We start from the raw sequence: 144,179 nt of genomic DNA, 5'->3' as shown, positions 1-144,179 counted from the left end.
AGTTGATTTGCTATTGATGACCTCAATTTGAAATTGTACAGTTCTATTGGTATTCAATGGAATTCAGTTTTTATTATTTGAATTCAATCTGAATTATATATTGATAAATACAGAGGCATAATTTATTATAAATTTTTTCAATAAAACAATTTGTAAAAGTTTTAAAAAGTTTGCAATGACTTGAGAAAATTTACAAGCAATATATTTTTTTTTTACCGGTCAAAAAACTGTGCACTATTGCTTTAAAAATACAGGCATTACAATTTGGGGAACAACATTTAATTGCAATACAACTCAGAACATATCAGGTATTAAGGCGGTGTAAGAATTAATTAAATAAAAAAATTCACAGGCTTGTTTTATTTATTCACCAACTCTAATTTTCACTAGCACTTGTACTCAATGTATTATTTTATAACCATCTAAATGGTTACTATTAGTAAATTGACAAGTAAACTGATAGTATATTGATTTTAGTATACCTGCAGAAGAAATTCACTTCCTTCATCCAAAATGGATATTAATATCAGGTGAAGCAGAGTTTAGATGTAGAAACACCTCCACCTTCTTTGGGTTCTCAGCATCATTTGAAGCTAAAATGCATCTCCCAAAGGTCTGATGTCTGTGAAGGATGCTAGAAGAATGACATAAGCATGACATAATTACTGCTTTACAGTAGCATTTTTCAGCACACCATAAAAGTCTGTAACCCTAAATATAAAACGTCATTTCCTAACTGAAGAGTAAACGGTAATGACAATAATCTCTTTCAAAGCTTTTATCACATTATACTGTTTGCCCAACATTGCAACAGTCATTACGTTTTCATTATTTCAAAGCCTTTATTCATTTATATCTGCATTCCTATCATTTTGCCTGCAGACCTTAAAAATATGAGAGGCTGCCTGTGGCATCAGAGACGCATATGATCTTCCCAAGTTGTTTCCTTTGCTTTGATGAAACCAACACTGCTTGAAAATCAATGGAGTGGGTCTGGAGATTAAGAGGTCAGAGTAAGTACGCTTGTGTTGTTGCAGTCGCAGTGGTGTGATGGGAGCAGATTCAGGCCAGCATGTAATGTGGCCCCTCACTTCAAAGGCCAAAAGAAAATACATAAATACAGAGCCATTAGGCAGATTGTTTTCTTAACTTAACATTTCAAACACATCCTCCACCATCATGTGTTGAATCTTCCCTCCACTCTGCCTATGTTAATGCTGTTTTTTTTTTAAGTGTTGGGGCAGTCCTTGGCACTGCTGTTGGACGATCCTTGAGAATGGGGCCAACAAAGAAAGTTTGAACTGAAAACACACTACAGACTGATCAACACCCTTGGTATATGGCTCTAAATGTCCAACAAACACTACAGGCCTAGCTATACTTTATTTTGTGCATTCTTGCTTTGTCTAGCCCACAAGCCTTTCAAAGTGCCCTACACTAACCATGAGTGTGGAGGGACACATTTGGTGCTTGCGCATATGGACATTTGTTTTTAAGAGTTCGATCACTTGTATCTTTGCTTTTGTCTATCCACAAATCCAAGCAGATCACTCTATAATGGCTTCTTGCCCTCAAAGATGGGGTGGTGTGAATTTAGTCCATCAAATATATGATTACTGATATGATTTCAAAATCACATCTAGGATTCACAATGCACATTTTTAGGACCAATTTTTATTTTGCAACAGTGCATGGATAGTGCATATAATCAAAGATGCAAGTGTGTTATGCGTTTTGACTGGAAATTATACTGGTGATGGCTTACAACCAATGAGAGAGAAAGATAGAGGGCAAGTGAAAATTCAGAGGGTCATAGAGTCATAGATCTGCAACAAAACATCAGCAAGCAACCATTATTGCATTCATATTCTACTTTGTTTATTTAAATTTTTCACTGCAAAGCAGCATACAGGTATTGAATTTGTAAATTGTTCCCTCGGTTTGAGTAAATTGTGTGCTCAATATAATAATTTGTTCCCTCGTTAGAATTAAGTCTTAATTATTTGTTCTACTTCCTGTTGTCTTTCTCATAAACCTTTGAAGATTCCTTTCACTTAAAATTATTCCATGCAAAACTGCAAAGCTTTTGAGAATGTATCTATGACTTATTCGCAACTCACAATAAAACCCAATTAAATAGTCTCTGTCCATAACCATAACAGCAGCAAAAGATATGTTGAGCCCGGTCTCATGAATTTTTTTTTTTGGTGTGCAGATAATATGAGTTTTCACTTGCATATGATATTAAATTTGTTGTTGTGCATATGATATGCAGTTTACACGTACATTGGATATGCATGTAACCCACAACCCTAATCCTACCCAAGTCAAAGTTTTTATTTTCATGAGATTGGGTTAGATTGATGAGAATGTGGACAGAAATAGAATAGATTATTTTATTTTACACATGATTTACATAAAACAAAGGCACAAATTAGTATTTTGTGTGCACGACTTAGTAAACGTCCCCGGTTACTCACGTAACCTTAGTTCCCTGAGAGGAGGGAACGAGACATTACGTATGGGGAAATCCATTTCCTCGAAATTATGAAGTCTGATTGAATAACTCTTTTGCTTGCAAATAGCCAATGGCGCCCTCGCCCTCACCTGATTGGCTGACAGCCATCAATATAGGTGACGGTGGGCGCCAAAACCCTCAGAATCTTCCACTGAACGAGAGTAATGAGGCTGGAAGGTTTTTCCACACGGCAGGTTACGTAATGTCTCGTTCCCTCCTCTCAGGGAACTAAGGTTACGTGAGTAACCGGGGATGTTCCCTTATCGAGTCGGTCTCTCGACATTACGTATGGGGAACAATAAAACCCCCGCCGTGTGGGAAATACTGTCCGGCCCAGCTCGCATCGAGCCACAGAAGAGCATAAGCACTAGCTCTTACAGCGCGTTAGCTCTAGGTCGGGTACCGGACCTGGTTGAAACACCTCTTGGCACAGAGCCAAATCAGCTCTTACACCATCGTAATCCAGTGCACCCAGATAAGCAACACTGGTGTGATATGGGGAAAATGCAGCAATATGTTGGTGCTTGGGAATACACTGCCGGCTTATAATGCGGGCATAATAAAGGGACCACATTAGATAGTGAATGAATACCTCAACCGCAGCTATTACAACAATAACTGACGCTGACCTGGTAGAAAGAACCACGGCTAGTGCACGCGCTAGGTAGGGCGTGCCCATAGCTTAGTCCAAAGACTGCTCAACTCCCTCCTCCTGCACTGACAGCACATGTGATGCGAACGAGGGAATGTCCAGTTTATAGAATCTCGCAAACGTGTTGCGAGACGACCAGCCCGCTGCGAAACAAATGTCCTGAATAGACATACCTTTCGCCCAACCCCATGACGACGCCAAACTCCTTGTGGAGTGGGCGTGCACCCCGATTGGGCAGGCGGTTCCCCGGGAAGCATAAGCTAGTCGCACAGCCTCCACTATCCAGTGTGATAGCCTCTGCTTCGACAGCGCGCTGCCCTTCTTGGCACCCGCGTAGCAGACGAAAAGCTGCTCTGAAGTTCGAAACTGGCTAGTTCTGTTCACATATGCACGCAGGGCACGCACGGGGCACAAAGCGCACTTCTGAGACACTGAATTACTGTCCTCCTCGGGGCAAAATGCTTGAATTGTAATTATCTGAGCTCTGAACGGCGTTGAGAGCACTTTAGGCGAATAACCGCGTTTGGGTAAAAGTCTGACCATACAATCGTCCGGTCCAAACTGCATACACGCGCTGTTCACTGACAGGGCATGCAAGTCTCCCACTCGTTTCCCGCAAGCTAGCGCGAGCAGTAGCGCCGTCTTAAATGAGAGCACTTTAAGGTCGCTTAACTCGGCTGGTTCAAAAGGTGGGTTGGACAGCGCACTAAGCACTAATGACAGGTCCCAGACCGGCATCTGACGAAGGCGGGGTGGATTAAGCCGCCTAGCTCCCCGAAGAAAGCTCGTTATCAGGGGGTGCCTCCCCACTGAATGGCCGTCTAGCAAGTCACGAAAAACGGCGATAGCGGCCACGTAGACTTTCACTGTAGATGGGGTACTGCCAGCATCCAGACGTTCCTGTAGGAAGGTCAGAATAATGGAGATATCGCAACTCCTGGGGTCCTCATTTTTGTCAACACACCAGTTAGCAAATACTTTCCACTTCAGAGTGTATAAACGCCTCGTCGAAGGGGCTCTAGCCTCTGCTATTGTCTGCAGCACTCGCTGATATACTCCACGCTGATCTGCCACACATGCAGATCCCAAAGCTCTGGGTTGGGGTGCCATATGGTGCCCCTCGCCTGGGATAAGAGGTCCCTTCTCGGCGGGATCCGCCACGGGGGAAGCCGCGACATGTTCACCAGTTCCGGGAACCACGGCTGGTTGGGCCATTTGGGTGCTACCAGGATCAACGCACATCTCTCCTCCCCGATCTTCTGCAGCACCAGCGGCATTAACTTGACTGGGGGAAAACCATACTTCCGTCCCTTTGGCCAGCGGCTCAACAGCGCGTCTCCCCCCAGGGGGGATGCTGTCAGCGAGAAGTACAGAGGGCAGTGGGCGTTCTCTTGCGACGCAAAGAGGTCGATCTCCGCTTTGCCAAACAGATTCCAGATCATATTTATCGTTTGCGGATGGAGCCTCCATTCTCCGTGTACAATGCCGTCCCTGGACAGCATGTCCGCGCCGCAATTCAAGCTGCCCGGTACGTGCACTGCTCGAATCGACAGAAGTACCCTGTCCGTCCATAACAGCAGCTGTCTCGCTAATCCCTGCAGGGATCGCGAACGCAAACCTCCCTGGCGATTGATGTACGCCACCACCGCCGTGTTGTCCGTTCTGATGAGAACATGACGGTGTTTCACAAACGGAAGGAAACTCTGCAGCGCTAGATGAACCGCTTCCATCTCCAAGCAGTTTATATGCCAGCGCGTCTGGTCCCCTGTCCACGTACCGAATGCTGGTCTGCCATCGCATAGGGCTCCCCAGCCTGATAGTGAAGCATCCGTAGTGACCACTACACGTCTGACCACTCTGCCCATAGCAGCACCCTGCTCGAATATGGTCGTGCCGAACCAAGGCGCCAGAGTCTCGAGACATGAACGCGTTATGATAAGGCGTTCCGTTCCCGCTCTCCACGCCCGCGGCTTCACTCGGCTCTGTAACCAGTGTTGAAGCGGTCTCATGTGTAACAAGCCCAGTCTGCAGACGGAGGCTGCGGCCGCCATCAGACCGAGCAACCTCTGAAACGTTCTTAAGGGGATAGCTCTGCCTTGAACGAAGAGGGCTAGTGTATTTTGAATCGACTGGATTCTCGGCTCTGACAGCTTCGCGGTCATAGAGCGCGAGTCCAGTATCATACCCAGGAATGTGATATATTGGCGCGGCTGCAGTGTGCTCTTCTGAATGTTCACAGACAGCCCCAAACCTGTCAGATAGGCGAGGAGTCTGTGTTTGTGTTCCTCGAGAGCGCTTCTCGACCGTGCGATGACTAACCAGTCGTCGAGATAATTCAGTATGCGCATTCCACTGAGCTTCAGGGGAGCGAGCGCTGTATTCATGCATATTGTGAATACACGGGGAGCCAAAGCGAGCCCAAACGGCAACACTTTGAACTGGTACGCCACACCCTCGAATGCAAAACGCAGGAAGCGCCTGTGATGTGGGGCTATCTGGATGTGGAAGTAAGCATCCTTTAGATCCACTGCAATGAAGTAATCGTCGGGCTGAATGTGCGCGAGGATCTGCTTCACAGTTATCATCTTGAACGTGCGTTTCGCGAGCGCTTTGTTCAGTAATCTCAGGTCTAAGATGGGGCGCATACCTCCGTCCTTTTTCGGAACTAGAAAATAACGGCTGTAGAAACCGGAATTTCTCCGTTCCACGGGCACTATCTCTACTGCTTGTTTGGCCAGGAGAGAGGATATTTCTGCTCGTAGCAGCGGGGCGCTCTGTTCTGACACTTCTGTCATAATCACACCGCCGAAGCGGGGTGGTCTGCGAGCGAACTGGAGCGTATAGCCGCGTTTTATCGTGTTGATCACCCAATAAGATGCCGCGGGGAGCGTCGCCCACGCGCTGAGATGACTCAATACTAATGCATGCTGCGGCGGGGCGTGCGCGCCAGCCACTGGGGAAGCGTTGACCGCTATATGAGTGGCAGGTGACTCGTTCGCGGCTTCTTGCACGGGAACATACATAGTCACCTCCTCGGGTTTCCCCGAGCTTCCGCTTTGCGAAGCGTCTCTCGGAGGAGAGGCTTCGCTTATGTAGCGGGTAATAGTAGAGGGAGGAAGAAAGCTCTTTTGCTGAGGCATGTAATGCATGTTTATTGAAACAGAACATAGCGGTTTCATTCTCACAACATTCACATCTTTGACGAACTCTGGGCGGGAACGCGCCCTTTTCGCCGCGGGTCCGACGAACACGTCCCGCGCTCTCTTCCCCCTGGCACGAGCATCAGGAACGCTGCTCCTTCTTGCCAGCCGGGCGCCCTTGGCTGCTAGAGGCCGGTTTCGGACCAAAACGGGGCTTCCTGGGCTGCCTCTGGCGGAATGGTGGCTCTGGCTCACGACGCTCTGCTGCGCTCGGGAACGCGCGCCTGGTATTTCCCGCTTGTCGCTGTGCCGAAGAAGATCTGGACCTCGCTGCAGGGGGGGCTTGAGACCGTTTCGGCAAAAGATGAGGCATCATCTTAGACTGCTTGACGGTCTCGGCGTATTTCTCCGACAGAGATTCCACCGCGACACCGAAAAGACCGGTGGGGCTCACCGGTGCATCCAGGAACTGCCTCTTTTCGGCATCGCGCATGCCGGACAGCGTCAGCCACAGATGGCGATGCAGGACCACAAGGCTGCTCATATTGCGGCCGATTCCCTGCGCTATCTTTTTTGACGCCGCGAGAGCGAGATCCGCCGCCGTGCGCAGCTTCCTGAGCGACTCTGGGTCCGGGCTTCCCTCATCCAGGGACCCAAGGAGCCGAGTTTGGAAGACCTGCAGGATTGCCATCGTGTGGAGGGCAGATGCTGCATGTCCAGCAGATATGTACGCCTTCTCAGCGATGTGAGCAGTAGCTCGACATGGCTTAGAAGGCAAAGAGGCGGTTTTCCAGCCGGGAGAAGACGCGAGATGGGCCGCGATAGCATCCTCGACGGGAGGCGGTCGCGCGTATCCCAATTTCTCCGCCCCTTCCACCGTCGTCAGCAGCTGGGTCCCCTGTGCATGGGCTCGGGCTGAGTAAGGGGAGCGCCATGACCGGGTGAGTTCCTCGTGGACCTCAGAGAAAAAAAGGCGCGGGTCTCTGCGGGGCTTCAGCCTGGCGGCCCGCGCCGAGGAAAGAACCGTCCATCCATCTCTTAGACGGCAGCTCCTTGGGGGCTGTCCACTCCAATTCCATATCTGCCACCGCCTCCGTGAGGATCGCCATAAGCTCGGCATCCAGCGAGGCGGGGGCGGCTTCAGACGGGGCCTCGGACCACGCTCCCGGGTCTGAGGCATTAGTAGACATGGCGTCGTCCTCGTCATATCCAAACGAGACCATTTCCCGCGCTTCTAGTGGAGGGCGGGAACTGGCCTCAGAGTATGAGAGGGGATCTTCCACGTGAGGGTGGCGTGGGCGTTGGGCCGACGCCAGTACCTCGACAGAATCCGTCGACGGAGCTCTCTGCAGTCTCCCGGTTCGCGGCTCGACGGCGGCGGACGGGGGAGAGGCAGGAGATACAGGGCCACCGTTACGGGTAACGGCCAGCCTTGCACGAAGGATCTTGATGGGAAGCTCCTCACAGGCACGACATCCGGATCCTTCGAATGCCGCCTCTGCGTGAGCCCGACCCAGGCACAGCACACACTGCTCGTGTGCGTCCGGGAAATCAATGGGCCCACCACACATGCGGCAAAGAGACATTTTAAAAGTAAAATCACCGGAACGCGAGAGGGGATAATTTTCCACAATTTTCCGCTCTGTATGCGTGAATCCACGGCGAAACCAGACTCAAGTGAAGAAAAAAGATTCTGAGGGTTTTGGCGCCCACCGTCACCTATATTGATGGCTGTCAGCCAATCAGGTGAGGGCGAGGGCGCCATTGGCTATTTGCAAGCAAAAGAGTTATTCAATCAGACTTCATAATTTCGAGGAAATGGATTTCCCCATACGTAATGTCGAGAGACCGACTCGATAAGGGAACTGAGGGAATTAATTAGTAAATTTTGTGTGATTTAGTTTGTTTTCCTTCATGTCATGTGCTGGGCTCCGTATACAGGCAACTTTGATCATAAACTTTTTGCAAGCTATCGTAAAATCCATTCCTGCATTTCTCATATTGATTTTCATGTGTTTAGTTGTGAAGACTAGTTTTGATGGAGTTGTAAGCAATTATTCTTATTGAAAAGATGTGTAATGTCTGACCCCTGTATCTAAACCATTGTGCAGTGTGCACACAACAGCAAGCACCTTAGACAGTCATGTATTGTGAGAAGATGTGTCTGGACAGAAACAATTTAATTTTAAAGACAAAATATGATTTCTGTCAAACTGAAATTGAATTAAAGTCCATGTAAACACACATAATAGAATTTGACAGTGTGACTGCAAGCTAATTGTAGCAGTTGAAGCTATACTACAAGCTATTATTAAGAAGTAACTAACCAAATTAAGCAATTTCACTGCCGGATTTCCACTGCTTGGTATCAGAGAGAGATGTGGGTGGTATCTTAGGAGAAAAAACAGTAGAACTACTTCCATTTTACTTAAAAATGTAGTCAAGATAATAGCATTAAAGCACTTCTTTAGTGAGTTATTCCCCAAAACTGCATAGAGAATGGTGGTTGGGCCTCAAACATGCACACATCCATGGAAGAGAACACCACAAGTTTGGAGTTCACCCAACAAGTTGTAAATGTGGATTTTCAAGACAACATTATTAGTGTTACAGAGGAGTTTGTAAACCGTACAGCCAAAACTGTGAACTATAGATACAAGGGTGATCTTTCATGTAGACAGATTACCACTTCATTAAACCATCAAGGGCTTCAAACGTCAGAAGGCTTGTCAGCATGCATTCCAGTCGGAAAACGAACCACATCAAATAGCAACTGAGTCTGTCTTTTCAACTAATTATAACTCCAAATGTTTACTGGAAGCAAATCGCCTCCTTTTCCCCCAATACTACAGTATATTGGTAGTAAACATGTTTACAAGTCCAAGACAGAAACACAATCATAACATTCTCGTAAGCTATTTTTAGTCATGACAGTTGTAAACGCATTGTTAAAAGGCACATGAATCAGAAAACCATTTTAAGAAAAAAAAAGAAAAAAAAAGAACTTCCTCATTTTTCGAGTGGTTGGAACATTACAAAACCCTCACAAACCTGCGAGACAAATGGTTCAATGTTGGAGACCACAGTTTGGAGGTTTACCAGAAAATCTTGTAAAAATATAATAAACCACCAGCACTGGAACCTGTAACAGGCTGCATTTCTCTTAAGGGCTGTGTTCATGTGTTGCTTCCCCTCCTTACTATATATATTTTTGATGGTCAGATCAATTTTGAAGTATTACAATACTTTAAAGTGCATTCAATACAAATTCAAATATATACATCCTGTGCCGAGATTTTAAACAAAAGTGTGAGTATTCACAGATCCTCTAACTATGCATTCACAGCACTCATTCAAACAGAGAATAGCGGTGCTTGCCAAAAGTTGTGATGGAGAAAATTCTCATGGAGTTTTTAAATAACATAATGTATGTTAATAATATATTTGTATGGTTTATTTAAATTAAAATCACTAACAAACCCCCAACAATATTCAAGAAACAGCTGTAAACTTTGTATTGCTAGCACTTATTGTGGTATTGCATCCTTAAGATGAATCCCTTGTTGAATTTTTAATTTGTCTGTTGTTCCGGATAAAAGCATCCACTAAATCAATAAATGCAAATTTAATCTGATAATAGATCGATCAATGATCAGGCCTATTAAATGTTTAATATTATGGCAAAATTTAATAATTTCCAGTTTTCACACAGCTGTTCTATCACACACACACTTGTTTGTTTTTGTGAAAAGTGAGGATATCCCATAGGCGTAATGGTTTTTATACTGTACAAACTGTATATTCTATCGCCCTTCACCAACCCTATCCCTAACCCTAACCCTCACAGGAAACTTTGTGCATTTTTACTTTCTCAAAAAAACTCATTCTGCATGATTTATAAGTGTTTTGAAAAATGGGGACATGGGTTATGTCCTCATAAGTCACCCTCTCCTTGTAATACCTGTGTCATACCCATGTCATTATACAGAGTTGTGTCCTGATATGTCACAAACACACACACATTCCATTTAATAAAAGTTTTGATGCTGATAATGGTGATATTGGTCTTCACAGTACTACATCAGATTTAAAGTTTCTCATGTATTATTCATATCTGTGGATATAATGAGTAGCATGATTAGGGTTTGGGGTTTGATCAAAATACTTACTTTGAGCAATATTAATATATGTGATGCTCAGTTTAACCAGCACTACTGAGTATGGACAAACCTCCAGAAAAATTGTCAAGAGAACATCCCTGACCGAAACAAAGTTGTTTGGAGCTGGCTAGAGCGATGCCAAGTTCAATTGTGAAAATGATCTAGTAAATGGACAGTCCACCCAAGAAAATCATTACCCACCCTCATGTTGATCCACACCTTGTATGTATTTCTTGTTCTGTTGAACACATAATATATTTTGAAGAATGTTGCCATTGACTTCTGTAGTTATTTTTTGGAAGTCAATGGCTACAGCAACTGTTTGGATTCCAAAATTCTTCGAAATGTTCCACAGAAGAAAGGAAACTCAGGTGCAGGTTTGAAACAACTTGAGGGTGACAGTTTTATAACACAGTTTTCATTTTTAATGAAATAGCCCTTAAAGGAGGAAACTGCTAATTTGCTAATGTGTACTCTTTATGCTAACAAACAAGTCAGCTTAACGTGTGCTATGATCTGATCATAATGGGGCAACATTCCAAAAATAATGACACCTCTCTAGAGAAGAAACAGACGATCGCTCACTTCAAAGAGTTCAGGAGTGCTTTCAAACATCAACTGGTAATAAAATACAACAAAGATTCATAGCTTTTCCATGACATGAAAGGAATCTTCCGCATAAAGGAGACCTGACCTCACTATTTGAGAATTGTTCTTCAGAAATCCAGTTTGCTAAGTAGCTTTAGATGCGGCATTGGTTACTAATGAAGATATTGTTTTGAAATGATACATTTAGCTGCACGGGATACAGAGTTTGTCAAAGAATCAACAGAGGTCTTCTCGGAGCTGCACTCAAGTTAGTGAGACATGCAAGGACTCCTCTGACTGGCTGAATCATGATCATAGATCATAGAAAATATTATTTCAGAATTATACACAGTATTTGAAACATCACACAACAGCAGAATGGGGATAAACTAAAGGACGGCAGATTAGAGACAGACACATGAATTCAGAGGGGGGAAAAATTCCCTTTGCTTTGCAATGTATTGACGAATAGATCCATGTGCTGTGAGAACTCCCTCTTGAGGTCGCCGAGGGTACAAAAAAAAATCTTAGTATTTGTCTTTTTTACTATTCTAAATCTAAACATTCTTGATTCAAGATGCATTTACTTGAGAAGCAAAATTTTTTTATGAAAAATGTATTAAAGTTTTGTTAGTTTTCAATTAAAACAAGAAAAAAAAGGTCTTATGAAAATAATCTAATTCTAAGGCTAAACAAGACTATTTTTATTGTGCCACTGGCAGAATCAATTTATGTTTTTCTAGTTTTAAGCAAAAACTAACAAAACTGTCTGACTTAATATCTAAGTAATTTTGCTTCTCAAGTAAATGCATCTTGATTCAGGAATGTTTTGATGATTATACTAGAAAACAAACCACAAATAAAAAAACGTTTTTACATTTATACTGATTAATCCAGTATGAGAACAAACTATGCTGACAACATTATTATTATTATTATTTTAAATTTATGAGTAAGAATTGTGTTCTATGTAATGAAGTCAATAAAGCAGTAAAATAAAGTTGCCTTTCACATAACAATTAAATTTGTCACATATAATTGAAACACTTGCGACATTTGCTGAAAAGCATAAACTGTTATTCCTTTTTAGGCAGGGTCTTAAAACTGAGCATACAAATAAATAAAAGACACAAATACTTCACATAAATAATTTAGATATTCAAATACATTAAAGGGAAGGCGTTATTCTTTGTTATCGGTGTTATGTCTGTCAAAGTTCGCTGTGACAAATCCACCACAAACACAATATGCTAAATTTACCTTGAGAAATTCAGTGTTGTTATGTACTTCTGGCTCAGTTTGTTCGGTTCCCACTCGCTGTCGAAAGAAGCTGAAGGAATGACAAAAGCATTTTTCAAATTACAACCCTGGCCATTTACTATTTCAGGGCACACTAGTCAAATCCTTGTCAACAAGTCTACCTTTTTTTAACTTTCTCCCTGCATTAAAAAAGCATGCTACAGCCTTCTAAAAATACTGAGGGGTAGGAATGACCGTAATTGCAGTTTGGGACAGCAGGGTAGTGCCAGCCTAGGACCTTTAATCTGCACATCTTCATTTGTCTCTCCCTGGACGGTGTGGTATATTTTGTTCTCATTTAACACGACATGACAACGGTAATTTTCATAATGACCAAAAATACCAGTGACATGCTGTCTGTTCTCTCACTGTGCGCTCTCAATATCCACATACAGTAGCCCAAGATGTATTAATCATTGTAATGCCTTTACAACAGAAAGGAAATATGAGAGAGGAAATTTCCAGCTGTCTGCCGATCTGCCTGTCTGACTAATACACAATACAAAAACATGTGAGCTCACAGATACCTCATAAAGGCATTTAAGGTAAAGAATGTTGCAGATTGCACTTGCTTCCTGGCTGAATATGAAAGATAGTACGGCAGCGCTCTTGTCTGTGCTGTGTAGACTGATTTATCTGTAATGTTTCTAACTGAGAGAAACAAAGTAGTAATCCCAGTTTATATGTTTTTTTCGCTCTCTCGCTATTTCTCACTCTCAAGCTGGAACTCCTTGTATTGTACTTGGATAGGCTTGCAGCTCTAAAAAAATGTGGATCACGACGGGATAGAAATAGACCAAATCACACACCAATGTGCTGTAATAATAATAAAGTCTTCAAATCTATGAAGTAATACAACTGGAAAAATTAGCTCTGCACGCTCTGGGTTTTTCTCAACTTACTTGTCAAGATTTGTCCTGGGATGCTTTTCAAACAGTATTGCAGGATATATTCTGTTGTATACATATATATATATATATATATATATATGCACATATGCAAAAGGATTCAACATTATTGACCAGACAGGGTGGAAAATACCTGCTTATCCACTGGTCTTCTGTGATATACTAAATTTTGTCTGTGTGCATGTGATTTTCCTCATCTATTCACTCTAAGTTACACTTTACAGTTGTCTCTGCTCAAATGCACCATCAAAGTAATCTGTGGAGGGCAAAGGTCAGTGGTATTGTTGGCCATGGGACACAATTGACTTCAAAGGATAAAGATCCCATCCCATGCTGGCCGATGTTCTTTTAAGGTTGCAATCAGGAGAGAGGCTCGCACAGTAAATAAAACAGCAGCGAGCAACGTTTGCGTTCATGCATCTATGTGCTTTAAGAAGCACTCTGGTTCTGTTTGGTCCAAGGAGGTCGTGCTCACCGAGTCGCACTCAAAAGAGACTACCTTTGAATAATAAGACCCACAGACATCAAAGAAAATAAAGCTATGGTTTAGTCTGCTCAATCTCTGCAACACAGACTCCAAGCAACAACAAAAAAGCATGTAATCGTATTCCGGCCTGTTGTTGTTGTTGTTCTGGATAGCTATACCCAAAACCATGTCAAACATAATGGAAAATATTTGAGGTCCTCTTTTATTAACCAAGAACAGCTTTGATGTTTGACGTCTTTATTTATTTTAAAAGAAGAAAGAGAAAGGGGGCGACATGGCGTGTCAACGGTCTTCTTTGGAGAGCAGAGACGAAAAAGACAAATAATATAAAACAAAACCAGAACTCCCTTGCTCCATATAATCAATTAAACATCATTATCAGATAAATTTGGGTGTTTTAGCAAAGATCAAAGAGCAGTAGGAAATGATCAAAGTGACAGCGTTTGTTTGAGCTGAAAGCCCCTTACTGCTACTGCAGCTCCTCCTCCTGTGTGATGCTGTGTGACTATAAGCTCCAATCAGCAAACAAAAGAAAAAACAGTCAAAGGAGAGGCCGAGGCACGGACCCCTCAAAGGGAACACGGCCCTTTCATTCTTTCATTGTTTGTGCGTGTGATCCAGAATGTAACATGCAGCCCACTGAAGTGATGACTTTGTAAAATAAACATTTGGTTTGTCGCGTTAATCAATTTCATGTGATTGCTGGTAAAATTAAACAATGAAGATGCTGATGAACCTCTTCAGACGCATCTATACTGTTTGGGACTAGCCAAAGGAATTTCAAACATTTCCTTTACTGTATACCATGAAAATCCACATGGCTCCAATATGACTACCGAGCCTCAAAGCATAGAGTCAAAGTGTAACTATAAGAAGAGAGCCATATACTGTTTTAAGTTTAAGTCTTTATTCACATTTCCTAGCTCTGCTATTATGTTTTTTTAAAGATCTGGAGATTTAATTCAGTTCACATTAGCTTCACTGATTCAAAATAATGTTTCTCCTATAATGTCTTCTCTCTTTTTTGCTTAGGTATTAAGTTAAAAATACTTTAGCAGTAATGTTGTTAGTGAACATGTCAACACTAAATGGTCATACGTTATTTTAAGGTCAAATTCTTACTATTAACTAATTATTAACTTTTAATTTTGCCTGAGTAAACTCCTAATTTGCTGCTTATTAATAGTTAATAAGGTAGTTGTTACATTTAGGTATGGGGAAGAGTAAAGGGATCTTAAATATGGTGATGCAGAATAGAGGCCCGTTCACACCAACTACGATAACTATAAAAATAACGATAAAGATATAGTTCTAAAAATCATTCTCAATATTAAAGAATAGCAGAGTCCACATTTTTCCAGCTGATGAACGATACAAACATTGACATCCAATCAGAATCCATCCTGCTATAATGAGCTCGAGAATTTAAAGCGGCAGATGCACGTGTGCTAAGAATAAACAGACGATATTGTTCGCTGGTGTGGACGTTAATATTGTAATCTTTATAGTTATCTTTATAGTTATCTTTCTTGGTGTGAACGGGGCTTAATGCATTAATGTGTGCATTAAGTAGCCTACTAATAAACAGTTGATATGCTAGTATGCATGTTTAATATTGAGAATTTGTCCTTAAAATAAAGTAGTACCACATAAACATACAACAAACATGACATTAGTGAGAAAAACGCCATTAAAGCATTTCTTTATAGTGATGTGGATGTATGCACAAACTCTGCAGTATTCACCATGGACCAGTGGTATGTGTTTACAGTATTAACCCAACCCATGCTCACTGGAAATATGCACTTGTGATAACATTTTGCAGCGCCGTTATAACGTACCTTACCAAACATTTTGTAGCAATTTCAAGTGATTATGTGTAGTGCATTGCTCTAAAATGTGTGGAAAATAGGTGACTGTGGAACATATTTATGACTTTGACAAGGGCAGGTATTAGGAAACCCATACGTATAAAACTGTATATGTGACGCTAACTTTCAAAAGATTCCATTTTCAAAGCATGCAGCATGCAAATATATTCTTAATATAATATTGTGCAAGGAATAAAAGTTCCTGCCTCTGGTGTTCAATTCAACTGGAAACTGCAGCAATTCGTATATATATAATTAGGTTTTCGAATTTTGCAGAAATGTAGATGGAAACATGCATTTATAATGGACCTGTGTAGAAACTTTCTACCTGTCAAATTGTTTCTCCAAATGCCAAATTGAAACCAACTTCTTATGTTTGTAAAGACATAAAATAAGCTCATTCTTTAATTTAGCTTGAAGCATCCTATATCAAGACAATTTACACGATGTGTGCTATTTTGCGATTTTGGCAGTAACAAATCTCAGTACTCATGGGGACAATACAGAGTCACAGTATATTTATGGGGTTTTTCACTGAGTGTTACGACTCAAATCGGCTCAGCTCTGCTCAGAACTGTATGTCAGGGCCCCGCACAGTTTGCGTTTCCACTGCAGTTTTGCAGTTTACTTTTTCATTCAGCATCGCCCCATTAAGCTCTTGCTTGGTCCGCTCCCCTGCTATCAACGAGAGGAATGTCTTTACATATGCAACAGACAATGAAACGTTTTGGTTGTTAAAAAAGGTGCACTCATTCAAAACTGTTGAGTTATATCCTTCGTTGGCAGTGCTGATTTAAATCTAGCATTTTTTTTTTCAGTGACACAGGTAGTGAAGATACTACTCTGGCCAATCCGTGATCAGCATAGTTTAAACGTCACGTTTTGGTAACAGAGCGGTTCACTTGGAACCTCAACTGTGGTGTTACTAAAACAAAGTACTGAGCCGTAACGTGCCTAACCATCCAGTGGAAGAGCGCCATTAGCTCACTCATACATGAAACCAGATATGCTATTATCTATTATAAACATCCACTTTACATAAGGAACATACTAACTAACCTGCTATTCATAATGAGGGTTTTATAAAGGGGGCAAACTATATACATTTAAGATCTAAAAAAAAAATCTAAAAAATATAAGATATTGGAACAGTGATCCTATGGCAGAGGTTATAAATTAACTGTAGTACACTTGATATTTTCCCTCAAGTCATGATGAGTTGGTCGGTTACAACACTTCTTGAGGCACCAGAACTGAAGAAAAAGTTTGAACTCGGACCAAAAACTGATGAGCTGCTTGCGTGAACCATGCAACTGACTTGAAGAAGGGTTCAAAATGAAAGCTTTTCATGATGTCTCATCTCATTATGTAAAAAGTGAGTTTTTGAAGGATAGTTCATTCACTTTATATTCTTTAGAAATGTAAAACATTTGTGTTTCACATCCTTATTAGGTGCTTTTAATAATAGAATTGCAAATACATGGCATCATTGTGTGATTATGCAAACAAACTGGTGATTATTCATTGCAACTCATTGAAATAAACTGTCAGAAAGAACCAGTTCACTCAGAGAATCAGACTTTATATAACTACTCAAGGAAAAACAAATTGTGATTTGATTGTGATTTTTCTTTCTAATTAGCTCATTAGAATAATACGTGAGGATTGTTTTAGTATTAGGTTATGGTAGTGGGACTTGCTGAAAGCAGCTTGATTTCTTGTGATACATTTACAAAAAGTCACTCTTATTCCATAAGCACACGCAACTGGAAAATAAATTCAGAGACTTTGATGTATTTCAACAGAGACGTTTTGCACTGATGTCCAATAGCACATTCCAGCTATCAAAGGCACGAACCACAGACCTTTTCAAGCCTGTGTTTTTTGCCACTTGAAACTTTAAATATTTGGCAACAGCATTAAAAAGGCCTTCTACATTTTGCTGGCAGCAAGGAAAAAGTTTGCATTGATGTTATGTTTGAGCAAGGGTGTGGGTGAGTGCAAGAGCGTCTGCATGGGAGCTACAGGGTGGTCAGTCAAGTGTGCCAGACTTACATGTATAGTATGTTTTCTCTTTAAAGTCCTAAAGTATACTTGAGAATTACAGTTGACCTACAGTCTTTCACCTTCCATCTAGAAGTGGAGGTTGGGACCAGGGTCTTGGCTGCAGCTTTTTTAGAGATGATTCCCCTGATCTTTGGCAATATCCTGTGAAGTTCACAATCATGATCAGTTGGTTTCTTTGCACTTGTGTTATGTTCTTTGACATTATTAGGATGTTGTAACCCAGGATCATTGGAAATACATGACTCTGGCTACATTTCTGCAAAAAAAAAAAAAAAAAAAAACGTACCTGTACATTCACTGCAGTTTCCAACATCTTTTGAATCTATGACACAAATTATGATCACAAGTCCAGATTATACTCAACTCACTTTTAACCAGCTCAATACATGTGGCTTTTCTGGCATAGTAAACTTGCTCAGTAGCTCACCTGGTACATCATTGTCTTAATTATTACATCACCATAAATGTTTCTTATATTTAGTCTTAACTCTAGTTTGTATGCATCCTTATTTGTTGTAGTATGTAATATATCAGAGCTCAGTTCATAGCCAGTGCAGAGAACCTTGCTTGGTATAGTTAAAATGTTTACAACGTTCTACCTGAATAACAAACTCAAATGTCTTAAAGGACTTTATCCCATATGGTTTTGACTTCTTTAGTTATATAATTGCATAGCAAGATAAAAAGGTAACACTACAGCATAGGCACCAATTCTCACTATCAACTAGATGCTTATTAGTATGCCTATTATTAACATATTTGCTGTTTATTTAGTACTTATTTTATAAATCACATATTCTGTCTGACCATATTCTTTATTCCTAATTCTACCCAATACCGAAACTTAACAACTATCTTACTAATACAACTAATAATAAGCAGCAAATTAGGAGTTTACTGAGGCAAATGTCATAGTTAATGGTTTGTTAACAGATGGATCTTAAAAATAAATAAATTAAAATGGTCTGAAAGTCAATGGCAACCGTCAGCTGTTTGGTCACTAACATTCTGAAGAATATTTATTTTATGATCAGTAGAAGAAAGAAAATCATGCAGGTTTGGATCAACTTTTTTTGAAAACTGTCCCATTGAGATTGCATTCTTGCAATGTGATGGCTAAGCTTTTGCGTTTCATTCTTGCATTGAGTATTTTCTGGATTCTCACACAGCATTCTGGGACTGTTCTGAACTAGAGCTTAATTACAAAGAATGGCAACAGCTTCCTTCTCATGTCCTTCTCAGTTCAAACAGAATATAAAGCAGAGAAAAACAATATTACATATTTCACTTTGTGCCTAAGCACCTAACCCCCCCCCCCCCCCCCCCCCCCACCAACACACACACCAAAAAAAAGTCTCTTCTCATATAAAAACAAAAGCAGAGTGTGTGCTGACAGCTGCAGCTCCAGCTCCCCATAGAGAGCTTACAGAAAGCTTTGAAGAACTTGACCTTACGGAACAATAAAACGCCATCATCAAACACTCTTCTGAGACAGGCCACTGACCCCAAGAAATAAAAACGCCTGCTTGAGAGTTCAGTCCATGTGTGTGCGTTGGCACTGAGGTTGCTTTCAAGCACACCGTTTCATTAATTGTACTGGCCAGTTTGCATGGTGCACATAGTGCAAGACGATACACTTTGATAACTGCTCCATTTATAACATCACGAAACATATTTTTACGATGGAAATGTGTGTCTGTTGAAATAAACATTTGTTTAACTCTCTTTTTCTCTTATAGATCATATAAAGCGTGTTGCTGATTGTAGATATTTATATGACTTTCTACGTTTTTGAGAAAACAGGCATTATAGTTTTTTTTTTTTTTTTTTTTGCAGAAATGTCTGTCAACTGTTTCTATATAAAATATGCTGGAAAAACACTGCTTTATACATTGCACAGATATTATATTGTCACAAGCCAGTCCGGCTCATCATCCACAGTGCACTCCCTCACTCAAGCACTCATCTCCTTCACCTGTACACCTTCCAATCAGCTAAGTACCAGCACCTGTTCACCATCAATCCATCAGCTCACCTCCACATAAATACACACTCCTCAGTGACTCTCAAGGTCAGATCTCGTGACTTATCAGTGGATCATTCCACTGCCAGGTTACCCGCATTGACTCCTATAAAACTTATCCCTTGTGTTTACCTTCTCTCCAGTCATCCTCCTTCTTCTCCAAGTGGCTCCAGCAATCCTCCTGTGCAAGGATCCTTCATCACTCACCATCACAGAGGTGTGTGCTCACTCCCAGCCACTCTGGTCACCCCATCCGGCAAGAATATCTCCAGGTTTCAAGTTCTCTCATCCTCCATCCACCTGCAAATCTCCCTCTGTTAATACTTACTGGTTTCAATAAAATCCAGTATTCCACTAACCCCCTGCCTTCAGTCCATTGCGTTACAGAAGATCTGACCTCAAAACAGAATGAACGACCATGGACAGAACGAGTTGGGCAGAAGACTACATGTGTAAGATCCTGCAGAATGAAAGGTCTTTGGTGGAGTAACTGAACCTGATACCTCTGAGTTGGAGCGATTCCATGATAAATACATACTTCTGGATGGGACTCAAAGATGACAATCTTTTTCTCTTTTTGACTGCTGACGATTGTTGCAGACCCGTAGCAGATTTTATTATGTCTTCGATCTAACTGGTTCCAGGTTTTTCATTGATTTAGAGGATGCTAACCTTCCCATCCAGAAGCATGTAGGTGCTCCAGCTCACAATAAGCCACCTCCATCCACATACTTCTTCAAAGAGCCCACTCCCTCCTTTACCTCAACCCTTCCCAGAGACATCCAGATCTCCTCCCTAACACTAAGCTCGGTGTCTCCGCTGGTTCCACCCAACCTGGAATCTCCTGTGTCTCCGCTGGTTCCGCCCAGCCTGGAATCTCCTGTGTCTCTGCTGGTTCCGCCCAGCCTGAAATCTCATGTGTCTCCTCTGGTCCTGTCCATCCCTGATCATCCCGATCTCCTGTTATGCCCAGATGAGGTTCCCGATCTCCTGTTATGCCTAGAAGAAGCTCCTGTCCCTAAGTTTAGCCAGGGGAGGCTCCTGTTATGCCCAGATGAGGCTCCCGATCTCCTGTTATGCCTAGAAGAGGCTCCTGTCCCCAAGTTTAGCCAGGGGAGGCTCCTGAGCTCCCGTTATGCCTAGATGAGGCTCCTAAGCTCCCGTTTTGCCCAAATGAAGCTCCCGATCTTCTGTTATGCCTAGATGAGGTTCCTGTTCCTAGGTTTTGCCCAGAAGAGGCTCCCGATCTCCTGTTGAACCCAGAAGAGGCTCCTGATTTCCTGTTGTGCCCAAAAGAGGCTCCTGAACCCCAGTTAAGCCCAGGGAAGGCTCCTGAATCCCAGACGAGCCCACGGAGACCCCCTGAACCCCAGTAAAGCCCAGATGAGGCTCCTGATTCCCTGACAATCCCAAGGAGGGCTCTTGAACCCCAGTTAGGCCCAGAGTCCAGTCCTATTCATTTTCCAAAGCATTTTTGGGGGGGCAGTAGAGATCCAGCCATAGAGGAGGAGCAGAGGAGGACCTCCAGGATGGAGCAGAGGAGGACCTCCAGGGCAGACTGGGGCGGATCTGTAGACTCAGGAAGCCGTGGCGGATCTGGAGATTTGGGAGGCCGTGGCAGGTCTGGCTCCTCTGCTCCATCCTGTTCCCATCCTGCACCAACCTCCAGGGTGCCCCTTCCCCAGATTTACCACTCGGGACGAGCCTTCCGGGAAGGGGGAGGTACTGTCACAAGTCAGTCTGGCTCCTCATCCACAGTGCACTCCCTCACTCAAGCACTCATCTCCTGCACCTGTATACCTTCCAATGAACTAATCACCAGCACCTGTTCGCCATCAATCCATCAGCTCACCTCCATATAAATAATAATAAACAAGTTTTTCTTTACTCATAAATGAGTCTTAAGGATGATGGATCTTAAAGAAATTGTTAATTAAAATTTAAGTGCTATGTAAATACTTTCAAATAAAGTTAACAAGCAGAAGTTGTAATGAAAATGTATTCATAAATGTTTCTAATTTGAAGGATTTTATTTGAGTTCATAATATTGACCTGTGTCACTAACTAAATATCACAGTGGATTATGTATATTTCATATTTAAGTGTATAATCTAGTGTGCAGAATATTTAACATGTTGCGTTATCATGACTGTCCTGCTAAACTCTCTCTCTGACAGAATCTAGAAGAGACCATTGGAAATGGCTACAGATGTTCACATTGTCACATATGGGAACACAGGAGACGGAAGACCCAAGTGCAGTGTGGTTTTATTAAGGGTAATCCAAATCAGGGTAAAACACAAGCCGGGGTCGTAACCAATATAATCCAAACAGAAACAAACAAACAAATAGGAACAAGAACAGGAACTCAAGGACTAGGAGACATGAGGAAACTAGGTGACAGAAAGTAAGGACTCCATGCAGACAATGGGAAACATACCGGATTATATAGGCCGGGTAATGACTATCAAGTGAAGACACCTGAGTGCAATTAACATGAGTGCAATTACTGTGATGAAGGGACAAGGCTTGTGGGAATAGTAGTGCCTGCAGTGAGGTGCCTATGGGGAAGTGAGACCACTAGTGGACACCCAGGGAAACAGAGACCAGACAGCGTGACATTAACACCTCATCCACGGAGCAGCTACCAGATGCTCCACCCGAAACCAAGAAGAGAGCAAGGAACACAGAGACCAGGAGGGAGGTAGAGCGGCGGAGGACCAGGGATAGGGACGGAGGGCCAGGTAAAAATGAGGAAACAGAGACAAGAAATGCAAAACAAAAACAAGGAGCCCAGGAGGGAGGTGGACCAGCGGAGGATCAGGGGGAGGGACAGAGGGCCAGGTCCATAGAGGGAAACAGAAAGAAAAGGGCAAAAAAAAAAAAAAAAAAAAAACACAAGTCCAGGAAAGAAAAGAAAGTTCAGTGGCCCAGGGCCGAACTGACAGGGCAGTAATCCAGGGTGGAGCAAGGTGGAACTGGAGCCATGCGGTTGAGTCAGAAACCCACCAGGGCAGCGCAGAAGACCACCACGACCGTGCGGTCGAGAAAGAAGCCCACTAGGGCGGCGCAGAAGAGTACCACATCCATGTGGTCGAGACAGAAGCCCACCAGGGCAGCGCAGAAGACCACCACAGTGGGATCCATGATACATGAGAGCAAGTCTGGATAGGCAAGTCTGAAACAGAGAACATGAACAAGTTAAGGGTGGCCTCCGTGGCCATGACAGGATAAGTCGATCGCTCAGAGAGTTCGGCCGAGACGTGGAGAGGCTCTGGTGGTTCAGCAGAGATGTGGAGAGGCTTTGGTAGTTCAGCAGAAGGAGAAGCTGAGAAGGTTCCGCAGAGTTTAGACTGGATCCAGGAAGATCAATGGTGACTTGACTCTGCTCATGAGGATCATTGGTGAGCTGACTCTGCTCATGAAGATAATTGGTGATTTGCATTTGCTCATGGAGATCAATGGTGACTTGACTCTGCTCATGAGGCTCATTGGTGACCTGACTCTGCTCATGAAGATCATTGGTGACCTGACTCTGCTCATGAAGATCAATGGTGACTTGCATTTGCCCATGAAGATCAATGGTGACTTGCCTTTGCCCATGAAGATCAATGGTGACTTGCCTTTGCCCATGAAGATAGTCGGTGACTCGACCTTGCCCATGAAGAACACTGGTAACTTGACTTTTCCAATGAAGATCATAGGTGACTTGACTTTGTCCATGAAGATCACTGGCGACTTGCCTTTGCACATGAAGATCAATGGTGACTAAAATTTGCCCATGAAGAACACCGGTGACTTGACTCTGTCCTTGAAGATCACCAGAGACTTGACTTGACTCCTGAGGTCTAACTGTGGTAGTGCTTAACTCATGAGTGTCAACGGTGACCTGCACTGACTCTGGAGGGTCAAAGGTGACTTGCACTGACTCTGGAGGGTCAACGGTGACTTGCACTGACTCTGGAGGGTTAACGGGAACCTGACTCGACTCTGGAGGGTCAACTGTGGCTGACATCCCATGTAGAGGCGCTGGACAAGCGGCCATCTTGTGCCATGACTCTGGACCGGCGGCCATCTTGGGCAGTGGCACTGGTCTGGCGGCCATCTTGGGCAGTGGCAGGTGGCAGGCAGTGCAGTGAGGTTTTATTAAGGGTAATCCAAATCAGGATCAAAAACAAGCCGGGGTCGTAACCAACATAATCCAAACAGAAACAAACAAACAAACAAACAAACAAACAGGAACAAGAATAGGAACTCATGTACTAGGAAACGTGAGGAAACTAGGTGACAGAAAGTAAGGACTCCATGCAGAAAATGGGAAACATACCGGATTATATAGGCAGGGTAATGACTATCAAGTGAATACACCTGAGTGCAATTAACAGGAGTGCAATTACTGTGTTGAAGGGGCAAGGCTTGTGGGAATAGTAGTGCCTGTGGTGAGGTGCCTATGGGGAAGTGAGACCACTAGTGGACACCCAGGGAAACAGAGACCAGACAGCGTGACACACATTCACTACATCTCTTCAAATTATACCAAAAATGTTCATGCTAAAGATGCAAAAACTACAGTATATAGTATGTTTTCGGTTATAAAATATAAAAAAATTACTAGGACATACTCACTGCTGTCTGTTTATATTAAATAAATAAAACACTTTCCAACTAGAGCTGATATTTGGAAAGTTATCTAAACCTTTTATAATTAAATATATAAAATAAATGAGATTATATTAATTACACCAAATATTTAACACATTTATTATTAACAGAGGCATAAACAGGTTTTAAATGTTACATAAAACGACCTGGATTCAGTTTAGTTTTGATAATATTGATGAATATTAAACCCCAAAATAGCATGCCACAGGCTTACCATTGTATATTCATTCAATTGAACTAAATTAAACTTAAATTTGGTCTTTTAGACAATGATCCTTCTTCACAGATGAGCCTCAACTACATGTTCAGTTCTTCTGTATGGTGAAACATCTCTAAAAGTGTATTTCACCAGGTGGCTTTTCTCATTCAACATTTTAGCAGTCCATCAGGTGTGGCCCCACTCCACATGTTCATTTTTTCTTTCCACTCATAGAAATGCGATGACAGTATAGATTTGAGGTCAGTGACGGGGCAAAGGTCAGGCTCCTGCTGCTGACATGAAAGCCGTTCTAATGCACACCTTGTTCTTTGTCTTTGTCGTACGCTTCTGAGAACAGCTGAATCTTCACAATCTGGGGCTCATCGGGACAAAACAAAACCCATGTGTTAATTACCTTTGAAGGTGTAATGATTTCAGGGCCAGGAAGATCCTTCATCTGGTTTCTGATGTAGAGCCGAAAGTAGGCTGTGCTTTTATGTCTCGTTACAAGGAATTGTATGTGTGTAAGTGTTTGATTTTTACATTTTAATTTAATCATTCTCATGTGCATGAGTGATGACGGTGTCTATTGGCGCTTTTCCACCCTGTGGTACGACTTGACTCGGTTTGCATTTCCACTGCAGTTCAGTATAGCTAAAGTGGGCGGGATTATTCACATTCACATTCGTATTTATAGTTGTGCTGCCTCTTGAAAAGAATTTCAATCTGCATCACCCCATCAAATTCTCCAAATCCATTTTTTGGTTGTTAAAAAAGGTGTGCTCTTTCAAAACAGTTGCATTCGACAATTCACTGGCTATGCTGATTAAATTCTGTCCCCCTCCCCCAAAAGTAAACTGTACTGAGCCGTATGTGGTGAAAAGCACCATATGTGGTGTATCCGATATGCACATTTCCTAAGGTCTGCATAAACTGCTCATCAAAAAAAAATTCATGGTAGAATAATCTTTAGTAATTTACTAACCAGTTTTTACGTTGTCTACAGTAAAAACTAGCTCTGCATGGTGACAAAACCATATTGGTCCAGTTCATAAAACAAGAATCAAGACAGCATACATTTGAAACAAATATAAAGGATAACAGTTTGATTTCCTTTGAAAATCATATTCCATCCTGAAAATAAAAGTAGATGCATTTGATATTACTGGCATTGGAAAGCTCTGTAAAGCAAGAAGAAATACGTTTCTATTTGATTTCCTTTTAATTTTATGAAAAGAAATTAAAAAGTTGTAGTTAGAGTTTTTTCTTTCATACAAAAATAAAGTAATCAGGAGATAGAACATAACGCTAAAACTCCAAGCAAACAGATGATTCTCTGAAATACTACAGAGGATTTGTACAGAGCGATGCCATGTCAAGATGAGAACGCTGATGAACAAAGAGTAACATCAATTAAGCAATCAGATGTGCATGTTCTTTCAAAGACAAAAAAAGAGATGCTTATTCCAGGACCCTAAAAGTACATTCCCAGAGCTGGAAACATGGGTGGAAAGTAATCAGGCTGTGGAATGATGTCATCCTGATGAAAGACACATCATCAGGGAGGTGGTTGGAACTGGCACAGTTTGGCATAACAGCACAACATCAAAGCAGGTGCCAGCTCTTAGAAAGGCCTGATATGTGCCAGCAGCAGTTATAATTATGACATCTCACTGGCACAGGACAATAGGCTGTAGACATATGAAGTCATACAAATGCTGTGTATTTTGTAGCATTGAGGAAAACATTCAGAAATTTCACATGGAGACAGAAATATAACTTTTCAGGGAAATATGACTTTTCAATACGTATACTGAGTGTCTTTTTACACAAAGTATCTTGTTGTCAAAAGCTGTTTACAATAACTCCACCCACCAAACCAGTAAAACAACTGGCAGGATACTGCAAGAATAAAAAAAAAAATATATATATATATATATATGAATTACATGATGTTATTTAGTCATTCCTAAATAGAGTTTGATTGCCATTCCCACTTAACTATGTAATTAAAATTAAATGAAGTGCCCAATATTCCACCCTTTTTGGGGGGGGGGGGGTCAATTAATTGTATCATGCCGTTATTTAAAGTGCTCTTTTTGTTTTTTTGTGACTACACTATTCACACTACACTCAATAAAACATCATAGAATAGAGCATAAGTATGCAATTTGGGGCACACCTTATATCTGAAAAGTGGAATAACAGTTATTTAATAGCACCCTTTGACTGTGACACGTGAACAGGGGCGGACTGGCCATCTGTGTGATCTGGAGAATCACAGAACGGCCGGCCCACCACCCACCACGCACGCAGTCATCACCTGTTGGTTTTTTTCCCCCACTAATCTGTTTCACACTCCAGTACTGTAGGTGGCAGCAATGCACCTTGGATGCCAGCTGCACTTTTTCTTTTACGGTCTATGGCTGCAGAGGCCGTGGCCGCCAAGTAAGGAGAAGAAGAAGTGGAAGAGTAGGAAGAAACCATCAGCAAAGACGTTCGATTGAAGAAGCATAGATATAAACAAACAATATGCATAACGCGGCCGCGGGTAAAAAACGGAAAGAAAAGGGTGGGGCTGAGAAAGGCGATCGCGAGAGAAAAAAAAAACTGCGGAATTTAGATTCTGAAATATTGCAGCATAGTCAGCAGCAGCACCTCGCAGTTAAATATTAGCAGCAGTGAGAGCCAGTCAGTTATGCAGCAACATGCCACCAGTGAAGATGCGGGACTGTGGTTCCACAGGCAGATCCAGATCCAAGTATGGAACATGAGAGGAGAAAGAGAGTTACTTGCTAGAGATGATGTTAGGAAGTGATATTCAGGTTGCTACATTTTTAATGATTACAGTAGTTAAAACAGCTCAACTTCAACATTTTAGCTGTAAAATGTCACATGCAGTAGCTAATATTAAGAAAAATGTTGTGCTTTTACTTTTAAAAATGTTGGTAACGTTACAGTTAATGCTTACAAACTTTTAAGATTTGAAGTTACATTTGTAATGGTGTATTTTCATTTAGATGTGACATTATTATTTGTGCACTAAGATTAATTGCTGCATAAATTAATTAAGATTATTAATTAATAAATTCATTTTAAGACAGCATGGAATAGATTGAATAATATGATGTTATGTGTTATAACATCATATTTTATAATCTATTCCATGCTATCTTGGAATAAAACCTGTTTTTTTTTTTTCTTTAAATCCATTTCATCATTTGTTTATTCTGGTTGAGCTTAGACCAAGGGCAGAGAAAAACCATCTCAAATGTAAATTACTTTAAGCGCCCCAAGTCAGATAGTCACAGCCTAGAGGTTTTTGTTTTCTTTTCATTTTAACACAACATCTAATCAACATCAGTGCTATTGCTATAATTTGGATGGTATAGTATCATGAGCCACAGTTAAAGTCTTGTGACACTCATGCCAGGCGTTATTGTTGTTGTTGTCAAGTTTCCGTGCCAATTGCTTTGGGCCGGGCCTAGTCAAAGTCCAGGGCCGTTTTTTAGTCCCAGTCCATCCCTGCACGTGAAGCTTATGTGTTAAGAACACACACACACAAAACGAGAGATCCAGTTGCAGTGTTTAATGGGGAATCCAAAAATCTATCCAAAAACAGGCAAGAGGTCAAAAACAACAAAAGCAGTCCAAAAAACGAGAAACATGAAAAACACTAGGGAACACGAGAGAGCAGGGTGAAATGAAACAAGGACTCGATGAAACAGATGGAAACAGACCGGTTTATATGGACAGGTGAAAACTATGAAAACAGATGCCCACCAGGGCGGCGCAGAGGCACAGGAGAGCAAGTCTGGTCAGGTAAGGCTGAAATAGAGAACATGAACAAGTTAAGGGTGGCCTCCATGGCCTTGATGAGATGGTAGATGGTCTCCATGGCCATGACAGGGCAGGCAGTGAGTTCCTTCATGGCCTCCATGGCCATGACAAAATAGGACGAGCGCTCAGTAAGTTCGGCTGAGACGTGACGAGGCTCTGGAAGGTCAGCAGAGACATGAAGAAGCTCTGGTAGATCCGTGGTGATTTGACTGGGTTCAGGAAGATCAACTGTGGCTTGACTTCATTCGGGAAGATCAACTGTGGCTTGAATTTGTTCAGGAAGATCAACTGTGGCTTGACTTGACTCAGGAAGATCATTGGTGACTTGACCTTGCTCATGAAGATGATCAATGGTTAATGGGGACCTGACTTGACTCAGGATGGTCCACGGGGGCCTGACTCGACTCCGGAGTGATGAATGGGACAAAAGCTAGTGGGGAATATAGTGCCTGCAGTGGGGTGACTATGGGGAAGTGAGACCACTAGTGGACACCCAGGGAAACACGTACCAGACACTGTGACATTACCCCCATCTATGGAGCAGCTACCTGATGCTCCACCGAACACAAAGACCAGGAGGGAGGTGGACTGCTGGAGGACCAGGAGGAGGGACGTAGGGCCAGGTCCATAGAGTGAAACAGAGACTGGAAGTGAAAAAAAAAAAAAAAAAAAACAAAGAAGCCAGGAGAAAACGGAAAGTTCAGGGGCCCAGGGCAGAGCCGACAAGGCAGGAATCCAGGGTGGAGCAGGTGGAACTGGAGCCCACCGGGATGGCGCAGACGGAACTGGAGCCCACAACAGCCGAGCAGACTGGACTGACGCCCACCAGGGTGGCGCAGAGGACCACCACACCTGAGCAGATGAGACAGATGCCCACCACGGCATTGCAAAGGACCACCACCTCTGTGTGGTTTAGACAGAAGCCCACCGGGGTGGCACAAAGGACCACCACAGCTGAGCAGACAAGACAGAAACCCACCAGGGAGGCACAGAGAACCACCAAAGCCATGCTGTCGAGACAGAAGCCCACCAGGGCGGCGCAGAAGACCACCACAGCCATGCTGTCGAGACAGAAGCCCACCAGGGCGGAGCAAAGGACCACCACAGTGGGATCGATGGCACAGGAGAGCAAGTCTGGTCAGGTACGGCTGAAATAGAGAACATGAACAGGTTAAAGGTGGCCTCCGTGGCCCTGATGAGATGGTAGATGGTCTCCATGGCCATGACAGGGCAAGCGGTGAGTTCCTGGATGGCCTCCATGGCCATGGCAGAATAGGACGAGTGCTCAGGAAGTTTGGCTGAGACGTGACAAGGCTCTGGAAGTTCAGCAGAGACGTGAAGAAGCTCTGGTAGATCCGTGGTGATTTGACTGGGTTCAGGAAGATCAACTGTGGCTTGACTTCGTTCAGGAAGATCAACTGTGGTCAATGGGTGACCTGACTTGACTCAGGATGGTCCACGGGGGCCTGACTCGACTCTGGAGTGTTCACGGGGGCCTGACTGGGGAACGGATATGAAATCCTACAATGCTGGACCTGGGCATGTTGGAGTCCTTCTGTTAAGAACGCACACACAAAACGAGAGATCCAGTTGCAATGTTTAATGGGGAATCCAAGAATCAATCCAAAAACAGACAAGAGGTCAAAAACAACAAAAGCAGTCCAAAAAACAAGAAACATGTAAAATACTAGGGAATACGAGAAAGTAGGGTGACATGAAACAAGGACTCCATGAAACAGATAGAATCAGATTGGTTTATATGGGCAGGTGAAAATGATGAAAGTGGGGCCAGCTGAATGCAATTACCAGGTGTGCAATTGACAGTAATGAATGCGACAAAGGCTAGTGGGAAATGTAGTGCCTGCAGTGGGGTGACTATGGGGAATTGAGAGTGGACACCCAGGGAAACACAGACCAGACACTGTGACATTATGATGCAGTCAAGACAGAAACCCCCCAGGGCAGAGCAGAGGACCACCACACCCGTGCGGATGAGACAGAAGCCTACGAGGGCGGTGCAGAGGACCACCACAGCCGTGCGGTCGAGACAGAAGTCCACCAGGGTGGCACAGAAGACTACCACGGCCGTGCGGATGAGACAGAAGCCCACCAGGGCGGTGCAGACGACCACCACGGCCGTGTGGTTGAGACAGAAGCCCACCAGGGTGGTGCAGAAGACCAGGTGTGCAATTAACAGTGATGCATGGGACAAAGGCTAGCGGGAAATGTAGTGCCTGCAGGGAGGTGACTATGGGGAAGTGAGACCACTAGTGGACACCCAGGGAAAAACAGACCAGACACTGTGACATGATGATGCAACTACTGTCTGCCACTAGTATTGAATAACATCTAGGTAACAATATTTACATTTTTTGCCCCATTTATAACTTAGTAAATTGCAGTTAGTGTTAATAGCATCTAGTTATATTTGCACATAAACCTCTTCCATGTATATAACATTTTCCAAAGAAACTGTAAGAGGTACTTGCTTATGCAAATGTTGCTGCCATGACAGTATTGAAGTAGTTGCTACGTGCGTGTTCTGCATGTTTTTAGCATGTTGCTCTGTGGTTGTTATACTGTTGATTTTTATGATGTTGATTTACAGGGCCAAGACAAAGAATCCCACCCCCAAGTCTCTCTGATATTCCGGTCTCTAGATATCTCCAATTTTTTATCTATTTTATTGCACAATAGCCAGGTAAAGTTTGACTTAGTGAACAAGAAATCAAATAAATTAAATGCAAGGTAGTATAAAAGCTTTTCCTTTAGAAATTAACAATTCACGATTCTGGAGAATGGTCAGCGTCAGATGAGAGTGGCAGATGCACGGCAATGCCAATCAATACACCTGAAGCTAACATTTACTTTCCACCCTCATCTAATTTCCACCAATGAGAGGTCAAGAGGGCATTTCTGTCAGGGCTCAGCTGAATCATTTCAAAGGAGCCCACATCACTTCATAGACAGCCAGGCAGAGAACCACGTGCAGGCCAAGCAAAACACTTTTCATAGGAAAATACAGTAGAGTGTAGAACTGGTTTCGCTCACAGCACAGGAGCACATTTGATGTGGCTTTACTTAGACATGTCAGAAAAAGGGGGCATCTGCAAAGAAAAAATCACTAATGCAAACAGACAAATGGTTAAATAAAAACATGATTTGATATGCCTCTTTAAAGGTTCCTCTGCTTGTTTATCCACCCTATACATAGATCAACCAAGTGTGATTCTATTTCTGAATTCCACATCCACACAAACAAATTATCCAATATTATCCATTCAAACAAATTTGTCATCTCCCATTTGAACTAGTATACAATCTGTCAACTTTACTCCCATATTCTCTCTATGCCAGGGTACGCGAAAGGAAATCTCCACAGAGCTGTCTTGAAGTAGTTAGTCCTCCTTCATGAAATGGGGCATCATCTGCAACCAATAGAGACACTCTGGTTACAAAAGGAGAGTCTGTTTGACAGATGTCTCCTGCTTCTTCTAACTCTACTGAAGTCCACTTCCTAGATGGCACCTCATGACTTATGTTTATGGTCATGGTTATTTACTGATTCAATCGATTGCATGCAGAACACATTAATGGAGCATGCAACATGCCAAAAAGACCTGAAAAAGAGTTGTTGTTTGCTTGCTTCTATGATGTACTTATATCTTAACATCTGATGCTCTGAAATATGATTTTGCAGGATTTCCCACTGGGATCTTATATCATGGTACTCATTAGGATTCTTCAGGCTTATCATACCCAGGCTCTTTGTAGATTAATACCATCAAATCCAGAGTCAGATTTAAGTGTGACTCCAACAACAACCTGAGATGCATTCATGCACACTTAACCCTGACACCATACTGAGACATTATACTTAAACACAACCAACCCACAAAATTGTGTACGACTTTAAAGAAATCTGTTGAAGAAACTTCTTAGTGAATTACAAAGGTTTTATAGATGGCGATCTCTGCTTTGTTCTTGGAATGAGGACTTCCACCTGTTTCTGATGATGGGAGCTGGAGCCTGTCCCTTTTAAGAGCTTGATCCTTCTTGATCTCTTTGATGTAACTTGACCCAACAGTTCCAGCGAGAAGAATCTGATGATTGCGAATGGGCTCTTTTAACTAGCTGCGTAGGAGATATGAGAATTGAGCAGAATGAGTACAGCCAAAGGAAGGACGGTTAAAAAATTAGGTTAGAAAAACTTAACGATTAAGGCAACATGAAACACCAGTTGCAAACCATTTCATGTCAGTAATCTGATGGGTTTTCCACGTTAAACAAGATATTTAATTAGGAAACTTTTTTATATTTAAGATAATTAATGTTTCCCACATTGGAGATTGATTAATTTGTGAAAATGGGCATTACAAATCAGGATGGTGGCAGGTGATAAGAGGGTTTAAATGTAAGAGCTTGATTGATTAAACAATCTGCTACTGCTAGATGTTGTAAATACACACTCTCAGAAATGTTGCATTTTTATCGGTTGGTCTGTAAATCGTAAAAGCAAACACACTGTGCGATTATCATGTTGTATTGTAGGCTATCTTTGGTCACAAGACCATGACAACTGCATCTTTGAACCCCTCTCACTGTACAACACAGGACCACCGATTAGAAGCCATGATCACAGAAATTGCCATGATTGTTTCACAATGCAAATCTTTCATCTGGGACAATCTGAAAATCGTGCAGTGTGTTAAGGGCTTTAGGAGTAAAAAGTTGTAAAAAGTTTCCTGTACCTGTGCTCTTGTTTTGTATATGGACTTTTAGTTTACAGTGCTGTCCTATTCCTGTCCCTGATTTACTTGCATTGCAGTGATAGTTCACCCAAATATGTAAACTACCCAATGATTTACTCACCTTCAAGCCAGATGTATATGACTTTCTTCTTTCAGATGACTACAATCTAAGTCATATAAAAAAATGTCCTGGCTCTTCCAGGCTTTATAATTGCAGTGAATGCGGTTTAAGAATTTTAAAGTCCAGTAAAAGTGCATAAAGCAACCATAGCTTTGGGATGGTTAATAAAGGCCTTCTGAATTGAATCGATGTATTTTTGTAAAATAAATAAATAAATACAAATCCTTGTTTAATCCTTTAGCTTCTGCTAAGTCATACATGCATACATGAAAGAGTGGCCTTTCAGCGGATGAAGTATGCAAACTCTGATTGTAATCGTCTGAAAGAAGAAAGTCATATGGATGGATTGACTAAATCATAGTGTAAAATAAATTTTTGGGTGTACTATCCATATAATATATTCAGATGTACAGAATATATTCAGAATACTTTCAGAAATATATTTGGAATAATTCAAAGTTTGTTCAACTAGCTTTGTGTAACAAGCCCCAGGTCTTGTCTTTCTCTGTATGTGGCATTGGTATGCTAAGTTTTGTTTCCAGTGTTTCTCTGTTTCCTTGTTCATGTGTTCTTTTGTTATTATTGTTGTTAAAAACTACATCTTGAACCAAGTCTGGTGTTCCCTGCATTCCCCAGCCTGGTGGTCTCAAGTCCAGTGGTTCTCGACCTGTGCTTCTGGTTCTTCCAGAGTTTGTTGTCAGAGCGTCCATACCTGTAACGTTGTCCTGCTCCGCTGTTGTGGTCTCTATCTCTGCCGGCATCCCCTGGAGGTCTCCTGTTCTTCAAGCTCTGACTTGGTTTCCTAGTCTGATGGTGCCTCTGCAGTCTCCTGCTCTGTTCATAAACGTAAACAAATTTTGTACCCGTTTCCCTTACAGCACACCGGTATAGGGACAGAAAGCATCTTTCTCCACTTATGCCATTCAGTAAGCAGGTATTTTGAATAAATATAATTTTTCACAGCCATCATAATGTCTCAGGTTACTTATGTAACCATGGTTCCCTGAGTAGGGAATGAGAAACTGCGTCCTATATGGGTCGCTATGGGGAACACCTTCAGTGTGACTGGTGTCTGAAGCATATATCTAAAAACTACAATAACATTGGCCAGCGACAGCCCATAAGATCAAAACCAGTGTGACTATGATATAATAGGCGCCAGGAGAACACTTCATGAACTTCTTCATCTGAAGCTTGCATGTAAAGCATGTCAGGAATCTTAGATGATGCAGTGTCACTGATGACGCAGTGTCAAGCTCTTCAGCGAGTGGTGAGAACAGCAGAGCTCATCAGTGGACATAAACTCCCAGCCATACAGGACATCTATCAGACTCACTGCTGAAGAACAGCTTCTATCTTCATGCTGTCAGACTGCTTAACAACCAGCTATCCTTCTTCTAAAACCGGAATACATGCTGCTCTTATGTTTACTTTTATTGTACTTGCACTGCCACATTTGAATATTCCTTCATGTAGCTCTGTGACACTCCCAAATGACATTTTGGACATTGCTCTACTCGAAAAAAAAAAAAAAAAATTGGAAGTGTGTGCTGCTCTTAAGTTTATTTATTGCATCTGCACGTCCACTTTAATTTTCTTTCGTGTAGCTCTGCGACACTCTACAATGACATTTTAGATACTGCTGTACCCCAATAATGTTTATTTGTACCTCATGACTACTTATAACTCTTAACACTCCCTTATTGTATCTGTTACTGGCACTTATTTGTATGTAATGCTCTATCTGTGTCTGTTCTGCCTATGGTCACTCAAGTCATTCAAAATCTCAGTGCCCTCCACGTACGTCTATGTCTGTTTATGTCCTGTTGTTGTCACTGTATGTCTGAGCCTCGTCACAAGCATTTCAATGACCAGTTCTATATACCCACACCAACATGCTGAGGGGAGTGCATGCCAGAATAGCACCCAATATCAACTCTACCATAACCATGGGAGATGCCCCTGGGATGTCAGATGGCTGTCAATGACATTATCCCAAAAAAGCTACCTATGGTGCCGTTCACAAATCACGTCTTTTGCGCGCGCAAGTTAGTTATTTCCAATGTAGGGGTGCGGTAAGCGCGCTCATAATGGAAGCGACCCGGTCGCAACGCGCAACTCTGGAGGTGAAGTCTGTAACTTGGATATGGAATGAAGGATATAAAGGCAGCAGAGAACATCTTGGCCCCATTAAACCTCACAACAACAAAAGCTCAGAAGGTAACTCAACATATCAAGAAGAAATATTTATACTATAGTCTATTTATACTATAGTCGCACTGGTAGTGACGTCATGGGCTGTCGCCTGCCAATGTAATAGTAATTTTAAGATTTTTGCTTCATATACACTGAAAGTGTTCCCCATAGTGACCCCTAGAGGACGCAGTTCCAAGTTTTTTTGAAAGGGAATCTGTATGGAGTCAAAATAATGCTGTATACATATATATATATATATATATATATATATATATATATATATATATATATATATATACGCAAAAAAATACAAGTTTTGCAAACAAAAAATTAAGTATTGAGGAAAATAATTGTGCTTTTTGAAAACAAAAATAAATGAATGAAACAGCGCAAAAGCAATGATATTGCAGTACATATTTTCCATGGTCAAATATATTAATTTATTTGCAACGCTGCTTTTATTTTGCGTGTCAATTTTGTTTTTAGCTTGCGATACCTTTTTTCCTTTGCGCTAATTTTCTGCACGTCTCGCTTTGTGGCACTGTTTTAACGTGGGGGTGGAGTCAAGGGATGGGGGCGTGTACAACATGCCTCCCTGGAAGTGACGTCATCGGCACGAGATGCAGCTCAATGATCCAGGTCCTGTCATGATGAGCAGAGGCTTGTGAGTGGAACGTTTCTTTTTATTCAGTAGCATTTAAAATTAATTTATAGAATTAAAATGTGTATTATTTCATTTGGTTAACTGCATGTGTATGAACAGTGATTGTTTAAAATCTCTTAATTTTTGGAGGAAGTCAGTGCACAGAAGCGTTCTTTGTTCACATGTAATTTTCATAATTTTGATTTGAAATACTAACTTGAAATGCTAACTTGGAATACATTTAAACTGTTTTCACTAATTTTATATCACATTCCTTATGATTACTGGTTATGTACATGTACATGTACATAATGTACATGAATGCAAAGCATTATGGTCTGCAGATCTGCCAGGCAAGAGTTAAGCAGTAAAACCTGAGTATCTGTTGAGGGCACATGCAACTGATTGGAGATTAAAGTCAGCCTTTGACAGCCTTTGACTCTGACAGAGGTGAAGGGTTAGAAAAACTGGGTTAAAGAGGAAAATGAATCTCCTCGGTCCATTTCAAATGCCCTAATTCTCTGATTGACCCACTTGGACCAGCATGAGTCACATATCTAGGTGTACTTATAGTGCAATGGTGAGGTACCTGTTCATTGCTGTGATGAGTAACTCCAACAATGGTAATGTTATCCCTAATGGCATGCTACCATGTGTGACGGGGGCCCCTTGAGAAGGTGTAGCAGAAGTAAGGATCCATCTGTGAGTGATTTAATGGCTACAGTTCCAAAGATGATGTGTAATAAAACGGGAGGTATGGGTCAAAGTGACTAGACTCAACTAGGGACAGACCCTTTCCTTCTGAGTCCACCACATGATCTAATCTATACAAAAATCTGTTTGAAGTTCCTCAATGAATACCATCAGTCCTGCTGGTGTGATCTCATGTAGACAGATCCCGTCACCTCCTGCTATTGCTATAGTTGAATGGAAAGAGCTATGTGATGTGTACAGTACATCCCACTTACATTTCTGTACTTTCCCAACTAAATTTTAAAAGATAACTCACCGTGTGTCATTCAAAACCCTCCTGACACAAATTATGAACACAAAGTTTTCCGCTTAACAGAGCTTAGTCAGGTTAGATGCCAGGTTAAATTTTACATGGATGAAAGCAGGGCTTTGAGGGACAGACAATAGCATGCACTACATAAAGTTATTAATTAGATCACATAATTTTCAAACAATTAAAAACAGTTTTATGGAGTATCTTTTTTTTCTTCTCAGAAATATGTTTCGCCAGCGGAACATCTGGCATGTTGTTAAACAAAAGTACGATTCATTGAACACACTGTATTTGCGTCCCGCATAGCTTTGTTTTAGCCTTGTTTTCATTCCGGTCAAAAAATGAAACATGACTCATAAGACTGTGATGACGCAAATTCAGCGGTCATCAGCGTCATAGATCCTTGTAATTTCTTGATATGTCTTTTTTTTTTTTTTAAGATGTATGTACATTTATAACTCTAACCTTTTTGACTAAAACATTTTCCAAACTCTACAACCCTAAATTTGTTTTCAGAACTTAATCTAATCTATAGCAGGTGTCTTCAACCCTGCTCCTGGAGAGCTACCATCTTGTAGATTTCAGCTCCTACCACAATCAAACACATCTGAAGCAGCTAATCAAGGTGGTGACATGGTGACGGACAGGTGTGTTAGAGTCTGCAGGCTTCGGTTCTAACCCTGTTCCCACTCTTTTAAACCAATGAATTTACATGATTTATTTATTTTTGCTAATATTTTTACTCCCCATATATATATATATATATATATATATATATATATATATATATATATATATATATATATATATATATATATATATATATATATATATATATATATATGCTACAAGAGAATAAACACAACTATTAAACAATATTCTCTGAATCTTGTACATCATTTAAAATTCCATCAAAATGTCAAAATGACATCATGATGGTTACTTCAATACTTCAATACTACAATTGACAGCATACATTCTGTTTCTGTTGTGGAATCAAGCAAATCATCAAGTATTAAGTTATATATTTAGTTTGTTAGTTATTGATTTGCTTTAAAATAATGACATTTCAAATCATTGTAAACGCATGCTAGTACTTTGTTATGCTTGAAGTCGGTTCAAGTTCATTATTTAATCATCAAATTAATGCTATTTATCACCATCATCATAATCATTTATATATTCAGTTTAAGTATCCCAGTACTTTTTGCAGCCAGCGTTGGTCAGACCTACCTATGTGTGTTTGAGTGTTTAATGGTCCATGTGTCTACGTCTGAATGGTCCATGACTGATCTATTCTTCAAGTGTTTAGCATCTGAACAAAGGAGGACTCGAGGTAAGTGACGGAATGAATCGACGCCAATGGGCGAGTTCCCCCGTTTCCACGGCACTGCATGCATAAAAGTGAGAGCAGTGGTCTGAAACAACAGGCTTGTGTAAAGTTAAGTGTCGCCCGTCGCGTTAACACCAGCCACTTGACACCCTTTTATCTCACCGCTCAATGGCCGATTAATGGCCGAAGCAGGAACCCAGCGAACCCCATTACATTAATGCGATGTGTGAAACACTTTAATGAAGACATCACTGTAAAGGCAGAGAGGATTAAATGTCTCGAGTGAATCAAACATAATTCAAATAAGCTAGAAGAATGAATAGATCAGCACAAGCCATGGTGACGATTTGATTGATTGATTGACATTATATATATAACTTAATTTACTCTAGCAAGGAACCATTTAATTTAGCCACAAATGGGCATTCCCTGTAAGTTTTGGTTTCCTTTGTGACTCCAAAGCAGAGGGAAAGTCTGAGGGGGCTTCATACCGACCACAGACTCTCTAAGAAAATTCACGAAAACTTTATACTGACAAAAATACCTGCATAAGTTCGCAGTGACAAAATGAGAAAGAAAATAAAAAAAAAATAAAGAAATTATATATATATATATACAGATGAGCTAACTACACTTTACCTAGTGAAGGAAATTCGTTGCAAAATAAATGTAATATATTTAAATGTTATATTTCATATATAACATTAAGGCATCTAATGATGAATATATAAGTAGCTTATATATACATATAACTAACATAACAAATACGACTTTAATATTATTTAAGAAATATTGCTATTTTATTATTAGGTTAGTAGCCTACCTAACCTAATAATAAAGTAGCCTATATTGTTTTTTATTATCCAAAGCACGAAAGCCGTGTCTTATTCTCACTCTATAAATTCGCGTGGATTAGGAAACAGGCATTTCAATGCCAATAAAAGCTACCACATCAAGTCAAATATCGTAGATCAAAAGGACCAAACTATGGGCATATTTTTTCTTCTTCAATAAATGCAAAGGACAGAAATCAGCGTGACTGGATCACGCCCCGTTTCACTGCCCTCCACGGCGATTGGCCCACGGGGAAGAAAGCGGAGTTAAAACCCGGAGCGCTTAAACACACAGGTATTGAACAGAAGAGCACGCCACGGTCCGTTTAGGAGTTTCATGTCAGTGGAGGAACCTGTCTGTAGAACATTAGAAGAAAGAAAGAAAAAAAACTTAAAGGACTCCAACGTTTTGCACTGAGAAAGCTCACCTGTTCATCCCATTTAAGTCACGTTGTCTTTGTGTATAACTGTTTAGCTTTTGAATTGAATGTAACCGGTTCTGCAGATTTCCAGCACCCTCTCAGGATTTTCAGTGATGGAGTGCAGGCGGCCGCAGAGGAGCGTAAGGGTGCTGGATGTCTTTCACTGGGCTGTGATGCTGCTGAGTCTGACTCAGTCCGGCGCGCTCGGCGCGAGGAAGTTCCGCGGAGGGCGAAACCCGCAGCCGCGGCGAGCGCTCCCCTCCGCTCATTACCGGGACCGCGCGGAAACCACCGAGAGCTTCTCACTGGACTTCACAGCTGTTGAAGAAAACATGGACAATTTCATGACTCAGGTGAAGAACTTGGCGCAGTCCCTCTACCCCTGCTCGGCCCAGAAGCTCGACTACGACATGAAGCTACATTTCCTGGAGAATACATCAGTCACCTGTAACGACGGGACCCCAGCAGGGTAAGAGAGCAAGCCGGTTACAATCAGAAACCACAGGGAACCCAATATTTGGGCATCACAGGCGCATGCAGCATTGCGTCATCCGCGCGCTCAGATTCACACATAGTCTCATCCGTTATTGTTACTAGAATACAATAAAACTTCAACTCGAGCCATCACTGCCATAAACTATCAACTGAAAGATTGTACGTTTTTTTTTTTTTACATAGTCAGAAGAGTCATATTATTCTTATACTGCGGTATTTCAAACTATACGCATAGGCTACTATATTTTAATATTCTAAGATCTTAGAGCGAGTTGCGCAGGTTGAGAAGATTTGGTTGGGAATCATTTGGAGAAATAGTAATACAGTGACAGGTGGGAGGGGTTGGTGCAGAATAAGAGGGGAATATGTGCTTTGATATGATCTATAGTTTACAGTATAGCAATATGACTGCACTGGAGTTGATGGGTAGCTGAAGTAGACATGGCAAATATATAGTAGAAATGCCTGATATCAGTGGCATCTCCAACTGGCTTTTGCAGACTGGTTTTTTATAACTATTGTTTATTTTATTTGATGTTATAACAGAAAAAAAAAACTCAGTTTATTTGTCTAAAAATGTCTGAACAAGTTCAAAACCACCATGAGGGGCACATCGTCCTCAGAGTAATGGTCAATCATTATAGGGTTTCAATGACCAGTTCTGAAACATCAACATTCATCCACCGACACCTTCCAAGTATTGCATTGATTTTCAACTCATTGGTATTTTTGAATGCATTAGTTTTCTGGCATACCTGGTGACTGAAACTCAAGATACTGAGGTCAAAACCACATGAGCTTATTGGCATTGTTTCCCAATCGCTATACACAATTCTTATAAGAGCGGGATATTGGTTCATTGGTTTTATGATATTGTGGCAAGATATCGCTTGGGTTTAGACTACAATATAACTACTATGTTCAACATTTTTTGTTATGTACATTTTTTTAACAATATGAATAATATATTAGGCAGCAGACACATCATTACATGCCATGCCTGAGCCTCTGCTGTATTAAACTGAAATCTTAAGCATTTAAGTTAAAAAGTTAAAATGTAAAAGTGGGGACAGATGTACAGAAGTAGTAAAATTAGATCCAGCTGTGCGTAACTCTTCCTTGCGACAGTACAGCATATATGCCAATGTTGCCAGTGATAAATAATCTATAATTATATAATAACAACAACAATGCTATCTAAAAATAATATAAAATCTTAGAAATCTGTCAATATATCCTGGACCGCATTTCCTTGTTTCACAAGGTCATTTTGGACAGTGTTGCCAAGTATAAGTTTTTCCCACGGAATTGGACTGATTTAACACTGTTGCTGTGGTAAGCTTTTCATTGAAAACAGCGACTCCAATAACATGATAATTTCCCCCTGGAATGCGAATTTTAGCAGGGGAACTCCACTGAAAACATTTTTTTTACTCCCCTGAAATAAATGTTTAACTGGGGCTAGATTTGAGTAGGGATTGGGCGATTCTTGTGAAAACCTGGCAACCCTGATTTTGGGTCTTGATCATACTATTCTCCAGCATCATTGTGTTATAGAGTTCTTTTACGTTTTGCTAGCAGGGAATCAGAGCTGGTATAAACTCTGACTCTGGGAACACGCTCACCGTAGACGCTCTTCAATGCACCAAAGCTGCAATATTTTTTTGGCAGCGGCCTGCGCTCTTTCTCAGATCTGCAGTCACTCAGAGCTTGTAGAGAAGGTCTCCTGTGTGTCGTGTGATATGCTGTTACACATGGATGGACTCCGCTCATGGATCCCCCAGGTTCTCTGGAACTCAAAACCATTCCTACTACCGAAACGAGTTAGGCTTGTCCTAATATTTCTGCATGTAAAACTTAAGTTTCCACGGGCTGGCAGACTTGTAGCCCAACCTTTATAAGTTGTAATGTAATGGAGCATAAATCATTAGTGTGTAAGTACTAGTGGTGAGGTGGACAACAGTGAGAAATGTTCACCATATGCCAAAAATGCGGTCACCAGTGGCATAAATTGAATGCATAATTAAGCTGTCTTTAATTAAGGCCGACTGATTCCCCTCAAAGTAGCAAACTGAACCACAACTATAACTTTTCTCACACAAGTAAAAAAGTTTGAGATAGACTGAGTTTACACAATAGCTGAATGCCCTCTTGTGGATACTGTGAACATTGCATAGAATAATCAAGAGGAAATATTGCATTGTAGCAATTAAATATAAATGTTTTCTGGTATAATTTATAATAAATGAAACTTTAGAGTGCATTTTGACCCACTTATAAGACTTAAGTATGTTTTAATGTGTAATTTCAAAATAACTTGTGTTGAAATGTGGTTAAAGTTTACCGTTGAATGTATTGACAAAAATGTACGTTTAATGTAATTATCTGCTTTATTGCAGGTACTATCTGAAGGAGTCCAAAGGAAGCAGAAGATGGTTAATATTTCTGGAGGGTAAGTGTGAAGCGTTCATTTATTAGAATAACTTCGGGAGCGTTCAGTCTTTTTTTTTTTTTTGCATCATTGTGTGTATCTGTCAGGAAGATCGTGTAAGACAGTCGTCTCTCTCTGCAGGTGGCTGGTACTGCTTCAACAAAGAGAACTGTAACAGCAGATACGAGACCATGAGGAGGCTCATGAGCTCCTCCAGTTGGCCACAAACTAAGACAGGTTAGAAATGCCAACTCAAACTCCATTTCTAATAATATCACTATGAAGGTTTATTCACTTGGCACAATAAAATGCAAAACTTTTAAATTAGATTATTCAAATTTCTGTTATTTTGTTTAATTACATAATATGCATGTCTTTATTTTAACTTTAGGCACAGGAATACTGTCTTCGCTTCCAGAGGAAAACCCACACTGGTGGAACGCCAACATGGTGTGAGTATCTCAGTATAAATGTTTGTGAAAATGAGGGTGATTTCATAAAGGTTATTTTGGCATGGTTTTGGACCTGATATCTTTGTGTTTATCACTTTTTAGGTTCATCCCATATTGCTCAAGTGATGTATGGAGTGGAGCCACACCAAAAACTGATCAAAGTAAGACTCCTCACCTAACAGATGATACATTCACTACTATGGTATGCACAGCTTACAATGCACAGATGAAATGTCCCTTTAATTTGAGAGAAAAATAATGTAAAAAAAAAAGTATAATAATAATAGGTTTTGACATTATTTATAGGTAACTGCTATGTATAAAAGTTTTTTTTTTCATTCAGAATATTCTCATTATGCTGTAGAACAATCCTGTAGATTTCATGCCAATTCAAGTGTAAATTCATGAAATGTATTCATTATAATATAATTTGTAATTAAAATGTATTTACGGAATATGACAAGAATAATCAATAAGATATTTTCACTATTATAATCATATCATTACTATAATTTAATGCAGTCTTTCTCTAGTGGTCTCAGACGTATTTGGTCTCAGTGAATATATATATATATATATATATATATATATATATATATATATATATATATATATGGTTTTTTATATGTATTAATGTGGCAGCAAAGCTGAATTTTCAACATCATTACTCCAGTCTTCAGTTTTACATGATTCTTCAGAAACCATTGTAATAAGTTGATTTGTTGCTCAAGAAACATTTCTCATTATTATCAGTGTTGAAAATAGAAACCAAGATTGGAGGTTTTTGGAGGATAATTTGACAAAAAAAACAAAAAAAGTATAAATGCTCATAATTTGCATCAATGCATTATCACTGAATAAAAGTTATAATATAAATAAATAAAAATCATAATGACCCAAAACGTTTCATTATAATATCAAAGTATCAATATATCACCACTTGATACTATCACAGTATGGCAGTCCAAGCTTACGTAAGTTAGTTAGCAATAGCTCTAATTAACTTGTTTTGTTTTGTTTGTTTGTTTTTATTATGTGTAGATGACTATGCGTTCATGGGTTCACTGATCATAAAGGAAGTTGTAAAGGATCTGCTAACAAAGGGTCTGGACAATGCTAAGATACTGCTGTTAGCTGGAAGCAGGTGAGTCCACATTGCAGACGATGGTTTCTGAGTGTGTTGTGCCTGACTGATGTTGACTGAATGTATACGTCTTGTCCACAGCGCGGGTGGCACTGGGGTGTTGCTGAACGTGGACCCAGTGTCTGAGCTCCTGGAGGAGTTGGGTCACGCAAACATTCAGGTCAGGGGTTTGTCCGACTCTGGCTGGTTCTTGGACAACAAACAATACCGCTGCACTGACTGCGTGGACCCCATCAACTGTGCCCCCACAGAGGTCATCAAGAGAGGAATCAAGTAAGAACATTACATTTCTTATTACCGTATAAAAAAATGTTTTCACAAATCGCATTGGATATTTAATTTGCTGTGAACAGTCTTCCATATACCAATAGCATTTCATGATTAATTTTTTCTTCACATACAGTTACCGTTACAATTACATTCATTTCGCAATCCGTCCCTTTGCGCCACCTGGCGGTAGTTTCGCGAATGATTTTAACACGCGACTGAATTACAGATACGCTAATTACAGCGGCGGTAATGCCCAGATAGGCTGGCCACCTACTGTACATGTGAACTTGACTGAATGAATCTATCTTTTTTTTTTGACAGATACTGGGGCGGTGTGGTACCTGAGCGATGCCGGCAGGCTTACGAAGGAAAAGAATGGAACTGCTTCTTTGGATATAAAGTTTATCCTACCATTAAACGTGAGTATAGGACATAATATGCACCAGCCACAGCCAGACACATTCAACTAGTTCATTCCAGACACTGTTGAGTTTGGTTACTTTTTGTTAACCCAGTTTAATGTTTCATTGTCACAGGCCCTGTGTTCATAGTGCAGTGGCTTTTCGATGAAGCCCAGCTAACAGTAGACAACATTCATCTTACGGGACAGCCCGTCCAAGAGGGCCAATGGCGTTATATTCAGAATCTGGGTACTGAACTGAGGAACACTCTAAAGGATGTCCCGTAAGTTTGACATGTCCTTCAAAGACTCTTACTGTGAACAAAGCATTAATTTTATTTATTTTTTTTATTTTAATTTTTGACGTGAATACCTTTTTCTTTTCTTTTTTTCTAATGCTCTACTTTTTACCTCCAGTGCCATGTTTGCTCCGGCTTGCCTTTCGCATGAATTCATAACAAGAAAGTAAGTGATCTCTTTGAATTTTGTATATCTCAACTACTTCAGGAGTATATGTATACTGTATCTGACCACTTTTCTAGTTATTTAAATTAAGTTCAAATAGTTATTTCCCCATTAGCATAAATTATGCCTTTGTTCATTTCCATTAATGACATGAATGGGATGCTTATTGACTGGCTCTTCCTTCTTGTGTTTGTTGTAGTTACTGGACTGATGTTCAAGTCAAAGGCACATCTCTACCCAGAGCGCTCCACTGCTGGGACCGCAGTCTACAAGAAAACAGCCGAAATAATAAATCCCCTCCCAAAGGCTGCCCTGTGCACTTGATCGACAGCTGTCCGTGGCCTCACTGCAACCCAACGTGCCCAACGATCCGGGATCAGTCAACGGGACAGGAGATGAACGTTATCCAGTTCCTCATGCACATGGGCTTTGACGTGCAGAAGATGGCCCATCAGCAGGGCATGGACCCAAGCAAGCTACTGGGCATGCTCAGCAGCGGCAGCTAAATACCATGGAGGAACTCGCTCCCGGTTGGGACCATGCTTCCCATCAGTCCGTTTGATACCTCCAACCCCATACCCCCTTTACCCACCTCAGCTTTGACCTCAGGCTGAGCCTGCCTTTAGTCGGGGCTCTGTGCCAAATCTCTTGGGGCTTCCATCTCCAAATCCCCTCAGTTGGTTTCATTTGGTGTCCAGTTTGCTCCAGTATATACTATTATCACTGAGCAGCTTGGAGATGGTGGAGACGCCCAGATTTGGAATGGAGCTCTTGTCAGATCCACCTCAGTTAAACCATGGGCTGCTGACTGTTAAAAACTGATCCCAACACAACACAGTACCAGTGAAAGTACTGAAGAACCATTTAACCAGGACAAGGTACACCAGCATCTTTGCTCTTAATTTATCTTTTGGTCATAAAAGTATCACGAATGTAATCCATTTTTACGGATCTTCAGCATTGTTGTTTGCTTTGTGTTTTTTAATTTTTTTTTTTTACCAATATATTTAGTCACAAGTTTATTAGAGTTATTATATTTCCATTCAGAGGAAGAAAATACAGAGAACAGAGATTATCGATTACAGAGTTTATAATCTGTATCACAGATTATAGAGTTTATGAAGTACATGTAAAATATATAGATATACTCAAGAATCTTAAAAACAGACATTTCCGAACAGACAGACACTGGATCACCTGCTCTAAACCCAACTCCATTCTCTGGGTATGACTAAGTTGTAATAAAAGAAATATATACTATTAATAGTGTTTTAAGGAATAGTATTAGCCTTATAGTAAATTATGTTACCATTTACTATCTCCCATGCCATTCCAAACAATTATTTATTTATTTAGTAAAACACAACTGGGTAGCTTCTCAAACATGCCCAAGCTTCTGTTTTTGATACCGTCAAAGTTTATGGTCATTTGTTCTGCCAAAGACCATAAAAACATAATGTCACCATAAAAGTATCATATTATTCCATATGATCCTTACAATACAGAGTTCTGGCATGAAACTCTAGATGGTGCAGTTCAATAGTTCTAAATCAATCTCAACAAATGACATCATTATCACATGGCACAGCTGATTGGTTCTCTCCTGTGTCAGCAGGCAGTATGTACAACATTCAAATATGTGACTACTGCTTGCTGTAGCAGTTCGCAACGTGCTTCCAAAACCCTCCACCTTCCCCAGCTCCACCTGTATAGATCTTCTACGAGGGGATTCGTGTTTGCTATATGGGGTTATTTCATGTGTAATATTTGCAGCAGCAATATTTCTTACATGCTCACAGAAGCATGTTGTGAATGTATTAGCAGTAGCAAGTCTCGGTACTTGCTCTGTCGCAACGACAGCATAGCAGATCTATTCCTTCAAGACCAAACACATTAGCATTGTCATGTACATTACTCTGGCAATCCCTCAGATAGAAGTCATGACAGAACTATATTATGATCACATGGACTTTTTTTTTTTTTTAAGAATTCTGAAGCAGTATACATCCATTCGTGCTTCTATACAAAAACAGAAGTTTGGATGTTGTTGAACATTCTTAAACTACATGAGGGTGAGTAAATGATGTCAGAATTTTTAGGTGAGCTATTTCTCTATGGTACCAAGTGTATAGATGCTCACACATCCTGGATGAAATGCTAATTCCAGAAAACTCATCCTACTTTTCATAGTCACATTCCAGTCACACGTTAACCTGAATGTGACCCTGCTACTCAGGTCGGTCTCTATGCCTTCTTGGTGTACTTTCAGTTGAACTCATTCACATTGTATTAAAATGGGGATTTCACTCATTTCACTCTGTATCAACTCGTGGGACATCTTTTTCTTAGTGTCTTAATGGAAAAATAAGCAAAATTACACTGTTTGAGTGCTATTCCCATTTGTGTAATAAACCACCATTGTACTGACTTTAAGGCGATTGATCACAGTTTTATCAATGCAAATTCTGACTCGATTGGGAGAGGGTGTTGTGCTCTTTATTTATGTATAGTTTTTCTTTACAGCTGACTCCTTTGTGGGTACTTCTGTCAAATGAAGTCACTCTAGACTGTTAAAATGTTTAATATAAAAATACTATTTTAATATAACTTTTTTGTAGCGGTCTCATAAAAATAATAAAAACAAATAAATAAAATAAATAAATAAAACTAAAACAACAGAGATGTGAAGGTATTGCTAAATGCTACTTTGTTCTGTAACACATTTTTTTTTTTTTTTTTTTTTTTACAAAAACTCAATCTACATTGGTAAGTTGCATATTTATTTTATGTAAGTCATATTTATAATGCTATTTTCACAGAGAAGTGATTCTTTGTAAATTGTAAATAATGCTGTTATTTCTTGTGTTGAATGCATGTATGTTTCCATGAGAGAACACATTACAGTTACTTTAAAGAAATGTTCAGTATTGCTTATTCATTTTTAGACACATTTAAAGCCTCACTGCCGACCTCATGGAGTTACTGAATTAACCATGATACTTTAACATCAATCATCTATCAGGAATTGATTGGAGGGTCAGATGTGACTTTAAGACCAATACTGGGGATAATGAATTGTAATCAGATAACTTTTTGCAAGTAACTAGTGAAGTAAAACATTTTTAATTTCAGAAAAGGAAATATCAGATCCCCCCCCCCTCCCCATGATAAATTGGGAGTGCAGAGGCGCAGTGTGTCCTGTATAAACATGATTGTAAATGCAGTTCTAGACTAAATGTGAACATGCATTTACTCATCTCACCTGCACAAAAACAGATTCAGTATTCATCAAAACAGTTAAATGCAAACTTAGAATATGCAGAACCTGCAATAATTAAAAATGCTAAATAACACAAATATGCTTCAAGAATTTAATCCATTTTACTATCAAATTGACTTGTTGCTGACCTTCAATGAACCAATTCAACCATAATAAGTAAAAATGACTTTAGATAAACATAACATCCGTGTTTCTTTTTTATTGCTGAAGAGTGTTGAACTTTCTTCTCCTTTGTCCTATTCTTAATGCAATGTGAGCACATATTAAAGGTTTGTTTGAGCTGCTCTCTCTATTGTACAGATGTGAATTTACATTTCCTTTAGCCTGAGGCTTATTCATTTCACTTTTAGTGTGAAAGGACTTTTACATTTGTCAAAAATATATATATTTATATTAAAAACAAAACAAGCAAACCCAGCTCAACTTTAGAAAGTTATGCAAAAGTAACAATACATTAGAAAAGTAACCAAGTAATGTAATGAGTTATGTAATGAGTAAAGACTTTTTAGGGAAATAAAACAGTATTGTAATGCACACGCACACACACACACACACACAATCTGTGCAACTATAAGTATTTTAAAGGTACATACTATTAACTGGATTATACATTTATAGCCTTAGTGCCAACTGGATGTTGTTGTTGTTGTTTACCCTGTCAAAAACAGCTCTTTTCAGAGCAACTCGTTTTGTTGCATGCTGCTTTAAATGCAAATTAGCTCTGCTGACCCCTCCCCTCTCTTCTGTGGGGTTAAACTTGCTAACTAGCACATTATTAGGACAGGCAATTAGTAAAGATTCATAAATAAATAAAAATGATACTCACAAATTATTTGTGCGAACATAGATGTATTTAGTTAGAACCAGGTTGCATTCCCTTCAAAAACAAATGTAATCCACTGCGTCTTCAGCGGCTAAGATGACGGGAGTAAATGAAGACTGCTATGTTCATTATTACATCCTAACAACAAAGCACCTTATCCCTTAGGAGACATTCTTACATCTGCTCCAGTGTCGAAACAATGGAAGGACTGTTGACAGCTCACTCAGGGTGGTCTTAGGTAAAACGCTAGTGTAAATCAACAATCGTGAGAGCCACCAGGGTCTGTGTGACATCACACAGCCAAGCATCTGAGAACAGCTTGATTTGAGAAAAGGGTTAATATTCATTTGAATTATAAAAAACACAGGGTGTATTTTTATCATTATAGGGTGGATGTGTACACACACAGCCAACACACATTTATGTTCACATGAATTCATAACAAGAAAGTAAGTGATCTCTTTGAATTTTGTATATCTCAACTACTTCAGGAGTATATATATATACTGTATTTGACCACTTTTCTAGTTATTTAAATTAAGTTCAAATAGTTATTTCCCCATTAGCATAAATTATGCCTTTGTTCATTTCCATTAATGACATGAATGGGATGCTTATTGACTGGCTCTTCCTTCTTGTGTTTGTTGTAGTTACTGGACTGATGTTCAAGTCAAAGGCACATCTCTACCCAGAGCTCTCCACTGCTGGGACCGCAGTCTACAAGAAAACAGCCGAAATAATAAATCCCCTCCCAAAGGCTGCCCTGTGCACTTGATCGACAGCTGTCCGTGGCCTCACTGCAACCCAACGTGCCCAACGATCCGGGATCAGTCAACGGGACAGGAGATGAACGTTATCCAGTTCCTCATGCACATGGGCTTTGACGTGCAGAAGATGGCCCATCAGCAGGGCATGGACCCAAGCAAGCTACTGGGCATGCTCAGCAGCGGCAGCTAAATACCATGGAGGAACTCGCTCCCGGTTGGGACCATGCTTCCCATCAGTCCGTTTGATACCTCCAACCCCATACCCCCTTTACCCACCTCAGCTTTGACCTCAGGCTGAGCCTGCCTTTAGTCGGGGCTCTGTGCCAAATCTCTTGGGGCTTCCATCTCCAAATCCCCTCAGTTGGTTTCAGTTGGTGTCCAGTTTGCTCCAGTATATACTATTATCACTGAGCAGCTTGGAGATGGTGGAGACGCCCAGATTTGGAATGGAGCTCTTGTCAGATCCACCTCAGTTAAACCATGGGCTGCTGACTGTTAAAAACTGATCCCAACACAACACAGTACCAGTGACAGTACTGAAGAACCATTTAACCAGGACAAGGTACACCAGCATCTTTGCTCTTAATTTATCTTTTGGTCATAAAAGTATCACGAATGTAATCCATTTTTACGGATCTTCAGCATTGTTGTTTGCTTTGTGTTTTTTAATGTCTTTTTTTTACCAATATATTTAGTCACAAGTTTATTAGAGTTATTATATGTCCATTCAGAGGAAGAAAATACAGAGATTGAGAGAACAGAGATTATCGATTACAGAGTTTATAATCTGTATCACAGATTATAGAGTTTATGAAGTACATGTAAAATATATAGATATACTCAAGAATCTTAAAAACAGACATTTCCGAACAGACAGACACTGGATCACCTGCTCTAAACCCAACTCCATTCTCTGGGTATGACTAAGTTGTAATAAAAGAAATATATACTATTAATAGTGTTTTAAGGAATAGTATTAGCCTTATAGTAAATTATGTTACCATTTACTATCTCCCATGCCATTCCAAACAATTATTTATTTATTTAGTAAAACACAACTGGGTAGCTTCTCAAACATGCCCAAGCTTCTGTTTTTGATACCGTCAAAGTTTATGGTCATTTGTTCTGCCAAAGACCATAAAAACATAATGTCATCATAAAAGTATCATATTATTCCATATGATCCTTACAATACAGAGTTCTGGCATGAAACTCTAGATGGTGCAGTTCAATAGTTCTAAATCAATCTCAACAAATGACATCATTATCACATGGCACAGCTGATTGGTTCTCTCCTGTGTCAGCAGGCAGTATGTACAACATTCAAATATGTGACTACTGCTTGCTGTAGCAGTTCGCAACGTGCTTCCAAAACCCTCCACCTTGCCCAGCTCCACCTGTATAGATCTGCTACGAGGGGATTCGTGTTTGCTATATGGGGTTATTTCATGTGTAATATTTGCAGCAGCAATATTTCTTACATGCTCACAGAAGCATGTTGTGAATGTATTAGCAGTAGCAAGTCTCGGTACTTGCTCTGTCGCAACGACAGCATAGCAGATCTATTCCTTCAAGACCAAACACATTAACATTGTCATGTACATTACTCTGGCAATCCCTCAGACAGAAGTCATGACAGAACTATATTATGATCACATGGAGTATTTTTTTTTTTAAGAATTCTGAAGCAGTATACATCCATTCGTGCTTCTATACAAAAACAGAAGTTTGGATGTTGTTGAACATTCTTAAACTACATGAGGGTGAGTAAATGATTTCAGAATTTTTAGGTGAGCTATTTCTCTATGGTACCAAGTGTATAGATGCTCACACATCCTGGATGAAATGCTAATTCCAGAAAACTCATCCTACTTTTCATAGTCACATTCCAGTCACAAGTTAACTTGAATGTGACCCTGCTACTCAGGTCGGTCTCTATGCCTTCTTGGTGTACTTTCAGTTGAACTCATTCACATTGTATTAAAATGGGGATTTCACTCATTTCACTCTGTATCAACTCGTGGGACATCTTTTTCTTAGTGTCTTAATGGAAAAATAAGCAAAATTACACTGTTTGAGTGCTATTCCCATTTGTGTAATAAACCACCATTGTACTGACTTTAAGGCGATTGATCACAGTTTTATCAATGCAAATTCTGACTCGATTGGGAGAGGGTGTTGTGCTCTTTATTTATGTATAGTTTTTCTTTACAGCTGACTCCTTTGTGGGTACTTCTGTCAAATGAAGTCACTCTAGACTGTTAAAATGTTTAATATAAAAATACTATTTTTAATATAACTTTTTTGTAGCGGTCTCATGAAAATAATAAAAACATAAATCAAAAAAATAAATAAAACTAAAACAACAGAGATGTGAAGGTATTGCTAAATGCTACTTTGTTCTGTAACACATTTTTTTTTTTTTTTTTTTTTTTACAAAAACTCAATCTACATTGGTAAGTTGCATATTTATTTTATGTAAGTCATATTTATAATGCTATTTTCACAGAGAAGTGATTCTTTGTAAATTGTAAATAATGCTGTTATTTCTTGTGTTGAATGCATGTATGTTTCCATGAGAGAACACATTACAGTTACTTTAAAGAAATGTTCAGTATTGCTTATTCATTTTTAGACACATTTAAAGCCTCACTGCCGACCTCATGGAGTTACTGAATTAACCATGATACTTTAACATCAATCATCTATCAGGAATTGATTGGAGGGTCAGATGTGACTTTAAGACCAATACTGGGGATAATGAATTGTAATCAGATAACTTTTTGCAAGTAACTAGTGAAGTAAAACATTTTTAATTTCAGAAAAGGAAATATCAGATCCCCCCCCCCCTCCCCATGATAAATTGGGAGTGCAGAGGCGCAGTGTGTCCTGTATAAACATGATTGTAAATGCAGTTCTAGACTAAATGTGAACATGCATTTACTCATCTCACCTGCACAAAAACAGATTCAGTATTCATCAAAACAGTTAAATGCAAACTTAGAATATGCAGAACCTGCAATAATTAAAAATGCTAAATAACACAAATATGCTTCAAGAATTTAATCCATTTTACTATCAAATTGACTTGTTGCTGACCTTCAATGAACCAATTCAACCATAATAAGTAAAAATGACTTTAGATAAACATAACATCCGTGTTTCTTTTTTATTGCTGAAGAGTGTTGAACTTTCTTCTCCTTTGTCCTATTCTTAATGCAATGTGAGCACATATTAAAGGTTTGTTTGAGCTGCTCTCTCTATTGTACAGATGTGAATTTACATTTCCTTTAGCCTGAGGCTTATTCATTTCACTTTTAGTGTGAAAGGACTTTTACATTTGTCAAAAATATATATATTTATATTAAAAACAAAACAAGCAAGCCCAGCTCAACTTTAGAAAGTTATGCAAAAGTAACAATACATTAGAAAAGTAACCATGTAATGAGTAATGTAATGAGTAAAGACTTTTTAGGGAAATAAAACAGTATTGTAATGCACACGCACACGCACACACACACACACACACACACAATCTGTGCAACTATAAGTATTTTAAAGGTACATACTATTAACTGGATTATACATTTATAGCCTTAGTGCCAACTGGATGTTGTTGTTGTTGTTTACCCTGTCAAAAACAGCTCTTTTCAGAGCAACTCGTTTTGTTGCATGCTGCTTTAAATGCAAATTAGCTCTGCTGACCCCTCCCCTCTCTTCTGTGGGGTTAAACTTGCTAACTAGCACATTATTAGGACAGGCAATTAGTAAAGATTCATAAATAAATAAAAATGATACTCACAAATTATTTGTGCGAACATAGATGTATTTAGTTAGAACCAGGTTGCATTCCCTTCAAAAACAAATGTAATCCACTGCGTCTTCAGCGGCTAAGATGACGGGAGTAAATGAAGACTGCTATGTTCATTATTACATCCTAACAACAAAGCACCTTATCCCTTAGGAGACATTCTTACATCTGCTCCAGTGTCGAAACAATGGAAGGACTGTTGACAGCTCACTCAGGGTGGTCTTAGGTAAAACGCTAGTGTAAATCAACAATCGTGAGAGCCACCAGGGTCTGTGTGACATCACACAGCCAAGCATCTGAGAACAGCTTGATTTGAGAAAAGGGTTAATATTCATTTGAATTATAAAAAACACAGGGTGGATTTTTATCATTATAGGGTGGATGTGTACACACACAGCCAACACACATTTATGTTCAAATGACATGTCAAAGTGAATTTTGTATCCAATGACCCCTTTAAGAAACTATGAAAATCTACTTATTAATTAAAAAAATTAAGAAATTCAGAAAAATACAAAAATAATTATCACTAAAGAAAATAAAGAGAGAAACTGACAAGCCATTTTTCATCTGCTCTTAATCTGGCGCCATTACATTGCACTTTTTTCTTTGAGCCTGATAGATGTGCCATGGCCTACTCCTTGTAACAGTCCCTAAATAGCTCACACACATACACACACAGTTTGCAACCATATGAAACAAGACTCCCTGCCCTGTTGCTTGACGCAGACATTTGGATTCCCACCCCATTCCACAGTGGAATATAGGGCTCTATTTATAGGGCTGGTGGAGCTCCTGGCCCTGAGCTCGGCAAAACGCACTCATTAAAACACTTTCCCAAGTACACTTCAACTCAAAGCCCAGCGCTCGCCAGTGTGTGTGAGAGTGGAAACCGTGCTAGTGAGAGTAAGAAATCAGAGAAGGTAATCAGTGTTAAAAGAAGAAGAAAGTTTGAAGAAACTGGAGAAGAAGAAACCGGATTCCATCGCATGTGGAATATTTACTGGATCTTGCTAATCTTGATAAGAAGAGATACTTTGGCTAAAGCAGCATCTTAAAGGTTGACTTGTGTGGAACTTCTTGAGGTCACCATCAGCTGACGAATACCACAGAACAAGACCTGCGAGGATTAGGTGACTATGTAAAGACTCAAGCTGTAAGGTGTCCTAGAGAGCCATTGACTGGAATTGGGAACTTTATGTAAATAACAGCAATGATTTGAATTTAACAGCCAATTCTCTTTTGGTCATTCTATTGCTTTTGCTATAGTCTTTTGTCTTCAAATTCCTCTTCACAGAGACACCATACAGAGTTTTTACTGTAATCCGATCCTACACACTCTCCAGTAATTATAAAGCAGAGCTGGGAAGCAGTAAAGGAGGTTTGTCATTAAGGCTGGCTAAATAAAGAGGCAGGCAAAGGGCAAGGTTTGTGGATTGGGCCGTGGAAGTGCAGTGACACTCATCTGATTCACCGAGGTCCACCCAAAGCTTCCCATGGACCCCAAAGGAGGCCATTATCTAAACAGGGCAGCAGTACTGTCTGGAGTCGGCGCTGCCCGGATGTGCCAGCTGCTTCTAGGTTGCACCACCATGGCCTTGGTGGCCCACAGTGCAGGTTTCAGTGCCACCTACGGGACCTACTGCATGTTCGTCTGGTGTTTCTGCTTTGCCGTCACACTGGTGGTCTTCACTCTGGACGTGACGAGGCTACACGGGTGTATGCCCATCTCCTGGGACAACTTCACTGTGGCCTTCTCCATGTTGGCCACTCTCATGTATGTCACGGCTTCGATAGTCTACCCCGTCTACTTCCTCAGGTCCGAGTGCGCATCCGAGGGCTGCGAGGTGCGCAACTATCGCATCGCCGTCACCGTCTGCTCCAGCGTCTGCTGCTTCGCCTACGGGGCCGAGGTGTTTATCACACGGGCCAAGCCGGGCCACGTGGTCGGCTACATGGCCACTGTGTCAGGTCTGCTCAAGGTGGTCCAAGCCTTCATAGCCTGCATCATCTTCGGCGCTCTGGCCAATGACAGTGAATATAACCGCCACATCCCTACTCAGTACTGCGTGGTGGTCTACAGCCTGTGCTTCGCTGTAACTGTGGTGGTGGTGGCCCTGACTGTCTCGGGGAGAACGTCTTCACTGCGCTTCCCTTTTGACCGCTTTGTGGTCATCTACACCTTTCTTGCAATGCTGCTGTATCTGAGTGCTGCTGTGGTCTGGCCGGTTTTTAGTTTTGATAAGAAGTATGGCACCCCGGGGCGACCAAAAGACTGTCCGAGAGGAAAGTGCCCATGGGACAGCAAGCTGGTGATCGCCGTGTTCACTTGTGCCAACCTGGTGCTGTACTTCACCGATCTGGTTTACTCTCAAAGAATACGATTTGTCTCACATTCAGCTGCGTAAGACCAGCTCATCTCCAGAATGGTGGACATATGAATACTGGAAACAAGGCTTGAAAATGTTGTGACATACAGCCATGTTAGTAAAGTACAGCAGTGTGTACTTGTAGAGTTTTAAAATACTCTGGATTTTTGTAATTTTGTTGATTAGAATGAACATGTCTAGACTTTCCAACTGCAATTCTTACTCCAATTGATTTTTTTTTCTTTGTGTTACTTGGTAAAGTTTTTACTTTAGAATGAAATCAAAGCAAGCTTAGACTCTATTCCAATGTACCAACTGACCTCTCTGACAATATCTCTCCTCAATTCATTGACACTGTAAGACTTAAATGGATAGTTCAACAAAACATGTACATTCTGCCATTGTTTACTTTTTATTCGATTTAAACTTTATTACTTCTGTAGAACACAAAGGAAGATATTCTGAAAATGTTTTGGTGATTGTATTGGACAAAAACATTATATTATGTTCTACAGAAATTCATAGAGTTTAGGGATGACATGAGGGTGGGTAAAAGATGACATATTATTTTAAACTATACCTTCAAGTATGTTTTTTGTTGTTGCTGTTGTTGTTTTTATAATTTCATGCATATGATGTTATAGGTTATATGTCCCAATATCATTATTATTATTATTACTGTTATTACTATTATTATTATCATTATCATTCGATTACTAATAGGGTAATGCTTATATCTGGAAATTATAATTTCTAACACAGACTTGGTCAGCTGCTTATCCAAACAAGAGAGATCTGGGACCTCTGACTAAAAGAAGAGTATCATTTTATTTTCTTTTATTTTAGCCCAGAAAGTAATCTCTGCATATCTGGTCAACGTACCAAGACTCCAATAAAAGTTCAGATTATTATTATTATTTTTTTATAGCATGTGACAATATATTGTTACTTATTTCCAATGCATTAAAATAAATCAAAATATGTTGGTATTTAAACTGCATTCTTTTGTGCCCATATCAGTTTCTTTCTTTTTTTCAAAACTTTCTTTATTTTTTTTAATTATATATCAATGATATATCTTCACTGTTTGCAACTTAGCATACAATTCAAATATAAAATATATTTGAAATGTATGCTAAGTTGCAAACAGTGAATATCATTGATATATAATTTAAAAAAAAAAAAAGAAAGAAAGAAACACACACACACACACACACACACACACACACACACACACACACACATATATAGGTTTTAATTTGTATATATGTTGTTGAATATGAACATCTGAACATTTAAAACATCCAAAGAAACAACAGAGTATCTGCTTGTAAACAAAAATAAAGAAATAACATTTTGAACCAAAAGCTGAAAAAAGACTATGAACTGGATAATCAAAACGTTAATGGAATCGATCGACACCCCATGACTGCAGTTATTATCTATTCATCGGTCAATATTTTATTCCATAACGTTACAGTTTTGATGCTGTCTGATGATCGTGTTGCATGTGCTAGTATCTGGTGTTTCTTTTTTCTTCTAGTGATGTGTCGTTCTTTAACGATTCATTCATTTTGAATGTGACTCGGGAAGAACGAGTCATCTCGGGAGTGATATAAGCATGTTAAGTGATTCAGGAACGACTCGACCCGAAGACTCATGAACTAATCATTTCTCTTTCCGGCTCGGACTGCATTGGTAGCGCATGGGTCTGCCACGAGATTAAGGCATGACTTGAACCCGAAGACTTGTCAGACAAGAGGTGAGGTCACAGACTGAAGACCCAGGTAAACAATGAATTTATCTTTTCTGTTCATTATTGCATTTTAGTTTTGTATTGTTTGTAGTGTGATCAACGTTTGCATAGGCACTAGATTTGCTGGGGAAGTAACACATTACATTTTAATTACATTTTGCTAAAATGAAAAAAAAAAAAGACTCGAACAAAGATTCGTTCATTTTGCTGAACGCGACTCAAAAGTCAGAGTCGGTAAAATGATCCGAACTTCCCATCACTATTTACTTCCTCACTTGTGTTTTTGTGGAAATTCTGTGCAGAAGATCTGTACTAGTGCCCTCTTCCTTATAATAATGAAGAGTTTAAGTTATTAGATAAACAATCTTTAAAATATTTTTTTAGCCTTATGATTCAAAGTCTTTGATACATTTCTTTAACTCCTATAAGATTCCCAGTCTTCATTTGTTCTGTCTTTAGGAATTTAGCTCAGGCCTCGTCTCTCGGTTAAAAAAGACCTACAAGTTCAGCATTTATCCAAGGAAAATGTTTTCTCTTGACTTGTGAATTTTTTTATTTTGATATAATAAAGAGTTGAAAAATAACACCTATAACACAGTAACACCTGATTAGTGTAAGTTACTTTCAAGACTTCATTCAGTTTTAACTGCAGACATAACAAGTGTGATCCAAAAACCAAGAAGAGTTTAATTTTAATGTACAAAAATAAATAAAATAAAAAAATAAATATAAATAAAAATGAAAAAATAATTTTAATATGGGGGGGGGATGTGACTCATAAACATTTTATAAATATTTGATAGTATCATAAAACTCTGAATAAAAATCTGAAAATAGTATTAAACCAAAACATATTATATAGATTTTCCTGAAAAAAAGGAAAAGGGCGTAGACTTTAAGAAATTTTAATGGGGGAAAATAGCTCATAAAAAGTGTATAGATATTACATAATATCATAAAGTCTCCTCAGAATTATAAATAATAAACAACGAATATTATTTAACGAGAATATATTATTAATACATTTTATTGAGAAAAATAGCTAATAACAATTTTATAGATATTGCATAAATATCAACAAAATCTCATCGATATTCTAAATAATAAGTAAACAATGTTATTGAACAAAATGTATTGTATTGACCCCACGAGTTTTATCAGAGTTTAATAAATTTAAATGAGAGGAAAAAATAGGTCATAGAAAGTGTATAGATATTACATATAAAATCTCATTAAAATTTTAAAGAATGAAAAAAAAAAAAATTATATATATATATATATATGTCAAGGCTCAAGTCCCATTTTTAAGTGTGAAGATACGAAATGAGACCAAAAATGAAGATGTTTAAAGGGTTAATAATGTTTGTGTTTCAGGAGTCAAAACTAATTCAAACACAGTCTAAAGTTCAGTTAAACTCTTTTCTCCAGAAGTGCTTCTGAAAGATGATTTCAAACATGAAGAAGAAGAAGAATGAAGAAGATACAGTAATTTTATTCTGAACTCTATTACAATAAAATGACATGAACTCCTGAAAATACAGCCAGAGAAATATGACACGGCAGTGTAAATATGATTTCACACTAACACTAGTATATCTGTGAGTGTGTGTGTGTGTGTGTGTTCAGTGTTTAGTGTGACACAGAGACACTGAAGAGTCTGGATCAAGGTTAAATCCAGCGAGTAGAGGTCGAGTGAATGTGTGTGTGAATGTGTGTAAGTGTGTGAGTGTGTGTGAGGGTGTGTGTGAATGTGTGTGTGTGTGTTTAGTGTTTAGTGTGACACAGAGACACTGAAGAGTTTGTATAAGGAAGGTTAAATCCAGCGAGTAGAGGTTGAGTGAATGTGTGTGTGAATGTGTGTAAGTGTGTGAGTGTGTGTGTGTCAGAGACGCTGTAGAAGGACAGAGAGCCGCTCGACTCGTCCAGAAACACTGCGACTCTCTTACAGGAGTCTGGAGAAACAGAGATACGAGTGTCTTTATTATTGTGACGAGCAGTGAATCCTTGATCAGAGCATCTCAGACTCCAGGAGTTCTCATTACATCCAAACCAACAGTCATTACTCGATCCTTTCCTCTTGATTTCTTTATAACACACTGATATATAAACATATTCTCCGCTCCATTCAGTCTCCCAGTAACAGCGTCCAGTCAGACTCTCTGAACACAGAACCTGACGATAATAATCAAATCTGTCGGGATGATCAGGATACGACTGATACTCATTGACATTCGTCACCTTTCTGTTCTCCTCAGACAGAACGAGTCGAGTGTATGCTGTGTTTGGATCCAGTGTGAGATCACAGGCGTCTGAACACAACACACACACATTACAACACACACATTTACAACTCAACTACAAACAACAAAACTGTGTCTGTGTGTGTGTGTGTGTGTGTGTGTGTGTGTGTGTGTGTGTGTGTGACTTACATTTCTGAGGTCCTGCTGTCATCATGATCTCTCCTCCATGATCCACACTAGAAAACACACACACACACACACACACACACACACACACACACACACACACACACACACACACACACACACACACACACACACACACACACACACAACAGCTGCATCAAAGGATGTTTGTTTTGCAAATATGGTACAGAAGGACTAAGATTAAACAGATTTATGAAAATAATATTTAGTGTTTGTTGAGTCTTTATTTCTGATCGACAGAAATCTCAGAAGAGAGAAAGAGAGAAAGAGAAAAACATCATCAAGTGTTACACAGAGATAAAGAGGAGCAGAACTTATTCATTATGATGGAAACGATTGCTCATAAAAATTGGATAAATAGAATAATAAAATAATAAATGAAATCTTAAATAAATCTAATAAAATTCCTTCACAATTCTAGTTAATAATTTAGAATGCATGTCATTTTGAATAAATATTACAATGATAAAAAGTGTGATCCAAACATTATGAAACTCAAAACGTAATTAGTTTTAATGGGGAAAAAAGCCTCATAAAACTAAATAAATATTAAAAAGTATCTTAAAATAATGTTGGTGTTTTATTTATTTATTTTTTATATGCATTTTTTCCCCATTAGATTTAATTGAGCTCTAAGCTTTGGTTCCTGCTTGGTTCTTGGTTTGTTTTTATTTGTATTTTTTCAAGGAAGATGTAATGTATATTTATTCAATAATATTTTCTGATTATTATTGCAGATTTTCAGGGGATTGTATTATACTATGCAATATTTATACAGTTTACATGAACTATTTTTCCATTAAAATTAATTTAATTCCGACACTCTTCATTTTTTGGTCACGCTTTGTTTCCTAATATTTAAGTGTCTTTTTTTTATCTTTATAATTTTTTCTATATCTATTTGTGTTCAAAAAAAAAATAAAATAAAATAAAATATATATATATATTACTATTATTGCACATTTTTTGTGGATTTTATGATACTCTGCAAAAATTATACCGTCTTTATGAACCACTTTTTGTATTTTAATCATATTTTTATTTTTGTATTTTTTAGAGAAAAAAAAACTATTGCAATACATTTTTGTTCAATAATAGTTTTTAATAATTTATTATAATCTTTAAGAAATTTTATGACATGAAATATTTATACAATTTATAGGTCCTATTTTTCCATGCAAATTAATTAAGATGTCAGCCTCTTAATTTTTGGGTCGCGTTTGGTTTTTGAAATGTAAGTTCTTTTGTTTTCAAGGAACATCAATGTAATATATTTTTGTTCAATAATATTTTCTGACTATTTTAGAGAATTTTGAGCGGATTTTATGATACTATGCAATATTAATAAAATGTATATGAACTATTTTTCCTTTAAAAGTAATAAAGATTTGAGCCTCTTAATTTTGGGGAAGCACCTGCCACCTGGTTCTTGAAATGTATTTTTTTTTTTTTTTCAATTTAAAGGAAAATCAATGTGCCTTGTTTTTCAATAATATTTTCTGATTATTATTGCAAATTCTCAGGGGATTTTATGATACTATACAATATTTATACAATTTATATGAACTATTTTTCCATTCAAATTAATTAAGATCTGAGCCTCTTCATTTTTGGATCGCGCTTGGTCCTTGAAATGCAAGTTTTTTTTTTTTTTTTTTTTTAAGGAAGATCAATGTAATGTATATTTATTCAATAATATTTTCTGATTATTATTGCAAATTCTCAGGGGATTTTATGATACTATGCACTGTTTATACAATTTATATGAACTATTTTTCCTTTGAAAGTAATAAAGATTTGAGCCTCTTAATTTTGGGGAATCACCTGGTTCTTGAAATGTATTTTTTTTTTTATTTAAAGGAAAATCAATGTGCCTTTTTTTTCCAATAATATTTTCTGATTATTATTGCAAATTCTCAGGGGATTTTATGATACTATGCAATATTTATACAATTTACATGAACTATTTTTCCATTCAAATTAATTAAGATCTGAGCCTCTTCATTTTTGGATCGCGCTTGGTCCTTGAAATGCAAGTTGTTGTTTTTTTTTTTTCAAGGAAGATCAATGTAATGTATATTTCTTCAATAATATTTTCTGATTATTATTGCAAATTCTCAGGGGATTTTATGATACTATGCACTGTTTATACAATTTATATGAACTATTTTTCCTTTGAAAGTAATAAAGATCTGAGCCTCTTCATTTTTGGATCGCGCTTGGTCCTTGAAATGCAAGTTTTTTTTTTTTTTTTTTTTTCAAGGAAGATCAATGTAATGTATATTTATTCAATAATATTTTCTGATTATTATTGCAGATTTTCAGGGGATTTTATTATACTATGCAATATTTATATAGTTTACATGAACTATTTTTCCATTAAAATTAATTTAATTCCGAGACTCTTAATTTTTTGGTCATGCTTTGTTTCCTAATATTTAAGTGTCTTTTTTTTATCTTTATAATTTTTTCTATATCTATTTGTGTTCAAAAAAAAAATAAAATAAAATAAAATATATATATATATATATATATATATATATATATATATATATATATATATATATATATATATATATATATATATATATATTACTATTATTGCACATTTTTTGTGGATTTTATGATACTCTGCAAAAATTATACCGTCTTTATGAACCACTTTTTGTATTTTAATCATATTTTTATTTTTGTATTTTTTAGAGAAAAAAAAACTATTGCAATACATTTTTGTTCAATAATAGTTTTTAATAATTTATTATAATCTTTAAGAAATTTTATGACATGAAATATTTATACAATTTATAGGTCCTATTTTTCCATGCAAATTAATTAAGATGTCAGCCTCTTAATTTTTGGGTCGCGTTTGGTTTTTGAAATGTAAGTTCTTTTGTTTTCAAGGAACATCAATGTAATATATTTTTGTTCAATAATATTTTCTGACTATTTTAGAGAATTTTGAGCGGATTTTATGATACTATGCAATATTAATAAAATGTATATGAACTATTTTTCCTTTAAAAGTAATAAAGATTTGAGCCTCTTAATTTTGGGGAAGCACCTGCCACCTGGTTCTTGAAATGTATTTTTTTTTTTTTTTCAATTTAAAGGAAAATCAATGTGCCTTGTTTTTCAATAATATTTTCTGATTATTATTGCAAATTCTCAGGGGATTTTATGATACTATACAATATTTATACAATTTATATGAACTATTTTTCCATTCAAATTAATTAAGATCTGAGCCTCTTCATTTTTGGATCGCGCTTGGTCCTTGAAATGCAAGTTTTTTTTTTTTTTTTTTTTTTAAGGAAGATCAATGTAATGTATATTTATTCAATAATATTTTCTGATTATTATTGCAAATTCTCAGGGGATTTTATGATACTATGCACTGTTTATACAATTTATATGAACTATTTTTCCTTTGAAAGTAATAAAGATTTGAGCCTCTTAATTTTGGGGAATCACCTGGTTCTTGAAATGTATTTTTTTTTTTATTTAAAGGAAAATCAATGTGCCTTTTTTTTCCAATAATATTTTCTGATTATTATTGCAAATTCTCAGGGGATTTTATGATACTATGCAATATTTATACAATTTACATGAACTATTTTTCCATTCAAATTAATTAAGATCTGAGCCTCTTCATTTTTGGATCGCGCTTGGTCCTTGAAATGCAAGTTGTTGTTTTTTTTTTTTCAAGGAAGATCAATGTAATGTATATTTCTTCAATAATATTTTCTGATTATTATTGCAAATTCTCAGGGGATTTTATGATACTATGCACTGTTTATACAATTTATATGAACTATTTTTCCTTTGAAAGTAATAAAGATCTGAGCCTCTTCATTTTTGGATCGCGCTTGGTCCTTGAAATGCAAGTTTTTTTTTTTTTTTTTTTTCAAGGAAGATCAATGTAATGTATATTTATTCAATAATATTTTCTGATTATTATTGCAGATTTTCAGGGGATTTTATTATACTATGCAATATTTATATAGTTTACATGAACTATTTTTCCATTAAAATTAATTTAATTCCGAGACTCTTAATTTTTTGGTCATGCTTTGTTTCCTAATATTTAAGTGTCTTTTTTTATCTTTATAATTTTTTCTATATCTATTTGTGTTCAGTAATATATATATATATATATATATATATATATATATATATATATATATATATATATATATATATATATATATATTACTATTATTGCACATTTTTTGTGGATTTTATGATACTCTGCAAAAATTATACCGTCTTTATGAACCACTTTTTGTATTTTAATCATATTTTTATTTTTGTATTTTTTAGAGAAAAAAAACTATTGCAATACATTTTTGTTCAATAATAGTTTTTAATAATTTATTATAATCTTTAAGAAATTTTATGACATGAAATATTTATACAATTTATAGGTCCTATTTTTCCATGCAAATTAATTAAGATGTCAGCCTCTTAATTTTTGGGTCGCGTTTGGTTTTTGAAATGTAAGTTCTTTTGTTTTCAAGGAACATCAATGTAATATATTTTTGTTCAATAATATTTTCTCACTATTTTAGAGAATTTTGAGCGGATTTTATGATACTATGCAATATTAATAAAATGTATATGAACTATTTTTCCTTTAAAAGTAATAAAGATTTGAGCCTCTTAATTTTGGGGAAGCACCTGCCACCTGGTTCTTGAAATGTATTTTTTTTTTTTTTTCAATTTAAAGGAAAATCAATGTGCCTTGTTTTTCAATAATATTTTCTGATTATTATTGCAAATTCTCAGGGGATTTTATGATACTATACAATATTTATACAATTTATATGAACTATTTTTCCATTCAAATTAATTAAGATCTGAGCCTCTTCATTTTTGGATCGTGCTTGGTCCTTGAAATGCAAGTTTTTTTTTTTTTTTTTTTAAGGAAGATCAATGTAATGTATATTTATTCAATAATATTTTCTGATTATTATTGCAAATTCTCAGGGGATTTTATGATACTATGCACTGTTTATACAATTTATATGAACTATTTTTCCTTTGAAAGTAATAAAGATTTGAGCCTCTTAATTTTGGGGAATCACCTGGTTCTTGAAATGTATTTTTTTTTTTATTTAAAGGAAAATCAATGTGCCTTTTTTTTCCAATAATATTTTCTGATTATTATTGCAAATTCTCAGGGGATTTTATGATACTATGCAATATTTATACAATTTACATGAACTATTTTTCCATTCAAATTAATTAAGATCTGAGCCTCTTCATTTTTGGATCGCGCTTGGTCCTTGAAATGCAAGTTGTTGTTTTTTTTTTTTCAAGGAAGATCAATGTAATGTATATTTCTTCAATAATATTTTCTGATTATTATTGCAAATTCTCAGGGGATTTTATGATACTATGCACTGTTTATACAATTTATATGAACTATTTTTCCTTTGAAAGTAATAAAGATCTGAGCCTCTTCATTTTTGGATCGCGCTTGGTCCTTGAAATGCAAGTTTTTTTTTTTTTTTTTTTTCAAGGAAGATCAATGTAATGTATATTTATTCAATAATATTTTCTGATTATTATTGCAGATTTTCAGGGGATTTTATTATACTATGCAATATTTATATAGTTTACATGAACTATTTTTCCATTAAAATTAATTTAATTCCGAGACTCTTAATTTTTTGGTCATGCTTTGTTTCCTAATATTTAAGTGTCTTTTTTTTATCTTTATAATTTTTTCTATATCTATTTGTGTTCAGTAATATATATATATATATATATATATATATATATATATATATATATATATTACTATTATTGCACATTTTTTGTGGATTTTATGATACTCTGCAAAAATTATACCGTCTTTATGAACCACTTTTTGTATTTTAATCATATTTTTATTTTTGTATTTTTTAGAGAAAAAAAAACTATTGCAATACATTTTTGTTCAATAATAGTTTTTAATAATTTATTATAATCTTTAAGAAATTTTATGACATGAAATATTTATACAATTTATAGGTCCTATTTTTCCATGCAAATTAATTAAGATGTCAGCCTCTTAATTTTTGGGTCGCGTTTGGTTTTTGAAATGTAAGTTCTTTTGTTTTCAAGGAACATCAATGTAATATATTTTTGTTCAATAATATTTTCTGACTATTTTAGAGAATTTTGAGCGGATTTTATGATACTATGCAATATTAATAAAATGTATATGAACTATTTTTCCTTTAAAAGTAATAAAGATTTGAGCCTCTTAATTTTGGGGAAGCACCTGCCACCTGGTTCTTGAAATGTATTTTTTTTTTTTTTTCAATTTAAAGGAAAATCAATGTGCCTTGTTTTTCAATAATATTTTCTGATTATTATTGCAAATTCTCAGGGGATTTTATGATACTATACAATATTTATACAATTTATATGAACTATTTTTCCATTCAAATTAATTAAGATCTGAGCCTCTTCATTTTTGGATCGCGCTTGGTCCTTGAAATGCAAGTTTTTTTTTTTTTTTTTTTTTAAGGAAGATCAATGTAATGTATATTTATTCAATAATATTTTCTGATTATTATTGCAAATTCTCAGGGGATTTTATGATACTATGCACTGTTTATACAATTTATATGAACTATTTTTCCTTTGAAAGTAATAAAGATTTGAGCCTCTTAATTTTGGGGAATCACCTGGTTCTTGAAATGTATTTTTTTTTTTATTTAAAGGAAAATCAATGTGCCTTTTTTTTCCAATAATATTTTCTGATTATTATTGCAAATTCTCAGGGGATTTTATGATACTATGCAATATTTATACAATTTACATGAACTATTTTTCCATTCAAATTAATTAAGATCTGAGCCTCTTCATTTTTGGATCGCGCTTGGTCCTTGAAATGCAAGTTGTTGTTTTTTTTTTTTCAAGGAAGATCAATGTAATGTATATTTCTTCAATAATATTTTCTGATTATTATTGCAAATTCTCAGGGGATTTTATGATACTATGCACTGTTTATACAATTTATATGAACTATTTTTCCTTTGAAAGTAATAAAGATCTGAGCCTCTTCATTTTTGGATCGCGCTTGGTCCTTGAAATGCAAGTTTTTTTTTTTTTTTTTTTTCAAGGAAGATCAATGTAATGTATATTTATTCAATAATATTTTCTGATTATTATTGCAGATTTTCAGGGGATTTTATTATACTATGCAATATTTATATAGTTTACATGAACTATTTTTCCATTAAAATTAATTTAATTCCGAGACTCTTAATTTTTTGGTCATGCTTTGTTTCCTAATATTTAAGTGTCTTTTTTTATCTTTATAATTTTTTCTATATCTATTTGTGTTCAGTAATATATATATATATATATATATATATATATATATATATATATATATATATATATATATATATATATATATATATATATATATATATTACTATTATTGCACATTTTTTGTGGATTTTATGATACTCTGCAAAAATTATACCGTCTTTATGAACCACTTTTTGTATTTTAATCATATTTTTATTTTTGTATTTTTTAGAGAAAAAAAAACTATTGCAATACATTTTTGTTCAATAATAGTTTTTAATAATTTATTATAATCTTTAAGAAATTTTATGACATGAAATATTTATACAATTTATAGGTCCTATTTTTCCATGCAAATTAATTAAGATGTCAGCCTCTTAATTTTTGGGTCGCGTTTGGTTTTTGAAATGTAAGTTCTTTTGTTTTCAAGGAACATCAATGTAATATATTTTTGTTCAATAATATTTTCTGACTATTTTAGAGAATTTTGAGCGGATTTTATGATACTATGCAATATTAATAAAATGTATATGAACTATTTTTCCTTTAAAAGTAATAAAGATTTGAGCCTCTTAATTTTGGGGAAGCACCTGCCACCTGGTTCTTGAAATGTATTTTTTTTTTTTTTTTCAATTTAAAGGAAAATCAATGTGCCTTGTTTTTCAATAATATTTTCTGATTATTATTGCAAATTCTCAGGGGATTTTATGATACTATACAATATTTATACAATTTATATGAACTATTTTTCCATTCAAATTAATTAAGATCTGAGCCTCTTCATTTTTGGATCGCGCTTGGTCCTTGAAATGCAAGTTTTTTTTTTTTTTTTTTTTTAAGGAAGATCAATGTAATGTATATTTATTCAATAATATTTTCTGATTATTATTGCAAATTCTCAGGGGATTTTATGATACTATGCACTGTTTATACAATTTATATGAACTATTTTTCCTTTGAAAGTAATAAAGATTTGAGCCTCTTAATTTTGGGGAATCACCTGGTTCTTGAAATGTATTTTTTTTTTTATTTAAAGGAAAATCAATGTGCCTTTTTTTTCCAATAATATTTTCTGATTATTATTGCAAATTCTCAGGGGATTTTATGATACTATGCAATATTTATACAATTTACATGAACTATTTTTCCATTCAAATTAATTAAGATCTGAGCCTCTTCATTTTTGGATCGCGCTTGGTCCTTGAAATGCAAGTTGTTGTTTTTTTTTTTTCAAGGAAGATCAATGTAATGTATATTTCTTCAATAATATTTTCTGATTATTATTGCAAATTCTCAGGGGATTTTATGATACTATGCACTGTTTATACAATTTATATGAACTATTTTTCCTTTGAAAGTAATAAAGATCTGAGCCTCTTCATTTTTGGATCGCGCTTGGTCCTTGAAATGCAAGTTTTTTTTTTTTTTTTTTTTCAAGGAAGATCAATGTAATGTATATTTATTCAATAATATTTTCTGATTATTATTGCAGATTTTCAGGGGATTTTATTATACTATGCAATATTTATATAGTTTACATGAACTATTTTTCCATTAAAATTAATTTAATTCCGAGACTCTTAATTTTTTGGTCATGCTTTGTTTCCTAATATTTAAGTGTCTTTTTTTATCTTTATAATTTTTTCTATATCTATTTGTGTTCAGTAATATATATATATATATATATATATATATATATATATATATATATATATATATATATATATATATATATATATATATATATATATATTACTATTATTGCACATTTTTTGTGGATTTTATGATACTCTGCAAAAATTATACCGTCTTTATGAACCACTTTTTGTATTTTAATCATATTTTTATTTTTGTATTTTTTAGAGAAAAAAAAACTATTGCAATACATTTTTGTTCAATAATAGTTTTTAATAATTTATTATAATCTTTAAGAAATTTTATGACATGAAATATTTATACAATTTATAGGTCCTATTTTTCCATGCAAATTAATTAAGATGTCAGCCTCTTAATTTTTGGGTCGCGTTTGGTTTTTGAAATGTAAGTTCTTTTGTTTTCAAGGAACATCAATGTAATATATTTTTGTTCAATAATATTTTCTCACTATTTTAGAGAATTTTGAGCGGATTTTATGATACTATGCAATATTAATAAAATGTATATGAACTATTTTTCCTTTAAAAGTAATAAAGATTTGAGCCTCTTAATTTTGGGGAAGCACCTGCCACCTGGTTCTTGAAATGTATTTTTTTTTTTTTTTTCAATTTAAAGGAAAATCAATGTGCCTTGTTTTTCAATAATATTTTCTGATTATTATTGCAAATTCTCAGGGGATTTTATGATACTATACAATATTTATACAATTTATATGAACTATTTTTCCATTCAAATTAATTAAGATCTGAGCCTCTTCATTTTTGGATCGTGCTTGGTCCTTGAAATGCAAGTTTTTTTTTTTTTTTTTTTTAAGGAAGATCAATGTAATGTATATTTATTCAATAATATTTTCTGATTATTATTGCAAATTCTCAGGGGATTTTATGATACTATGCACTGTTTATACAATTTATATGAACTATTTTTCCTTTGAAAGTAATAAAGATTTGAGCCTCTTAATTTTGGGGAATCACCTGGTTCTTGAAATGTATTTTTTTTTTTATTTAAAGGAAAATCAATGTGCCTTTTTTTTCCAATAATATTTTCTGATTATTATTGCAAATTCTCAGGGGATTTTATGATACTATGCAATATTTATACAATTTACATGAACTATTTTTCCATTCAAATTAATTAAGATCTGAGCCTCTTCATTTTTGGATCGCGCTTGGTCCTTGAAATGCAAGTTGTTGTTTTTTTTTTTTCAAGGAAGATCAATGTAATGTATATTTCTTCAATAATATTTTCTGATTATTATTGCAAATTCTCAGGGGATTTTATGATACTATGCACTGTTTATACAATTTATATGAACTATTTTTCCTTTGAAAGTAATAAAGATCTGAGCCTCTTCATTTTTGGATCGCGCTTGGTCCTTGAAATGCAAGTTTTTTTTTTGTTTTTTTTTCAAGGAAGATCAATGTAATGTATATTTATTCAATAATATTTTCTGATTATTATTGCAGATTTTCAGGGGATTTTATTATACTATGCAATATTTATATAGTTTACATGAACTATTTTTCCATTAAAATTAATTTAATTCCGAGACTCTTAATTTTTTGGTCATGCTTTGTTTCCTAATATTTAAGTGTCTTTTTTTATCTTTATAATTTTTTCTATATCTATTTGTGTTCAGTAATATATATATATATATATATATATATATATATATATATATATATATATATATATATATATATATATATTACTATTATTGCACATTTTTTGTGGATTTTATGATACTCTGCAAAATTTATACCGTCTTTATGAACCACTTTTTGTATTTTAATCATATTTTTATTTTTGTATTTTTTAGAGAAAAAAAAAACTATTGCAATACATTTTTGTTCAATAATAGTTTTTAATAATTTATTATAATCTTTAAGAAATTTTATGACATGAAATATTTATACAATTTATAGGTCCTATTTTTCCATGCAAATTAATTAAGATGTCAGCCTCTTAATTTTTGGGTCGCGTTTGGTTTTTGAAATATAAGTTCTTTTGTTTTCAAGGAACATCAATGTAATATATTTTTGTTCAATAATATTTTCTCACTATTTTAGAGAATTTTGAGCGGATTTTATGATACTATGCAATATTAATAAAATTTATATCAACTATTTTTCCTTTAAAAGTAATAAAAATTTGAGCCTCTTAATTTTGGGGAAGCACCTGCCACCTGGTTCTTGAAATGTATTTTTTTTTTTTTATTTAAAGGAAAATCAATGTGCCTTTTTTCCAATAATATTTTCTGATTATTATTGCAGATTTTCAGGGGATTGTATTATACTATGCAATATTTATATAGTTTACATGAACTATTTTTCCATTAAAATTAATTTAATTCCGACACTCTTCATTTTTTGGTCATGCTTTGTTTCCTAATATTTAAGTGTCTTTTTTTTATCTTTATAATTTTTTCTATATCTATTTGTGTTCAGTAATATATATATATATATATTTTTTTTACTATTATTGCACATTTTTTGTGGATTTTATGATACTCTGCAAAATTTATACCGTCTTTATGAACCACTTTTTGTATTTTAATCATATTTTTATTTTTGTATTTTTTAGAGAAAAAAAACTATTGCAATACATTTTTGTTCAATAATAGTTTTTGATAATTTATTATAATCTTTAAGAAATTTTATGACATGAAATATTTATACAATTTATAGGTCCTATTTTTCCATGCAAATTAATTAAGATGTCAGCCTCTTAATTTTTGGGTCGCGTTTGGTTTTTGAAATATAAGTTCTTTTGTTTTCAAGGAACATCAATGTAATATATTTTTGTTCAATAATATTTTCTGACTATTTTAGAGAATTTTGAGCGGATTTTATGATACTATGCAATATTAATAAAATTTATATGAACTATTTTTCCTTTAAAAGTAATAAAGATTTGAGCCTCTTAATTTTGGGGAAGCACCTGCCACCTGGTTCTTGAAATGTATTTTTTTTTTTTTCAATTTAAAGGAAAATCAATGTGACTTGTTTTTCAATAATATTTTCTGATTATTATTGCAAATTCTCAGGGGATTTTATGATACTATGCACTGTTTATACAATTTATATGAACTATTTTTCCTTTGAAAGTAATTAAGATCTGAGCCTCTTCATTTTTGGATCGCGCTTGGTCCTTGAAATGCAAGTTTTTTTTTTTTTTTTTTGAAGGAAGATCAATGTAATGTATATTTATTCAATAATATTTTCTGATTATTATTGCAAATTCTCAGGGGATTTTATGATACTATGCACTGTTTATACAATTTATATGAACTATTTTTCCTTTGAAAGTAATAAAGATTTGAGCCTCTTAATTTTGGGGAAGCACCTGGTTCTTGAAATGTATTTTTTTTTTTATTTAAAGGAAAATCAATGTGCCTTTTTTTCCAATAATATTTTCTGATTATTATTGCAAATTCTCAGGGGATTTTATGATACTATGCAATATTTATACAATTTACATGAACTATTTTTCCATTCAAATTAATTAAGATCTGAGCCTCTTCATTTTTGGATCGTGCTTGGTCCTTGAAATGCAAGTTTTTTTTTTTTTTTTTTTTCAAGGAAGATCAATGTAATGTATATTTATTCAATAATATTTTCTGATTATTATTGCAAATTCTCAGGGGATTTTATGATACTATGCACTGTTTATACAATTTATATGAACTATTTTTCCTTTGAAAGTAATAAAGATCTGAGCCTCTTCATTTTTGGATCGCGCTTGGTCCTTGAAATGCAAGTTTTTTTTTTTTTTTTTTTTTTCAAGGAAGATCAATGTAATGTATATTTATTCAATAATATTTTCTGATTATTATTGCAGATTTTCAGGGGATTTTATTATACTATGCAATATTTATATAGTTTACATGAACTATTTTTCCATTAAAATTAATTTAATTCCGAGACTCTTAATTTTTTGGTCATGCTTTGTTTCCTAATATTTAAGTGTCTTTTTTTTATCTTTATAATTTTTTCTATATCTATTTGTGTTCAGTAATATATATATATATATATATATATATATATATATATATATATATATATATATATATATATATATATTACTATTATTGCACATTTTTTGTGGATTTTATGATACTCTGCAAAAATTATACCGTCTTTATGAACCACTTTTTGTATTTTAATCATATTTTTATTTTTGTATTTTTTGGAGAAAAAAAAAACTATTGCAATACATTTTTGTTCAATAATAGTTTTTAATAATTTATTATAATCTTTAAGAAATTTTATGACATGAAATATTTATACAATTTATAGGTCCTATTTTTCCATGCAAATTAATTAAGATGTCAGCCTCTTAATTTTTGGGTCGCGTTTGGTTTTTGAAATATAAGTTCTTTTGTTTTCAAGGAACATCAATGTAATATATTTTTGTTCAATAATATTTTCTGACTATTTTAGAGAATTTTGAGCGGATTTTATGATACTATGCAATATTAATAAAATGTATATGAACTATTTTTCCTTTAAAAGTAATAAAAATTTGAGCCTCTTAATTTTGGGGAAGCACCTGCCACCTGGTTCTTGAAATGTATTTTTTTTTTTTATTTATTTAAAGGAAAATCAATGTGCCTTTTTTTCCAATAATATTTTCGGATTATTATTGCAAATTCTCAGGGGATTTTATGATAATATGCAATATTTATACAATTTACATGAACTATTTTTCCATTCAAATTAATTAAGATCTGAGCCTCTTCATTTTTGGATCGTGCTTGGTCCTTGAAATGCAAGTTTTTTTTTTTTTTTTTCAAGGAAGATCAATGTAATGTATATTTATTCAATAATATTTTCTGATTATTATTGCAAATTCTCAGGGGATTTTATGATACTATGCACTGTTTATACAATTTATATGAACTATTTTTCCTTTGAAAGTAATAAAGATCTGAGCCTCTTCATTTTTGGATCGCGCTTGGTCCTTGAAATGCAAGTTTTTTTTTTTTTTTTTTTTTCAAGGAAGATCAATGTAATGTATATTTATTCAATAATATTTTCTGATTATTATTGCAGATTTTCAGGGGATTTTATTATACTATGCAATATTTATATAGTTTACATGAACTATTTTTCCATTAAAATTAATTTAATTCCGAGACTCTTAATTTTTTGGTCATGCTTTGTTTCCTAATATTTAAGTGTCTTTTTTTTATCTTTATAATTTTTTCTATATCTATTTGTGTTCAGTAATATATATATATATATATATATATATATATATATATATATATATATATATATATATATATATATATATATATATATATATTTTACTATTATTCCACATTTTTTGTGGATTTTATGATACTCTGCAAAATTATACCGTCTTTATGAACCACTTTTTGTATTTTAATCATATTTTTATTTTTGTATTTTTTAGAGAAAAAAAAAAACTATTGCAATACATTTTTGTTCAATAATAGTTTTTAATAATTTATTATAATCTTTAAGAAATTTTATGACATGAAATATTTATACAATTTATAGGTCCTATTTTTCCATGCAAATTAATTAAGATGTCAGCCTCTTAATTTTTGGGTCGCGTTTGGTTTTTGAAATGTAAGTTCTTTTGTTTTCAAGGAACATCAATGTAATATATTTTTGTTCAATAATATTTTCTGACTATTTTAGAGAATTTTGAGCGGATTTTATGATACTATGCAATATTAATAAAATTTATATCAACTATTTTTCCTTTAAAAGTAATAAAAATTTGAGCCTCTTAATTTTGGGGAAGCACCTGCCACCTGGTTCTTGAAATGTATTTTTTTTTTTATTTATTTAAAGGAAAATCAATGTGCCTTTTTTTTCCAATAATATTTTCTGATTATTATTGCAAATTCTCAGGGGATTTTATGATACTATGCACTGTTTATACAATTTATATGAACTATTTTTCCTTTGAAAGTAATAAAGATCTGAGCCTCTTCATTTTTGGATCGCGCTTGGTCCTTGAAATGCAAGTTGTTGTTTTTTTTTTCAAGGAAGATCAATGTAATGTATATTTATTCAATAATATTTTCTGATTATTATTGCAGATTTTCAGGGGATTGTATTATACTATGCAATATTTATACAGTTTACATGAACTATTTTTCCATTAAAATTAATTTAATTCCGAGACTCTTAATTTTTTGGTCATGCTTTGTTTCCTAATATTTAAGTGTCTTTTTTTTTATCTTTATAATTTTTTCTATATCTATTTGTGTTCAGTAATATATATATATATATATATATATATATATATATATATATATATATATATATATATATATATATATATATATATATATATATATATATTTACTATTATTGCACATTTTTAGTGGATTTTATGATACTCTGCAAAAATTATACCGTCTTTATGAACCACTTTTTGTATTTTAATCATATTTTTATTTTTGTATTTTTTAGAGAAAAAAAAACTATTGCAATACATTTTTGTTCAATAATAGTTTTTAATAATTTATTATAATCTTTAAGAAATTTTATGACATGAAATATTTATACAATTTATAGGTCCTATTTTTCCATGCAAATTAATTAAGATGTCAGCCTCTTAATTTTTGGGTCGCGTTTGGTTTTTGAAATGTAAGTTCTTTTGTTTTCAAGGAACATCAATGTAATATATTTTTGTTCAATAATATTTTCTGACTATTTTAGAGAATTTTGAGCGGATTTTATGATACTATGCAATATTAATAAAATTTATATTAACTATTTTTCCTTTAAAAGTAATAAAGATTTGAGCCTCTTAATTTTGGGGAAGCACCTGGTTCTTGAAATGTATTTTTTTTTTTTTCAATTTAAAGGAAAATCAATGTGCCTTTTTTTCAATAATATTTTCTGATTATTATTGCAAATTCTCAGGGGATTTTATGATACTATGCACTGTTTATACAATTTATATGAACTATTTTTCCTTTAAAAGTAATAAAGATTTGAGCCTCTTCATTTTTGGGAAGCACCTGCCACCTGGTTCTTGAAATGTATTTATTTATTTTTTTCAATTTAAAGGAAAATCAATGTACCTTTTTTTATTTCAATAATAAATTTTCTGATTATTATTGCAAATTCTCAGGGGATTTTATGATACTATGCAATATTTATACAATTTATATGAACTATTTTTCCTTTGAAAGTAATAAAGATCTGAGCCTCTTCATTTTTGGATCGCGCTTGGTCCTTGAAATGCAAGTTTTTTTTTTTTTTTTTCAAGGAAAATCTATGTAATGTATATTTATTCAACATTATTTTCTGATTATTATTGCAAATTTTCATGGGATCTTATTATACTATGCAATATTTATACAGTTTACATGAACTATTTTTCCATTAAAATTAATTTAATTCCGACACTCTTCATTTTTTGGTCACGCTTTGTTTCCTAATATTTAAGTGTCTTTTTTTATCTTTATAATTTTTTCTATATCTATTTGTGTTCAGTAATATATATATATATATATATATATATATATATATATATATATATATATATATATATATATATATATATATTTTACTATTATTGCCCATTTTTTGTGGATTTTATGATACTCTGCAACATTTATACCGTCTTTATGAACCACTTTTTGTATTTTAATCATATTTTTATTTTTGTATTTTTTAGAGAAAAATAAACTATTGCAATACATTTTTGTTCAATAATATTTTCTGACTATTTGAGAGAATTTTGAGTGGATTTTATGATACTATGCAATATTAATAAAATTTATATGAACTATTTTTCCTCTAAAAGTAATAAAGATTTGAGCCTCTTAATTTTGGGGAAGCACCTGGTTCTTGAAATTTATGTTCTTTTTTCAATTTAAAGGAAAATCAATGTGCCTTTTTTCAATAATATTTTCAGATTATTATTGCAAATTTTCAGGGGATTTTATTATACTATGCAATATTTATACAGTTTACATGAACTATTTTTCCATTAAAATTAATTTAATTCCGACACTCTTCATTTTTGGGTCACACTTTGTTTCCTAATATTTAAGTGTCTTTTTTTTTTATAATTTTTTCTATATCTATTTGTGTTCAGTAATATATATATATATATATATTTATATATATATGTATATATATATATATATATATATATATATATATATATATATATATATATATATATATATATATATATTTTACTATTATTTCAAATTTTGAGGGGATTTTATGATACTCTGCAAAAATTATACCGTCTTTAAGAACCACTTTTTTTAATTGAAAAATATTTTAATATAAATATTTATTTATTTATTTATTTATTTAGAAAAAATATTGCAATACATTATTGTTCAATAATAGTTTTTAATAATTTAGAATTTTTAGGAAATTTTATGGCACTATGAAATATTTATACAATTTATATGACCTATTTTTCCATGCAAATTAATTAAGATTTCAGCCTCTTAATTCTTGGGTCGTGTTTGGTTCTTGAAATGTAAGTTGTATGTATTTTTTTTCAATAATATTTTCTATTATTGTGAATTTTAAAGGGATTTTATGATTGTATACAATATTTATACAATTTATATGAACAGGTTTTCCTTTAAAATGAATCATGATCTGATTCTCCTCATTTTTGGGTCACATTTGGTTCTTGAAATGTAAGTTTTTTTTGTTGTTGTTGTTTTTAAGGAAATCAATATTTCAATCAATCAATATTCTTTAATCATTATTTGAAATTTTCAGTAGATTTTATGATAGTATGCATTATTTATAAATTTTTTATGAACTATTTTTCCATTAAAAATAATTAAATTCTGAGCCTGAAATGAAATGTTTTTTTTAAAGGAAAATCGATGCAATGTATTTTTGTTCAATAATATTTATTATTGATTATATTATTTTTGAGAATTTTTGGGGGATTTTATGATACTATGCAATATTTAGACAATTTACATTAATATTTTTCCATTCTATATCTATTTTTGTTCAATAATATTCGTTTTACTATTATTGCAAAAAGTTAGTGGATTTTATGATACACTGCAATAATTATACCGTCTTTATGAACATTTTGTATTTTTTATAAAAAGCTATTGCAGTACATTTTTGTTCAATAATAGTTTAAAATTATTTTTAGACCTTTTAGGACATTTTATGATACTATGAAATATTTATACAATTTATATGAACTATTGTTCCTTTAAAATTAATTAAGATCTGATTCTCTTCATTTTTGGGTCACGTTTGGTTCTTGAAATGAATTTTTTTTTCTTTTTAAATAACCTCAATGTAATATATTCAATAATATTTCTGATTATTTTAAAGAATTTTCAGGGGATTTTATGTATGCAATATTTATACAATTTACATGAACAGTGTTTCCATTAAAATGAATGAAATTCAAACAATAACAGATGTAAAAGAATGTTATTAAAAACATAAACAGATCTGTTTAAAAGATGTCGACTCAAATGATGAAGACTGAAAGGCCCAGTCCACACAAACACATGTTTTATCAAAACCAAAGCTTTTTCTGTGTGGTTTGTCTGTTCGTCCAAACGCAGCACCAGATTACTGAAGATGAACATTTTGAGAACTCCTGCCAGTGTGAAGATTTTCATAAACTCTGGTTGTTATCGTGTACATAATGAAACCAGAGATTCTGGCTTGTGACATGTGGCCAAAGATTAATATACAGCTGGTAGTCGACTAAAAAGCCTTCTACAGCCACGTGTAAACCCCAGACACGTGTTCATGAGATGACCAGCAGGTGGCGCACAATACATATACAAATAATAATGTAGCATTGTAAACCTTGAATGATTATTTACCATAGAAAAGCTCAATTTTCAAACTCTATGACTACAGTGAAATATTACAGTGACAGCAGTGCTTAGTGTGTGCTTACTCTACAATACTGACCAGTATTATAAATTATTATAGGCCTACATTTAAAGAGGTTTGCATTATGCCATAAAATGTATAAAATGAGAGAAATACTCTGAATACTAAAATGATAAGTGTTATACACAGACAGCCTATTTTTTTCAACACATATTTACGTTACATTACATCACATTAATGCCTCAAATAAAACATTAGAATTTTACACTTAATAATTTGATGATCCATTTCAACAGGTCCCGCACACACTTAGCTATCTGTCTTTTAATCACTTTTATTTTTTGTATGTGTAAAGTGAGAACTGTTTTTAATTGTTCCCATTATCTAATTAGAGAAAATAAAAAAAAAACCCTGCAAAGATTAAACTGGTGTGGATGTTGTGAGTCTGTCAGGATTTCTAACAGTCTTATCATGAACTGTTGAGTTAAAGTAACCCTGCCAGCTCTACAGAAACCAATGTTGAGTGGAGCAGGAGATTTAAAGCCGTTCTATTCACAATTAAACCATTTTATTCTTCTTTTTTTTTTTTTGTAAACTCGAGGCATTCGGTTCGTTTTAGAGACCAAAAGCGAAATCATTTTTTTGCCGTAGGCATGGATCAACAGCTGTATATACAGTATTACATACAGTGTAATTTGCAGTGTTCCTTGATTTAGTTTTGTTTCATGAGACACATAGCACGTCAGTGAAGCAGACAAAGAACCTTTTTGAAACATTTGATCTTAATTTATGACACGCTGCTTTGTGATGTCATCATTCAATAAAAAAGGTCACCCAAAATACTTGTTTAGAGCAATTGAAAGAATACAGTAACCAATGTAAACTTGATGGCTTTAAGCTAATACAGAGAGTGCTTTTCCAAAAAAAAAAAAGGGAGGGAGCCAGCAGCCTGTCATGGAGAAAAAAAAAATCTCTGAATGCTCCACGTGAAACTTTGGCTTTCCGCCCTTTTTCTTTCGTGTCTAATGATTTTGGTTAATATACACGAGGGAGAGAGAGAGAGCGCAAGACAGCGCTCGTGTAGTTTGAAGACTGTGAGTGCGCGAGCGCGCGTGAAACTTTGGTGTTTCACCCTTTATCTATCGTGTTTAATGATTTCGATTAATATGCACAAGAAAGAGAGAGAGCAAGAAGCGCTCGTGTTGTTTGAAAACTGTGAGTGTGCACGCACGGCCGGGGCTCTCTTTCATACGCGCCCTGTCAGGCGCAACAGTCATTCTATTCTACATCACTCACCGATCAAATAAGACTTTTTTCAGTTATATAACGTTGGACAGAATGTTGAATCGGCCATCGCATATATTCAGCGCACATAAGGTAAAAGTTTTGCAAAGATTTTTAGAGAAATAAAAACAGGTCGACTAATCGATGCGCATATTTTGTGTCAAGGTATTTTTTGTCCCACATTGTCCCAGCCCTAACTGTTAAGTATAAATAAAATGTTTCCCTTTTGAATTATGTATTGCTCTTATCTGTACAATCAAAAATTATGCCATATTACAAGGAAATCAGGAAAAATATTAAGTGATTTCACCAGCACCTCCATGTAATGCACACAAACACTTGGATATGTGCCTGATAGTGAGGGGCCATGTACAGTTGCTACTACTTACATTTTTCAATTTCAAATGATAAACCATATTTGAGATTGATAAATGATAGGCGAACATTTGGATACATTTTCTGAAATTCTGTAATTGGTGTATCCAAATACATATATACACGCACACATACACTAATGCACAAATGATTGGGATCAGAATGATTCAAGGAGTTTCTTATCCTCATCAAGGCTGCATTTATTTTACCAAAAAATACAGAAAAAAAAAATATCTTGCAAAATGTTATTAAAATATGAAATAATGTTTCTATTTTAATATACTTTAAAATATAATGTATTTATGTGATGCAAAGCTGAATTTGCATTAGCCATAACTCCAGTCTAAGGTTTTATTCTATTATTTATTTATTTAATTATTTTGGATACGATAATGCAATTTTTAAGGATTCAATGAATAAAAAGTTAATAAGAATACGAAACAAAAACCTTGATCTTGTTTTAATGCATTTTTTTTAATTGAGACTGCAAATGTAGATTGTAAATATTACTTTAAATATTATTCATGATATTTCACATAATCTTCACTGCTACCAAAACTCTTTTCCTTTCTGTGTGTTTCTTATTGAAATTTAATTGTTACTTGCACCCCCCCCCCCCCAACAAAAACTGGCCTACTCAACAACTTACTTGAGTTTGTCCAGATGTTTGAGTGTATCAGAGAGCAGCTTCACTCCTGAATCTCCTGGGTGATTGTAGCTCAGATCCAGCTCTCTCAGGTGTGAGGGGTTTGAACTCAGAGCTGATGCCAGAGCAGCACAACCTTCTTCTGTCACCATACAGCCAGATAATCTACAACAGTAAGTGTTAATGTTAGTGTGCTTATAAAAAAAACAACAACAACAAAACATACAGTATAAATATAGTTCTATATAGTATATTAGTAATTCTATATAGTAATTAGTTATAGTTACTCACTTCTTGTTCCAAAAAGTTAGTAACTGAAATACGCTATAATAAAAGTAACTCGTTACCAGGGAAAGTAACTATTTGCGTTACTGTAAAAAAAAAAAAAAAAGTTGCTACATGTCAGAGAATTTGTACTTTTTTTTGCAGTTTTTACAAGTCAGTTGCAATGAGTAGAACAGACAGTTACATAACTTTCAATATTTATTGCACGTCAACAGACAGCAAGAGTTTTATCATGCACTTCAGGTATTATCTTTGTAAGAAAAGTGTTTTTGGCCACTAGCTTTGTAGATGCGTGTGTCACAAATTACATGTACACATTACATGCACGTTCTTGCCTTTGACCACAATGAATTTGAAGTAGTGCTTATATCTTCACCTAGAAAATGCCAACTTTTAATCGGATTGCTCCTGACTCGCCATCTCTGCTGCTGCTGCGAATCTCTGTGTAGCTGTTGCGTGTGTGTGTGTGTGCGTTTGTGTGTGTGTTTGGAGCTGCTGGTGCAGCCGCGTGTGCCGGCATGTGTGTAAAAACACTGGCTCTGATTGGCTACCATGGAACACATGACTCTGCCTTAGCCAATCACAACTGCTTATCTTGTCATTAACCCACCTGCTCACTCGCTGTGTGAGCCAGGGGTGCGTTCGGATTGCATATTATTAAATCAATGCATAGTAACGGACCGCATTTAACGTCCAGTAATGTTAACAGCGTTGTAACGACGGGAAAGGTAATTAGTTAGATTACCCCGCTACTGAAAAAATAACGTCGTTACCTAACGCCGTTCTTTTAAATGCTGTTATTTCAAACACTGCACATCAGTGTCCAAAAGGTGTCTAGAGGCATCCTACTTCGACTCCAAATGAGTTGCTAAAGTAAGAAAATCTAACACAATCGCCAAGGTGCTATTTGTCATGTTTGGAGATAATTTCGCTCCGCAGATTAGTGTCATCCCCTTTCTAACGACACTGTTAGCCATGGCATCTGACATGGCAAGCGACATTAAAGAGCAATTGTAATGAGCCAGTAATATGCCCTCCAGCTTGAAGAGACAACTGATGTTGCAGGGCTAGCACAGTTGCTTACCTATGTCAGACATGTAAAAAATGGTAATATTGAGGAGGACATTCTTTTCTGTCGGTTTCTTCCAGATCACACAACTGGTGAGGCCAGTTATAATCTTCCACATGCACACACTACACGATTCGGTCAGACCGTGGGACCACACACACCAGCTGATTGTAGTATCATTTTCACAGTGAGACGAGATCTCAGAGAGACTCACAAAACTCAAACATGACTTCTGAAGAGAAATAAATGGAGGATAATAGACCTGGTCAGAGTTAATGAGTGAGAGGAAGTAAAACAAAGGAGAAAAAGAATATGTGTGGTCTTTCTCAGTACTACACTTTTGGTGGCATGTTTGTGGCTGCTAACTTTGAGCTATAGAAGCATGCAACATCTGGTTGGTGAGGCTTGCTATTTCTCATTTGGGATCAGAATTGGGGATAACGCATTACAAGTAACGTAAATTACGTAATCAGATTTTTTTTTCAAGTAACTAGTAATTACTTTTTTTTAAGTAACTAGTAATTACTTTTTTTAAGTAACTAGAGTTACTTTTTCAAAAAAGAAATACCCTTTTATTATCCCATTTATTGACTGACAAGTCTCCTGTCCCCATATTGGGAGAAATCGGAAAGTACAGAGGGGTTGTATGAGCTGTTTGAACATGATGTTACTGTAGTTCTAGACTAAATGTGAATGTAGATTAATTCACCCCACTCGCAAAAAAAAAAAAAAAAAAAAAAAAAAAAATTCATAAAAATTAATTAAAACTGTGAAATGCAAACACTGAATATGAAGCAAACATGCAATAATTAAATGTGTTAAATAACACAAATGCATATAATCCCATTTTATTAACCAGTGTCTTTGTTGCTGATCTTTGATGAACCAGTTCAACCATACTAATAAGCAAGATGACTTTAGATTAACTAAAAATTGTGCTTCATTGTTTTTTTCATTGCTGATAAGTTTTAAACATTCCTGCCTTGCGTTCTACTCTACAGACGTGAATTTACTTCAGCCTGAGGTTTATTCTAAGGGTGCTCCGATCGGCCAATTGTTAATGCGAATCTCCTCAGTAAAGCCGGTTCTCTAATCAGCGGTTACTTCCATCAGGTGCGTGATTTCACATAGAGCAGCTGTTACTACACAGAGCCGTTGTAAACTGAGAAGATTTGAATGAAGTGGATTTGCGCATCTTCTCTATTAACAACGGCTCTGTGTAGTAACAGCTGCTCTATGTGAAATCACGCACCTGATGGAATTAACCGCTGATTAGAGAACCGGCTTTACTGACGAGATGCGCATAACGATCGGCCGATCATGATCGGAGCACCCTTAGTTTATTCATTACACTTTTTGGTGTGAAAGGGCTTTTACATTTTACATTTGTGACAAAACTGATGCTGGGATCCATCTGAAGGCTGTAAAGGAATACAAAGGGCAGTTTAAACAAAGTCCTGTTTGCCAACAGACTCAAGTGCCTGGAGTACATCAGAAATTGAATGTGCACCTGTATAATGCATCAGTGCAGAGCATCAGTGATGGTAATTGGCTCTATTTGCTTTTGCCACAATGCTCACATATGACAAGCTACAAGTGTCAGACAAAATTGTCACCCATTCAGCAAATAAACACCAATAGGTGGGGTGTATGGTGAGATGATGAATAACTATTTGTTGATGTCGAGCTCTGAAGGCAGTCATATCCAAATATAGTTGCCCCTGAAGATCGCCACATATATATATAATATATATATATAATATATATATATATATTATATATATATATTATATATATAAAGCTGTCTTTGTAGCTTGATTAAATAAATGATTTCTTCATATTTCTTCAAACCTCTTATATGTCAAAACATCAAGGCAAATTTGATTTCTCATGTCATGACCCATGAAGTGAAAACAGTATCATAAGTGGCAATACAAGCCTGATACTGATCCAATGTACATCCAGAAATATGTACAAAAGATGCACAAACACACACACACACACACACACCATAAATGAATTCATGAATAAAAGCTTAGCATTACCCAGTGATATTTGATTAAAAAAACCAGCATCATCCAGTCTCAATGCTGGATATTAAAGGCACCAATTTGCAAATCCCTCCTTTTCAAGAAAGATTAAACTTTTCTCTTGGAGACAAAGAAACATTACAAGTTCTCTCTGCATGGCTAAGTTGCTCTAATTAAGTTCAAAATTAGTACCCCCTTCATCTGCGTGTTGCTAAACAAAAACCTTCTCATATCTCCTTAGGAGTTCAGCATTCACAAGTACTTTTTGTTCTATGCCATGAAATGGATCCAGCATCTCCTTCCCACTGCAATGTGGCCTATCATACAGTATGTTGCCAGAATATACCTGATATATCATTCAAACTAGCTGAATGAAGAATACAAATTTCTAGGGCTACCCCCCAATACTCGACTAAATGTTAGTCAATGAGAAAAGGCTTGGTCAACCAAAAGTTCCTTCTCAGGAACTCGAGCTGCGTCAAAATGCTATGGGGAATGCCTTTTGCGTGAGCGACTCTGAATATTGTGTGCAATCTGTCCAATGGAAGGGTGATGTCATAGGCGGGGTGAAGTAAATGACCAGGAAGTTATAAAAGCATGTGCAGCGAAAATGGCATCAGCTTTGCATCTTTCAGCAAGTGCTATGTGTGTGCATGTTATCAGTCTTTGAGTCTCATTTAGTGTTGTCTGTCACTATACAGTAAGCTCCTTAATATGTCTAAGAGCAAGACAAAGATAAGGCATTTGAAGGGCGATTCCAGATCGTGCTTCCGATTGTGTGTTCGTCCCTGCCAACACTAAATTATGAGCAGGGATACACACAGCCTGTGCATGGTCTGCCTGGGATGCTTCAGATGCTTCTATCCTGGAGGGCTTTCTACGAGAGCCTTCACCAGCATTCCTCGCAGTGCTGGTTCCACGTCCACCGAGGTGGAGCGGCGGCTGAATTCATTGGGTTGGTAGATAGATCTGCTGGAGGGAATGGAGACAGACGCATCGATATCCCCTACCTCCCCACCGTGCTGCAGTCCTTCCCCCCCAAGTAGAGGGTGGGACACTACGCCTGTTTTTCTCCGAGGAGATTGACATGGAGGGCATCGATGAGCTTGCAGTTGCACAAACATCAGTTGCACAAGCATCAGTTGCACAGTCATCAGTTGCACAAGCATCAGTTACACAAGCATATAATACTTAGTATTATAACGAGCAACATCATTGAGGACCCTAGCTCGCCCAGTTGGCTCTCAGAAAAAATAAGGGGGCTTATTGGACTTCTTCGCTCTAGCCGGGCATTCTCCGAAGAGTGTGTCCGTGCTTGTAATTTTGCGATTCCGGACCTGATGTAGCTGAGGCACAGCGGCAACTTAGTTCATGGGGATTGTGCATCATCTGGTGGACAGATTGGAGATGGTTCTTCCTATCTCCACCCCTGTTCCCTAGATCTAGAGCTCATTCTCGAGGCTTGGAAGCCCACTTAATATTATATTATTTCTTCCCGATCTGAATGTGAACTCGCTGTTGCAGCTATTTATCTCCGAGGAGATTTATATTGTTTGTGTGAATAAGCTGCTAAGTAATACATAATTTTTAGTTTTTGATGTGAATCTTACCATACCAGACCTTGTTAACTCGTTTGGTTGTTTGGCTCCATATAAAAATGAGGAATTAAATGAGCCATTTATCTAACTATGAGAAGTTAAATATTTCAGTTTTGATATTTGATATGAATCTTACCATGCCAGCCGTGTATACTCGTCTGGTTTTTTAGATGCATTTAATATAATGACATTTATCTCACTTTACGAAGTTAGATATACTGGAGGGGCTACTGGGTGGGAGCAGCCCCCTCCGCATACTGGCTTCTCGTACAGGGAGGTGCAGAAACATAGTGTCTGGACCGGAGGCTAAAGAAACACTCTGGGCTAGGGACTTCCCAGCCTAAGCCGAATCAGAGGGCCGTACTTCAGGCTAGGAGGTCCTCTGCCAAGAAGTCCTGATGCGTGTCGTTCATGACTGCGGAGGGTGGCCCCTACTGGGGTAGAGTGGTATTTACATGCATTGCATGTGCAAATGGGGCAATAGCAACAAGCAGACAAAAGGCATTCCTGGATCCAACAGTAAAAGGTTGTGTAGTTATCTTGTACTTTATTTTGGTATTGGTTCTGTTTAGTTAATTATGGGATTATGCATTTATAATGTATTATTAAACTAGAAAATATCACATATTATTATTAAATTCTGAATCAATATATAACTCTAACCTCAGTATGTTGAGTTGACAATTTGGACTCTTAAATCCAGCACAGAGCAGTTTTACTCCAGAGTCCTGTAGGTCATTGTTACTTAGGTCTAGTTCTCTCAGGGTGGAGTTTGATGATTGTAGTGCTGAGGCCAACATTTCACAGTGCTGATCAGTGAAATTACAGGATGTCAATCTGAAAAATACATGGAGCTCGTTAAAATGCACGTTTGTGCCCAACCAGATTGAAAGATTTCCTTAGTTAAACAACTTCAATATAAGGCATCTTGTTAGTTGAACACTGGACTTACAGATCATGTTTACTTTCTGGTTGTTTAGCATGTGGGTCAAAATATTTAAATAAAAAATTTAACCTCATTAAAAGAACTTTACATCAGGGAGGTGTCTTGTAGACCTGAGTTCCAAGTAGGGTTGTGCAATATTGACAAAATCAATTTCTGGTATTTTATCTATAACGATAATTAGTTGAGCTGACTCCTTAAGTTTTTGATATTCTTCATATTCTGTGTGGTGGTCACACTGATATAAATAAATCTTAAATAAAATCTTCCAATAATTTTAAACATTTTTTTTACAATTCATGGGCATCTTTATAATACCATTTTTTAAAAAGGTTAATTATCTCCTGAGTCAGATACTTACATTCATTAAGTGAATTATAATAATAAGACATTTGGGATGTTACCAAGCAAATTAAATCAGTATCAACAAAATTCATCTTTGCAATGCAGAGTAAACCCAGAAGCTGCATCTGAAGAAGCATTTCAATGATTACACATTGTTTAATGAAAGACATGAATGTATTTAACCTGCAATTACAAATAATGTTTTTATATGTTAAACAAAACACTGAAAACTGATATTTGAAATTATTTAAATAATAAAAGACACTTTGAATGTGAAATTAAAACTGCCAGTAATTGGCAGCAAGTCGCTGTTAATAAGCGAGTCATTGCGATTGAACAGAATCATTCAAACTGTGAATTTCAGAAAACAATTTTTTGAGGAATTAAACACCATCATTTTGCTCAGAAACTCAAAATAATTTTTATTGTCAAAATTGAGCAAAACCAGGAAATATGGTGTCTAAAATGTAAAATGTAATCTCATTCAACTTCTTGTTTATTGAATTGTTGCAAAAAAAAATCACATTTAAAATCATGGTCATTTTTTAGAAAAGCATCACTCTTTGTATCAAACTGATTACCCAAGCCATATGAAATGGTATAACTAAAAACATTTTCTGTTGACATCTTGAATTTGTGATAAATCGTAAATGTATTTTAATAGACTGAATCATGCAGTGTAAGAACACCCTCTAAATGCATATGGACATTAGTCTTGACTTCACGTAATGTATGTGTGCACTCTAGGTGTATTTTGAGTGTTTTTTTTTTCAAAATACTATAATACAATAATGTCAAATCGTACATGGTTAAAACAACACTTACGATATTAGCGCAGACGATATACATCACACACCCCTAGTTCCAACACTAATTAAACATGTTTGCAAGTACAAAACTGGGATTAGCTTGTTTTAAGGTTAGAGCAAAACCCTACAGGATACCAACCTTTCAGGGCTGGAGTTGTAAAAATGTTTTACTAAAAACTGACAGAATTGATTGTGAGAATCAAAACAACATTAAGCAGTTTATGAACACTAAGCCTAATAAAGCTCATCAAACATCCATGTTTGTTAAATATAAATTTCATATTTTCATACTTACACAGCTTTTCTGCAGTTCCTCACAGCAGGTACCAGTCTTATTCTGCCCTCTTTTGATTTGATGTTGTACCTATTAAGATTAAACTCATCCAGCACCTCCTCTGACATCAGGATCATGTTTGCCAAAGTTGAGCATTGTGCAAGAGAAAGACTTTTGCTTCTTGTTTCAGATTTTAAAAGCACCTGCACTTCTTCAACTACAGAATTATCCTTCATCTCAATCAAGCAGTGTGACAGATTCATCCATCTTTCAGGACTGATATTGTTTTTTTGACCTCGTTTGAGGTTTTGGATTATTTTCTTGAAGATCTCTGGGTTGTTTTCTGTGAGTATCAGCACATCCTGTAACAGTCTCTGATTGGACTCCAGTGAGACGCCATGAAGAAACCGAAGGAAGAGATCCAGGTGTCCAGTTTTACTCTTCAAGGCTTTATTCACTGCTTCCTTCAGAAACACATCCAGAGGAATATTATCACACTGAGTTCTGTTCTTTCCTGTCAGGAACATCTTCAGAACCTCACTGTTCTTGTGTAAATAGCAGAAAAACAAATACATTGCTGCAAAAAACTCCTGAAAGCTCAGATGTACAAAGCTGTAAACCTTCCTCTGATAAATCACAGATTCCTCTCTAAAGATCTCAGTGCAGATCCCAGAATACACTGAGGCGTCAGTGACGTCTATACCGCTCTCTCTCAGGTCCTCCTCATAAAACATCACATTGCCCTTCATCAGCTGATTGAAAGCCAGTTCAGCAAGTTTCACAATCACTTCTCTGTTGGACTGCAGGAGTTTCTCTGGATGTCTCTCTTCATACTTCTGGTTCCTCATCTTTGTTTGAATGAGCAGGAAGTAGATGTACATTTCAGTCAGAGTTTGAGGGATTTCTGCACTGAGATCTTGTTTCAGGATGTTTTGAAGCACAGTGGATGAGATCCAGCAGAAGACGGGTATGTGACACATGATGTGGAGGCTTCTTGCTCTTCTGATGTGTGAGATGATTCTGTTGGCTTGATGCTCGTCACTGATTCTCTTCCTGAAATATTCCTCCTTCTGAGGGTCATTGAATCCCTGAATCTCAGTCACACGGTTGATGTAGTTGGAGGGGATCTGATTGGCTGCTGCTGGTCTGGTGGTGATCCAGATGAGAGCAGAGGGAAGCAGATCTCCTCTCAGGAGGTTTGACATCAACAGACCCACTGATGAAATCTCAGTCACATCAGAAATTTTCTGACTGTCTGAAAACATCAGTGTAATTCTGCTTTCATCCAGACCATCAAAGATGAACACAACTTTACATTCATCATAAATCTTTGAGTCCAGATCTTGAAGTTCAGGATGAAAGTCAAGCAGAAGTCTGTGAAGACTGTACTGATGATCTTTAATCAAGTTCAGTTCTCTAAATGGAAGCACAAACATGAAATCTACATCCTGATTGGCTTTTCCCTCGGCCCAGTCCAGAATGAACTTCTGCACAGAGATGGTTTTTCCAATTCCAGCGATGCCTTTAGTAAGAACAGTCTTTATTGTGTCTTTCTTCTCTCTTCTCTTCTCCTCATCTCCTGGTTCAGGTAAAGGATTAAAGATGTCATTGCAGTTGATTGGAGTGTCTTGGAGTGTCCTGTAACTTTTCTCCATCTGAAGCACTTCATGTTCTTCATTCACTCCTTCACTCTCTCCCTCTATGATGTACAGCTGTGTGTAAATCCTGTTCAGGAGGGTCTGATTCTCTTGTAGTTTGACTCCCTCAAATAAGCTCTCATACTTGTTCTTCATGCTGGTTTTGTGCTGGTCTTTGACTCTCTGCAGATCATCATGCTGATGAGAATCGAGCTGCAGAGCTGCTTCTGTTTCATAATGACTGATGTGGTTCTGACTGTAGGAGGATATGCTGGACGGACAGGACACATATCTGATCTGGTCAGCTTTCCTACCACTATATTAAAAAGAACCGACAAAAACAAACAGAAAAGACCTTTAAAGAAACAGAGGAAGTGTTTATGTAATATATAATGAATCTATTGTGGCCAAATGAATTCCTGATTATTATCAATACTGATGTGTTAACACATGTGACAAAAATACAGTATGTCACTTAATTTCTGTGTGATTAGACAGTGTTATTTAGCTGAGGGGCTACTGATTCTTTCTTTAGAGTTTTCTTTAAGTCATAATTTGATTTAGATAAGGATTGATTTTTTTTTCTCTCTAAAGAACGCCACTGTACAAATAAAATAAATATAACCATTTTTTATTGTTATTTCTGTCCACAATATGTGTTCTTGTGTTGAATGTCTCTCCCTACACAAATATACTCACACAGGATCAAAGGGCATCGATCCATCACTGAGATCAGGGGGCTGCAGTGGAGAAGCTGCTCTCTTTCTCTTCCTGTTGATGATGCTGAGAAATAGAGATATGTTTTCAGACTGTGTTTCGCAGATTGTCTTGTCTGCTAAAATGTATGCCTTGTAACTATGGTAAGGGAGCACAGTGAGCATTGATGCTCCCTACTTTTTGAAGTGCACTGTGGGATATTTAGGGAGTAAATTTTTCAGTGAACTGGATCGATTTTCTATTAGTGACAGCTCTTAAAATGGCAGATTCCCTGACCAGTGTCTTGAATACTGAACTGATTCAAATTACAGAGATAATTCAGACAAATTACGATTGCAAAACTTCTAAAGTCTCTATTGTGCTGTATGTGTTTTTAGGTGCTGCTCAGGGTTGCGTTTCTCTAAAGCATCATTAGCTTTTACAATAATGCAGTTGTTTGTGCAGTTGTAATAAAATGTAACATTGGTAAGTCAGCAGATTTACACAAGCCTATGTCCATGAAGCCCTCCACATGGGGTGGGGGGGTGGGGGGGGAGCAATCTGGCTATATAAGCAGCATTCTGGCATTTGCAAATTGGCTATTTCTGTAAATTGTAATGGGATTACTTTACTAGTTACTGCATTTGAAAAGTAACTTCACTACTTATTGCTTTCCTTTTTTTTTAGGGCCCTATAAAATCTGTTTTATATTTTTTTTTCACTACTCATTTTTAATGGTTAAATTAAATTGTATTCATCAAAAAGCATGTCTAATTAAATTAAATCATAATGTTTATACATTTTCACAGCAATTTATTAAAAGGAAAAATCTCCCCCCCCCCCCCCCCAAAAAAAAACTACTGCAAAAAAAAAATGCCAAAAATTACATTTTTAGGGCCCTATGAAATGTTTTATTTTTTCTTCACCATGTTTTATTTTTTTTAGCATGTGTAATTATTTAAATGCATACAAACAACTTAATTTCATATTTTTTTTCTTAAAATAGCCTTATGAAATGTTTTTTTCCCCTCAGGAATTCTGACAAATGAAGGCATAAAACATTAATTTAGATTTTCTTTTAAAGATAAATTGCATTTCTTTTTTATTCTTCTGAGAAATATATTTTAAATCTGAGTATGAACAATAAACACAAACTATGAAGCATATAGTAAAAACAATTGCACAAATTGTCTTCAACAATACAGTGCAAAAACAGTGTAAATGATTCACAAACTACACACAAAATGAGTGAGAAGTATTCAGAGTGCAACAGAAAAAAAATTGTGCAACTATCTTTAAGAACTGTATAATTATATTAAATTAAATAAATTAAATTACATTTTAAATTAAGTTAAATTAAATTACATTTAAATTAAATTAATGATTTACTTAGTATACATAATATAAATGATCGATCCGTTGGCTGTTGTAATCTTTGTCAGAGTCTATTTTACCGGGACATCGCCTAGCGACCCAAGACATAAATTCCAGTGCTTTTTCAGATATGTACCACTGTTTCATCCTTGTTTTTGATTTTTTATGTCAAAGTACTCTGTCAAGTGTTTTTTGTGCTTTTTTGGAGAGTTTCCTCATGCAAATGTGTTATTGTGTGTTTGTATTCATGCACTCACGAAAGACTTTACTTTCACTTTGTTTTCGTTCATTTTCCAAAGCAATGTTAAGTAGTAGTTCAAAAGACTACTTCTTGGTTTAATATGGGACTTTTTGAACCAATCTGGGCACACGGTGGGACTAAGCGTCAACAATCATTTCCGTTTGGCTCAGAGGAACGAAAGCATTGGTTTCTTCTGACGAGTTTCTATAGCCTAGTAAAGTAGTGTAGTTACAAATATTATTAGTGTAATGTGAAACTTTACTTCATTACCCAAAAAAGTAATATAGTTACTGTAATATGTTACTTTGTAACTCGTTACCCGCAACACTGATCATACCAAGAAAACTCGTACAGTTTCGGCACTTAGGAAGGGCCAAAAGTGCACAAGAACTTCAAGCAATCCTGGCAAAAACCCTGATCAGGGCTAGTTCTGGCTTATTGCGAGTGCATGCCACCTACGCAGAAAGGACCTTAGCCTGCAAGACTGGGAAGTCCAGGCTTTACACCCTAGCGAATGGACGGTGAGGCCCAGATGGCCTCTGCACAAATTTCTACAATGGACACACGGCTAGCACACACCCAAGATGAGGCGACACCTCTGGTGGAGTGTGCTAGTATCCAATGGGTCATTGCAGGCCCAAGGAAGGGTATTCTAATGTAGCAGCATCAACTATCCACCTAGAAAGTCTCTGATTTGTGACCAGATGCCATTTAGTGCGGTCACCGAAGCAAACAAAGAGTTGTTCCGACTGCCTAAAAGGGGTCGGATGTTTAGGGTAAAATCTCAGCGCCTTGACAGGGGAGAGTAAATTCAACTCTGAGAGAGGAAGCACAGATAGCGTAATGACCTGTGCTCTGAACGGAGTGGAGAGTACCTTAGGTACATAACCATGCATTGGCTTGATGACAACTTTAGAAACACTGGTTCCAAAATCAAGGCAGGTAGGGCTTACAGAGAGCCCCTGCAAGTCTCCTATTTGCTTGACCTATGCTTAAACCAGTAGCAGAGCAGTTTTCAGTGACAAGGGCCAAAGGCTGATTTACTGTAGTGGAGGGCCCTCAGTGAGTGGGTGAGGCGGTTTCAGCCTGACAAGCTGCACAAATCTACATTCATTATCAGAATCAGAATCAGAATCAGAATGAGCTTTATTGCCAGGTATGTTTACACATACGAGGAATTTGTTTTCGTGACAGAAGCTCTGCAGTACAACAGAATGACAGCGACAGAACATAAAACACAATTACAATTGTAGGCAGGTATATTACAAAATGCAGTTATGTATGTATTATGTGCAAAATTTAAGTGTATACTAAGTATGTGTGTTAGATAAATAAAGTGTATGTGTATATAAATATAAAGTGTAGTGTGTTCGCCGTTATTATCAGCTGTTCATAAGATGGATTGCCTGAGGGAAGAAACTGGTCCTGTGTCTGGTCGTTCTAGTGCTCAGTGCTCTGTAGCGTCGACCAGATGGCAACAGTTCAAAGAGGGAGTGTGCTGGATGTGAGGGGTCCAAAGTGATTTTGACAGCCATTTTTCTCTTGATAAGTACAGTTCTTGAATAGATGGGAGAGTTGAACCGATGATGATTCGCTCAGCAGTCCGGACTACCCTCTGTAGTATTCTGATGTTAGATTTAGAAGCTGAGCTGAACCAGACAGTTACTGAAGTGCAGAGGATGGATTCAATGATGGTGGAGTAGAACTGTTTCAGCAGCTCCTGTGGCAGGTTAAACTTCCTCAGCTGGCGAAGGAAGTACAACCTTTGCTGGGCCTTTTTCACAATGGAGTCAATAGCCGTGTTTCCACTATCGAGCTAGGACCGGGCGTGCTAGTGCGTGCCAGGGCCAGTCGCGTTTCCACAGTCACTTCCGGGGCTTGATCGTGCCTCGCCGGGGCTTCCTCGGGGCCAACGGCCAGGTTTTTTCGGCCCGACGAAAACCTTGGGCCAAAGCGGGCCAGCTGGGGCTAGAGGAGGGGTTATGAACAAAGGCGGGGTTTCTCAGCGTCTGGAGAGCGTCAGCGCGGATCATTTCAGAAAGATAACAGCTTTAACACCAGCATTAAAGACGTTTTAAAATAAGTTGAGCTTAAAACTCACTCAAGCAGCAGCAAGTGTTTGAAATAACTTGATCCGATGTGGATTATAATCATTAAACAAGGCAGAAATATTTATAAGCGATGTAAAAGATTATGCACGCCAAACATTAACGTTATATAGTAAACATGTTAAAAATGACCGCTTGGATAAATCAGACGTCAGCTTCTTATTCTCTATCACATTTATTAAGTAACATTGTATCTGTCGTTTCGTGAGTTTAGCTCCACGTTGCATATCATCAAAATATAATAATTTTTTGGGAGCTTTTATAAAAATAGAGAGTCTGCGCTGAGGATCATTTCAAAAAGATAACCGCTTTAACATCAGCATTTAACACTTTTTTTAAATAAGTCGAGCTCAAAACTCTCTTTCAGTCAGCAGTGAGTGTTTGAAATAACTTGATCCAATGTGGATTATAATCACTAAACAAGGCAGAAATATTTATAAGTGATGAAAAAGATATGCACGATAAACATAAACGTTACCATAGTAAACATTTTAAAATATGACCGCTTGAAGAAATTAGACGTCAGCTTCTTATTCTCTATCACAATCGTGTAGGCCTATTTATTAAGTAACTTATATTATCTGTCACAAGCCTCGTCTCGAGAGTTTCTCTCACGTTGCCTATCATAAAAGAATATAGCCAAACAATGTTTTTTGTTCGGGAGCTTCATTCTAAATGTGACGGCTGTGGCTAATAAGCAGAAACAGACTCGACTGAATAAGCAGGCTATTTTCATGAGCGTTAAAAATAAATAAATAAAATAGAAATAAGTGTATTTATGTGTGAATTATTTTGAGTCCTGATAAATTAAAACAATATGATCAATGTATCACTTATTCTATAGTTAAAACATCGATGCTTTTGAATTTGAATATATAACAAAGCATGCAAACAAACTGCCGCTTTTATCATCTTCGTTTTGTGATCGCGCATGTTCCAGTGACTTATTTCTTAGTTGTCTGATAACTTCTCTTTGTTGGTGAAATAATGAGGTTGCATGACGTTGTTCTGAGAGGCGTGTAAGTGCGTGTTTTAGTGACGTGCAGCGGTGCTTCAAGCTCCACTGTGGAAACCCTGCGCTATTCTGGCCTCGGTCAGTGGATCAACAGGAAGCTGTTGATCCACTGACAGACAGAGGTGGGCACGGAGAGCTGATTTAGTTTGGGCAGGAGGAGGTTTGGGATGATCGTGTTGAAGGCCGAGCTGAAGTCCACAAACAGGATCCTCACATAAGTCCCCGGTCTGTCTAGGTGTTGCAGAACATAATGCAGTCCAATGTTTACTGCATCGTCCACAGACCTGTTTGCTCTGTAGGCAAACTGAAGATGATCCAGCAAGTGGTGTCCTTCAGGTGGGCCAGCACCAGTTTTTCAAATTACTTCATGACTACAGACGTTAGAGCCACAGGCCTGTAGTCATTTAGTCCTGTAATTTTGGGTTTCTTAGGGATGGGGATGATGGTGGAACGTTTGAAGCATGAAGGGACTTCGCACAGCTCCAGCGATCTGTTGAAGATCTGTGTGAAGATGGGGGCCAGCTGGTCAGCACAGGATTTCAGACAGGCTGGTGTAACACAATCTGGGCCTGGTGCTTTTTTCCTTTTCTGCTTCCGGAAGACCTGGCGCACCGCATCCTCGCTGATCTGAATTGCAGGTGCCCCACCTGAGAGGGGGGATGCAGGAGGTGTGAATGGTGAGAGTGCTTGATTGGAGAGGTGTTCAGGATGGGTTGCAGGAGCTGTTAATGGTGTGAATGGTTGTTTGGAGAGGCATTTGGGGCTGGTTGCAGGAGTTGTGAAGGGTGTGAATGGTTGTGTGGGGAGGCGTTCAGGGCAGGTGATGGGTGTTCTTTCAAACCTGCAGTAAAACTCGTTCAGATCGTCTGCCAGTCGTTGATTCTCTACAGTGCTAGGGGGTGGTGTCTTGTAATTGGTGATCTTCTTTAGACTTTTCCACACTAATGTGGAGTCGTTGGAAGTGAACTGAGTCCTTATTTTTTCAGAATAATTCCTCTTTGCCACTTTGATCTCCTTTTCCAATGTGTATTAAGCTTGTTTATACAAGACATTGTCCCCCTTCACGTAAGCATCTTCTTTGGCCTGACGGAGCTGTCTTAGTTTTGCAGTGAACCATGGTTTGTCATTATTGTAAATTAGTTGAGTCTTTGTAGGAATACACATATCCTCACAGAAACTGATATATGAGGTTACGGTCTCTGTGAGTTCGACCAGATCGGTGGTAGCAGCTTCAAAAACACTCCAATCAGTGAGGTCAAAAAAAGATTGTAAATCATGCTCTGCTTCATTAGTCCATCTTTTTACAGTCCTTGATACAGGTTTAGCTGATTTTAGTTTCTGCCTGTAGGACGGTATAAGATGAACCAGAAGGTGATCAGAACGTCCCAAAGCTGCTCGTGGAACAGAGTAAAATGCATCCTTTATTGTGGTGTAACAGTGATCCAATATATTACTGTCTCTTGTGGGACAAGTAACATGCTGTCTGTATTTTGGCAGGGACAATCTGTCATGGGACAGATTGGCTTTATTATAGTCCCCGAGAATGATTAAAACAGAGTCCGGGTGTTGTTGTTCTGTCTCTGTAATCTGATCAGCGAGTTTCTGTAAAGCTGAGCTCACATGCGCTTGCGGAGGGATGTAAACACTGACCAGAATGAACGAGTGAAACTCCCGCGGCGAATAGAACGGCTTGCAGTTAATGAAGAGTGTTTCGAGATTTGAACAGCACGTCTTCTTTAACACAGTTACATCTGTACACCACCGTTCATTGATGTAAAAGCATGTCCCGCCGCCGCGCGATTTCCCCGTTGATTCTGCGTCTCGATCCGCTCTAAACAGCTGAAAGTCCAGCAGATGGAGCGCGCTGTCCGGTATGGCGTCATTCAGCCAGGTTTCCATGAAACACAGAGCAGCAGAGTGTGCAAAATCCTTATTTGTCCGAGAAAGCAGAAGGAGTTCGTTCGTTTTGTTGGGTAGAGAGTGGAGATTTGCCAGATGGATGCTAGCAACGGCGTTCGAAATCCGCGCTTCCTGAGTCTGACGAGCGCTCCCGCTCGCTTCCCCCGTCTGCGCATCCTGAAGCGACTGATCAGCGCCGCCGCTCCTCCGATAACAATGTTCACTAAAACGTCTGAATAATTGAAATCCGGAAAAACATCTTGTGGTGCATTCTGCCGAATGTTCAGCAGTTCATCCCTGGTGAAACTGATGGCAGGAATATAACTAAAGACAGGACAAACTAACAAAAACATATGCAAAGCTCGTCACGGAGGCAGCCATCCTGTATCGGCGCTCAGTGTTCGTCTTCATTTCTCTCTTCACAGCAGTTCAGTCAGTGTACTTTTTGAGTAAATTAATTACTCCGGGATATTGGTTTATTTTAACTCAGACGGAGTGACTGCCACATTAAAAAAGTTAACAGCTTAATGGTCAGCTGACTGAAGTTATCAAGTACAATGCTGTTTACAGATTTACCGGACTTGCTCGTCGCGGACATCACACTCCCGAGACGAATGCACAAAGTCTGAACAACCGAGGAGGATGCACGTCCAAAATCAGCGTACTTTGTATTGAGAAATGCGCGCAGAGCTACTTCACCAGTCTATTTGCCTAATCTTCCCGGTACTTTACACTGCGGTGGAAACGCAGAAAGCAACTGGTCTGAGGGGAAGAAAGTTCCTGGTACAAATGTTCCGGGTTTTCGTTGAAAAACACAGCAGATGTGTACGTCTTGCTCTACTGGGGGTACTCCAGGGATGGCCTACCAGGCCTTGGCCCATGTTGCAAGATGTTGGATTTGTGAGTGAAGCAAAGCAAGTGAGCAGTTTGTCTCAGTGAGCACAGCCTGAGCATGGGCGTGGCCCAAGCAATCGGTGCACTCAAATTTGAAGCTGTTAGCTGTCAGAAATATGAAATCATTGGTGACAGCATTCTACAAAATGAGAGACGCTGATCCATGTGTAAAACACACTGGCAGATCAAATAGCTGTGTGGAGAGTAAAGCACAAAGAAGCTCTGTTGGTGTGAAATCATTCAAGCCTGATCATCTAAACCAATGAGTTTGCGGTTTTGTTTCTCCGAGGAAACTGGGAGGGAAGAAATGCAAGAGCAGGGGAGGTAGGGACTTGCAATGTCATAATGAAAGCAGCCGGACCCAGTGTCTCAGCGACGCACACACAAATGCGTAGCTCCGATTCTCATAAAGCTCATAAAATCACTCACGCCTCATTGCTCATCCCACAAGATTACTGTTTCTTCCTCCAAGGTAACTAGGAGGGGGAAAAACATGATATTGGAAGAGGCAGGACCACCTTCATTAAGAAAGGAATCTGTGAGCGAAGCAGGGACAAATTCAGGCTTTCAGGTGAAAGCAGCCTCAGCGACACGCACTCAAATGTGAAGTATTGTCAGAAATAGAGAGGTGACAGTAAGGATGGGCGGTATATAGAGTTTGTATGATATATCAATATTTTCTTTATAAGTGATTCAATATGAGGCAGTGCTGTTTATATTGATATACAGTGATACAAGTGCATATTAAAACATAGCGGAGGACACAAACTGAGCTGCTGTAAAAAAACAAAAGGGCATAATCCAATTTGTTCTAAACATGTGATAAGCTTCATAATAATGCCTTTAAAAACTGATAAGACATATTATAGTTCAAAGTTTTTAGCATGTCATATGCTCTGACAGAAAGGCTGTGTGTGCCACTGACAGAGACTCTAAGCTACTCACGCTGTTTAGTGTGTTTGAGTGTGCTGTCTTCCTTAAAACATAACTTGCATTTCACTGGTATATTCTCTGTCTGCAGATGTTAGAAAGTCATGGAAATATTTCCATTTTGCTGTCAGGAATGCATGAGCCTTCTGCTTTGCGATTCTTCGCTAAACTTCATCGACTTTCACAGACTTTGCTAAACTTTGAACGAGCACTGCTGCATTGCATGCATGCCAAACAGACAGATCTCAATTAAATACTGCAATACTCAATTAAATTTTAAACATACAAGTAAGTCTATGTTATGATAGCACTGACTGTAAAGTGACTCTAATGGGGTAATCAAAATAACCTAATCAGATCGGCCATGAGATCTCTTACACTCGGTTAGTCAGCTCTGTAGCTCTGCAGGAACTTTTGCTGAGAGACGAGACATGGGAGAATGGGGCTGCCTTCATTGAAGAAGGCGGGCTGCGAGCAGAGAAGAGCGAGACTCTTCTCAGTAAGTGTGCAGTCTCTGTGTGAGGGCTGCCCAGATAGGCGATGCACTCACTTCTGCATTGTGCAGGGTTGACATTTGCAACAATGTCGCTAGGAAAATAGCTATTTTCTAAATTACCTCTTAGAATAAGTTATTTTAGGCTTGCCGGAGAAGAAATCTGAGGATCCTATGCCAGAATGCCATTTATATAGCCAGCCTTTGGCGGGTTTCATGGCCATAGGCTCGTGCAGCTCCGCTGACTCACCATTGGTTTGTTTTATTACAACTGTACAAACCAATGGCCATGCAGTTACACTATGTTATTGAAAAGGCTTCAAAATTGGAGAAAAAGGAGATTTCCCCCATAGCGTCGTTGTGACACAGTATGAGTGAAGTATCGAAAGGGAAACCGCTTTGGCAAGTAAAAGAAATGGTGTTATTCACCAGTTTGTGTGAGAAGCTGCAATTTAGTTACATCATATATAGTCTGACACTCTGTTTGTTTCAGTGTGAAACATGGCACTATAATCTTATACGAGGATAATAAGATCCAGTGTTTTCAGAATCTCTAAGTATCTCCACATGAACTTCAGCTGGGTCTGAAATCGCACACCATCTAGTGCACTACATCAGGTATCACCATAATTTGAAAGTGAATACATACTTTTAACTTAAACATACATTTTTATTTAGAATTTATTTAGATGGCAACTACTTTTTTTAATTTTTGATTTTTATTATAGCATTATTACAAAAAGAAATTTGTTAAAATGTGACAAAATGGAAGTAAACTACAAACAGTAATCAGTAATCTCAGTAATCTGGTAAATTTGTACACACTGGGTAGCATTCAAATCACATACAGCACTTTGAATATGAAATGAATACGTCATAGCAGCAAAGTGGATATAGCACAGCATAGTTTTAAATCAAGGATTAATGATTCTAAACGTTTTTAGATGTTTTTAAACCCTTTTAAACAACTTCAGCATTTCTAGACTGCAGCCACCTTCACTTCAAACTGGTAGTACATCATTTCAGTGTCACTCACACAATGATAGGTGTAATGCCACTTAAAGGAAAATAATAATAAAAGGCTTTTGTTTTGGGTTTTAACAATATATTGTAATATGTTTATCTTTGTAACTGTAGTGGCGCGCTACTGCGCATGTCACGAATCAGGAAGTTTATCGCTATGCGATAGTCAATCGCAACAGCCTGCAATCACCTGTTTTTCCAGCGATCGCATTTTTCCTTTCCCTTTGCTAAAGCAACGTCTGTGAATATTTCTTATCATGCGATATTAGGATAATGTCTATTTTTATCTTTGTGAGACTATTGAGAAGGCTAAGTTTGCTTTATGTTATTACTGCTGATTGTTTACAAGCTTGTTTGCATTTATCATATAGATCACCGCTGTGTAGATAATCCATTCTGTTTCTCTATATTTGGATCTAATATTAATATACATCTCATTTGCTTTGTATTACAATTTCACAATATTCCCAGTAAATTTTATGGAGATTAATCATCTGTGTCCTGGAGTTTTCTTGGGAGTGTTTAAGCTGAATGGAGCGTAGTCCATGACAATAGGACTGTCTGATGTATAATTCAAAACATTTGTAACCCCTCCAAAAACTCAGAAATTCTTATGTATTTCAACATCAGACAATCCTGAAATTGTGTGAGTGACACTATGAAGAGGATTACAGTACTATTAATGGTTTGTTCAAATTGATATTTCTTTTTATACCAGGTGTGAGTTTCTAGATAAAAAAAATTAATGATTTTTTTTATTTTTATAAATCATCAGAGAGTTATTTTGGACAATCACATTATTAGGCATACTTTTTTGTATTTTTTACTATTTTATATTTAAATACTTTATGTCGTTATTTATTAATATTATTCATTAATTATTGACCGATTTACTGAAAAAAATGAATGAGAAATCCAGTTCATTTGAAAATCACTTATACTTTTAAATTAGTTTTTACACTAGTTATTACCATAATGGCTAATTTATTCGTTTACCACAAAACACCTTGGGGGCTAGAATGGCCAGGTTTGACCACAGTGTGTCATGTAAGTTTGCATGGGACGACCATTACACTCATTATTTTGCAGTCTATAAATGCACACCTTAGATGACTTCACAGCTCAATTCAACAAAGTTGACCAAGTTAGTGAAATTAAACATTTATTAAATATTCAAAGACTTTTTAAATGAAATTTGTATTTGCTGAATGCTGATAAGAAATGACGAAGTATTTTTGCAAGCACTATAATAGTTTTTCATATAGCCTTTACTTTGAAAAGTTGAAATGTTAAACAGTAAACTAATGAAGATGCCTGCCTTCTCAGCACTGTCATAAAAGTCTTGCTTCCATCATATCAGCCACAAAAAATAAAAAAATACATAAACAAATAAATACATATTATTAACATTATTATTATTATTATTGAATTCTCAATTTAATATTCATTGAAAATAACCACAGTAAGTGAATCATCATGTTAAATTCATATTCATCTAATGTCATGATACTCACACAGAGTCAGAGGTCACAGAAGATCCATCACTGAGATCAGGAGGCCGATTCATGGAGTTGTTACTCTTCATAGACACACAGCTTATTCCTGAAGATGATGCTCTCTGAGCGTCAACTTCACTGAGATCAGGAGGCCGATTCATGGAGTTGTTACTCTTCATAGACACACAGCTGAATCCTGAAGATGATGCTCTCTGAGTGTGAACATCACTGAGATCAGGAGGCCGATTCATGGAGTTGTTACTCTTCATAGACACACAGCTTAATCCTGAAGATGATGCTCTCTGAGCGTCAACTTCACTGAGATCAGGAGGCCGATTCATGGAGTTGTTGCTCTTCATAGACACACAGCTTAATCCTGAAGATGATGCTCTCTGAGCGTCAACTTCACTGAGATCAGGAGGCCGATTCATGGAGTTGTTGCTCTTCATAGACACACAGCTGAATCCTGAAGATGATGCTCTCTGAGTGTGAACATCACTGAGATCAGGAGGCCGATTCATGGAGTTGTTGCTCTTCATAGACACACAGCTGAATCCTGAAGATGATGCTCTCTGAGCGTCAACTTCACTGAGATCAGGAGGCCGATTCATGGAGTTGTTACTCTTCATAGACACACAGCTTAATCCTGAAGATGATGCTCTCTGAGCGTCAACAGGAGCCTCCTGCTCTCTCTCAGCATACACACTCATTTCACAGGCTGTTTTTCTGTTTCTCTTCCTCCTCGATGAGAGACTGGATTTCAGGCCTGAATGTAAAAACAGAGAAAATACACTGTATGTGAACACAACTGACTTGTAGTAAAAAAAGTAACCAAAGTGGCCAATAATGCTAAATGATTTCTTTATTTAGTGGCAGTGCACCACGAACATATATGTTTACTCACCGATAAGTAATGAAGTAAGGAGTAACAAACCTAATGACTGAGCCAGTCCACTACATGAAACACTTAACCACTGGCAAGTCATGACTAGACAAATTATGCCAAACAAACAATTAATGCAGTATTTGATTATATTGTCCACCAGCGCTCCCATCCCACCAAAGACAACACTGAGGACAAAAGCAGTGATTTTAATAAATTTTTAAAACATTAAAGGTTTGTTTTATTTTTCTTTGTTTGTGTTTAATATAACAGAAAACATCCTGCTGTTGCTGTTACTGAGAAACACTGTACCATGAACAATCTCGTAAGAAGGCTTTTCCATGGATTTACTGTAGTAAAGCTAACTGCACCACTGTGGCAGAAATGTGGGATATACATGTGTCACACCCTCAGCTCGTTCCCTCAGCCCCAGTCACCATTGCCAGTCACCATCCACTCAATCTCCCATGCACCGCCCACGTGAACCGTCACCTGAATACTAATTACCTGCACCTGCACCAGCAATCACCACACCTTTAAATACTCACCTCACTCACTCACTCACCGGCTGGAATCAAGATTGCATGGACACTCTTAGTGGATCTTCTGCCTGCTCCTTGTGGACCGTATTGTGACTCTGTGGAGATTCAGACACAGCGATTAAGGGAAGTGACTCTTTGTTGTCTGGCCTAGCTTTGTGCTTGAACTTACCTATTGATCAGTGCTTGAAGATTCACCGTCTGTGACCACACTTACCTGCTCTGTTGAAGTCCTATGTTAATAAAGCTTCACGAAAATACTTACCCGTCTTCTCCTCTCCTTGTGTGGATGTGACAGGATTCCAGCCCTTAAAAACAGAACTTCATATCTCCCATGGATGTCAACGCTGCAGCTCAGGGAGCGGCACCGGACCCGTTCACCGAAATGGTGACTGCCCTCCGCCAAGTACTACAGTCAGTTTCACCACCCACCGAAACTGGTGCTTCCTCCACCAACAGCACGCCCCTTGCATGTCCCACGTGCTATGCGGGTGAACCGAGTGGCTGCAGTGGGTTTATTCTGCAGTGCTCACTGTTCGTCAACGCAAATACCAGTAAATTCCCCAATGAGGCCACCAAAGTCGCCTTTGTGATCTCGCTCCTCACCGGACGAGCGCTACAATGGGCAGAGGCTCTTTGGAGCTCCCAGAGTCCAGTTCTATCCTCATTCGACGCCTTCGTCGCCCACCTCCAGGAAGTGTTCGGGGTGGCTCTAACTCCTCTTTCAACCCATGATGAACTCTTAAATCTCCGCCAGGGAGCCGCTGAAATACACAACTACACTCTCCGTTTCCGGACATTAGCCGCCACCAGTGGTTGGAACCAAACTGCCCTACTAGCTGCATACCGTAAAGGTTTAAAACCCCAGATCAGAAAGCAAATGGTCATTTACGACGATAATGTCAGTCTAGAGACATTCATTAGAAAAACTATAAATGTTGCTCAGCACCTCTCGGCTTGTGCCTCCCCGGCTTCATATACCATCTCTCCATCGGCCAGAACGCCCTCGCCCCAACGAGATCAGGAGGAACCCATGATCACCGACTCCTACCGCCTAAATGCCTCTGAACGGAGACGCCGCATCCAGGAGCGGCTGTGTTTATACTGTGGCGAGGCCACACACCTGATCCACGCCTGCCCGGTCCGTCCGCCTCGCCCAATGGTGAGTACAGTTTCAATTACCCCATCTGTATCTCACATACCTCATATCAAAGCCCAGATAACAATTAACTCACGTAATCTTTCCATCCATGTCCTGGTGGATTCCGGAGCCGCAAGCAACTTCATCTCATCTCACTTCGTAACCAAGCACCGTATACCCATCATCCAGAATGAGACCACTTACCGTATCACTACCATCCAAGGATCACCATTAGGCGGTGGCAAAATAACTAGAAGGACACACGAGCTACAACTCGTTCTGCCCCACGGACACCGGGAACAACTGGCCCTCCTCGTACTTCCTCGCGCTACCGTGGACGTCGTCCTGGGTAGGCCGTGGCTGGCCCAACATAACCCACAAATCAATTGGAGCACAGGGGAGATCCAGGCATGGGACCCGGGATGCCAGAGTCACATTCACCGTTCACCAGTCCAGAGTTCACAGTCTGCGCCACCGCACCTTCAATTGCACTCCACCTCCATAGGAAGACCTGCCCTTTACTCCTCCTACTCCGATGTGTTCAGCAAGGAACAAGCCACCCGATTACCGCCACATCGGCCCTGGGACTGTTGTATCGACCTGCTGCCAGGTGCCAAGCTACCACATGGGAAAATATATCCACTCTCCCGTCCTGAGCAGGTGGCGATGGAGGAATACATCCAGGAGGCTCTCGATCAGGGGTTCATCAGACCATCCACATCTCCAGCTGCATCCAGTTTCTTCTTCGTCCCCAAAAAGGATGGCGGACTTCGACCATGCATCGACTATCGGGTGCTAAATGACGCCACCGTCAAGTTCGCCTACCCGTTACCACTCGTTCCGGCGGCTCTGGAGGAACTGCGCGAAGCCAAGGTGTTCACCAAACTCGACCTCCGCAGTGCCTACAATCTGATCCGTATCCGAGAGGGAGACGAGTGGAAGACTGCCTTCATCACCCCTGCCGGGCACTACGAATATCAGGTTATGCCCTATGGGCTTGCTAACAGTCCATCCATCTTCCAGAGTTTCATGAACGAAATATTCCGTGATTATCTCCACCAATTCGTCATTGTCTACATAGACGATATCCTGATCTACTCCCGGAACATAGAAGAACACCAAACCCATGTCCGCCACGTCTTACAACGACTCCGAGACCACCACCTCTACCTAAAAGCTGAGAAGTGTGAGTTTCACTGCACTACCGTCTCCTTCCTCGGATATGTGATCTCTGCGGAGGGAGTTCAGATGGAGTCAGCCAAGGTAGATGCTGTGGCCAACTGGGCGGAGCCCACAACGGTGAAAGAACTCCAGCGTTTCCTTGGCTTTGCCAATTTCTACCGGCGCTTTATCAAGAACTACAGCCTGCACTCGGCTCCTCTAACATCCCTCCTAAAAGGAGGTCAGCGCCAGCTGCACTGGACACCCCAAGCTCGAGAGGCCTTCAGCCATCTTAAACACCTCTTCACCTCAGCACCCATTCTTCGACATCCTGACCCGTCCAAGCCTTTCGTCGTAGAGGTTGATGCGGCCAATCACGGCATTGGAGCCGTGTTATCCCAAACGTCTGGTGAACCTTGCTCACTCCATCCGTGTGCGTACTTCTCTAAGAAACTCTCTCCTGCCGAATGCAATTATGGAATCGGAGACCGTGAGTTGTTGGCCATTAAACTCGCCCTTGAGGAGTGGCGGCACTGGCTAGAGGGAGCTCAGTTTCCATTCACTGTTGTCACCGACCACAAAAAACTCCAATATCTGCAGAACGCCAAAAGACTCAATGCTCGTCAGGCTCATTGGTCACTCTTCTTTGCTCGCTTTAATTTTCAGATCACGTATCAGCCCGGTCACAAGAACACTAAAGCAGATGCCCTGTCCCGTATGTACTCACCAGAACCAGACACCAACAAGCCTGATTCAATTCTACCACCCTCCGTCTTCCTCGCGCCCATCCTCTGGCAGATCGACGAGGAAATTCGAGCCGCCACCCTCGAGGAGCCTGCACCTCCGGAGGTTCCCACGGGTCTTATGTACGTGCCCACAAACCAGCGACTCCCTCTACTGGAAAGTGCGCACGCGTCACCTGGCTCAGGACACCCTGGCAGCAGGCGAACCCTCTCGCTCATCCAGCAGAAGTACTGGTGGCCCAACATGGTTCGTGACGTTACCCGGTACATCCTCGGATGCTCGGTCTGCGCCGTTACCACCACACCTCGTCAACTTCCCGTGGGTAAATTACAACCACTGCCCATTCCTCGCCGACCCTGGACCCATCTAGGGGTGGATTTCGCCACTGACCTTCCCCCCTCACGGGGGTACACTACCATTCTAGTTGTTGTAGATCGTTTTTCTAAATTCTGCAAACTAATCCCTTTAAAAGGTCTTCCCACAGCGTTCGAGACCGCCGAAGCCCTCTTCACCAACGTGTTCCGGAATTATGGCACTCCAGAGGACATTGTATCGGACAGAGGTCCTCAGTTTATCTCCAGGGTCTGGCGAGCGTTCTTCCAACTCCTCGGAACATCCGTCAGTCTATCTTCTGGATATCATCCTCAGACCAACGGCCAGACCGAGCGGAAGATTCAAGAAATCTCACGGTACCTCCGTACTTACTGCTCCCAACACCAGGATACCTGGAGCCAGTATCTGCCGTGGGCTGAGTATGCCCAAAACTCCCTTCGCCAAACCACTACAGGCTTAACCCCTTTTCAATGTGTTTTAGGCTATCAACCGCCGCTGTTTCCCTGGTCAGGAGAAGTCTCTGAGGTGCCCGCGGTAGATCACTGGTTCCAGGAGAGCGAGAGGGTGTGGGACTCAGCTCACATCCATCTCCAACGGGCAGTTCGGAGGCATACAGAGACCGCTAACCAACGCAGATCGCCTAATCCCGTCTATCTGCCTGGAGACAAGGTTTGGCTCTCCACTCGGGATATCCGCCTCCGACTGCCCTGCAAAAAGCTGAGTCCCCGCTACATCGGGCCGTTCACCATCCATTCCCAGATAAATCCCGTCACCTACCGCCTGGACCTACCACCACGCTACCGGATTTCACCCACGTTTCACGTCTCACTGCTAAAACGTCACACTGATCCAGTTTCTCCTTCCTCCACAGAACCAGAACCGCCTCCCCCTCCAAACCAACCCGAGATCCTCGGAGACAACATCTACCAGGTCCAAGAGATCCTCGACTCCCGGCGGCGGAACGGCCACCTGGAATACCTCATAGATTGGGAGGGGTTCGGTCCCGAAGAGAGGTCGTGGATACCACGCAATGACATCCTGGATCCGGCTCTCCTCGAAGAGTTCCACCGACAACACCCGGACCGCCCGGCTCCCAGAGGTCGTGGTCGTCCCCGTCACCACTCTAGGATGCCTGGAGTCACCCGTGGGGGGGGGGGGTAGTGTCACACCCTCAGCTCGTTCCCTCAGCCCCAGTCACCATTGCCAGTCACCATCCACTCAATCTCCCATGCACCGCCCACGTGAACCGTCACCTGAATACTAATTACCTGCACCTGCACCAGCAATCACCACACCTTTAAATACTCACCTCACTCACTCACTCACCGGCTGGAATCAAGATTGCATGGACACTCTTAGTGGATCTTCTGCCTGCTCCTTGTGGACCGTATTGTGACTCTGTGGAGATTCAGACACAGCGATTAAGGGAAGTGACTCTTTGTTGTCTGGCCTAGCTTTGTGCTTGAACTTACCTATTGATCAGTGCTTGAAGATTCACCGTCTGTGACCACACTTACCTGCTCTGTTGAAGTCCTATGTTAATAAAGCTTCACGAAAATACTTACCCGTCTTCTCCTCTCCTTGTGTGGATGTGACAACATGGAGTTTTATGATGTTATTAATGTAGACATACACTCCTGAACAAAATCTTAAGACCAGGGGATGCTTGCAAATTTTACACATTTCGCACTAGTGGATCATAACCGGGTTGTAAGTGCTGCTTCAAAATGCCAAAAGAAGAAACAGGAGCAAGAGATAAAAAAATAGAGAGTTGGCAATTTATTGAAAACTGCATTTAAAGTCAAACAGGCTGTTCATCAGCTGATCAAAAGTTTAAGACCATAGCCATAAAAAGGTCAAATCTGCACAAAAATATGGCTTTCATGTCATTGTTTTTCAAGCAGTCATACTGTCAAGATCTCCTGATGGCAAAGGCAAAAAGGCTTTCTCTTTTTGAACGTGGCAGGATTGTTGAGCTGCACAAGCAAGGTCTCACACAACGCGCCATCGCTGCTGAGGTTGGACGCAGTAAGACGGTCATTTTACATTTCTTAATAAACCCTGAAAGTTATGGGACAAAAAAAGTCAAGTGGTAGACCCAAAAAGATTTCACCTGCACTGAGCCGCAGGATCCGACGGGTTGTCCATGAAGACACAGGTCGATCCTCGACCCAAATTAAGGCCCTTACTGATGCTGACTGCTGCCCAATAACCATAAGTTATCTGCTAGAGAAGGGGTTCAAGAACAAAAAAACGTCTTCAAAGGCCACGTCTCCTCCCACGACACAAACTTGCCCATTTGGAATTTGCAAGGGAACACCAAACATGAGACATTGAAAGGTGGAAGAAAGTTTTATTCTCTGACGAGAAAAAAATTAACCTGGACGGTCCTGATGGCTTCCAACGTTACTGGCATGACAAGGAGATCGCACCTGAGATGTTTTCTATGCGGCACAGTGGAGGAGGCACCATCATGATCTGGGGTGCTTTTTCCTTCAATGGGAAAATGGACCTTCAGGTTGTGCAGGGGCGTGAAACGGCGACTGGTTATGTGGATCTGTTGCAGCAGGCATCCCTCTTTTCCGAGGGGCCAGGACTTCTTCCCGGAGAATAACGTTGCTCTTTTGGACCATCCTGCGTGTTCCCCTGATCTAAATCCCATTGAGAACATTTGGGAATGGATGGCAAGGGAAGTTTACAAAAACGGATGTCAGTTCCAGACCGTGAATGTCCTTCGTGAAGCCATCTTCACCACATGGAGCAACGTTCCCACCAGCCTCCTGGAAACAGTCGCATCAAGCATGCCGAAAAGAGTGTTTGAAGTGATCAACAAGAACGGTGGGGCTACTCACTACTGAGTCCTTTTTTGACACTTTTAGTTCTGTTGTGAGTTTATTTTTGGGCTATGGTCTTAAATTTTTGATCAGCTGATGAACAGCCTGTTTGACTTTAAATGCAGTTTTCAATAAACTGCCTACTCTCTATTTTTTGTCTCATGATCCTGTTTATACTTTTGGCATTTTGAAGCAGCACTTACAACCCGGTTATGATCCACTTGTGCGAAATGTGTAAAACTTGCGATGCATCCCATGGTCTTAAGATTTTGTTCAGGAGTGTATATTAAATGTATTAAAGGAGTAATAGCTGTTATTAAGCTAAAGCATGTGTGCATTTATTTATAATAAATGTATTTAGGCTACTGTTTTCAAAGAAATACCACAAATTTTTATGAGGTGTGTGGTTTTACCCTTCGTTATCATGATCTAATCGTGTGATACAATAGATGACCAATCAATACGTTTAATAAAAGTAGAGTCCTAATAGGTGAGTTCGACTTCACGCAGCATTGCGCAAACGGTTTGCAGTCGGACATGAAGCAGTGCATGCTGGTTAGAAATGTTGTCTTGAAACGGCGCCGACGCCACATGTCACATGTGCCATCAAAGTACTGTGAGATTGTTTCTAGAGCAGCCGGCTGACTCATCCGCCGCAGTTTCTCCAGAGCAGCTGCAGGAGCGCTGATGATGACACAGCTGTTCACAATTGGCCAGATTCACCAAATGACAACGATCACGTGTGTTTCGGGTTAGTCGAAGCATTTCAGTCCCAATAATGGCAACAAATCTGTGTTTTTAGAACGGTAAAAGCTTTTAAATGTAGTCACACTGTTGTAATGAGCCTCTTTTATGATACAACACTGATAAAAGCATATATGCCCCACTGCTTTAGTATTTAAATAATATATGTCTATGCTGAACTTTATTCTTGAAAATATGGTGCTACTTATATCTAAAATATAAGCAGTATGTAAAAACCGTTTCTGTTGCTTATGAAAAAATTTCTAAAAAGTCTGTGTATTTTACAAATACTGCATTTAATTCACTTAATCTGTTGATTTCACAAACCTGTTTTACCATATCACCCGTTAAACCAAGCAAAAACTAATAAATTCATTTCTGAAGATATTTTGTTAAGGGGAAAAAAAGACTAAAAATGGAAGTATATTCATGCAAATTTTGATATAGAAAAAAAAGAAGAGTTTGAGTGACATTTGAAATTCTTTAATTTTTATCAGGCTCCTATTTGAAGGTTTCAGCAATTTCAGATTAATGGCAATGAATAGTTTATTTTTGCCATTAAACTGAAATAACTGAACATAGCATAAACATATCTTAGAAGAAAATGTAAGACTGCATTCAGAGGCTTTTGCATCTGAACTCTATTTATTATAAATCTTTTATTATAAATGTTTTGAATATTGTACCTCCGATTTGTAAAATGTTCACTTGTGTGACAAGTGATGTTTTGAGATAAACCGTTTAAAACCAGTATGTGTGTGTGTATATATATATATATATATATATATATATATATATATATATATATATATATATATATATATATATATATATATTTTTTTTTTTTTTTTTTTTTTTTTTTTTTCAAAATGAGTTTAAGGGCTTTGTGATGAAGTCACTGTATGCTTTGTATTTATTCTTTTTTTTCTGTAATATGTATGACTTATGAGTTCATGGTACATGTACTCTTAAGAGCTCATTTTTTATTATTTGTAATTATTAATCATTATTTGCAGTTTTCACAGTTGAGATATTATGGTCACCTTATTCTCTATGTTTTCAGTGATGGCATGGATTTCTTTCTGCAGGTATACAATAATAAAATGAGTTTAACTTTCTCAAAATTAATTTGACTCTTTCACATTATGGTTATTAAAGGAATTATGATTGCGGAAACACAGCCTAGGCCTTGTTCTTCTGTCTGCCATGAAGTCGCTCTCGAGAATTCAAACAAATTTAACGTTTTTGAGTTCGACCTAATGTTTAGACACAAAAAGGTCCTTATTGATATTACAGCTACGAAATATTTTAATTAACTTACCGTAACATGCAAAATCACTTTTCAATCATCCGAAATGGCGTCTAGACATCTGATCGTAGAAAGTAAAGCATCTGATTCCGATCGCTTCCGGTTTCTTTTTGTGAGTCACGTGAGTTCCGCTTCCTTCAGCGCCGCACTATCGACTGAACGCGATGAGGTTTGAATCCAGGATGCGTGCTTTACGTCATCGCTACAGCAAGCCTAAAAATATAATACATGAATAAAAATAATACTGCTCTGGAGTATTGAACAGTAGGCATATTTGTTGTATGTCAAAAGAACAAATAAATAGATAAATAACTTTTCTAACTCACAGATAACCATTGGGTGAAATAGAGTAATGTGGGAAACTTGCAGTAAAATATATTGGGCAGCAACACAATAAACCAAAAGCAGGTATGCTAATATTACCATAATATAGATGAGTTGTCAAATGTTATGTCACAGGAGTTCATCTGTCTGAAAACAGTACATTGTGAGATGAGGGACAATCAAACTCCAGGTAAAAATGAAACAAATCGCAATGTTGAAGGCTATTGAATTGTGATGTACTTATGCAATGAATGTGGATTGAAACTGTAAAATTGTAAATATCAAACAAATGTTCAGCCCTACTTCATTCAGTGCATTACAAAATGTGGAATAGATTTGGAATAGAATAATCTTTTAATAATAAATTAATATTAGTACTACATTAAGAACTTTAATAAGATTGTTATAACAAATATAATACATAATGTAATTAGTTATAGTAATGTATAATATAATAATTCAATAACTAACTAGAATCCCAGCAAAATACATTGATCTGAAGGTAGATTTACTCTATGACTTATATACAAGCATACAATATGACAATGTTCATAATTTGACTGAGGATTTGTCAGCAACACTGTGAATTCCAGTTGAATTATTTCCCTCAGTTAGACTACAGGTTTTAATAAAAAGTAAAGTCTGACTGAAGAAAATGTAATAAAATCCCCATGAACTACAAATCTATATTGATGACGACAAGCCACATTCAATCAGTGATGAGCTCTGTGAATGAGGGCAGTTTATAACAATGAAACTTACATCACCTTTGATAAATGGCAAATATAAACGGATTTTCTTGAATGTGAATGTGTAATGTGTTTTCTAAATACACCATTGCAATGAAAACAAACATAAAGAATAGTTCAAGAGACAAGAGCCCTATTAAAGCAAACATTATTCACCATAATAGTGAATTCAACTTTTATGGACGTCTTAAAAAAATAAAGTCAGTCTGGTTAGTAATGAGTAAAGCTGGTAATGCTGTTTTAGATTAGATTCAACTTTATTGTCACTGCACCTGTAAGGTACAAGGCAACAATGTTTGTGGAGTTGCTTAATCATCCTCTGCTAAGATCTGGAGAAGATTTTAAATATTGTGTTTGTAGTTGTTTTTCAGGCTGTGGCAGGAAGTCAAGAGTAGTTTTTGTGTTTCTGCTCATCTCTTTTTTTAAAAAGCTGCAATATGGAATTTTTGTTATTGACCACAAGAGGGCGCTTTTCCAACAATAACAAAGGCGAAGCTTGATGACGCTATGAAGCAGGTGACGATGGGAGATGTCGTTTTTAATGCGTTTTCACCATAGCAATGTATCTAAATTGGAACACATATCTGATTGTATTTAATTGTACTGCCAAAATCTCGGTCACCACACGTGATAAAAATCCTTACCTTAGTACAAAGTGCTATTATAAGTGCTATTATTGAAACTGAAACAGTCCATTTGCCACGTTATGTTATTTTCTCACAGGTAACGTTATTGATAAAAAAAAAAATGCTACAGTGACAGAATGTACAGGCATGTGGTGTAATTCATATCAATTAAAATCATCTTTACTGTAACTATTATGTTACTTGTACAATAACAAATAAGTAATTGATTTGCTTACTTCTCTATCAATATACTCGCGAGAGCAGAGTCTCTGTCAAGTCCAAGATTTTCGCGCAGCTCTCTCCATCTTGTAAATGCCTGGCCGATATTTATCCTGGTTTTATTCCTCCGTTTGTCACACAGTCTGCGTGTATATGAATATGTGTGCTTACGTTTTACTGGCACTTCAATACTCGCCAAAGAGTAATCGTGATCTATAACAACGACAACCAACCATACGCGCGGCCGCATAACATAACCACTACTTTCACATTTGACCATGTGATATGCCGGTGTGGTGGAACATCACATGGTGTACACCGGAAACAAAGTATAGAGCAGACATTGCGTCACTGAGAGGCGACATTTCTTTTCCGGGACGGCCAGTTATTTAAAATCGGAATTTCTCTGAAATAAAAAATCTTTGGAGACTTTTGAGATATTGTAAGTACACAACTGGAGGAAATATATCACACTGTGCAAGTTATTTTCGGAAATTTTATTACAAAATTCCTCCATATTGGAGCTTTAAAGGGGGGGTGAAATGCTATTTCATGCATACTGAGTTTTTTACACTGTTAAAGAGTTGGTTTCCCATGCTAAACATGGACAAAGTTTCAAAAATTAAGTTGTACGTTTGAAGGAGTATTTCTGTTCCAAAAATACTACTTCTGGTTTGTCACAAGTTTCGGAAAGTTTTTTTCGAGTATGGCTCTGTGTGACGTTAGATGGAGCGGATTTTCCTTCTGCCGGAAGAGTGCGTGCTCCCGTGGAGCAGAGACATTCACTGATCAGAGCGAGAGCGTCGTGAAAAGTCACAAAAGAAGTGTGTTGTTGGTTGCCAGGGCAAGACAACCCTGCACAGATTACCAAAAAAAAAAAAACAGCATTAAGGGACAAGTGGATGGAGTTTATGTTTACAGAGCATCAACGGAGTTGTGCAAGTGTTTGTGTTTATTCCCCTGCATTTCGAAGATGCTTGTTTTACAAACATGGCTCAATTTGATGCCGGATTTGGACATCGTTTATTTCTTAAGGATGATGCAATCCCAACGAAAAAGGGTAACGATCGTGTGTTGGAACCACAGGCGGTGAGTAAAACTGCTTAAAATATCTCTGCCTCCTTGTTGGTGCGTCCGCCTCCCATGCCGGAGACCTGGGTTTGAGCCCCGCTTGGAGCGAGTCGTTGCTGCTGCTGCTCTCGTTCAGTTTCAGCCTCGGGATCTGATTCTAGATCATAAATAAATGGCTGAATCTGACTGTAAGCCATGGTTTGTTTTGGATGATGGTTTTTTCCTCACGGTAATGTCACAGCTTCCACATTCTCTCAACGCAAAAGCCTACTGGCGCTCGTGATTCTTTAGCTCCGCCCACACGTCACGCCTCCAGTCGCTCGTGTTTTTCCGGGAAAAATGGGTACAGACTATCTTTCTCTTATGAATATAATAAAACTAAAGATGCAGTACTACTCTATAGGTACTCAAGATTAACAGGATATTGAGTGAAAACAAGCATTTCACCCCCCCTTTAAGCAGGTGTTTGTCACTAATGCTCAGTCGGAACCTACTAAATCACTAAATTATCTAATGAACTGCAATGTTTCTTCAGTCTTATTTTAAGCACTCTGTAGTATTCACACTGAGCAGTGTTCATTTCATTAACTCACCTGGGCCGACCCATGTGGGGCCCTCATGGAAACTGAGGACAAACTGGATTGACCCCAGTTAGATAGCCCGTGTTTCGCCCATCTGGGCCACACATGGGTTTGCTGGCAAGGAGATAACATAACTCTGCCATAGCAATACTCATCTTAATCAGTTGAATTTTATGCATCTTAATTAAGCACTTTATTTCATTATTATATGTGGTATTCATTTAGTAGTTTTCGATTTCTATTGTTTACCTTTTGTTAAATGTAATTTATTACACCTGTCTTCCTTTTGTTTAATATAGCAAGAAGTTCTACAAGTTAGTGTTATCCCACCAGTCTTTCACATCACATTTAGCCTCCGTGGGTGGGTGAAAGTAAGATCACTATAGCTAAGAAAAAAGAGGAAAAAGTTATAATGATCTGTCTTTTACCAAGTTCATGGTCCCATTAAACATTAGTGTGGAATGACTGGCTAAAATAAGCAAATAACAAGTGAAGAAAGAGTTAGGGAAATGCATGCTGGTTTTACATTTTAAACTAGCAAGCAAATACAGATTTCACAGTTTAATCACACTTTGATTCCTGTTTGTGGCTATGGACTTTTTGTTGTTGTTGTGATTTGCTCGTGTTCATGGCAGATCCATCACTCTTGAGCAGATTATCAATTAATTAAAAAACTTGTTCTCACAGTTTCTTGCACAGTAATACATTATAACCTCAAACATAAAATGATTTTATTATCTCAGAAAGGCAATAATAAATTAAATCTCAATACAGCTGCCACTAATTCTGTAGTGATATATCTGTACACAGTCTGTATATGTGATCTGTGAGTCACGTTTGTGTGGTTTAGTGGTTTAGGTTCAGCGAGAATAAAGCAGATCTTGCCCTTGAGCGAGATGACACTTAAGCCTGCATTGCTTCAGGGACACCACCACTTACATTCATCCACAAATTAAATTCATTATGATGGCATTGTGTGAGAGCTATGCAAACAAATTTCACTAACCCTGGTCATGTGATGATACAAAAATGCTTGACATTTTTATGTATCACCATATATATTGGTTGTTCCAACCAAGGAAATGTGACAAGGTGTTTGTTCTACACTTCAAGCACAGCTCAAGACAAACAACTAATGTGAGGAATTACAATGCAGCTCATGGACCATCAAATTTCAAGGGATATTGTCTTTGTGTTTACCTGCAAATACAAGTGAGCATAGAGCCTTCTAGGTTGCTTGAGTGAATCTCTGACCCCATGACTATCAGGTAAACAAAAAGAGGGAAAATAAATCTAATATATTTTACCTGTGGCTTATTTCATGAAGCTGGTGTAGTATGTGTTAGTGTGCGTGTGCGTGTGTGTGTGTTTATATATGAGACTCTGGACCACAAATCCAGTCATAAGGGTAAATTTATCGAAATTGAGATTTATAAATAATCTGAAAGCTGAATAAATAAAATTTCCATTGATGTGTGTTTGTTAGAATAGAACAATATTTTTCCGAAATACAACTATTTGAAAACTCGAATCTGAGGGTGCAAAAAAAAAAAAAAAAAAATCTAAATACTGAGAAAATCACCTTTATATTGTCAAAATGAAGTTCTAGCAATGTATATTACTAATCAAAAATTAGGTTTTGATATATTTAATGTACTAAATTTACTAAATATCTTCATGAAACATGATCTTTACTTAATATACTAATGATTTTTGGCATAAACATTTATAATTGTGACCCATAAAATGTTCTTTTTTTGGGGGGTTATTGCTAAAAATATACCCCAGTGAATTATGACTGGTTTTCTGGTCCAGGGTCACACACACACGCACGCACACACACACACACACACACACACACACACACACATATATATATATATATATGTGTGTGTGTGTGTGACAGTGGAAGCAATCAAAAACAACAAAAAGAGCAATGATATATAAGTGCTACAACAAGTCTCAGTTAGGTTAATACATTACACATAGCATGGGATTTTAAATAATATAATAAATAAAAAGAAAACAGATAGAATAAAAAAATAAAAGAATAGAGCAAGATAGAGATAGAGGTCTTTACACATACACACACACCTACATACACAATTGCATAATAAATTAAAAGAAAATAGAATACAAAAAGATTAGAAAGGTAGTTCGATTTTTTAAAGAATAGAATTAGAATAGTGAGTGTTAAAGTTAGAGGGTCAAATAAAGATGGAAGAGATGTGTTTTTAGCCGATTCTTGAAGATGGCTAAGGACTCAGCTGTCCAGATTGAGTTGGGGAGTTCATTCCACCAGGAGGGAACATTTAATTTAAAAGTCCGTAAAAGTGACTTTGTGCTTCTTTGGGATGGCACAATCAAGTGATGTTCACTTGCAGAACGCAAGCTTCTAGAGGGCACATAAGTCTGAAGTAACAAATTTAGGTAAATGGGTGCAGAGCCAGTGGTAGTTTTGCAGGCAAACATCAATGCCTTGATGTTACATATACATATCAGGACACAACTCTACTGTACAACACAACTGTATAATGACATGGGTATGACACAGGTATTATGAGAAGAGGGTGACTTATGAGGACATAACCCATGTCCCCATTTTCCAAAACCATACAGAGTGAGTTTTTTGTTGAGAAAGTAAAAATGCACAAAGTTTCCTGTGAGGGTTAGGGTTAGGTGTAGGTTTGGTGTAGGGCCATAGAATATACAGTTTGTACAGTATAAAAACCATTACACCTATGGGATGTCCCCACTTTTCACAAAAACAAACAAGTGTGTGTGTGTGTGTGTATACTCTAAAACTCTGAGTTTGTTCAACTAGCTTTATTTAATTAAAAATTGTTTGAAATGTACTATAGGTTATATACTGCTGGGTTAAATGAGCCCAAAATGTGATTTAAAATTAAAATCACAAACAATATGACAACATTAACAACACAGGCAGGTTAACTAATAAAAAATTAACATTTATTACACCAGTTCAGAAAAAAGGAAAGCAACTCCATACTTATACAGTTAAACCAAATTCTTTTGAAAACCCTGTTTAAGAATAAATTTAACATTTTGTTCAGTTTGTTCAAGCTTTTCACCCACTGACCAAGTTAAACTATTATGGCCAAACAGTCATGCTAATTAACACAAAGTAATAATTAGATTTTACCATTTTGATCTATTCTATTTGGTTCATTTTGACTAACGTTAGTTCCCTGAATACGGAACTTCGAACACGAAAGCCCCTCCTTAGAACAGTATTTGAAAATCCATGCTATGGTAAGTGTGCACATGAAGTCTTTCTGAAAGTCTTTCTGTGCGCACTTTCTGAAATCCACACTGTGGTAAGTTCGCACGCTAGTATTCTGCGTTCTTTCCAAAATCCTATATGGTGAGGACTTTGCGCGGTTGCTTCGTGCCCTGTCTTGTGTTGATAAAAGCCCCGTTCATCATGGGCGCTACTCCAATTATGTATCCTGGGATACCTATCTAAACAGGGTTTTGCTACTAGAGAACTGTCGAGACAGCTCTTTCAGCAAGCTTATGCGTAAGCTAGCGGTAGCCCCTGTGTGACAGGCAAGACTTGGTGGAAATGCTAGGTTCTATTAATTTATTAAATGCTTCAGATGGGAAAATGAATTTTATGGGTTATACATTTTATTTACAATTATTTACAATCCATAATCAAGCTTCAAGAGGTATAACAACAAACATACCATTAGATATAACTGGAATTACTGCTACAAAAAAAAATAAAAATAACATAAGCGGGAACCGGCGGGAACCGCCGGACAATCAAATAAGAAACTTTAATTACAAAATAAACTCAAAACAGCGCACCAGCCCCTCACGGACGACTGATGTGCTCAAATAAAAACCAAAACATAAAATAAAGCCCAGGCCTGGTCCTCTCTCGTCCATCACTGTCGTCGCTCCTGTTTTATATCCCTCCATCTCCTCCGTGGGACTCGAGACCGGTGGGTCGAGCAGGTGTCGCTCATCTCCAATCACTCCACCGGCCTCACCTCGTTCCCACGGCCCCACTCCACTCGTCACAAACCCCTTAGAGAACAATATTCTCAACGAATACCAAATTTGAATTTGAGTTTATCGTAGAAAGAGTTCTCCACACTTCCAAATGCCGTAATAAGTATAAGCAGCCAAGCTCAAACTAATTTAGAATACAGAAACACTAGTATTTAGTCGCATGGTTGATCTGTTGACATAATTTCTAGAGATTCTGATAACATAGATATAATGCTAGCAACATCCAAACATGGTATCTTTTCTCAAAGATGGTATCTTGGAGACATTAAGTCCCATTCGTAAGCAATATCTTAAGCATTGTTGGTTACAAATCTTGATTTGACAGCTGTTGATTCTCCTGTTTTCTAATTCTCTGTTCCTTGGCACTAGGTTGATTTTTACACGTCTCATACAGTGATCATGAAAATCACAGAACAAAATGAACAAGAACAAAGTTAAACTAATAACAAGTTTTTTAGTGTGTGTGTGTGAAATATAATATTTGATTATTTAATGATTCTTATGAGTTATTACAAAAACAAATACATATTCTCTGGAATCCAGGCTAGATGATTAAACACTGTCATAACATGGTTCAGAGCCTCCCAGATACCAAAAACAGTCATTGCTTATAACATAAATACCAGAATAGATACACTAGTTTTTTGAAAACTATAAACCTATTTATTACAGATTAGAAAAGGAGGGGATTGCCAATCAATCCCTTCAAATAGTAGCTCTCCAGCAGAAGGGTAAGATACCCCTGCACTAGTGATTAAGTCAATAGGTGAAGACATAAAGAGATACTCTGAAAGCTTTCAATTATTAATCTTATTTTTTTGTCTGAAACAGGTCATGGATAATTTGTTTAATAGAGGCATTGAGTTTTTGGATTTGTTTAAAAGTGATAGCAGTATTGAATACAAAGCATTTGTATTATTTTACTCTGCCAGCAAGTCATTTTGATTCCATCTTTAAAGCTTTGACTTTGAATTATGTGCACTAACTTAGAGCTATTATTGGACAGAGTTTGTCTTTTTGTTGAAAAAAAGAAGAAGGGGAAAAAAAGAAAGTATATATACAAAAATAATCTTGCTACAGTTTGTGTTTGTAGAGAATTAGAAAATAGCGTAAAGCAAATAACACCAAAAAAGCTCTGCAGCAACCACTCACTCTCCTTCAGTCTCCCTATACTCTCAAAACTACTTACTAAATGTATATATACTTTTGGATTGGTTCTAGGCTTATGGTGCTTCTGTATCGTGTGCTTTTTTACGTATAAAACCAAAGCTTCCCTAGAACAGACAGAAACACAGTAATGGTGATTATGTAAAGAGCCAAGAAGGTCACATTTATGATTCTTGCCACTCTGGTCCAGCACAGAGATATCTTCTCTCGCTGGTTTTGTTGAATTGGAGCACAACACTCAGTAAAGATCAGCTTCAGAAGGCCAAGGGTATAAAACTGTTCTTCATTCTGATCTGTAACTAAGTCTGGGGGGCTCTGCAGGTCTCTGACACTGTCTATGAGAGGGGAAAAAGCAAAGCAGGCTCTGGATAAGGATGCATTTTGTGGTATGCATAGTCTCACATATGTACTTTTTTTGGTGAGGAGGGTCTTTGCTGATACGCCATTAGAGAAACGACTCTGGAGATGAGGTGAACTAACAGACTGCAAAGCATGAAGACCTAGTTAAGCTATTAAGATTTATCATTTCTGCTTTTTTAAAGAGTTGACATATATTCCAAATGTGTCAGAATTTGGACAATTAGATATGTTGTGGAATTTTACTAATGAAATTAATAAACATTAATTTATAAAGTGAAAGTATAAAATACTGGAAAATGTTGCTCTTAATCAAATGCTGTGTAGTCTCTTACCATCTTGGCACGTAGCAGTAGTTGTTGTTTCCACTGATATCTTCTCAGCTTCTTTAGCTTTCAGAAAATTCACCAGGATGGTTTCCAGAATGCTGATGCCGATGAGAATGAAAATCCCACTGCAGTAAATCCCTGTGAAAACAGCAAACTATGACTGCAGCTTTTCTGTGTTATTACACACTTTAAAAAAAGGGAGGAAAGATGGATTTGGGGGGGGGGGGGCAAAAGCTGTCACTGGGGCATAACCTTTAAAGTGTTTCTTTATTATAATTTTTATTAAAACTTAGTTTCTAAAATATAGTTTCAAGTTACTAACAAGCACTCTTTAGGGGTAAATACATTTCAAAGGTATACCTTTTCAAAGGTACCGCCCTTTGAAAGTTTTTGTACTATTTTTTTCCTGAACCTGTATATATATAATGCATTATTTGAATATTGCCTATGAAATGGTAAAAGGCAAACTTGACAAAACAATGTCCAAATTAATAAAATGTTCATTTGATGTGATATAAGAAGTTATTTTGACTGTTCTGTTTTAAATCCCTAAATTCTAAACTATGTTTTATTTTTAAGAGAATACTCTAGGTTTAATGAATATCATTTAATCACTTTGAATTCATCTGAGCATTGAATTCTAAAAAAAAGGGTCCAAGACTCACCAATCAGTGGGAGTTTGTCAGCTGTAGAGGGCAGCGTGTCATTAAGAATCAGCAGAAACACAGAAATAGACAGCAGTAAAGTCACTTTAAAACTCAGCTTGTATGTTCCATGTCCAACTATGAAGAAGGACATCACATCCAGCACAAGGAAGACAAATACTGGTATTATGATGTTTATGACATACAGTAGAGGTCTCCTCCTCTGCCATGTAGACAGAGAGAGTAACATTAGCATCATGATGATGAACTTGATGTAGTGTGTAAATATTATAAATGCCCCCCAGGGCGGAGCAGAAAACCACCACAACCGTGTGGTCAGGGCGGAAGCCCACCAGGGCGGAGCAGAAGAACACCACAACCGTGTGGTCAGGGCGGAAGCCCCCCAGGGCGGAGCAGAAGACACCCGCAACCGTGTGGTCAGGGCAGAAGCCCCCCAGGGCAGAACAGAAGACCACCATATCCTTGTGGTCGAGGCGGAAGCCCCCCAGGGCAGAGCAGAAGACCACCACATCCTTGTGGTAGAGGCTGAAGGCCCCCAGTGCGAAGCAGAAGACCACCACAATCGTGTGGTCGGACAAACGGGAGGACGAAACTCTGGTAATCCCATGGTGTTTATACTGGATTCCAGAAGATCGGTGCTGACTTGACACTGCTCATGAAGATTATTGGTGACTTGCATTTGTAAATGAAGATTATTGATGACTTGCATTTGTACATGAAGATCATTGGTGACTTGTATTTGTACATGAAGATCATTGGTGACTTGTATTTGCTCATGCAGATCAATGGTGACTTGACTCAGTCCTTGGAGATCACCGGTGACTTGACTCTGCCCTTGAAAATCACCAGTGACTTTACTCTGTCCTTGAAGATCACCAGTGACTTGACTTGACTCTGAAAGGTCAACGGTGACTAGCCTTGTCTCTGGAAAGTCCATGGTAACTAGCACTGACTCTGAAAGGTCATCGGTAACTAGCCCTGACTCTGGATGGTCATCGGTGACTAGCCCTGACTCTGGAGGGTCATCGGTGACTAGCCCTGACTCTGGAGGGTCATCGGTGACTAGCCCTGACTCTGGAGGGTCATGAATGACTAGTCCTGACTCTGAAGGGTCCACGAACACCTGACTTGACTCTGGGGGGTCAACAGGAACTTTACTCGACTCTGGGGGGTCAACAGGAACCTGACTCGACTCTGGAGAGTTCACTGGAACCTGACTCAACCCTGGAGAGTTCACTAGAACCTGACTCGACTCTGGAGAGTTCACTGGAACCTGACTCGACTCTGGAGAGTTCACTGGAACCTGACTCGACTCTGGAAGGTCAACTGGAACCTGAATCGACTCCAGAGGGTCAGCTGTGACTGTCCTCCTGTGCAGCGGCGCTGGGCAAGCAGCCATCTTGGGCCATGACTCTGGACAAGTGGCCATCTGGTGCTGTGGTGCTGGACCGGTGGCCAACTTGGGCATTGGGTCATCTTGTGCAACTTGGGCATTGGGACTTGGGTCATCTTGTGCTGTGGCACTGGGCTGGCAGCCATCTTGTGCTGTGGCGCTGGATTGACGGCCATCTTGGGCTGTGGCACTGGATTGATGGCCACCTTGTGCTGTGGCGCTGGATTGACGGCCATCTTGGGCCATGACTCTGGACGGGCGGCCATCTTGGACTGTGGCTCTGGACCGGTGGCCAACTTGGGCATTGGCGCTGGGTGAGCGGCCATCTTGTGCTGTGGCACTGGGCTGGCAGCCATCTTGTGCTGTGGTGCTGGATTGGCGGGCATCTTGGGCCATGACTCTGCACGAGCGACCATCTTGGCCCATGACTCTGGACGAGCGAACATCTTGGGCCGTGGCTCTGAACCAGTGGCCATCTTGGGCATTGGCGCTAGGTTAGTGGCCATCTTGTGCTGTAGTGCTGGGCTGGCGGCCATCTTGTGCTGTGGCGCTGGCTCAGCAGCTGTGACGTGAACAGTCTTGGGAATCTCTAAGATCTTTGACAGCGTGGAGAAATAATCCAAGAATTTCTCAGCGGCCATCTTGGGCAGTGGCGCTGGGCTGGTGACCACCTTGTGCTGTGGCGCTGGGTTGGCGGCCATCATGGGCAGTGGCGCCCACAGTGCGCTTCTTCTCCCCTCTCTGTCTGCCATGGTGAGATGGTGGCTATGATCCGTCCCATACCAGCCCCGGGTCGAAGGTGGGCCACGGTGGAGAGCGATGTTGAGCCTCCTCTCGTCCATTCCCTCCTCATTGACCTCCCCTGGTCCCGCGAAACACGACCAGGCGGGTTCCCTCAAAATGAGTGCTTCTCTCCCACTTGGTGGCTGGGGAAGAAGCAACAACCGACATACCGCTGGATCTTCGCTGTGACGGAGTCCTTCTGTCACGGCCGGAATACAGGAAACACAAAGAGAGATCCAAGTGCGTGTATGACATTTATTGAGGGGTATCCAAAGGGTAAACAGTCCAAGCATAGGTCAAAACCAGAGAATCAAATCAAACAAGAAAATAGACAAAACACAAGACTAGAGACTACAGATACGTGAATAAACAAGGACTCCGTGACAAATTCTTAGACAGACCGGGTATAAATACACAGGGAGAGACAAACGCTAATGGGGAATAGACTGAGTGCAATGATTGATAACCCGTGACAGCTGGGTGCAATGATTTAGGCAGAGAACGCTAGGAATGTGGTTAATGAAGTGACAAACACCGTGGGGAAGGAGTACACCTAGTGGATACCCAGGGAACACAAACCAGACACTGTGACAGCTACAAGGAAGTACAGGATCTTGCTACTGCAAATGTATGCACGATACGATGCTGTATTTAAGACATACTGGTGCTACACAAATAGCATATAAAATAACCCATAACAGATCTATACAGGTGGAGCTTGGTGGAGGTTTTATAGGAACTCTGAAAGCATGCTGCAAAATGCTCAAGTGGATGCTAAATGTTATTTAAATGAAAAGCAGTAAGCTCACTGGCTGCAAATGCATAGTAAACCAATCAGTGCTTTCTGGGGGATGGTGAAGGCACCTCTCCCTCCCCTGGAGGAGGGCAAGGCGTAGAATCTGGAAATCTCGACGGGAGAGCAGTTTTCTCTCTCTCTGGGTCCCAGGAGGGCACGGAGAGTTGCAGACGGCCAAGCACCAGGCCTCACTCATCCTCCTCCTTCACCAGATGGCAGCAGCGGGAAGTTCGAGAGCGTCAACAAAGGCCCTACTAACGCACCCTCTGCCAAAACTCTCGCCAAGGCAGAGAATCTCTTCTCTCTGTATGGAGTTGGATTCGGACCGCTCCAACACTGGCTTTATGGCCGAGTCCCGAGAAGTTTGTCTCCCTCCACCCTCAAAGTTCAGGTTGCCACTATTGCTGCGTACCATGACCCCCTGAATGGGAAGTCTTTGGGTAAGCATGACCTCATCATCAGGTTCCTTAGGCCCCGTCAGGTTGCGAACTCACTCAACTAGAAGTGTTGCATCCTCCTGGGCGCTGGCCTGTGGCACCTCGCTGACAGATATTTGTAGAGCTGCGGGCCGGGCGACCCCTAACACGTTTGCTAGGTTCTATAGCCTTCATGTATAGCCGGTATCGTCCTGTGTTCCCACCTCAAACGGGTAGTGGCACTTAGAGGCCCCGGTTAGTGTCGGCTTGCTTAAACTGCTCCAGAGTGTCTGTACTGTAGACCCTTTTGAGATCCTCAATCACCCTAGGCAGCTGTACGCGGTGGAACTTCAGTCGCCAGGCCTTCATATTGAAGCCGTGAGAACCATGGAAGGCCGAGTTCCATTTTGAGACCGTGGCATCTCCATTCCCTCCTTCAGGGAACAAGGGTTACAATACATAACCGAGACGTTACGTTAAGAACCCATCAGCCTGCACCATTTAGAGTTTCATGAAAGAACTTGTAATTTATGTCCTCAGTTACAGTTACAGTGGTTTTTGTTTTTATCATGTTATTAGTACTGGTTTGCAACCCATGCTCTCAGCAGTTTACCTGATATATTAGTTGATCCATTTCTATCAGCCCAATAATCTTGGCAACAGATTTAGTCACATTTATACTGATGAGCTCCCACTCTCCCTGGGTGTGAAAGGTCTTCTTTGACTCAATGGTCACCCATGTTGCACCACTGAATTTATCAATTGTAATCTCCTGACCTATGTGAACAGACATTAAAATTTTATTTTATATTGAAGTAAAATAGTTTAGAAGAATAAACCATGTTATCCTGTGTTTGTTTGTCAAAACTGATTGATAGGTTTCAGATGTACTTGAATGTGCTGTAGATTGCAGTGTTATATTGCATGTGTGGCTGTCGAACGGAAACCTGTAGAGATCCATCCTACAAGCCGTGGTCAGAGCTAAAATGTCAGATGAGGCTATAATGCCAATATGGATTAACCTCACATAAGGAGACTCCTTTGTTCCAAAATCTGTCTTGATGCTAAATGGATAAAATAAAATGTAACACTGATTAATAAAGACATGATGACTGGAGACAGCATGTATTTAAATCAAATCAAAAGTAAGTTGCAAGCAAGATCATGTAATATCAGGGTGTCCAATCCTGTTCCTGGTACAGTAGGTCATCATCATGCATAGTTTATCCGCAGTTGCAGTTTAATACATCTGAACCATTCTTTTTCAGGGCCTGTGGTATCATACGTAATTACATTACAATTCTACTGTAGGCCTACTGTAGGTGGAGGACACTCTTCAGGATAACTAGAAAGATGTTTTGCTATAGAAAATGGGCACTGGTTATCCAGAAGGATAGGACATCCCTGTGTTACATAATTAAAGAAGGTCATTCTGGTGTTTACCTGGAATTAATAGAAAGGTAAAAAGTAAGATTTTGTTGGTGTCATAGGTAGTGCTCATGCTCCATCGTGTTGATGTGTAATTTTAACAGCATTAGTCATCAAATTATCATTTTTACTAACAAATCAGATTACAGAGCTGTAATTCACAGCAAAATCCCCAGCTCAGTGTTCATCTGTGTCCACCCTACAGAGTGTTACAATAACATTGAAGCAGTACTGAAGTTAATGAGGTATAAGTGCTGACTGAGCATTAGAGATGGAACGCCTACTGTTAACAAGAAGATGCACTGAAGGAAAGAGAAACAACGAGAGAAACACAATAACTTTTTTGTGACTGGCTTAATAAAAAAGTAGCAACATTTATAAAAATAAATCATACATCAATCATAATGCACAAAAAACCATTTGTAATAATAAGAGATTTTCCAAAAATGCAATAACCACAAAAGTTGAGATATATCAACACTCTTACAAACCTAAAAAATGGTGACAAAGAATATTACAGAATAAATAGTACATTAATCTAGCTGCATAAGTTATTAATGCTGCAATGTATGCTGGAAGCCACAAATGAGTTTTGTGTGCTGGCGTGAACCATGTCCCAATTTCATATACAGAATATTTCTGCAATTGTCTTAACGATATCCTAGAAAACCACTTCATGCTTTTCTTACTAATAATATGTAAAAAATAACATGAATAATAATGTAAAAAAAATGCTTTGCTGATCTGTGTAGTAAAAAAAATCATATATGACATGCACTAACAGTCAAATTCACTTAAAGGGGGGGTGAAATGCTCGTTTTCACTCAATCTCCTGTTAATCTTGAGTACCTATAGAGTAGTACTGCATCCTTCATAGCTCCAAAAAGTCTTTAGTTTTATTATATTCATAAGTGAAAGATAGTCTGTACTGATTTTTCCCAGAAAAACACGACCGGCTTGAGGCGTGACGTGTGGGCGGAGCTAAAGAATCACGAGCGCCAGTAGGCTTTTGCGTTGAGAGCGTTTGGAAGCTGTGACATTACCGTGAAGAGAAAACCATCCAAAACAAACCATGGCTAACAGTCAGATTCAACGTATCTTTATGATCCAGAATCAGATCCAGAGGCTGAAATTTAACAAGAGCAGCATCAGCAAAGGCTTCTCTATGTGGTATGTACTGAAACTGTATATATTTGCTTAGCGGTTTTGGAAAATGACTAAGTTCCACTTTGTCGCCTTTTTTTTTTTTTTTTTTTTAGCTGTACATGTAGAATAGGGGTGCTCCAATCACTATGTGGAATAGGGGTGCTCCGATCACTCCGATCGTTATGCGCATCTCGTCCGTAAAGCCGGTTCTCTAATCAACGGTTAATTCCATCAGGTGCGTGATTTCACATAGAGCAGCTGTTACTACACAGAGCAGTTGTTAATAGAGAAGCACGCACCTGATGGAATTAACCGCTGATTAGAGAACCGGCTTTACTGACGAGATGCGCATTAACGATCGGCCGATCGTGATCTGATCGTGACCCCTAATGTGCAAAGTGCAGTGTGATGGCAACATCGCATGTTGTTTACTTGATGTGCATACGCGCTGATAGCTAAGTTAACAACACAGAGATATTTGAAGCAGTTTTAATCACCGCATGCAGTTCCAACACACGATCGTGACCCTTTTTCGTTGGGACTGCATTATCCTTAAGAAATAAACCATGTGCAAATCCGGCGTCAAACTGAGCCATGTTTGTAAAACAATCATCTTCGAAATGCAGGGAATAAACACAAACACTTGCACAACTCTGTTGATGCTCTGTAAAAACTCCATCCACTGGTCCCTTAATGCTGTTTTTTTTATTTTTTGGTAATCTGTGCAGGTTTGTCTTGCCCTGGCAACCAAAAACACACTCCTTTTGTGACATTTCGCGACGCTCTCGCTCTGATCAGTGAATGTCTGTGCTCAGCCTGCTATACGGGAGCGCGCGCTCTTCCGGCAGAAGTGCCTTAGCACCCATATAAGGAAATTCCGCTCCATCTAACGTCACACAGAGCCATACTCGAAAAAAACTTTCAGAAACTTATGACAAACCGGAAGTAGTATTTTTGGAACAGAAATACTCCTTCAAACGTACAACTTAATTTTTGAATCTTTGTCCATGTTTAGCATGGTATTTATAGTGTAATCGTTGAACATATGCGCACACACTTTTGGCAGAGAGCTAATGTCCTTGCATTATTCAGCCTGTGGGCAGCATGCTAATTGACAGCCTCGAAGTACACACACATAGAATTATTGTCTTAATATAGTCTTCAAATGCTGATTTAGTATGTTACAGGTTGTAGAGGAATTAAACTAAGGAAAAAGTTAAAAGTTCAGGAGGGCACTGGCACGGCTGCCCCACTTGATTTTACATGCCTGCCGAAGGTTGCAATACATTTTAATATATCCCGCACACTCCATGAATAAATATTAACAAAAATAAATAAATAAATAATAATCTGAAAATATTTGTTGCAGACCACTGAACAAATTTACAGCTTAATATTTATTCAATTTATACAAAGTTCTATCTTTTGGGTAATTTTTTGGTGAGGCTTACAGACAAGCCATGTCTGGTATCCACTGATCACCACACAATGGTGACTTAAAATGTTGGTTCCGCTTTCCTTTAGTGCTTCAGTGTTATTTTAACACTCTGTAGTGTGGAAACATAACTTAGCAGTGTTCATTAAACACAGGGGATTCCACTGTGCAACATCCAAACTTAAGAAACTTAGCAATACTTAATATTTAAAAGACATTCAAAGAATGTTTTCTGTTACATTATGAGAAAATTCATCAAATACTAATGACAATATGTGGTAATTTCATGAACATTGTTTTAAAAGTGTTTTCTTCTAACAATAACTATGGAGCAGGCTATAAAGCTTTCCCACGTTCCAAGGATGTTCTTTTAAAGTAACACATAACCTTAATTTGTAGTTAGTTGTCATTTAAAATGTTTAAAGGATGTTCCAGAAATGTTCTAAGAACATTTTCTCCCAACATAAGGACATTTTAAAAACCTTCTGCAAACAATAAAAAAGAAAAAGAAAAAAAAATGTGTGTGTGTGGAGTGCTGACCTTTAGAGAACATGATGAAAGACCAGATATGTATTTGTATATGTATTTGTAATATTTGTATTTTGATATAAAAGAGATTTGATTGTGGTCTTTGTCTGAACAAACATATCCGATTTTATAAATGACAAAATTATAATTTAAACAATTAGTCTTAAGGATTGGAGTTGAAGAAAAAAAGCTTATGAATCCGTTTTGTCGTTTTTGTTTGCCATTACCCTTATTCTGTCATTTTGCAGTCTGAACTATCACTAAAGTTTCTGAACTATCACTAAAAGAACAAAAACCCAAATAAAAAAGTAGTTTGTTTTTTACCTTTCTATTATACCAATGTCTGGAGTCCAAAACAGATTTTTAGGGGCTACACATGTCTCCATTTCACAAAACAATGATTTATTCCACTGCATATTTGAATTTGGCCAGGCCTAAAAAGTAGCATGACATTTAGAATGATTATAAGACAAATAATTATGTAAATTGAGTACAACGAAAAAAAATATATTTTTAAAACACATACAGTTATAATTTTGACTTGTGTCGTGAGGCTCTGGTCTTTTTCATTCTGCAGATTAAAAAAAGAATTGAATGATAATATTACAACTATTTGACATCTCATATTTACGGAGCCCCACACATGACATGCAAGAAAAAATAGTAGGCTAAATTAGCTAATTACTAATTTGTTCCCTCAATGTACTAAAACTTGCACATGATTACTAATGCGTTCACTCGAATTTTTTAATTGTGCTCACAATTTACTAATTCATTCCCTCGATTTATTAAATCGTGCTCACGATTTAGCAAATCGAGGGAACACAATAGTAAATCGAGGGAACGCAATAGTAATAGTGATAGGTAAAAATTTGATAGCCTGAATGCACTGTAAGTTTCTTTGGATAAAAGAGTCTGCTAAATGCATACATTTAATTTAATTTAATTTAATTTAATCATGTGCATGTTTTAGTACATGGAGGGAATTAATTAGTAAATCGCACGCACAATTTATTTACTTTTTCTTGCATGTCATGCACGTGGCTCCGTACATAATGACCCAGTGAGAAGATAAATCATGCTGTAATCTTACCACTTCTATGATGGAGGTCACATACAGGTCCACATAAATTATGGCAAGATGGGGCAAGAATATCAAGGGCCACATTCTGGTAATCTGATAGTCATTCTTGTCCAAGCCGAGATGTGTGAATAGTTTATATTTAACTGTATCATACTCTGTGTTGTTGCAGTGATCAGCATCAGACACCAACCCTGTGCATATGAGAAATTCAGGCACTCTTTTAAATATTCATCCCTCTATATTTCATACTCTTGCCACATTTATACAAACACAAACTAAAACATAGACTATTTCCTTGTTAAAGAAGTTACTCTGAATATAAATAAAACAGATCTAACTCACCAGTCTATATTTAATCTAGTGTTGAAATGTAACATGTATGCATTTATGAGTGGATTGCAACCATTCATATTACTACTATTATTATTATTACTTATTACTCGGTAATTCTTTTGTATCTGAGTGAACAACATTGATAAACAACTGTAATAGTAAAAACCTCATTTATAGTGGTAAAAAAAAACATGCATTGTTTGTAAAGTTTGTAAAGTTTCAAAATGTGTTCACAAAGTAAAAGCTAACATGGAATAACAATAAGCTACTGTTAATTTCTACATTTACTAATACATTGTTAGCATTACAAAAGAAAGCACAATATAGGTATTTATGAACAATATATATAAATTAGCATTATGTGTATTAACAAATGTTGTAAAAATGTTGTTCATTGTTGTCATTTGTGATGGCCAATGCATTATTGTTAACTTGTGAACCTTATTGTAAACTATTATCATTTAAAATAAATAAATATATATTCACTTACCCATTGAGGCAAGAAAAAACATTAACCAGTGCAGAGACATGATCAACACTGAAACACTTCTGCTGCAGGATTAGAGTTCTCTCTTGAACAGATGTCAGTCATTTGGTCATATTTATACACTGTAAGTAAGTGATCAAACCCCCAACCAATCAGTGGTGTGGTCCAAAACAAAATAAAAAAATCCAGTTCCAAGCATCACCAATACTTCACCCTTAAATGTACAGATTATTATTCATGTATTGCATGATTCATGAAGTTTTGTTGATTGCATTACAGTTCTACATTAATGTTTCTTTTTATGTATAATGGGCAGGAAAAAAACTTCAAGAACCCAGCAGAGCAGAGGATTAAACATCTCCACAAACAGCATTACCAGCTTAATGCATTACTAGGGGTGTGTTTCCCAAAAGCAACAGCAGCTAAATGTATTCACCGGTTCTACTGAATTCTATTGACAACAAAAGAACTTGCGACCATAGTTGGCTCTGGGAAAGGCACCCCTAGATATTTCTGCTGGAGCTAAATAAGCTCTCAGTGAGAAATTTAGAAAGATCATGATGTTCTATTGAAAATGTTTGGTTACTATTATGTTGAACAGTGTTTAATTTGATTGGGCTACTGGCCTTTAAGGTTTAGTTGTTGTTTTTTTGTTTTGTTTTTTTGTGTAACATTAAACAAAGAACACAAATCTTATTATGATGTAGATTAGCTATTGAAGATTATACATCATCATGTAGCAGTCTGATTGACTGCATTTATTCACCTATAGAAAAAGTGGTGTTGTTTGAAGCTAGTAATGTTGCTGAGATTTTGAGAGATTTCCTGTCTTTTATTTTCAGTCATATTGCTTTTGTTCTTCTTTTCTTCTGTGGTTCTGCTTGTTAACAGCAGGTGTTCATGAGTGTCTGGATTCTCTCTGTCAGGTGGTTTTTATTACTAAACTCATGCAGGAATAGTGAATAAGTGTGTGGGGTGTGATTAGGGTGTAGCCTCAGAGTGTCGACACTAAATACTGATAATTCATAGTTATATTGCAGTCGGCTACTTTATCAAAAACAGCAAATATTACCCAGAATGCATTACATGTTTTAATTGATACTGGTATGCTACAGTAAGAAATTGGCAATTTATTTTTTACATCAGTTTAAACCAATTGTTGTTACACAGTACACTCCGGTGAAATTAGGATGTGTGTTGACCTCAGAGAGCCAAATAGAGTGGGATCATGGCCTCTTTTCCATTGCCAGACATGGACAAACTACTCCATGCTCTAGAAGGGTCTAGTGTTTTCACTAACAAGTGCCGCTGCATAGTGAACAGTCTTGATCTCATTGCTTTTATTAATCATAATTCTGTTCTGCTTATGTCATGTTATTGGTTTCAGCACATGTGGCATTTCAGATGTCAGGTGTTACAATTTTCTTGTACAACATTATCACCCATGGATGAAACATGTCTATGCATGACATAAAGGACTTCATATGGTCTTACAGCTACTAGAAGCTCCTGGCTTTCAGCTCAATAAAGACAATTGTAGCTTATAGCATGTTGTTCTTGGATCTTACATTGTCAGTTCAGTGGATTCAGCTGGTCAAAAGAGGCTAAACAAAGTTTGACTGCCATGAAACAATTGCCAGCAAACAGTCCTGCTTTGGCATTGTCCACCATTGTCTTCACAGATGCTTCTGACTAGTCTGGGAACCATAACCTCTCAGGTCAGGCCAGATGGTATAGAACAAAGTATAAGAAGTGAAAATGAAAAAATGAAAACTTATTGGTATAGAATCCTGCTGTACATAAAGCAAGTTTGATTTGATAATGTTTCAATGTTTATCCAATGTGTGGTTTAATTGAAAGAGAGAAAATATAGATTTTATGTCCATCCGTTTGACTTTTCATCAGTGAAATAACATTATTTTAGTGTGAAAAAACCTGATGAAGAATCAATTTCAACATTGATTCAGTGTTGATTCAATGATGGCCTGATATAAGAAAGTAATAGAAATAATCTGTAAAGATCTTCCGCCATGTATGATTATTCAAAGTATATTATTTAGAGGAGGTTTTGGTTTTTCATTAAACATTAAACATACTGATAAGAGAGCGTAACTATCAGAGCAAGTATCTCACTTCAAATAACTGTACATTGATGTCATGACGTGAACATGTAGCCCACTTCCTTATTTCTGGTTAAATAAAATTAATGAATAAATGAATACTCATATTTATATTAACTTTTAAGGGAAACATTAGAGTTATATGAGACTTATTAAGCTTAATTTTTAAAAGAAAATCTAAAGCAAATAATTATGAAGAAAAATTAGATTTTTACTGGACTTCAGAAACACTAATAATATAATATGTTACAATTATGCTGTATATGTTCCTTATATGTTCACACACACCCACCAACACATACCTTTAGTGAGTTAAGTTTATTTAACTTGAGTTTATGTTTGATGGATAATTTTCAAACGACTAGGGTAGAGACAGTGTCCAGGGGTCAGAAAGTAAAAGTCATGCCAAATGTTTATTCTACCCAAGAACTCAGCCAAGCTGATTTCACCAGAGGAGAACCAAGTCATTAATTTCAAGTCACAACCAAGTCTCAAGTCAAATCCCAAGTCCTCAAAGAGTTAATAAGATAATTAAATGACTAATTAAATGTTGATTGTACATTAGTGATGAACTGTTAATGAGAATTACAGAGGAACAGATGTTGATGTTTCATTGGTTAAAATGTTGCCACCATCATAGGGATCAGTGTTTGCTTTAGCTGGGATCTTTACCCTTTTAGTAATTAATAGCAATTTATAATAGCAATTAATAGTCACTTAATTATCTCTAATTAACATTAACTCTTTGAGGACTTGGAATTTGACTTTAGACTTGCTTGTGACCTGAAAGGAATGACTTGGTTCTCCTCTGTTGAAATCAGCTATCTGAGTTTATGGGTAGAATAAACATATGGCAGGACTTTTACTTTCTGTTCCACGGGACTACCCAACTCTGGTGCTCAATATATTAGTGAATATAAGTGTGCCGTGCTCTGATTTTAATTTTTTAACTTTGTAACTGTAATTGTAAATTGTAAGCATTTCAGAGCAGTTTAAGTGAATGGAAAACATGTTTATTGAAGGACACAGTAATTGCATGCACAGAGTAAGAGCAATGTAAGTGCCCATAAATTCATGCACACAGTTGAGTTGAATGGTAAAGCTTGCCCTCTTTAACAGTGCATTTATACTAAATGTATGAAGAAAACATTGTATGAAGCTGAATTAACCTCAACATTAGCAACAACACTGAATAAGAGTGCACACACTTTTACGTGCATGTGACTGACAGATAAACCTTTATTTTTCTGTCAATCATAGCAGATGCCCATGAAAGTGTAGACACCAAGCATATTTATTTTTTTCATGTCTTTTTTCATTTGAAAGGCCAAATACACACACAAATATGTCAAAATATTCTTGTAAACACAGGGGATTGTTAAATAATAATAATAAAAAATAATAATGTAAAAGACAATACAAGGATAACAGTATACTGGATCTGTATTTAGTATATTGTAGCATTTAGCCTCACTTATAAAACAGACATTACATGGGAGCATTTAATACTCCATAATGCTCACATCATGTTATCATATCATAAAAAATTATAAAAATCTATCTATACAAATATAATACTAAATATCATATATATATATATATATATATATATATATATATATATATATATATATATATATATATATATATATATATATATATATATAATTTTTTTATTTTCTTTTTTTTAACATTAATTAATAAAAAAAAAATGAAATAATGTTGCCTGGGACAAAGTATTTTGCTTAACGGCAGAAGTTCTTCCGCCATGCCATTTAGAGGCGGTTTCGGGTTTTCATTAAATATTACACATACTGTTAAGAGACCGTAACTATCAGAGCAAGTATCTCACTAAAAATAACATTCATGTCATGATTTGAATATGTGGACGTCTTATTTCTTGTCCATCACTTCCTGCATTGTGTAGGTGAAATATTCATGATTTTCACCTCATGATGGGCATCCAGAAATAAGGATGATAGCACATCTCATAAAGAAAGTATGTATAAAGAGATTGCAGAAAGAATAAACAATGGCTTTCAGCATTTAGAGATTTGCAGCAGGATTCAAATGAATTTAGCTGACTATACAGTAGGCTGGTAGTCTGGACTACATACAGTATGTCTGAGAAGATTATTTTAAAGTTAAGAAATCATGTGAGAAATTGCTCTTTCTCTCCTAGTGCAGTGGTTAGCAAAGACCAGTTGCATAAACTTCTTAGACCAAGGATCTCCAACCCTGCTCTTGGAGAGCTACTGTAATGCAAACTTCAGTTCCAACCCTGCTTCAACACACCTGTCTGTAATTATCAAGTAGCCCTGAACACCTTGTTTAGCCTGTTCAGTTGTATTTGATTGGGGTTGGAGCTAAAATCTGTAGAAGGGCAGCTCGTAGACTTATAAGTGCATTGCATATATATATATATATATATATATATATATATATATATATATATATATATATATATATATATATATATATATATATATATATATATATATATATATATATATATATATACCAGAAAGGTGCTTCAGTCAATCTTATTTACACTCTGTTCAACTGTTCACCTAAATTTCAGTCCGGCAGAATTTTCTGCACATTTCACCACATTGGTCAAATTGAGCATTGTGAATGTAAAAGCTTCACCTTACATTTATAACAAATATTGTTAATGATTGAATTTTATTTCAGGGCTATTCATGAAGACCAACAATCAAGAGATGTTGGGGCAACCTGTACAGAAGTCAGTTCCAGATCCACCATCCACACCAGATGTCTTTTGCTATCTTCTAGCATATTATGGGTTCTCTTCAGACTTTCAGTGCATGCAGATTACAATGGGACATTAAAACATGAATATTGCAATATTTTCTGACAGAGATCACTTATCACCCAGTCACTGCTGGCATAGATAGTAAGCTTGTTGACATCATCCATAGCAATAAGGATACAGCTCCATATTGTGAATACAGCTCCATATGTAAAGGGTTCATAAATGTGTAGCCGGAGTTGCAGCAAACTCAGAATGTTAGAAAATATTAGCTTTTTTTCTCTAGTCAAAAAAAATATTTAATAATTGCTAGTCAACACTTAAAGTCACTGGATGTCTTATGTTTTAATACGTAATATTTACAAGCACAAAACATAATTTTTTTTTAATGTTTTTAGTGATGCTTAAACATATGATTTAGACTTATTTCAACATTTTAAACTACAAATCTTACTTGTTTTTAGCTTAAATGTTTTTTTTTTTTTTTAATATATTAATGTATCTTTTATGTCATTGAGATATTTGGATCAACACATTTGTATCTTTTTTATCAATGAGTGATTTAGATTTTTTTTTGTTAACTTACCCCCAAACCTTAACCTACTAATTTTATAGAGAATATGCATTTATTTTATATATATATATATATATATATATATATATATATATATATGTATATGTATATGTATATGTATATGTGTGTGTGTGTGTGTGTGTGTGTGTGTGTGTGTGTGTGTGTGTGTGTGTGTGTGTGTGTGTGTGTGTGTAACCTTGCTACATGTACTGCATTAGCCTAACCGAGACTTGTAGCCATTGCATATTGTTGCTCTTTCGTTTTCATTGATTCTATTGTCCTTATTTATGAATCACATTTATTAATCTTGGATTCTGTTAACTTCTATATATCCTAAAACATTATTAATTTCAAATGTGAAAAAAATCCATTGGTTATGTTATAAACGGAAATTAATTAATGATCATAAATATTCCTAGATTAATCAAATGTAAAACATCTTTTCATCGTTGTGATTTGTGACTCCCAGTGCATTAACTAATATTCACAAAATGAATCTAATTGTAAAGTGTTACCCACACTTTTAACTGAACAATATTTAAAAAGACTTATAAAAAAATAAATATATTAGCCAGTATAGGTTCATGGTCAATAATGCCTGTGTCTAAATTACTACTGATAAAGAATGAATGAGGAATTGGTTGAATTTACAGTCTCTCATTTAGTTGTATTTATATACTGCATGGGGGGAGAAGCATATATGTCTCCCAATTTGTATTTATTATCAAACACCTGAGGGGTACACATAATGCCTTAAAATATTAAATAACTTGTGTAAACGTTAACACTAAACATAAAACATAATCCTCTTAGGGACATTTCTCCCCAGGGACAGAAAATGTATTTATGTACCACATACAATGATTGACTGGAAATTATTCTGCATTGTTTATTCATATTGCACCTACGTGATGCAGTATAAGTCCTGTATAAACACTGTCTTTTTGAAGTGTGTGAATGTATGTGTTTGTCTGTTTTGGGCACCCTCGAAGGCTGAATTGATCCCTCTGCCATTCAGGCTATTCAGAGTTCAAGCTGCACCACTTGATATGCAAACACCCATATTCATATTCTTTAAAAGGAATGAGTCTAAACAGCTTGTGTATTCAATTTTAGAGCAGTGAGTTCAAAATTGTTGTAAAACACTATAAAACACATATGTGATCTCATATCAGTATTACCTCAAACAAGATGATTTCTATTTCACCTGTGAGCTGCCCAGCCACCATTCTGCTAAACACTATTGAAGAACTACATAGCTCAGCCAAGAAATATACTAGATGTCAATACATTTTTGTGTGTTTGTTTTTTATTTTAAGAAACTAACAGGTAACCATTTACAAAAGCAACACATGTCATAGAAGATGTACAGTGGTGTCCAATGACTGTAAAACAGCTGGGTTTTTAATATTTTTGGGGATAAAAAAAAACTCTAGGACCTCAGTGAGGGTGACAGCACAAAGAGCATGCGGTGATCAATCCTATACACATTTAACTATCACACACTGATCTTTGTGTCAGTTTACTATTAATTCAGTCATGCTTCAGTTTGGGGATGGCACATTGTTGCCTCACAGCAGGAGGGTCCCCTATATATATATATATATATATATATATATATATATATTTAGCACCAATGTAAATTAGTGTATAAAACCACAGGCACATATGCTGACAACATGAAGAAAACATTACATTAATGAGTGTAAAAGAAATAAAAATCCACTGTGATAAAAAAAAAAAAAAAAAAAAAAAAAAAAAATCACATAAAAAGGCCCTTCCATCAAAGTAGCTAAGTGAATGTGTGTGTTGGAACAAAATGTTCACTGATTTTGAACTACAAACACGATTCCAAACAAGTTGGGACACTTTAAAAATTGTGAATAATAACAGAATGCAATGATGTGGAAGTTTCAAATTTCAGTATTTTATTCAGAATACAACATAGACATATCAAATGTTTAAACTGAGAAAATTTATAATTTTAAGGGAGAAATAAGTTGATTTAAAATTTTATGGCATCAACACATCTCAAACAGTTGGGACAAGGCCATGTTTACCACTGTGTGGCATCTCTCTTCTTATTAGAACAATCTGCAAACATCTGGGAACTGAGGAGACAAGTTGCTCAAGTTTAGGAATAGGAATGTTGTCCCATTCTTGTCTAATACAGGCTTCTAGTTGCTCAACTGTCTTAGGTCTTCTTTGTCGCATCTTCCTCTTTATGATGTGCCAAATGTTTTCTATGGGTGAAAGATCTTGACTGCAGTCTGGCCATTTCAGTACCCGGATCCTTCTTCTACGCAGCCATTAAAGGCTGCACAGATTGGAATAGTATACCAACCGTAATTAGAGAGAGCCCCACTTTTGTTTCATTTAAGAAACATCTTAAAAGATGGCTGAATAATAATGAAAAATGTAATCATTAATTATGCAGGTAAAATTTGATAGGTAGTTTTATTTATATATTTATAATAAGCATTTTGGGATGTATATGTACAGGCATTTATGCATTTTAAATTAATATTACAATAAGTAAAATAAGGTATAGGAACTTTTATTGTTTATTTAGTTATATATGTATAGTTGTTGATATGTATATTGTCTGTTTGTTTTTTGGTTTGTATTTGTTTATGTTTGGGACTACGGATGGAAATTAGCATTGTGCTAAATCTGGCGTATTTACGTTCAATTTTGATTGTACGTTCATGAATATGCACTGTCCCATTGAAATAAATAAATTGAAATTGAAATTGTTGTAATTGATGCAGTATGTGGTCTGGCATTGTCATGTTGGAAAATGCAAGGTCTTCCTTGAAAGAGACGTCATCTGGATGGGAGCATATGTTGTTCTAGAACTTGGATTTACCTTTCAGCATTGATGGTGCCTTTCCAGATGTGTAAGCTGCTCATGCCACACGCACTCATGCAACCCCATACCATCAGAGATGTAGGCTTCTGAACTGAGCGCTGATAACAACTTGGGTTGTCCTTGTGCTCTTTAGTACAGAAGACATGGCGTCCCAGTTTTCCAAAAAGAACTTCAAATTTTGATTCGTCTGACCACAGAACAGTTTTCCACTTTGCCACAGTCCATTTTAAATGAGCTTGGCCCAGAGAAAACACCTGCGCTTCTGGATCATGCTTAGATATGGCTTCTTTTTTGACCTATAGAGCTTTAGCTGGGAACGGCGAATGGCACGGTGGATTGTGTTCACTGACAATGTTTTCTGGAAGTATTCCTGAGCCCATGTTGTGATTTCCATTATAGTATCATTCCTGTATGTGTTCCAGTGCCGTCTAAGGTCCCAAAGATCACAGTCATCCAGTATGGTTTTCCAGCCTTGACCCTTACGCACCGAGATTGTTCCAGATTCTCTGAATCTTTGGATGATATTATGCGCTGTAGATGATGATAACTTCAAACTCTTTGCAATTATTCTCTGAGAAACTCCTTTCTGATTTTGCTCCACTATTTTTCGCCACAGCAATGGGGGAATTGGTGATCCTCTGGCCATCTTGACTTCTGAAGCACACTGCCACTCTGAGAGGCTCTTTTTATACCCAATCATGTTGCCAATTGACCTAATAAGTTGCAAATTGGTCCTCCAGCTGTTCCTTATATGTACATTTAACTTTTACGGCCTCGTATTGCTACCTGTCCTAACTTTTTTGGAATGTGTAGCTCTCATGAAATCCAAAATGAGCCAATATTTGGCGTGACATTTCAAAATGTCTCACTTTCAACATTTGATATGTTGTCTATATTGTATTGTGAATAAAATATAAATTTCCATTCTTTTTTTTACTCACAATTTGTACAGTGTCCCACCCTTTTTGGAATCTTGTTTGTAGCATGAATGTGTGTCATAAAGAATGTTTCAGATGCTATTGTGAATTGTAAATTGTACATGAAGTACAGTAGGACTCTACCCTGACTGGCTGGCTTGTATAATTGGTAGATGTCCCCATAAGACTGCAAAATTCTGCCATTTGTGCACAAAGTAAGTCTTTCTTTTTCATAGAAATGATCCTTGGTGGACATCTGTAACGTTTCACTTTCTGCATTTCTTGTATCCTTTCCCCAGTCATCTCCTTTGTCTCCTTTGTCTAAGCTATTTTTATTAAGCATGTAAATCTGTAAATGCATTTGAGGTATACTTAGCTAGCTACACCTCACTGACAATGAATTCTGTATACTCCCTCATCATTCTGCTCTTTGTCACAAAATAAAATTAATAATACATATTCAGTAGGAAAAAATATATTGTTTTTTTAGTTTAGATTTTGGTTTTACTTGTATCATTTGAAGTCACCCCTATTATGATTAGTGGCACATTTATTTGTTCTCTCAACCCTTTACTTTAAGTTTAGCTGTACTCTGATGTTACTGTGTTTTTATTTGTTCTGGCAAGAAAAAAATATGATCAGATGTTTGTTTATGATGGCATCATCTTACTATGCTTGTTAGCAGTAGTGGGTGAGTTTTGTACAATGGTGGTACCCAGCATGTAATGTTAGATGCAGTTCATGTGTTTATCTTTTTTTCTGTTGTTTCTCTTCCCTTCAGTAATTCTGCTTGTTAAAGGCAGATGTTCATCAGTACACATAACTTGTTTTCATTCTCTCTGTCAGGTGGACACTAACCAATTGCTGAAAATTGTTGAAAAACGTCATATATGTCAGTCTCTATACCTGCTTGACTGACTGATATTCCACAGTATGTTCAGAAACTTAGGCTCTCAAGCCATATATGGTTCTTTTAGTGAGCTGGTTAACGGAAGGAAAAAAATAAACCAAACAATATTTGTAACTTTTTAAATCAGTAATCAAAGTTACATGTGCATCTAAAAAAATGTGAATATCATAGACCATTTTTCTCCTATAGTGTGTGGTGTGCCATGATGTGACAAAGACAGCACAACACACACAAACATACTTTCAACAAGAGTCTTGACTGTGAACACATGAAATCTCAAAAAATCTCGCGAGACTTCAGAATAAGCATGGCAGACGATATTCAGGAAGAAATTGCAATATTCTGACCAACTCTTCACCTTGTCCAGTCTATTATGTTAGGTTTACACCAGTGGTTCCCAACCTTTTTCAACTCGCGGCCCATACAACCAAAAACATATGTTTGTGCAGCCCGCTGCAAAAAAATTCACTTACCCCGCTATTGTTGGGTTAATAACTTAATACTCAGAAGCTAGATGGTTAACTGTATTTATTGGATGAACTAGGGCTGTGCGATATGAAAAAAAAAAAAAAAAAAAAAAAACACAGATATGGTTAAAGTCATAAATGCATTCAGGATAAATTTGAAACATATATCCAAAAGAAAGCCAAGTTAATTTATCAAAAAGTTGTAATGTCTCTAGAACAGACAAGTCAAAATAATCACTAAGTAAAGGTGTAACAAAATTTATAGACTTCGTATATATAAATAAAATTTTGTTTTGTTTTTGCCATGCATTGTTCATAGAGCTCATTAACTGTAGCGGAGCCTCAGGTGTTGAAACAGATTTGTTATACATTATACAGGTTCACACGTACTGCGTCTGCAGTGCGTATACGTGTATGCAGTTCTAGATTTCGCTGGAGGAAACACCTGTGGTGTGACAAACGAAAACTTTACAGTAGTTAGATGAGAAACCGACTGCTCTCTCTTGACCTTTTGTAAACTGTATTTATGACAAAGAACTGCACAGATACAGATATTCTAACAATCTATCGATAAACACATACCTTGTGTCCTCTGTTTGTGTTTAAGTGCGCTTGCGCTGCTCCGCCGCGGTCTGCAGACTGAAGAGCGCTGAAAGACGGAGAGGAAACAGGTCTGACGCCAGTTTCATGTGAAATTTAAGGGGACTGACTGAGGCGATCAGATACCGGTTCCATACCCAATCCTACTTTTAAGAAATATATTTTTTGATAAACAAACCCAACATGTCCTGGCTTTTTTTTTTTTTGAATGATGACAAGCAATGAAAACAAGCCGAAATGAAATAGCAGTAACGAAGCTATTTTTAAAATGTAAGGAGATACTTGCATGAAAATGTAAGGAGTAGAAGTAAAAAGACGGCTGAAAAATAATTACTCAAGTAAAGTATAGATACCCCAAATTTATACTTAAGTAATGTAACAAAGTATTTGTACTT

At 37.4% G+C, this 144,179-nt stretch overlaps 5 protein-coding genes and 2 long non-coding RNA genes across 12 annotated transcripts; 3 read left to right on the top strand and 4 right to left on the bottom strand.

Annotated features, from left to right (window-relative positions):
- Window positions 1-26,276: 26,276 nt before the first annotated feature.
- Window positions 26,277-36,367, bottom strand: LOC127953189 (uncharacterized). Its single transcript, XR_008153112.1, has 4 exons — window positions 35,979-36,367; window positions 33,999-34,120; window positions 32,418-32,548; window positions 26,277-31,842 (listed from the first exon to the last, which is right to left on the bottom strand). It is a non-coding gene; the product is annotated as an uncharacterized LOC127953189 (long non-coding RNA).
- Window positions 36,368-39,611: 3,244 nt separating this feature from the next.
- Window positions 39,612-51,548, top strand: notum1a (notum, palmitoleoyl-protein carboxylesterase a). 3 transcript variants are annotated; one of them, XR_008153095.1, is made up of 12 exons: window positions 39,612-40,188; window positions 42,614-42,666; window positions 42,787-42,882; window positions 43,037-43,097; window positions 43,200-43,258; window positions 44,139-44,241; window positions 44,323-44,514; window positions 44,833-44,930; window positions 45,048-45,195; window positions 45,329-45,376; window positions 45,576-46,254; window positions 50,809-51,547. XR_008153095.1 is itself a non-coding variant. In XM_052552109.1 (11 exons), exons 1-11 carry the CDS (start codon window positions 39,833-39,835, stop codon window positions 50,434-50,436), a joined length of 1,521 nt encoding a protein of 506 aa, XP_052408069.1. In that variant the 5' UTR covers window positions 39,612-39,832; the 3' UTR covers window positions 50,437-51,548. The 3 variants fall into 3 exon arrangements, 2 of the variants coding, with proteins under 2 accessions (XP_052408069.1, XP_052408068.1); XM_052552109.1 differs by lacking the exon at window positions 45,576-46,254 and having other exon boundaries at window positions 50,130-51,548; XM_052552108.1 differs by lacking the exon at window positions 50,809-51,547 and having other exon boundaries at window positions 45,576-46,432.
- Window positions 51,549-54,819: 3,271 nt separating this feature from the next.
- Window positions 54,820-57,408, top strand: LOC127953158 (myeloid-associated differentiation marker-like protein 2). 2 transcript variants are annotated; one of them, XM_052552140.1, is made up of 2 exons: window positions 54,820-55,190; window positions 55,355-57,408. In XM_052552140.1, the coding sequence occupies exon 2, from the start codon at window positions 55,554-55,556 to the stop codon at window positions 56,463-56,465; it is 912 nt and encodes a 303-aa protein (XP_052408100.1). In that variant the 5' UTR covers window positions 54,820-55,190; window positions 55,355-55,553; the 3' UTR covers window positions 56,466-57,408. The 2 variants fall into 2 exon arrangements, with proteins under 2 accessions (XP_052408100.1, XP_052408099.1); XM_052552139.1 differs by having other exon boundaries at window positions 54,820-55,257.
- A 2,248-nt stretch (window positions 57,409-59,656) lies between these two features.
- On the bottom strand, window positions 59,657-112,706 carry LOC127953121 (NACHT, LRR and PYD domains-containing protein 3). Of its 3 annotated transcripts, XM_052552059.1 has the most exons (9): window positions 112,606-112,680; window positions 111,156-111,330; window positions 102,924-103,671; window positions 91,436-91,519; window positions 89,121-91,052; window positions 87,392-87,565; window positions 81,750-81,911; window positions 60,612-60,658; window positions 59,657-60,491 (listed from the first exon to the last, which is right to left on the bottom strand). In XM_052552059.1, exons 3-9 carry the CDS (start codon window positions 103,613-103,615, stop codon window positions 59,947-59,949), a joined length of 3,636 nt encoding a protein of 1,211 aa, XP_052408019.1. In that variant the 5' UTR covers window positions 103,616-103,671; window positions 111,156-111,330; window positions 112,606-112,680; the 3' UTR covers window positions 59,657-59,946. The 3 variants fall into 3 exon arrangements, with proteins under 3 accessions (XP_052408019.1, XP_052408020.1, XP_052408021.1); XM_052552060.1 differs by lacking the exon at window positions 111,156-111,330 and having other exon boundaries at window positions 112,606-112,706; XM_052552061.1 differs by lacking the exon at window positions 87,392-87,565 and having other exon boundaries at window positions 112,606-112,687.
- Window positions 62,624-63,079, top strand: LOC127953192 (uncharacterized). Its single transcript, XR_008153116.1, has 2 exons — window positions 62,624-62,668; window positions 62,868-63,079. It is a non-coding gene; the product is annotated as an uncharacterized LOC127953192 (long non-coding RNA).
- An 8,083-nt stretch (window positions 112,707-120,789) lies between the features above and the next one.
- Window positions 120,790-124,559, bottom strand: LOC127953130 (uncharacterized). The gene is made up of 3 exons (XM_052552088.1): window positions 122,723-124,559; window positions 122,064-122,195; window positions 120,790-121,706 (listed from the first exon to the last, which is right to left on the bottom strand). The coding sequence occupies exons 1-3, from the start codon at window positions 124,539-124,541 to the stop codon at window positions 121,456-121,458; spliced, it is 2,202 nt and encodes a 733-aa protein (XP_052408048.1). The 5' UTR covers window positions 124,542-124,559; the 3' UTR covers window positions 120,790-121,455.
- Window positions 124,560-126,711: 2,152 nt separating this feature from the next.
- Window positions 126,712-132,664, bottom strand: LOC127953164 (5-hydroxytryptamine receptor 3B-like). The gene is made up of 6 exons (XM_052552145.1): window positions 132,555-132,664; window positions 131,741-131,922; window positions 131,174-131,218; window positions 130,972-131,081; window positions 127,002-127,174; window positions 126,712-126,887 (listed from the first exon to the last, which is right to left on the bottom strand). The coding sequence occupies exons 1-6, from the start codon at window positions 132,592-132,594 to the stop codon at window positions 126,712-126,714; spliced, it is 726 nt and encodes a 241-aa protein (XP_052408105.1). The 5' UTR covers window positions 132,595-132,664.
- Window positions 132,665-144,179: the final 11,515 nt, after the last annotated feature.

This window comes from Carassius gibelio, chromosome B3 (assembly GCF_023724105.1).
Source record: "Carassius gibelio isolate Cgi1373 ecotype wild population from Czech Republic chromosome B3, carGib1.2-hapl.c, whole genome shotgun sequence".
Classification (NCBI taxonomy): Eukaryota; Metazoa; Chordata; class Actinopteri; order Cypriniformes; family Cyprinidae; genus Carassius; species Carassius gibelio.
Note: the sequence above shows the minus strand (reverse complement) of the source record. Positions and strands in the feature narration are given on the sequence as shown.

Coding starts and splice junctions, on each gene's coding strand:
- notum1a (XM_052552109.1), top strand. CDS start 39,833: ATGGAGTGCAGGCGGCCGCAGAGGAGCGTAAGGGTGCTGGATGTCTTT. Junction 43,098..43,199: donor TGGTGGAACGCCAACATGGT/GTGAGTATCTCA, acceptor ATCACTTTTTAG/GTTCATCCCATATTGCTCAA. Junction 43,259..44,138: donor CACACCAAAAACTGATCAAA/GTAAGACTCCTC, acceptor TATTATGTGTAG/ATGACTATGCGTTCATGGGT.
- LOC127953158 (XM_052552140.1), top strand. CDS start 55,554: ATGGACCCCAAAGGAGGCCATTATCTAAACAGGGCAGCAGTACTGTCT.
- LOC127953121 (XM_052552060.1), bottom strand. CDS start 103,615: ATGAGTGTGTATGCTGAGAGAGAGCAGGAGGCTCCTGTTGACGCTCAG. Junction 91,520..102,923: donor TCTGTGACCTCTGACTCTGT/GTGAGTATCATG, acceptor TCTATTTCTCAG/CATCATCAACAGGAAGAGAA. Junction 91,053..91,435: donor TCGATGCCCTTTGATCCTGT/GTGAGTATATTT, acceptor TTTTTAATATAG/TGGTAGGAAAGCTGACCAGA.
- LOC127953130 (XM_052552088.1), bottom strand. CDS start 124,541: ATGGGCCAAGATGGTCGCTCGTGCAGAGTCATGGCCCAAGATGCCCGC. Junction 122,196..122,722: donor TGACAAACTCCCACTGATTG/GTGAGTCTTGGA, acceptor CTGTTTTCACAG/GGATTTACTGCAGTGGGATT. Junction 121,707..122,063: donor TACTGCTACGTGCCAAGATG/GTAAGAGACTAC, acceptor CCCCTCTCATAG/ACAGTGTCAGAGACCTGCAG.
- LOC127953164 (XM_052552145.1), bottom strand. CDS start 132,594: ATGTCTCTGCACTGGTTAATGTTTTTTCTTGCCTCAATGG. Junction 131,219..131,740: donor TGACCTCCATCATAGAAGTG/GTAAGATTACAG, acceptor TTTAATCTGCAG/AATGAAAAAGACCAGAGCCT. Junction 131,082..131,173: donor CACAAGTCAAAATTATAACT/GTATGTGTTTTA, acceptor GCTACTTTTTAG/GCCTGGCCAAATTCAAATAT.